The 144179-nt window shown below is 46.5% G+C and overlaps 2 protein-coding genes across 3 annotated transcripts; one reads left to right on the top strand and one right to left on the bottom strand.

The window, feature by feature from the left end:
• Positions 1-26302: 26302 nt before the first annotated feature.
• CCDC185 (coiled-coil domain containing 185) lies at positions 26303-28201 on the bottom strand (the record flags this gene model as incomplete). Its single annotated transcript, XM_081039185.1, has 1 exon — positions 26303-28201. One exon carries the CDS (start codon positions 28199-28201, stop codon positions 26303-26305), a length of 1899 nt encoding a protein of 632 aa, XP_080895311.1.
• Positions 28202-42518: 14317 nt separating this feature from the next.
• On the top strand, positions 42519-141609 carry SUSD4 (sushi domain containing 4). Of its 2 annotated transcripts, XR_013992665.1 has the most exons (10): positions 42530-42704; positions 43276-43449; positions 96048-96260; positions 110555-110728; positions 114649-114837; positions 134516-134707; positions 135988-136132; positions 138861-139243; positions 139575-139702; positions 140211-141609. XR_013992665.1 is itself a non-coding variant. In XM_081039231.1 (9 exons), exons 2-9 carry the CDS (start codon positions 43311-43313, stop codon positions 140237-140239), a joined length of 1464 nt encoding a protein of 487 aa, XP_080895357.1. In that variant the 5' UTR covers positions 42519-42704; positions 43276-43310; the 3' UTR covers positions 140240-141609. The 2 variants fall into 2 exon arrangements, 1 of the variants encoding a protein (XP_080895357.1); XM_081039231.1 differs by lacking the exon at positions 139575-139702 and having other exon boundaries at positions 42519-42704.
• Positions 141610-144179: the final 2570 nt, after the last annotated feature.

Raw genomic sequence — 144179 nt, 5'->3', positions numbered from 1 at the left:
TGTAGGTGAGATTGGATTTAAAACTCTTGAACCCCGTGGAGTCTGTGCTAGGAGAATGGGAAGAGCTGGCCCCTGGCCCCTAGACCCTGGCCCATGGTTTGCCCCCTTCTCTTTTCACTTCTGACTGCAAAGGGCCTTGTGTGCTAGTGTATTCACATATGTGTGCACTCCCATGAGGGTGCCCTGTGAACACATGCAAGGTCTGTCCACACCCTCTGCACACAGCTGCCTGCTCTTTCCGCAGTTCAGATCTGGGGAGGCCCCGTAAGTGGGCTGACCTGGGCAAGTGATTCTAGGGTCTTAGGTGCTGGGCATGTGATCAAGGTGGCAGTGATGACAGCACGGGCTTTGGGTGGGCTCCCTGTCCCATGGAGCGTGGTGCGGTTGGAGGACAGCCAGAGGGGGCATCTCTAATCAGAGTGTCCAGGGCAGTGGCCCCTCTTATATCTGATCTTACGGTGGTTCCATGTGGGCCAGCTCATGTGCTTGGTGATTTAGAGTTGATTTGAAAGAAAATAAATCTCAGAGTCTTTTAACCTCACTTCTTCTTTTCCTGGTGACTATTTCCCATGCATCCCAGTCTAGTAACTAATTATGGCAGCAGTAGGGGTTGGGAAGGGAAGGAGAGCAAAGCCGAAGCCAGGAAGGGTCCCCTGAGTCAGAGGACCTCAGAGATGGCTGAGCTATCAGCAGTAGCAGGCCAGCCTCAGCCAAATAAAGCTCTGGGATCTAGCCAGAACCCTTTACCCCCTAAAACATTTCTGTGGGGCCCATCACCTGCACATAGAAAACAAAGCCATTCCCACCAAACCAATATATCACAATCAAACCATGGACCTATGTCCAGACAAAGACTTTCCCTAAGATATGCATAGCAGCTTATTTGTAATAGCCAGACATGGCAGACAATCCAAACATCCATCAACGAGTGAATGGATGAATGAATCGTGGTCAGTGGACATACAGACAATGGACAGCTACTCAACAATAACGATGAGTAAAGTTTCGATGTACACAGCCTCATAGATAGATCTCAGTTATGCTGAGTGGAAAGAAAAAACACACAAACCCAGGCAAAAAGAGCACAGACTGTATGTATGGTTCCATTTCTAGATAAGTCTAGAAGAAGCAAACTAATCTGTAGTGACAGAAAGCAGATTAGTGGTTGCCTGAGGATGGGGGTTGAGAGTGGGGGGAGGGGAAGAGGGGGAGGAAACTTTCTGGGGGCGATGGATATAGTCATTATTTTGATTATGGTGATGGTTTCACAGTGTACAATGTCAAATCTTATCCATTGTACACTTCAAATAAGTGCAATTTATCGTATGTCACCCATACCTCGACGAGGCTGTTCCAAACAAAAATGAAAAAACAAACCATGTGTCCCACAGAACTTTCCCTTAGAGTTGATTGTGACCTCTTCAATAGGAAGAAGTAAGACATCGTCATCCCTGGTCTCCACTGTGTTCTTTTGAATAAGGTGTTCTAGATACTCACAGCTTGGACTCCAAATGGTAGCATTTTCCCCAACTCTGAGTGCTCGGGGCACCTCTAGATAGTCCAGGTCCTCCTGTGACCTTCATTCCCTCGCAGCTTATTCCTTCCTTAGAGCCGTCATCTGAGATGAGGGCCATGTTCACTTCCGCATTCTGCCAGGGAGGTTGTCTGTTCCCACCGAGGGCATCCAAATGCCACCAAGGTTGAAAATGTGGTTTTGAATCCCTAACACTGAAAGGGAAAGAGAAATGCATGCAACAGCAGGGCAGGTTTGGGAGTCTGGCTTCTGGGTATTTCTACCATTAATCTCCTTGAGATCTTCTTCTCTAAGTGAAGTCCTGGCTCTCGGAAGCACTGTGAGGACGAACTGGGTAATGTGGAAACATATCGCAGAGGATTGAAAAGGCTGAATAGCACATGATGGCTGGAGAGAGACTACACAGTGAAAGCACAGAGATGGAACACAGTGTGACGGAGAGATCTCTCTCTCAGGGTTATTATCGTGCTGTCATCTACCATAGGCTCGAGGGAGGGAGAATGATTTTCCGCAACAGCTGCACTTAAAAGAGAAAATACACTCTCCCTTTATAGAAAAAAGATTATTACAGAAGGTCTCTGAGGTTGTTGATCCAGCATCCATTTTCGTGTTTCTTCTCCCTAACAGCATCCAGATTTTCATTTATCCACTCCCCCATCCTATGTGTTAAAGGTTGAAATGTGTCCCCCTAAAATTCACATGTTGAAGTAGTAACCCCCAGTACTCTCAAAATGTGACCTAATTTGGAGATAGGGTCATTGACAGTATCATCAGTTAAGATGGGATCATATTGGAGTAACATGGGCCCCTCATCCAGCATGACGGATGTCCTTATAAAAAGAAGAAATTTGGACATGGAGACAGATGGCTGTAGAGGGAAGACAATGTGAAGAGATACAGGGAGAAGACAGCTTTCTACAAGCCAAGGAGAGAGGCCTGGAACATATTCTTCCCCCAGAGCCTCAGAAGGAACCCACCCTGCTGACACCTTGATTTCAGACTTCCAGCCTCCAGAACTGGAGATGATACTTTTCTGCTGTGTAAGCCACCTACTTTGGGTACTTTGTTACAGCAGCCCTAGCAAACTAATATGCTATGAAATGCTCAAGGCAAAGCTGACCCACGCCTGTTCCCAAGGATGAGTCCTGTCTGACTTTCATCCAGCAGCACACTCTCTCCCCTGCTCACCTTTCAGTTCCAGCCATGTAAGCGTTCTAGACAGTATGGTGTGTAGATGAGATGCTTGGAATGGTGGCAGGCTTTTTGCCACCATGAGGAAGTCAGCCTTGGAAAGACAGAGTAGGGCCATGAAAGAAACTGGGTCCGTGTCCTTGGATGGTCTTACATCTGTTCAGGTTAAGTTTTGCCACCCAGGTAGTTTGCCTCAAACTTTGGGGAAAAACACACTATGGCTCTCAGAGCTTTTCGCATTCTAGAATTGTAGATAAAGGATTGTGGATCACTCTACCGCTCTTCCCACCCTTAAATTCCTTCTAATCTAGTATTGTAGATTAAGGTCATATGTAACCAGTGCTAGATTTTGTGGTACAGTCAGTGTGTTGTGAATGTACTTACCCTTTCGATTCGTGTTTACTTACAGAATTCACAAACTGGCCAATAAATATGCATTGAGCATCTATGTTGAGAGCACAGACCTGGCCCCAGAGAAAGAACAAAGGGATTGTAAGGATGAACCATCAGTGTTTAAAAGGACCCCAGCAGATACAAGCGGCTAAACAGCAATGAATTGGGCAAATGAACCTATAATTCTTAAATCGTCCTCTCCCTCCTTCAAAAAGAAAGCCAGGGGTTAGGGCTGGGCGGATGGGGGAGGTGTCGGGGGCTAGTGAAGGGAGAAAGGAATCCCCAGGGCACGGGGGACAGGAGGATGGGGTCCCTCAAATCCCTGGTTAGAGGATTTGGTCTTGATGCCACAGAAAAAGCAGATGCTGCATCAAATCTTGTCAGAAGAGTTGAGGGGAAAATGTAGGGTTTGGAGTCACGCAGACCTGGGACCGGATTTTGGCTTTGTCACTTGCAGTGTGACCATGTGAGTCAGTTTTCTCCATTAAAAGTTATTTATCTTGCAAGAGTGTGGTGAGGAATACAGTCAGTGAATATATAGGAAGATGTCCAGTTCAGAGACTGCCATGTAGTTGGTGTTAATTCCATGGAGCTCACAATAGTTATTTGCTGTTTCGTGTACTGTGTTAGCGTTCTCCCACGTACCTCCCTGGCTTGCCAGCCTTCCTCTCCTTCCTTACGGAGCTGCCCCGTTCCTCTCCCCCTGAAGGGTGCCTTGAGTACAGCAGTGACTATAATTTGGAAGTTGTATATGAGAGTGAAAAAAAGAGCTTCTGCCCTGGTCTCAGCCCTGGTGTTTTATGGAAAGCACTTAGTAAGTACGAGAACCAGTCCGGTTCTTTGTATAGGTTGCAGCTCTTATCATTATTATTATTATTATTATTATTATTATTATTATTATTTATTATTATTACTATTACTACTAGTACTGCTACTACCACGACCATAAGAAGATCTCTGGAGCACTGACAGCATGTGGGGCACAGCTCAAGACCTAGAACCAGACCCAGTCACTGCTCAATCCCGATAAGTAGACACCACCTTTTCTCCTCGACTTTCAGGACCATGCCAGGGGTGTGTTGGAGTAGAAGTCATTGCTTTTGGCATCTGAGTCACTGACTCACAAGAATCATAAACAGGCTTCTTAGACATGGCTTTTTGCAAATTGTCCACATGGCAGCCACACAAATGTGTTGCTCAGATCTTCCACTGGAGGGAGTAAGATTGAGGACGCCTCCAGTTGGATCCACTGGCTTGGGGGCCTGGCTTCCCCCGGGACTGGTCCTCGTCAAAGACTGAGCAATGCGCCTACGGTGGCGGCCCATTCCTGCAGGATGGGGGCTCCTGAGATGAGCCACTGTGGTTCAGAGATTCCCCATCAGCTCCGTAGACACTTTCTCAGAACGTGCTGAAGTCGGAGGCTTTCCAACCTCATATCCTTCCTTCTCCCTCCCCTACACAGGGGGCAGTGGGAGGGCGCTTTAGTCTTCTCCTGCCCCCTCCCCTTTATCCTTCCGACATTTCCCCCAGTAGACATCTCTTGCCATTATTACTGGCTTCCCAGGGGGCCTGAACTAACATGGTTCTGCACAACTCTTTTTTTGGTTTGTTTAACAGGATTTTATTGGGGAACATTGTGGACTTTTTTCCAAGTCAAGTTGTTGTCCTTTCAGTCTTAGTTGTGGAGGGCGCAGCTCAACTCTAGGTCCAGTTGCCATTGCTAGTTGCAGGGGGCGCAGCCCACCATCCCTTGCGGGAGTCGAAACCGGCAACCTTGTGGTTGAGAGGATGTGCTCCAACCAACTGAGCCATCTGGGAGCTCAGCAGCAGCTCAGCTCAAGGTGCCCTGTTCAATCTTAGTTGCAGAGGGCGGAGCCCACCATCCCTTGCGAGACTTGAGGAGTTGAACCGGCAGCCTTGTGGTTGAGAGCCCACTGTCCCATGTGGGAATCAAACCGGCAGCCTTCGGAGTTAGGAGCAAAGAGCTCCAACCGCCTGAGCCACCGGGCTGGTCTGCACGACTCTTTAACTGGCCCGTTGTGAAGGCAGAGGCAAGGCTTGTGTGACCTCCAGGCCATTTTGGCCTACCTCTGGGACATCACGCCTGTCCTCAGACTTGGGCTGATGGGCCAGCACATCTTCACCCCACATGGGTTAGATAAGATTTTCTCTTTTGGCAAAAGTTCCCACTTGGCGGTTGTTTATCTTGCTGACTATTCCTGGCTGGTTTTGCTCCAAAACAAACACCAGCCCAAATCAAAGATGAACACATCTAGAGTTGGCAGCCAAAAGCAGCTACCATCCAAATAGGTACCTCAGCTCCACCCATTGTTTTAAACAGGAAAAGGAACCTTCTGGTCCCGCAAATCACACCTGGTCATGGAGAGATAACGGCACACTATATGCTTTCAGAAAAGCCACACTTTAAAAGAGGTGTGTGTGTTTCATGGTATTTAAGCCAAGATTTGAATGTCAAAGGGAGTGTATGTGTGGCACTGTATCATAAATAATATGACAGATTCTTTCTTATCACCCCTAAGATACCAAAGAGAGGAATAGAAATAATATGGGTCTCTGGCCAGGTTGCTTCGCCGTATTTCTATATCTCTGTATGGTGAGAAAATTGGGAAGGGGATGCGTCGAGGGTACCAACGTAGGCAGAAAGCCCCATCAATGTCAAACACACTTTCCCGTGGCATATCTGTGCAGTGAGGACACAGGAGCAACCACAAAAGGGCACCTGCCTCTCTGAGACTAGCAGATCAACCCTCAGAATTGTCCTGTTCCTAGAATCGAGGTTAGTCATGCAGAGGGGGCTGGAATGTGACCTTGAGCCTGCTGCTTGGACCGTCTTCTCACCTCCCCTGTGAAGTTCTAGACCCTGGGCTGAGTCACCTCTCCCATTGACCTTGGCAGATTTCCAGCCTCGTGTCCCGGTGGCTCCCTCCCACCTAGCTCCTGTATCTCGGTGGCCATTTAGGGTCTACTCTGCTCTTGCCCTTCACTTGTACCCATGAACCTCTTTCTTTCTGCTCTGTGGTCTTCACTGCTGTGTCCAATATTTCAATGAAACGCCCTCTCAAAGTGTAGCAATGACTTTCTTGTTGAACCCAGTGGTTCCTCTTAGAATCTGTTGTCCCTCGTCTGCCTACAGCATCTGACATCCTGGTCACCACTCTTTGGCCTCCCCTCCTCCCAAGACCTCCATGGCCCTGCCCTTTCCCAGGCTCTTCTGCCTCCTGGATTCCTTTCCTCCTCTCTCCCACTTGGTTGATCCTCAAGGAAAGATTTTCATCCCTCTTGTTTCTCAAACTTACCTCTATGTGGGCACCTTCTTCCAGCTACTTGCTGATGGCTTGTAAATACTGAAAGCAAGAACAGCTCACATTTACTCAGGACCTGCTGTGTGCTAACACATCTGTTCTTTTGTGGGTTGGGAGAAAAAGCATTACTTTAAGACGTTGGCACAGAGTACTTCTCAGAAAGACAACAGTGTTGTTTTAGGAATTCAACTCCGAGGGTGTGTCTGGCAGGAGAAGAAGCCTCTGGGTTTGGCAGGGGAAGGCTGATGGGGGAACGTCTTGGAGGTGAGATAGCTCCATGGACGGAGGTTTGGCTACTAGTACCCAGTTCCCCATGTTCCTCTAATTTCTTTTTAAAAAGTCCCTCAGGGAGTGACGTCATAGGAATGGCAGCAGCGGGGTGCACTTTTTGAGTTCTCCTCAGGATCTTATCACAAATGGGACATATAACTCATCAAAGGACTCTCTGCTCATCACGCAGAACAGCTAAGAGACTCGTGGAAGGATTACTTGAAGGAGGGCAAATTGGGCGATCGGGGAAGAGGGAAGGGAGCAGAGTGGAGACGTGTCCCGCATCTGCGGCTGTGGGGACGTGGACCGCATCTGTGGCGGTGGAAACGCGGCCAGCATCTGCAGCTGCAGAGATGCAGGAGATCCCAGGACGGAACAGAGAACACAAAAACAAGGAGGTGGGCTCTTTCCCTGCGTCCCACAGCTGATCTCTCCCGCCAAGGGGGCAGTAGGTGGGCCCAACGTCAGACAAAGGACACAAACTTCATACCTGGGCCCCTCCCCCTGCTCTTCCAATCCTACCCCCACCCTTCCAGAAACTTAAACTGGCCCCTGAACTGAGGAGTAGTCTCAGATTACAGAGGAGCCTTAGTGCTCAGACTCTGGGAAGACTGACAGGCAGCTCTGACCCAAGGAAGAGGCTGGGAAGAGTGTGATTTTTGCTGGGCTAGGAGAGAAGACTCCTCCAACCCCAGCCACCACCTTTTCCGGCCTGCAGGAAGAGTGTGACATGGCTGGGCTGGGAGAGAGAAGACCCCTCCATCCCCAGCTCCCACCCTTTCTGGCTTGCCTAGGGCGGGGCAATTACATCTGCGGAGGCACTCCCAGGGATCAGCAGTAAGCGGCAGACGCAGCTCCTGGCTTTCAGCAGCTCAGAAATCTCCTGCCACACACACACGCAGAAGAAGGGCCCAAGACTAAGGAGAACTGGACACAGGGCTGGTGGTGCTACTCTCAGTGTGCATACGTGCAGGCAAGGGCAGAAACTGCACTGACTTTGTAAAAACTACCGTCCAGACCCCCACACATCTAAACCTGCAGTCCCAAAGTCACTCTGGGTATCAGGTGAAAGGCTCTACCTGCACAATAGGCAGGGAACTCTTTGGTACAGCAGAGGACAACCTGGAGATTACTTGGTGGGCTTAAGCCAAGACTGGCTCTGCTTTTTGTTTTGCTTTGTTTTGTTTTGTTTTGTTTTGTCTTTATATCTTTGATATCTTTGCCTGTGATGAGTGGGGGTTGTCGGTTGTTTTTAAATGTGAATGTATTTGATTTTTTCTTTGTTGTTGTTGTGCTTGGTGATTTGCTTTGTTCTGAAATTGCTCTACCAGGGCCCAGCTTAAGAGGCACAAGATTCAACATATCCAGGGGCCAACTCCAGACCAAACCAGAGTACTACCGGGTTTGACCTACAAGTCACACACCCAGAGGGAATTCTCTGCAGGCACAAGAACCCATAGAGGCCAAACCATATTTAAGCGGTCAACCCTCACGCAGCAGAACACCCTGCGGTGGGCAGAGCCAAGTCTCACAACTAGTCAGCCTAGGAGTTAACCCCACCTACTCACAAGTGAAAAGCAATTAAAGATCTTCTTTAACAGGACAATATACACAACACAAGAGTCACCTTTGGAGCACATGCAGAGGAGAAGAATGAAGTAGTGCAAGTCAAATATAAAGGACACAGACTACATAAGATAACCCAGCAAGAACTAAGAACTCTAGGATATTTACCTAATACATCAAAACAAACACAGAGAGTCAGCCAGAATGGGGAAACAAAGAAACATGTCCCAAATAAAAGAACAGAGGAAACCTCCAGAAGTGGAACCAAATGAAACAGAGGTAACCAACCTATCAGAGACAGAGTTCAGAACACTGGTGATAAGAATGTTTAAGGAGCTTAGAGACGACATAAAGAAGAATGTAGAAATCATAATGAACAACCAGTTAAAATTAAAGAACACAATTACTGAAATTAAGAACTCACTTGAAGGAATTACCAGCAGGTTAGATGAAGCAGAGGATCAAATCAGCGACTTAGAAGACAAGTTAGCAGAGGTCACCCAAACAGAACAACAGAAAGAAAAAAGAATAAAAAACAATGAAGATGGTTTAAGAGACCTCTGGGATAACATCAAGCACAACAACATGCGCATCATAGGAATACCAGAAGGTGAAGAGAGGAAGCAAGGATTAAGAACATATTTGAAGTAATAATGTCCGAAAACTTCTCTAACCTGATGAAGGAAACCAACATACAAGCCCAGGAAGTGCAGAGAGTTTCAACCAGGATAAACCCAAACAGGTCCACACCAAGACACATTATAGTTAAAATGGCAAAGCTTAAAGACAGAGAGAATCCTAAAAGCAACAAGAGAAAGACAGAGGGTTGCATACAAGGGAACTCCCATAAGACTATCAAATGACTTTTCTACAGAAACATTGAAGGCCAGGAGGGAGTGACAGGAGATACTCAAAGTGATGGAAAAAAAAAGCCTACAACCTAGATTGCTTTATCCAGCAAGGCTATCATTTAAACTTCATGGAGAGATAAAGAGCTTCCTGGAAAAGAATAAGCTAAAGGAATTTATTACCACCAAGCCAGCATTACAAGAAATACTAAAAGGACTTCTGTAAATAAAAGAAAGATGAAAATAATCTAACTACAAATTTAAAAATGGCAATAACTATGTACCTATCGATAATCACTTTAAATGTAAATGGATTAAATGCTCCAATCAAGAGACATAGGGTGGCTGAGTAGATAAGAAAGCAAGACCCTTGTATATGCTGTATACAAGAGACTCACCTCACATCAAAAGACACACACCGGCTGAAAGTGAAGGGTTGGAGTAAGATATGTCATGCAAATGGAAATGAGAAAAAAGCTGGAGTTGCAATACTTATATCTGACAAAATAGACGTTAAAATGAAGAACATATTAAAAGATAAAGATGGGCAGTATATAATAATAAAGGGATCAATCCGACAAGAGGACATAACCCTAGTAAACATCTATGCACCCAACATAGGAGCACCTAAATATATAAAACAGGTACTGACTGACATAAAGACAGAAATCAACAGTAACACTATCATAGTAGGGAACTTCAACACACCTCTGACAACAAGGGACAGGTCTTCCAGTCAGAAAATCAATATGGAAACAACAGCCTTAAATGATACATTGGACCACTTGGATTTAATCGATATTTTCAGAGCATTTCAATGCATTTCAATGCATTTCAATGCTGTAAAATACATGTTCTTCTCAAGCACACATGGAACATTTTCCAAGATAGACCATATGTTAGGCCACAAAACAAGTCTTGATAAATTTAAGAAAATTGAAATCATATCAATTGTCTTCTCTGACCACAGTGCTATGAAATTAGAAATGAACTACAGGAAAAAAATTGGAAGACACACCAATTCATGGAGGCTGAATAACTTATCACTAAATAATGAATGGGTCAAGCAGGAGATCAAGGAAGAAATCAAAAGATATCTCGAGACAAACGAAAATGAAAACACGACAACCCAAAATCTATGGGATGCCGCGAAAGCAGTCCTAAGAGGGAAATTCATAGCATTGCAGGCCTACCTAAAGAAACAAGAAACATCACTAATCAACAGTTTATCTTTACACTTAAGGGATCTGGAAAAAGAACAACAAAATAAGCTCAAAGGGAGCACAAGGAAGGAGATAATAAAGATCAGAGCGAAATAAATGAAATAGAAACCAGAAAAACAATACAAAAGATCGATGAATCCAAGAGTTGGTTCTTAGAGAAGAAAAACAAAATTGACAAACCTTTAGCCAGACTCATTAAAAAAATGAGAGAACCCAAATTAATAAAATCAGAAATGAAAGAGGAGAAGTGACAACAGACACCGCAGAAATACAAAAAATTTTAAGAAATTACTATGAGCAACTATATGCCAACAAATTTGACAATCTGGAAGAAATGGACAATTTTCTAGAGGCGTACAACCTTCCAAGGCTAACTCAAGAAGAAACAGAGAATCTGAATAGACTGATTACCACCAGGGAAATTGAACCAGTAATCAACAATCTCCCAACAAACAAAAGCCCTGGACCAGATGGCTTTACAGGTAAATTTTACAAAACGTTCAAAAAAGAATTATCACCTATTCTCCTCAAGCTCTTCCAAAAAATCCAGAAGGAAAGAAGACTCCTAAACACTTTTTATGAAGCCACTGATCCCAAAATCAGACAAAGACACCACAAAAAAAGAAAACTACAGGCCGATATCTCTAATGAACATAGATGCAAAAATCCTCAACAAAATATTAGTGAACAGAATTCAGCAATACATTAAAAAGATCATACACCATGATCAAGTGGGATTCATCCCTGGTATGCAAGGTGGTTCAACATCCGCAAATCAATTAATGTGATACACCACATTAACAAAATGAAAAATAAAAATCACATGATCATATCAATAGATGCAGAAAAAGCATTTGATAAAATCCTGCAGCCATTTATGATAAAAACCCTTAAGAAAGTGGGAATAGAGGGATCATATCTCAACATAATAAAGGCCAGGACTGCTTTGCTCCCAACCAAACCGTATCCATCCCGGAAGCTTGCGTGAAACATTTCACCCCAGAACGAGGCAAGCACATTGTATTAGGTGATCTCCAGAATCCCTCACAGTTCCCGGAAGATGTGGTTCTAAATTCAGGGCTTAACCAGCCGATAAGGCAGACCCTCTGCTTGTTTTCCTCTGCTGCCTGCATTTGCTGTTTCATCTTGTTTATTATCCCTGCTTATGGGACTAAAAGTAAAGACAAATGCAAATCCATCATTTTTGCAGTTTGTGGGCAGCTCAAATTCACCTGTTCTTTGCAGTTTTTGGAAAGAAATTTGTTGGGGAAGAGAGATTGGGGAGATAACAGTGTGACGGGATAAGCAGAGGTGAAGGTCCTTGAAAGCCCAGGCCGGGTGTGATCAGCTGCTCAGGAATGTGAGAGACACTTTGAAAGGTGCTGGTGTTGGAGTTGAGTCTTAAGGAAAGCTTAGGACTTATCCAGGCTTCATGTCTGCTGCTCCATCTGCCAGGAAACCACTCCCTCAGCAATTTCTGTGGCTGGTTCTTTTTTTTTTTTTTTAAATTTTTTAAGACAGTTTTTTTTAAGAGTAGTTTTAGGTTCATAACAAAATTGAGATGGTACAGAGAGTTCCCATGTACCCTTGGCCCCCACACATGCATAGTTCCCCCCATATTGACATTCTGTGTTAGCGTGGGACGTGTTACAAAGGACGATCCCATGATGACACATTATATGTTACATTAGGGTTCGGTCTCAGTGTTTTATAGTCTAGGAGATTAGATGGCTGACTCTTTTCATTTTTAAATTTTCATTGCAAATGTCACCTCCTTGAGCTAAAGCATTCATCAATGGATGAGCGCAATGTGTTATATCCATACAGCCTTAAAAGGGAAGGAAATTCTGACACATGCTACAACTTGGATGAACCTTGAGGAAATAAGCTAGTCACAAAAAGACACATATTATGTGATTTCCCTTACATGAAGTATCAACAGTAGTAAAATTCATAGGCAGGAAGTACAATGGTGCTTGTTGGGGGCTGAGGAGAGGGAGAATGGGGAGTTAGTCGGTGCTTAATGGATATGGAATTTAGGTTTGGGTTGGTGAGAAAGTTGTGGAGATGGATGGAAGGTGGTGATAGTCACACAGCAATGTGAATGTACGTGGTGCCACTGAACTGTACACTTAAAAATGGTGAAAATGGTAAATTTTATGTTATGTACGTTTTTCAACAATAAAAATCGTGGATGCAAAGTACAGCAAAGAAACATGTCACTTCCTCAGCGAGGACTTCCCTGACCATTCAGTCTAAAGAAGGCCCCCCTACCTCAGTCACATGGTTACTGTCTGTTTTATTACCTTCTTAATTTCCTGCTGATCATGCACCACAATCTGAAATCATTGTACTTGCTTCCTTATAAGCTTCATGAGGGCAGAGATCGTATCTAGTTGGGTTACAGCTGCATTGGTGCAGCTGCGCCATGCCTGGCACATAGTAGGCACTTAAGCATGATTTGTAGAAGGCAATATTGAAGGCTGCAAAGCACAATAGATATGTCAAGTTGTGATTCATTTCATGTGGCTTTTGTCAACCTGCAAGGATTCCATGTAGAGAGGCTAGTTCAGAACCGAGGACCAAATGCGGCTCACGTTGCTAAAGGCAGCACCGATTGGACTAGGAGTCTCCTTCTGAGAGTGACTAAGGCAGACCAGGAGCGAAGCCAAGAAGTCTCTTGATGAAGTGTCAGCAGGACATGGCTCCCTGAGGCTGCTTTGGACTCCAGGAAGCAGAAACGTCAACTCAGAATGATTCGGACAGTAAGGACAAGGCATCGTCTCCCATGAGAAGAGGTCTTGAGGTCGGGCACTCCAGGGGTTGGCTAACTCAGTGGCCCAGGCTGTCAGCAAGCCCCCCCATTTCTTTCCATACTTCTGCTCTGCCCTTTTCAGCCAGCGAACCTTGTTCTGAGGTCAAGATGACTGCCTTATTTCCTTTGTATCACAGCCAGACACAATTACTCCTGTGGAAGAAGAGAAACGGTCCTTCCTTGTGTCTCTTTTGGGCAAGCGAAGCCATCTTGCACAGGAGTCCCGCACAGAATTGTCCCCCGTGCAAATGCCTAAACTAGTCACAGACAAGGGGAATGGGACCACCATGGCTGGCTTAGACTCATGGAGACCTTGGGATTGGGATGTTCCCAGCCTTCCCCAAGTCACACGGCAAGCTGGTGGTAGATACAGGAACAAAGTTTTGAGATCTTAGGAAGAGGGGGGAGGCCTGTTGGGAAGCCAGCCAGTAGCATCTACCTTAGGGTGACATTGGGGGTTTGAATTTATGTCACAATATCTGTCCTGGCATGGAGATGGAAGCTTGGATCATTCAGGTGGGACTGACCATGGCACACCATGGCAGACCCCAGACCCCTGCTTCTCTTCACCACTGACCTTAGCTTATTTGGCATCAAACGGGCTGCGGAGTGTTTAATGAAATGACACACACCTAGGAGCTTGCCTTGTCTTGGATTTCCAGAACAAATGGCCGTCACTTATTCTTCATCCAGCATGGTGCAAGAGAAGGAACATGAGGTTTTCATTTACACGAGCCTGATTTCAATTCTCATTCCGAAACTCATTCATTCTTTAATTCGACGTATATTTATTGAGCACCCATTTGGATGCTATACTAAGAAATGGGGTATAAGAAATGAGAGAAAGTGTCTGCATTCATGAAGTTTATTATCTAATCTAGGTAGACAGTCAATAAGCATTTTTTAAAATTTTGTTGGGGAGTATTGGGGAACAGTGTGTTTCTCCAGGGCCCATCAGCTCCAAGTTGTCCCTCAATCTAGTTGTGGAGGGCGCAGCTCAGCTCCAAGTCCAGTTGCCGTTTTCAATCTTTAGTTGCAGGGGGCGCAGCCCACCATCCCATGTGGGAATTGAACTGGCAACCTTGTTGTTAAGAGCTCGCTCTCTAACCAACTGAGTCACCCATCCGCCCCCTACAAGCATATTTTTTAAAGTTAATTTCATATACTGGTATGTACTAAGAAGAAAACAGAATAATAAGATAGAGAGTGTTGGAGCCAATTGGCTACCTTAGCTAGGTGGTCAGGGAGCTCTGAGGAGGTGAGAGACCTGAATTATGTGAAGGAAAAAGCTAGAAGGAAGACCTGGGGGAAGAAGATTCCAGGTAAATACAAACGTTCTGAGGCAGGAATGAGACTGACATGTTTAAGTCAGCCTGTGTTACTGGAGTTGGGAGGGCAAGGGAGCGAGTGGTAGAAATGAAGCAAAACGTTCAGCAGGCTGCGTTGGACATCGTGCTGGGAAGTCATCGCGGGGTTTTAAGCAGGGAGGGCAACATGGTCCGGTGATGCTTTCCAACGATTTCTCACACTAATGTAGGGAGCATGTACTCTGGGGAGAGAAGGTAGGCAGCAAGAATGGAGGCAGGTAGAGGTGGAAGGCCACTGTAGTCAACTGGGCAAGAGGTGGTAGGGGCCTGGTCTAGGGGTGGGCTGTGCAGATGGTCAGACATCTTTGGATCCTAGGCCAGTTTTGGTATTAGAGCTCAAAAGTCTCGCTAATGACTTAACCAAACCACTAGAAAGGAGGGTAGAGGAGGGAAAGAGGCACATCAGGAGTGACTCCTCCATCTTTGGCCCAAGCAACTGTGATACACAAATTGGGTGGGCAAGATGGGGAGGAGGGAAGGAACTATTTTGGTGGGGAAGGTAAAAAAAAGTCAAGACTTGTATTTCGGACATGTTAGGTCGTCTAGGGGGATAAGCCATCTAAGTGGAGATGTCAGTAGGGGGTTCAAAGGAGTCCAGAACACAGAGCTGTAGATAGGAACCTGGGCGTCACCACTGTGTGAACGATATTTTAAATCTGGGTGAGGTCACTGAGGGGGAAATTGTAAAAGGAGAAGAGAAGGGGTCCTAGACTCACTAGGTGTGTGATTTGAGCACGTTATTTAGCTTTTCTCACTTGATTTTCAATTTGTCTATAAAGTAGTTTTATAACATCTTCCTTGCAGAGTTGTGATAAGAATTAAGCTAGATAATGTGTGTGAAGGCATCTGGCAGAAGGCTTGGTAGCTTCTTAAAAAAAACGTTATTTCCTTCACTCTAAGAATCCCCATCCCATCCTGTTAGGTAATAAAGGTATTTGTGTGAACTATTAAAATTGGATCTAAGCAAAGTGAGGGTCCAGGACTTGACATTCCTTTTTCTGATTGATCAACTTCCAAAAATTTATTCTTGGGCACTGGGGGATGGATAAAGAAGTTATATCACATTTCAAGGCCAAGAGAGCCCAGATTTCCTCTGGGCAGTGTTGGGGGCGGGGTGGATGTTGGGTGAGAGGAATGGTGCAGGGATGAGAGAGAAAGACAAATGAGAAAAACAGTATTTCAGGCAACATATCATGCAATAAAGGAGGAAACGCTCAGGGTTTGAAACCTCAGTTCTTAGGAGAGTGGAGACACTGGGCCAGAAACAGAGTCATCAATGTGGAGTTTGTTTGGGATGAAGATAGAAGTCATGATGAGATTAGTTTTAGCCAGGCGGAGTACGAGTGGCAGATAGGGCATCTGGAGCGGGTATGAGGCAGACAGCTAAAATTTAGGGGAGTTTTGTAGCTCAGGAGAGAGGCTGGACCAAGAGCTCGAGATTTAGGGGGCCCTTCATGGCGATGATTGAAACCTTGAGAATGATGAGGTCATTGACAAAATCTATGGCGACAGCCTTCTCCGAACAGCACTTTTATTGCTGTTTAATATTTCATGTAGTTGTTTGGCTCCCCCGTTTGATTGTAAACTGCTTAATTGCTTTTACACTTTCTCAGAGGTGACTTGGTAAATTGCCTTTCTTAGCTTCAGTTGCCTCAATTCTAAAATGGGACTAATAATACCTATCATATAGGTTGTTTTGAGGACTACACGAGATCATTACTAGACTGATTAGCATAGTGCCTGAAACACAGCAGGTACTCAGTGAATACTGACTATTCTCATGATGTGATTTATTTGATTCAAAACCAGTAAGTGTTGCATATCTGACGCGTGTATAAGTACTTCTTCCTATTCAAGGTATGTGACAGTGGGAAGGGAGCGCTGAAGGGTTCAAGTTGGGGATGGGGGACGGGTTCTCGTCATATTCCTTCTTCCTGTCTCACCCTGAGGTCACTTCCTGACTAATCTTGGGAGAACCCTCTTCCCTCGTTGATATCTGTCACTCCTACATTGGAGGGGAATGGTAGATTGTAGCAGATTCAGCCGAAAGCAGTATTTTCTGGTTGTCACAACCCACATACTGCCCTGAAGCCCCTCTCTGGCACAAATACCCGGCACTTTGCCCCAGAAGGTCTCCCCCAGCTGGCCACATGGGAAATTGCCAGAGGGCTGGGGGCCCCTGAACAGAAGGTAGAAGCAGCAGGGCCTCATCTTTCCTGGGAACCAGCGTTGGGCAGCCCAGAAGGCCCTAACTTCCCATCTTCCTTGCTCCTTTGCTGGGGCTTAAAGCCACCCCGCCCCTCAGGAGACACCCAAGCTGACAGGATTGTTGTTGCTTGTCTGTGCTCCCAGAGAGGGAAAATGAAGAAGAGTTTTATTGGGTTTCTCTGAGTTTCCTGATGCCAACAGGAGTGCCCTCAGGGTGTCTTTGTGTGCATAGCGTGGAGCTAGCCCTGAGTTATTTTTAGTACCAAAAGAAATCAGCTCCTGAGACCTGGGCCACTGAGCAGGCTCACAGGAATCCAGGCACGTGGAACTCTTGGTCCCGGGCTTGAAGGGGAAGTAGCGGCTTTCCTTGATCTTCCAGCTTTTCCTCTCAGAAGCCACGTTGAAGACCCCATAGGGGATGTAGGCAGGGGTGTGGGGGCATGTGTTCTTTTAGAAATTGCCACATCCATCCCATCTTTCTCACCCTCCCATTTTCCCTGAGCTATTTTGAAACAGCCATGAAAAGGTTTAGAACTAGCTCAAGTTCAGGTAACAGTGATGACCGATTCTCTGCTCACAAAGGTCTGGGAAGCCAGCTGTGCCCTATGTATCCATCGAGATGACTGGACCGAACCATTGTTTGGAAAATAGTAACCATTTCCCCATTTGGCAACATATAGACACGTCTTCAGACACCTCAAAGAATAGCTCAGATTTTAAATAATTAATTTTGACATACTTTCCAGTTTCCAGAGAAGTTTACAAGATTAGTACAAAGAATTTCACTCGAATACAAGTAAATGTTAACATCGGAATACATTTATTTTACCCATTTCTCTCTCACCAGCCATGTTGATACGTGGTAGATGGATGTAATACTATTACCTAATCTACAGGCCTTATTCAGATTTCACCGGTTTTCCCGTCGTCATGTCCTTTTATTTTAAAGTTATTAAGTATCTCTTTGTTTACCCGATAGTGATACTTTTTCATGGTATGCGCCAGTTATTTTATAGCATATCCCTTCATTTGTGTCTGTCTGATGTTTCCTTGTGATCGCATTCAGGCTGTGTGCTTTCGGCAGTAATATCAGAGAAGCCGTGTTCTGCTCTCAGTGCCTTGTAGGCACGTGCTGTCACTTTGTCTCATTATGAGCGGTGTTAGCTTTGATCATTTGGTTAAGGCCGAATGGACCAGGTTTCTCCACTGTAACGTTGTTTCTTTTTCCCTTTTGTAAAGTTACTTTGTAATTATCTTGCGGGATAATCCTTTGAGATTATAAATATACTCCAAGTTTCCCACTAGTTTGAGCATCCATTGATGATTCTGGCCTGAATCTATCATTATGATGATGGTTGCCAAATGCTCGTGTTCTAAATGTATTGTTCGTTTTACAAGTATCTGCTGACTTTCCCCTGGAAGGAAGTCCTTTCTCATGCCCCTCCCCCACATATGTATGTATGCATGCATGTCTATCTGTATCTATTTTCTCAGTTTTTTTCAAGCAACACCATCAGCATAAAATTAGTCATGTTAACTAATAACATAAGTATTCCTACAGTGGGTGTTCTTCCTTGAGTTCTCACAGAGTAAACGTGTCCAGGCCTGTTGGGTGAGCTGGTGGCCGGCAGGACTCAGTTTGCAAGAACTGAATTGCACAGAGATTCTGAGAGCGGTGGGAGATTTGTGCTGGGCTCCTGCCCATGGCAGGGTATAGAGGGCAGCAGGCAGGGCTGAAGGAACTGTCTCGATTGAGAGACTACACATCTAAGACTATGAGTAGCAGGCATGTGTATCCCTATGACAAAAGGACTCACGGTGGGGGACAAGGACATTTATCTATATATTCTGGGCACGAGGCACCCTGTGCTGCAGAATCTCAGAACTTGGCAGAAGTGACAGTGCAGGGGGACAGAGGCACTGCCAGCCACTCTCACGTGGGCTCTCAAAAGACGGGAGCCAGACAGAGGCAGAACATGCTCATAAATATGGTGCGAAGGGGGCTCCCTGGGTCTCCCAGGGGCAACTTTGCAGGAATCCAAGATTTTATGTGAGCAGGTCAAGATAAAATCCGATGAAAACGAAGGGGTATCTCATGCTAGAGGCTGGAGAGGCCACGGGACGCTGGAGTTCCAATCCATATAGTACTTTCGGCCTGGCAAACAGTCCCTGGAAAATTACTCTAATTGCGGTAGAGGTGGGGCTGCTTTGATTCAGAGGACAGTGCCAAATTGGTGAGCTGCTCCATCTGCCAGCCTCCCATGCTTGTCGACACAATTTGGCTGTCTCCTGCCCACTCATCAGTGCTTCCTTGAGTAGCAACCCTTCTCCTCCAGCATTCTGTAGCCCCTGAAGGACCTAACTCTACCTGCAAAGAGTGACAAATGCACGAGAAGGTTTGCTTAAAGGCGAATACCCAGGGAAGAGAGAAAAGGAGGAAATGTGGTTACCCAAGAGAAGCATCTTTACCAAACCTACCAATTAGCTTCCCAGGAAATATTCTATACCATCTTTCACGTAATTGAAGACCAGAACATTACTTTCTCCAGCGTGCGAAGAAGTTATCCGGGAGAAAATTTACAATGGCATTAATTTGGCATTGACTCAGAGATAACTTGAGCTCCCTAAATTACACCTCAGTTGTATTTAAGTATCACAGCAAATCAAGCCCTGTGCACCTGTCCTTAAGAATGGGGAAATCTGTACTATGTTAGGAAGCCTTAACTTGGAATGCTGGGTGCATTTCCCATTGTGTACGCTGTAGTAGTTTTCATTTTAGAAGTTGCTGGTGGTGCAGGGTTTTCTACAATACAGTCTTCACGTCAAGCTTTTGAAAACATGCCAAGATTTACAATGCAGGGCAGCCAGGCTCTCTCAAAGGTTACTTCTTAAGTGATGTTTTGGAAGCTTTGAGACAAGCCAAACTACACCCTTGAAGCAGGACTCCAGGGCCTCAGACACCTACCCTGCCACCCAGAGGGAAGCTGATCTGGGTCCCTCTTTACAGGGTGGGGACAGGCCCAGTTGGCTGATCTGCTGCCCTTGGGAGCTACGTACGTGATGGCCTCCGAGCCGCCTGTGCAGAGGTCATCCCACCTGGGTGGGGGACTCAGGTGGAGCTCACGGAACAGCTGTCAGAGCCCTGACCTGGCCAGCACGGACCTTCCCACAGGGCTGTTACAATTCAATTTCAGTAAATATTTATTGGCAGCCAATACGAGAACAGCTTCTCTGGCATGGGAGTTCAGGAAATACAAAACAGTACCTGCCTTCCAAAGATAGACAGCCTCATTGGGATCCAACCAACATTTATTGAAAATGGTCAAGAGTGAACAGAGCCTGGGGCTGGGAACAGTTTCGTGTTTCAGCCCTGATCCTGTCACTTCCTGGTTTCAGGGCCTCGGGCACACCTGCTTGACCTCTCAGAGCCTCTCGTAGTTTCCGCGTCTTCATCATACATGGAGCATAGCTGTTCTTACCACATAGTTGTCTTCTGCAGACTGACAGGAGACTGGGCACAAAGCACTCGGCATGGCATCTGGCCCATAATAAGAGCTCCGCGAACAATAGCTGTGTTTGAAGCCTCTGGTACACTGGGCATTTTCACCTATGTGGCCTCACACCAACCTTGTGAGCAGGATGGTATTAGGCCCCATTCACGGATATGAAATTCAAGGCCAAAGAGGTGAGGGGCTTGCTGGTTGGTAGTTAGTGGGACTGTATGTGACCACTGGCCTTGTGACACTGTCTCTGACGCTGTCCTCACCCACACACGGCCGGCCCTTGGGGTGTCATGACCACTGATGGAGAAGAAATACTCTGGCATCTCCTTAGCAAACACACTGATGACAATGATTCTTCACCTTTGTACAATCCCTTTAACTTTCCAAAGTGCTTTCACATCTATTCTCATCGATCCCCTATGCTCCGAAGAGGATTCTTTTTTGTTCAGCTTGCAAAATGCACTTCTGCCAGGACATTTTCTGCCTGAAAGACTAAAGCATGGCAGAATTAATGTTCTGGACGGTGTCTTCTTCAGCCTGGGCAGAGGGGTGAATAGCTTCTCTGCTGGTTTTATTTGGGGTCTTCGTGTAGCACCCCTAACCCAGAGTACCTCTTTTCAAGCTCCTTGCTGCTTTATGTCATGAACCAGGGGAGCACTTCTTATTTTCCTCACTACTTTAAATGCCTCAGACTCGTCTTGGGGTGCCGCAAAAGTCACATGGGTTGGATGCTTGGACCAATTGCTCACCACGATATCCCTTGGAGTGTGTGTGTGTGTGTGTGTGTGTGTGTGTGTATGTGTGTGTGTGTGTGTGTGTATTTGCTGCTCACTCAATCCCCCTGTCTAATGAATGAAGCTGAGTGAACACTGATTGGTAAAGCTCTACTGATGTCTGGCTTTTCATGTTCACAGCTCTCTTCCAGAAGCCCAAATGTTGATCCTTCCCATATGTCTTTCCATCTCCTTCCATTTGGCTTGGAGATGCTCCCATTAATGCAGGTTATATTAAATGGGCACATTATGTTCCGACTCTTTGAGCGAGGTTATTTTTCAAACACTAAAGCACCACTAATTATTCAAGAAACACTTTGCAAAAACAGCATTGTATGAAAACTATACAATTCAAAATCTATTTTAGGTGCTTTTACAAAAAGTAGGAAATTTAAGGCTGGGAAAGCAAGTGCTGCATTCTTTTCATGATAAATGCCTGTGCGCCCACGTGGTGGGCATGTGGCAGGAGGCTGCCTGACGAGTCCCTAATAGAGTGGTTTGGGGAAGCTTTACAAACACTGCCAAACCAGAATGCACCTCTAAACCAAAATGCACTCAGACTCAAGCAGCTCTGACCATAAAGGCAAGAATGAAAGGTCTGTTTCGCTGGTTCTGAGATTTGTAAGAATCGCAGTAAAGTAGGCAGTTGATTTAGTATGTCAGCCCCTCCCCTGGCAGAGTTTATCATGTGACAATTGGTGCATCTGACCTTGGCAGGAGTTTCAATGACAAAACAACACCAACATAAGCTGAACAGGACCTGTCTGGGGTGTGGAAGATCCCCAAAGCAGCTTTGGAGGAAATATCTTGAAATCGAAAGCCATCTGCTAAGGGAAAAACTATTTGTTTCTTGTGTGTTTTGCCCCCCAGGAATCCCTAGGCTCCTAGTAAAAGGGCCAGGAAGAAAAGTAATGCTCATGACAACCATAGCTCCTGTTCTCCACAACTTCCTGACCACAGACTTCACCTACATTGTCTCACCTCACAGCAATCCAGTAAGGTGAGGAACCATTATTATGTCCATTTTCTGGTGGAGAAAACTGAGTCGCACAGCTGTGATAGTCAGCTGGTGGGTGCAGAGCCAGAGTTTAGACGCAACAGTGACCGACTCTACCTACATCTCAGGTTTTACTCCAAGGCTGCACGCGGCATTCTTGTACCCCTTCCTTCCATGGGCCCCCCACCAAGGAAAACCACTGTCCTGGTTTCCCACAGCAGAGATGAGTCGCGTCTGTATTTGTACTTTATGTACATGGAATCATGCGGGGTGTGCTTTTGGTGTTTGGCTTCTTTCCCTCGACATTAAGTTTGTGAGATGCACCCATCGTTCTTATTATGGCTGTTGATCATTTGTATGCTCCTCGCTGTACAGAATTCCATGGGTTGACTGACTGTGCCTGGATTTATTCATCCATTCTACCATTGATAGATGTTGAGTTGTTTCTGGTTCTTGACTATCGAAAAAAAAAGTGCTATTATGAATATATAAACTTCTAAGTTTGTAGATAAAATAGTCAATGGGAACAATCATATCATCTGTTAATAATGAGAATTCTGAGGGCTTTTTGTTTTCCCTTTCCAAACCTTATACCTTTTATTTCTTTTTTTTTCTTCCTGATTTTAAAAACCTTCACTGTTTCACCATTAAAAATAACGTTTGCTGTAGGTTTTGGGTAGATTCCACTTACCAGATTAAGGAAATCCTTTTCTACTTTGAGCTAGTTAAAAAATATTTTTTTCATAAATACGTATTTTGAATTTCATCAAATGTGTTTTCTCCGTCTATTGAAATAACCATATTGTTTTCTTCTTTTAATATGCTAATGTAGTGACTGATAATTACAGATTTTCTGAAGTGAACTTTTATATTCCTGGAATAAATCCAGTTTAGGCGTGATGTGTTATCTCTTTTCATAAAGTGCAGGATTAATTTTGCTAATATTTGTGTAGGAGTATTGCCTTTATGTTCATGAATGAGGCTTTCCTATCATTTTTCTTTATTCCATTTTTTGAGTTTTAGTATCAAAGGTATGGTAGACTCAGAATAAGTTGGGGAGTATTCTTTTTCTTTTCTTTTCCTCAGATGATTTGCATAAGGTTAGGATATTTTCCATACATGTTTGGTAGAAATTACCTGTAAAATCATCTGGCCTGGTGATTCTTTGTAGGAAAATTAAACAGTTGATTTGGTTGTTTTAATGGTGATGAGCTATTTGAACTTTTTATTTCTTTTTGAGTTGGTTATTTTTAAAGGAATGTGTTCATTTCTTCTAAGTTAATACATCTTTATGCATTCTTTGGCATATAGTTTTTTATAGTACATTCTTTTTAGTCTCTTTTGGATCTCTCATTATATCCCCCTTTTATTTTTAATGCTATTTTGTGTCTCTCTTTCTTGAACTCTGTTAGAAGCTTGCCTATTTTATTCGTGTTTTCAAAGAACCAACTTTTAGTTTTTGTTAATCAGAGTCATGTCATCTTTTTTCTCTATTTCATTAATTTCTGCACTTAAAATTATCTTTCTTTAAATTTATTCTGTTGTTTATTTGGTAATTGCTTAAGTTGGATGATTAGCTCATTAATTTTCAGCTTTTCTTATATTGATAAGCATTTAAACCTCTACATTTCTCTCATGTTATCTTCTTCACTATGTGCCATAAGTCTTGTATATTATTTATTTTCATTATTGTCTAGCTCAGAATATATTTAATTTTTCTTATATTATTATCCACAAAGTATTTAAAAATGAAGTTTTAAAGTTCTAAGCATATATTTTTGAGTTCTAATTTAATCGCATTGACATTAGAAAACTTGGTCCGTATGATAAAGGATATTTGAAAATTTGACTCTTGTTTTATGGCTGATGGTCAATTTTTGTAAATATCCCATTGTTATATGGAATCTATACATGCCCGATAAACCAAACTTGCTAATTGAATTTTTATATTTTTACTATTTTTTGTCCTATCAATAAATAAGAGATACTTCTAACATCTCCTACTCTCGTGTTGAGTTTAATTTCTCTATGTATTCTATCAGTTTGGTTTTACATATATGTATGACTAAGAATTGTTTTATCTCCCAGATGAATCAAACATTTTATTATATAGAGACTCTAGCTATATAATGCTTTTATGTCGTGAAGTCTCCATTTTCTGAAAGCAGAAAGTTTATTTCTTGGCGCAAAGAGCAAAGAACATTAGTAAGGTGAAGACAAAGGAAATGGATGTGGGGTCAAAACATCCTGCTTAATGGCTTTCACTTTGACTGTATATTGACCACCATGTTAAGCATGGGTATAACAAACTCTAAGACAATGACCTTGGCCTCAGGTAGCACATAGTACAACTTAGAAGCCAAGATATGGATTGCAAAGTGAATATGGCACACAAAACAGTAACTACTAAGTGCTCAATGAGCCATGCTCTTTGTCAGAGAAGCGTGATATCAAGATGGGGCAGCCAGGGAGGTCCCACCTTTCACAGAAAAGACAGAATGTGAACTAACCTCAGACAGATCAGACTTAGATATGATGGCAGGAGCCAGCTGGTGAGAAGTCATCGAGATAGGGAGAATGGAATTGACAAACAATGGAAGGTCTGTGTCATTGTATAATAAAACCCCCAATATTGAATGATAGAGTGTGTGTTAGATTCTGGGCACCATGCCAAACACCTGATTTTATTGAACCACCCCTCACAACATCCCTGTGAAGCATGAATTATAATTCTATTTTACAGATGAGGAAACGGAGGCTCAGGATGGTAACTTCCCCAAAGTCACATAACGAAGTCAAGAGGAAGTGTTAGATTCATGCGAGGTCTGCCTGAAACATCCTAAGCTCTGTCCCAGAATGCTGGGAATGCCCATGGCATTTGTCTACATCAGAGGATTAGCTTGGTCGAGGAGAAGAGGATAAGATTGGAAACTGAGGCAACATGTATGAGCCCTTCCATTTTTGAGCAAAACAATGAGGGCCTGAGTAGGCCTCTTCGGTAGACCCGAGCAGGTAGAGGAGACCTAGGGCAGAGGAAGAAAACAAAATAGGGGAGAGGGCCCATTATATACGATGAGAATGTGACTCTCACACTCACCTCTGAACAAAATCCCTTGCCAGGGTACCTTTCACGTCATTTAAAAAATACTACTACAACAAAAGTCATGCAGTGGGGCTTATTCTGTCTGGGTCTCTCTCTTTGAAAGATAAATGTTACATGAGGGGCTTTTAAAGAAATCCTTTAGAATTTCTTGACGGAGACTTTGAGATGTGACGAGTTAAATTCTACTTGGCTTCTGGCTCCGTGTTTTAAAAATGTCATGTTCCTGAATCAGGCACAATTATGCATGCTGAGCCAGGTTAGGTTAATTAGACATAATGTGGGCAGACAGAATGACATCATATACCTCCTGCCAAAGAGACAGAGGAGAAATACAGGGGAAGAGAAGGATTCCAATGGGTTTTGTTTCAAAAAATTGGATAGGCCTGAACAAAAGTGGGGAATAAAAAGAATCAGACCAAAATGTTCCAGTGAGCTCTTGACTAGCATGGCTGTGCTGGAGTCTTCAAGCACTATTGTCAACATTTTCTATCAGCGCTGGGAGGGTGGGCCAAAGAAGTATACAATCTGGGAGGAACTATAGAGAGCCATTTTCAAAAACATTTCAGACACCAGTTCCATGGAATGATTTGAAAAATAAAAAGCGTTCCATGGTTTGTGCAAAACCCTAAGGTAAACAAATAAGTTTCTTTACTGCAGGCCTTTTCAGAGCCTTTAAACTTTTCATGTACTATAAACTCTCAAGGGGGGATGCAATATGCAGGGTTCCCAAATCTACTTGTTTACAGACCCCCCCCCCCACATGCTTTTTTTTTTTCTTCTTCTTCTTCTTCTTGGAGATTTATTATGACTGGTACTTCACACTTCACCCTTTTGTAAATTCTGGGAGAGGAAAAAACCATGACATAGAACAATCTCTCCTATTATAGATTTTTCTCTGGTTCCTCCAAGATGTGCTTCTAAGATTACTTGAGAGCTAACTGCATATTGTCTATTTCAGTCAAAATTTACAAAGGCAAGTAATTTTCCTAAAATTCCCAAACCTCTATCCCTCACCCTCTCAACTACCCAAGTGAAGGGACAAACTAGTTCACGAGAGGAAATTGTAGCTATTTTATAATTGTTTTAATATCAATGCTCCCTTATAATCAGATTATAAACTGAATCCCATCACCAGATGTCTTTCTAGCCACCTGGGCGGTGAGCTCTCTTTCTCTCTCTGTCAGGTTCTCAGTAGCCCCCTCTTTGCTGACCCGCATGGAGCTGGGCCTCCCGTTCCAGCTGAGCAAAGAGGCTGTTGGCTCTCACGTTGTCCCTCCTGGAGGCCCTGGAGATCCTCTGGAATTCCTCGAAGGTGGCATCTTTCTCTCGGGAGAGCTCTTCCATCTGCTCCTTTTTCCTAATGGCTTCCTTGATGCCCTCCACATGGCACTTTTCCTCCTTCTCGGCTTTCAGCTTCAGGATGTGATGGTTCTTCTCCCGCAGGATGTTGAGCTCTCGCATGTGCTGTTCCTGGTCCCGGAGGTTCTTGTGGATGTTGCTCCTGTCCTGCTGGAACTGCTGGTCCGCCAGCTCCACCAACAGCTGCTTGTGCACCCTCCTCTGCTCTGCCAGCTGCTCCGCACACCACTTGACCTGCTGGAACTGCTCCTCCTCCTGCCGAGCCTTCTCCCTCAGCTCTCGGTGACGCTCCCTAATCAGGCCCTGGTGGATCTCTTGGGACCGCTGGGAACTCTGTTCCAGGGACAGCTTCCTGAGGAGCTCCTCAGCCTTGGCCTGGCAGTCCATGAGGACCTTCCGGGCCTGGTAATTGACTAGGGAGCTGAGATTGGCTTCCTGGACCTTTTTCTGGCCCCCGGTGGCGTGCAGCTGCTTCTTGTGACAGGCCTGCTCTGGCCTCTTCTGCAGCTCCAGGCTGCTCTGCTCCCGCTGGTCCTGCCCCACCTTCTCTTCCTGCTCTTGCTGGCGCTGGACCTGGCACTGCTTCCTGTGATCAGTGCCGGGGCGGGCCTTTTCCAGCTTCTCCTGGCGCTGGGTCTCCTGGTCCTCTGATGGCCCCTTCCACTGATTCTCTTGCTGGACCATGTTCTTGGCTTGGCCGTCCTGTTTCCGTCCAACATGCTGCTCCCCGCTCAGGCGAGTCTTGCGCTGCTCCTTCTGCAGCCACTGCTCCCGGCTCTGCTGCAGTAGCAGCTTGCGCTCCCTGTCCAGTGTCATCTGGACCTTCTGGTCCGAGCGCTTCAGCTCCTCCCAGGCGACAGCCGCCTGCTGCTGCAGTTCCCGCATCCTCCGGGCCTTCTTGAGTCGGGTGAGCACCAGGGCCACAATCTTCTGGTCCCTGGAAGACGTCACCGCCTCTTCCAGCTTGTTCTTGAGGATCTGGGTGCGCTGGCTCTGCATCTCCTTGCTGGGGACTGCGGGCTGGGAGTACTGGCTGGCTAGTAACTCCACGCCATCACTACTGTCCCTCCTCTGGGTGGACACGCAAGCGGACCGCGCCCTGCACGCTTGAGAGGGCGCAGACGACTTCTCTGTGGGAACTGAGGAAAGGGAACAGCAATCTTGACCTCTGCGGACTGGCACTGCCCACGGGTCTCCACTCTGCCCCTTTTCTGCCCCGAAAGTTCCATTCGGGGGCGTGTAAGCACCCGTGGAGTACGGTGGGGGCGAATCTCCCTGGGCTGGGGGGTAGTGTTGGCAGGACTGGGGCTGTTGGGGTGACAGCTGGGGCTGCTGCGGCCAGGCTGGCCTGCGCCTGCTTCTCCCCAGAGGGTGGGGCTGGGTCCTTGGCTCCCCCCAGGCATCTTCCAGGCGCCGGCTGCGGGGCCCGCGCTTCCTGCTGCGGTCTGGGGGCTTCCGGGCCATATCTCTCAGGCAAAGGCTTTCCCACAGTGAGTTGTGCGGGGACTGGCGCCGGCGAGGCCGCAGGGTGGGCGAGCAGTGCGGGGGTGACAAGGCCGCGGCAGCCCCACTCCCCGCGCCCGGAGTCCCAGCCCAGGAGCCCTGCGCCGGCTGGGTCTGGGGTCTGGGTCCACGCAGCCGCGAGGAGGAGGCGCGCTCTCCGCGGAGCGGCGGAGGCTCCCAGAGGTCTGCGTGGGGCAGCGAGGAGAAGCTGCCGAAGCCCTTCATGTCCCCTCCCCGCGCGCAGCGTAGGAGCCGGGGTCCTGCGGCCTCCAGGGGGCGCTGCGGAGACCCGCCCCCTGTCCCCTGGGGCCGGGATGCCAGGCGCCTGTGACGCCAGGGCCACTTCACAATGCCCCAGTGGCCAGGGTCCTGCGGCCCTCGGCCCTCTCCCACCCCTGCCTCCCCAGCAGGCGGCACTGCGATAGGGGGCAGTGGGAGGGGCAGGAGGCCGGGGCAAGCTGCAGGGTGGAGGGGGCAGTGGGAAATCAGGGGTGAGCCTTAGAGCTGAGGGGGTGTAGTGAACCCCCACCAGCATTTCAGGCAGGAATTTGGTCTCGCATCTATACACTTTAAAGCAGCAGGCTTTTAAAAGAACCTGAGTGAAGGTGTCACCCCAGAATATAATGTGGAGGGAAGGATGGAGCGGATGGGGGCTGGGGGTGGAATCCGCTGAGCCAGCCTTAGCCTCAGTCACCACCCCTACGTCTGTGTACCTCTGTGTACACAGACTGTGGAAGCACATTAGTATGTACAAGCCTTTTGCTTGCTTAAGTTAGCAAGTCCCAAGTGTGTTTTGGTTACGTTTTAAACTTTAGAACAGGAAAAAGACTAGTCCATTTCCCCCTCATGTGGCAATTTCTGCTTTTGTCAAAATGTGAATGTTGTGTGCACATGTCTGAAAAAAAAGTATTTTTGACCCTTTTCTCTAATTTCATGAGATTATTTTTCCCTGTTGAGGTACCCTAGGCTAGTGGGAAAAGAACTGGATTTGGTCACGCAAACATGAGTTTGAATGTCCTCTGCCACTTTCCACCCGTGTGGTCTTGGGCAAGTTACCTGCCTTTCCTGACCCTCAAATTCTGGAAAAATGGAATGGACGAAGGCCTGTGACAACACAGGCACTGCAGAGCCGTCCTGAAGGTCAGATGAAATTATGAATCAAGATAATTTCATTTGATTCAATGATTATGAATCAAAAATATTTGCTTAATGCATTAAAGAAATATTTTGATGTCCTGCTAGGCTTCAGTTAAAAATTGTTAAGACTTAATATATGGGTTTACGAAAGTTTCTGTAGATCCCTAGCTTAAGAAAAAAAGAATGGAATTAAGGTGCTACTAAAACAGTTTAGGTGAAGGGCAATGTGCCAGGGAGGGGCGGCCCCCAGGCTCCTGTACTGTGGTTCTTGGTTAAGTCACTTGCCTTCTCTGAGGTGCCACGAGGAAACAGTTTTGGTTGACATTCTCCAAAGAGGGTGACTCCTTAAAGAAGAAAAATGAATATTGACTCACCCCAGTCGTCTTTACCCACATCTACTTGGAGTTTCACAGCAACTGCAGCTATGTGGGCCCAACAGAATTGACGTTTCCTTCAGACAGATCTGAGAGTTGACCATGTTAACTGATTTCCCCAAAGATCACTCTGTCACTGGCGGGAGTTTTGACTTCAGATTTACTTCTTTTTCCATGACATCGTGCTGCCTCTCAGGAAATGCACTTTGAATGGATGTATGTGTTATAGATCGAATGTGTTTTCCCCCCGAATTCGTATGTTGAAGCCCTGGCAGCCCCTAGTGAGTTGGTATTTGGGGGCAGGGCCTTTGCTAGGTAATTAGGTTTAGATGGGATTAGTGTCCTTCTAGGAAGACAAAGGGACCAGAGCTTCCTCTCTCCTCATAAGGACACAGCCAGAAGGTGGCTGTCTGTAAGCCGGGAAGCAGGCCCTTACCAGAATGGATGGAGCCAGCACCTCAATCTCAGACTTCCCAGCCTCCAGACTGTGAGAAATAAACGTCTGTTGTTTAAGCCGCTCAGTCTGGGGTGTTTTGTTATAGCAGCTTGAGGTGACATGTTATAACTGCCTAAGGTGACATGCTTTTAAGAAAATTATGATGAGATAGACACCAGAGGGTCATGGTGGCCATGTCCTTGAAGCCAGGTGGCAGCAGCCTTGAGTAGAGGAACTGAGCCCCCCTCTTCCAGGAGCCTTCTCTGCCTGGGTGGGATCTCCTATGTGGTCATTAGCACATTTATAGCTGAGGATAAGTTGTTTCTACCCTAGATTTCTTTTTTGGGGGGAGAGGGGCGTTCAGCTTTATTGAGGTATAATTGACACAGTTGTAAGATACTTAAAATGTATGATCTGGTGATGTTATATATGTATACATTGTGATAGGCTCCCTCCCATCCAGTTAATTGACATTTCCAGCCCACTGGTTGCTCTTTACCTTCACAGCCCCTACTTTCCAACGACCATGAGGCTGAGAATCAGTAAGGCTGTGTTTTTTATGAGTGAATACTAATATCTCGAGGGATAGAACAGGATGTGTTCTGGTCCTTTCTCCTTTTTAACTTCTACCCTAGATTTCTATTGGCGCCACTCAGACCATTGTTGGAGAAATTATCTGTGGTTGTGATTTGTATAAGGAGGCAACTTCTAAAAAAAATTAAATCAAATTTGAAATGGAATCATTTCACTTTAAGTTAGGAAATATGGAGGCGTGAACTGAATTGTGCTGATACCTGAGTGTCATCTCTCTCGGTTACGGCTCTGCCAAGCATTTTGCAAAACCAAATGGGGCTCTGGCCAGTGCCAGGCTATTTCTTGTCACAGAGAAGCTGTGTCGTGTGGGTGAAAGCACAGCTGTGTGAGAGCTTGCACAGGTAGACTGGGTGGAGTGATGGTAGAAGAGGACCAAGACATAACTCTGGGGATAGAGTAGCAGTTGTGGGAGGGGAGAGTTTCACGAAAAAGCAGTCCCCAAGAAGGTGAGCTGGACCCTCATGCCCTTGACTGCCAGGCAGCACGTTCCAGCTTTCCAGGGAGCTCCAGGATTCCTTGAAGCTGCCATGGGTCCCACAGGATGTGGGACTTGAGAACTTCAGGGCAGATTCTCAGGCCTCTGTCCCTGCTTCTGCCCTGACCCTCTGTCCCCACAGTAGCTCAGATTTTAGGTTTTGTATCCTGGGGCTCCTGGTTTCATCACATTGAAAAAATTTAAGGCTCTGCTTATAAAAAGCATTGAAAACCACTGTGCAGATTGGCAGTGAAGAGTCAGTAAAAGTCTTGAAACCATAAAAGTGACCTAATTGGGTCTATATTTTAGAAATCTCACCCTGGCAGCAGTGTTGAAGATAAACTGGGGAGTAAGGGGAGTGGAATTGGAGACAGCGGCCAGTTAGACGGTTGATTCACTAATCCGCGTGAGTCAGCAGGAAGTATAAACCTGGACCGTGGCAGGGGAACAGGAAGGGATGAATTCAAGGGACTGTTTGGAGGTCGGGGGACCATGATCTGAAGATGGATTCCATCTGAAGAAAGAGATTTCTTTCTCACCTGGGTGCCTGGGCAGATGGTGAGTGGCAGTGACAAGTGGTCTCCTTCTAGGAGACCTTGAAAAGAGTGATCTTGGAAATCAGGTGAAAAAAGATGTAGTAATAAGGAAACCCCCACACAAAACAGCAAACAGAATGTGTGGAGGAGACTGACAAACGGAGGAGAGACAGCTTTTCCTCTGAGGGGCCTGGGGGGAAGAGGGGGTTTGGAGCAGGGCAGCGGGAGCAGGGCCAACCTTCTCACCAGCATCTTTAGCATCTGACCCCTGGGAGGATGACAAGCTCAGAAGCTGCTGTCAGCTCTTGCAGTAGGCAGATGAAAGAGATGTTTTGCAAATGTTAAGCTGTCAAGCAGTCCCTTGATACTAAGAACCACCAGCCTCCTTTTTATTTGGCAGAAAAATCCTCAGTGTAGTTCACTGGCGGCCCCAGAATTTGGGACTACTGCCAAATGAAGACCTGGGCCTCGTTTCTTCATTTGCTGGAAGCTTGGAAAACATGGCAAAATGTGCTCTGCTTCCACAATTCGAATTAACTTATGGAATAGAACTGGGCTCCGGGCCCGTCCTCAGAACGGCGGTTAGTAGTTACTGTAGTGGCTTTCAGATTCGATCTCTTAGCAAAGCTTCTAGTTCTTGGATGGGTCAAAAGGGGGAAATCAGCTAGAGCTACTCTGTGCAATACAGCAGCCAGCGGCCACATTGAATGCAGGTAGTCCCAATTGACATGTGCTGTAAAGATAAAATACACCCTGGATTTCAAAAATTTACTATGAAAAAAAGTAAAATATGTCAATGCTTTTCTTTTTTATATTAGTTATTTGTTAAGATGGTATTTGAACACAACAGACTAAATAAAATATACGATCAAAATTAACTTCACCTATTACTTGTTTTAATGGCGCTACTAGTAAACTTAAAGTTACATATCTATGTAATATATGTCACAGTATATTTCTATCAGACAGCCCTGCTTTAGATCATTGAGTTTCTCCAATATTCACATTGTAGTGAAAGCTTTGAACATTTTGGTAATATTTTATGTAAATGTATTGCTTTGAAATCACCCTTTTCTAAGAAGCTAATATGTGGGTCAGAAGGCTTTTTTTCTCAATGGCTGGATAATAGGGTCAATTGTTAATTTTCGAAATTCAGCTTTGCAGTACAATTTCATAGGAATTCAGTTTTTTTTACGCCCCAACTTCACTTTTTCCTTACTACACAGGAAAACAGATGCCTCCAGGTAACAGTATCTGAGAACACAGAACAGGCCACTCTCCATATGTGCCTATGATAAACAGATTCATTAAAAATACCAGGCCCACAAAACAGTAAAATAACAACAACAAAAATAACTTATTCAAACACCCAGGGCAGTAAATGAAAAATACTTATGTCAAGACAGTACTAAGAGTGAAAATTGTAGCCTATAAACTTCTTTTAAAACAAAAAGCAAATAGTGGGCTAAGAGCCTGGAAATATGAAAGTTAGGTTCCCATGGAAACAATCATTTACCCACAATGCAAATAGCCCATGTGTATGAGAGCTTATATGTGCTAAGCATGTGTTGGAGCATTGCTCTAAGTGCTTTAAATGTAAACTCTACCACAACAAGGCCAAGTAAGGACTGTTTTTTCCTGAGGCTCACAGATTCCAAGATCAGGAAGCTAGTCGGCAATGGAGCCAGGATTGAACCTGCCTCACCCCTAACCTCTCCATTGTATAGCCTTCTGAGTTAGCGCTGCGGAATTACAGCCAGAGAGAATCATGGGTGGCCCAGGGAGCAGGAGAGGATTTTAAACATTTCTAGTTTGGGTGCATTTTAGGATGTTGATGTTTTCTACATTTGTAACTTGAATGCCATTAAAAGCAGGAGATGGTAATTTACCAGTTCTTATGAAGAAAGGAAGGACTCAAAGTAAGTCCTTTCAGAGCTGAAAGTGAGCTCACATCTACCATGAGGGGACAGAATGCAGTGACTGGGTCACTCAACAGTGACATAGGAACACAAAACTGCACAATAAAGGTATTTATGTTTGAAGTGTTATCCCAAATAGTTTGTCATGTTAAACACAGGAAGAAGCTTTCCCAATGAAAACTTGGGGAAACAGTTGCACTTGGTAAATTATCCCACTTGGAGTTACCTTTTTCATCATCAACATAACATAGACATTACATTAAATATTTTTTTTTAAAAAAAGAATGTACTTTATTGGAACTTGAAATACATGTGTGGGTTTTTTAAAGTTCTGCGGTGTTTGGTTTTTTGCTTTGTTTGGTTTTTCCCGTTTTGCTAAACTGGAGCCTGGAGTTTTTAACTTCCAGAGAAATCCGTTTTTCAGAAAGGTCTAAGAGCTGCAAAACAGAGGTCTGCTGATGGATGGGCTGCTGTGACTGCCGACCCTGCATGTTTTGTAATATATGGTGTGCATTGTGAATCCTTTGCTGGTGTTATCTGCAGGGCAGGCGTTCTCAGCCCACTCAAATTCCAGCCTCCGCATCCAGCAAGCTTATCATACTACGGAAGGGGCTCACAGTGTTCTTTCCACTCAAAGCCACCCACACGCAGCGCTGGAGTAGGATCCCAGCCACCATGGTGGCTCTGTCTCTACACTTCTTCAAGCCTGACCTCCCTGACCGATGAAATCCCGTACGAGCCACTCTCCCAGCCCCCTTAATGCACCAACCCCTCTCCTTGGTGATATGTGTCCATTGTGGACACAAAGGAGGCAGGGGATGGGGTGGGGGTTGGGGGCTCTGTGAATACTGAAAGCATTTGTTTCTACAGATGAGTGCATTGCGTACCAGGCAGTAAAGGAAAGTATATTTCTTACCATGAATTGCATTAAAAAAAGTTGTGTTTCTGTAGAAGTGTTGCTTTAGAGTTGAGGCCAAGACATCCCAGAAGTCAGATCTCATGACCTCTTCTCAGTTTCACCTTCATTTCTCTGTCCTTTTTGGCATTGAGGTCCACCTTCAGTTTTCTTTACTCTTACTTGTCTTTTCTCTTTCCCCATCCGGTGTTTCTCTGAGGGCTACTTGCACAAAAATAACTCCCAGCGTGTAGGGACATGTGGTAGTCAGCCTCCAAATTGCCTCCCGCACCCAAGATTTTGTCTTCTGTCACCCTGTGACCTCGCCTCTCACAGCTAATAGGACTCAGCTGTGTCCCCAAAAGGCTTTTGCAGAAATGACAAATGTGATTTCTGAAGCTGGGTCATAGAAGACATTGTTGTTTCCGCCTTTCTCTTTTGAATCACTCACTCTAGGGGATGTTGGCTGCCATGTGATGAGGACACTCATCTTGGAATCAGATTCTCTGGCCCCAAGTAAATGTTCAGATGTCTGACAACTTGGTTGCAACCTTGTGAGACACTAGAACCACTCAGCTAAGCTGCTTTCAGTTTCTTGATTCACAGAAACCATGATATCAAAAATGTTGCTGACTTAGGATGCTAAGTTTTGGGGTAATTTGTTAGGCATCTCTAAATGAGGAAAGGGGTATGCTTTTTAGATTGTTTGTTCCCAGACCCCATCGCCAGCCTGCTGGATCTGGTTCTCTGTGCAGGGGCTAGGAATCCGAGTGAATATCTCTGGGTGATTCTTTTACCTTCTGTAGTTTGATAACTACTGCTCTTTTTCATTTTCCCTGACTGCTTTCCCTCTCCTCTGCCTCCCTCCATTTCTTTCTTTCCCTATAGCACAGTTCCCAGAAGTTCTGATCTGGGCCTCTTCTCTTTTTATTGTGCGTTCCCCAGGCAAATGCATCTATTCTGTGGCTTCAACCGACAGCCTTGCGGCAACTCGTGGGCCCCCTTGGCCCACTCTGATCCCTCTGCAAAGCCTCTAAACCCTAATTTCCAACTGCCTGCTGGGTATCTCCAGATGGATTTCCCTCAAATTCAACATCAAATTCATAACATCCTCATAAAATCTCCTTTTCATTTGTGTTCTCTATGTTTGTTAGCAGTTTAGAGCTTAGTCTCCTAGGCTATAAATCTTGATATCATCTCTACAACCTCTGTTTTCCTCATCCTCAACCCATCCTGATCTCTGAGATGTGACAACCTGCCCCCTCTTCAGAGCCTCCCAAGGTCACTGCTGTGGTTCTTATTTACACCGCATTCCTGCCCCGTTATCTTCTCACTCTACTCTTTCCCGCCACCTCTTCCATTCCAACTTTCATTGTTCCTAAAAGACTAGTGTCTGATACAACTAATCATGACACTTTCTCACTTAAAATCCTTTAATGGCTCTCCACTGTCCTTTGAATGCAGTTCAATTCCTTGTTGTGACATGTAAGGTCCCTAATTATGTGGCCCTAACAGGACCTTCCGCCTTTATGTCTAACAGCTACACGCCCCCCCCCCCCACCAAACACACATACTCTCTAAGCACAAGGGGTTTTCTATAATTTCCCAAACACGCTTTGAAGTGTCTGTATTTTTTCTCATACTACTATGGCCCCTACAGAATAAAAATGGCCCTTTAAGAATGAAAAAACTCGTAATATAAAGCCCATTACAAAATTTACCTATGAGGCCATCTGCAGTGTGTCCATTTCTATCCCCTCATCCCAGTCGCCAAACCAGAAGAGGAGCAAGCAGGGTGGGGGTACAGATGTAAACCCCATCGAGCTTCTGGCTACTTGGTTGACTTTGGATAATGTGAGTGACAGAGGTGTTGTCAGCTTCCTGTGTGTCTTCACCTGTGTTAGCTATGCTGGTTGTGCTGTGAAAAGACACCCTCATTAATTCATTGAGCCGATAGCATTTATTAACCCAGTAGCATTCAAACCCAATAGCATTAAAACCCAGTGCTGGGTGGGCATCATGGTGGATATGATGATTAAGACCTGGTTCCTGCTCTTGGTCCACTTACATATACCTTGGTCAACTTAGATAGACAGTAGCAATTGCCGGAAGAAAGATGCTAAAATATCACGAGGCTTCACAAGTAAAGGAAATCACATCTAGGTTGGAAACATGGGGAGCGGCGGAAAATCATTGCCCATCTCTCACCAGTTGAATGTAAACTCCAAAAGGACAAGCATCTTTGTTTTGTTCAATTTTATATTTCTAGTACATGTAGTGGCATCTCACACACAGTCAGACTCTAGATATATTTGTTGAATGAATGAATGACTGAATAAAAAAATTGTGCATACGTGAAATGCAGGTTTAGGCTCATAACTGTGAGCTTCTTGAAGACTGAGGTGGTATCTCTTGCATTTTTTGAATTTGCATTGTGTTTGGCATATATTAGGCAGTCAATAAATGTTGGATGAATGCTGAGTAAGTTCCAATGAGGGTTTTTTTTTTCTTTCTGCCCTTTCCCCTGGTGCCATTTAGTATTAGCCTTCCTGAAGAAAATATTCATGCCAAGCTGACAGTAGTTTTAAAGGTAAGAGTGTTTAAGAAACCAAGAAAAAAAAAGACAAGGAGATAGAAGATGAGACAAAATTAAAAGGTCAGGAAAATAACATTTTTGTGTTACTAGAAGTGTTTCTGAGAGCACTAGTTTATCTTTACCTGGTAGTCAACGAAAATGGAAAATGTGACTATAGGTGGTGACATGATTAAACCACCTCATTAGTAACACTTGTTCGATTTAATCCAAGAACCAAATATTGCTATGTAGAGGTCAAAGCTTAAAGTTATTGCAAAATTATCTAATTCAGAATTGAATAAAAAGGCTAAAGGCCCAGAGACTATTTCTGCTGCTGTTGTCTTTTTCCCCCCCCAGTGGCCTAAATTTAACTAACTGAAATTACATTCTGAGTATCAGATGTATATGCCAAGCTCTGAAGTGGCAGCTATCTTTGCATATTGAAATTACTCGAGGCTTGTTTTAGTGAGAAGCCCACTGGATGCAGAATTAATTGCTGAGGAAAGAATCAAAAGCAAGAGAACATGACGGTTATGGCCCTGAAGGACCTTCCCATGTAAGCAGGTGAAACAAATATGAAGAAAGCAGGGGAAAAAGCAAAGAAACATATGAATTCAAATTAACTTACAGCCTTTTGGCAGAGCCTGTAAGTTACCCATTGAAATCTAAGCTTTCCTTCTCTTTTGGAAAGTTGTCCCTGAGACTACATTTCCCAGTTCCCTTTGTATCTATGTGACACCATGTGACTAGTTGGCCATATGACTTCATTTTGGCCAATAGGATGTGGGCAGAATAGATGTGGGCTACTTTTAGGTCTGGCCCATACATGCCTTACTCTCTTTCCCCTAAGGGCTGATGTAAAAAAATATTAAAAATTTTTTTTTATTATGCTGTTTTAACCCAGTTTTGAGCCCCTGGCTAGGGGCTGGTCAGTTTCCATTCTTCACCAGCAGATTAAGTCCACACCCCTAACCTCTTCCCTTATTGGGCACTCACACTCTTGGGTCACTATAGACACACCCTAATTGCCCACTTTATCAAAAATTGCAACCTCTATCCTTGCACAGAACATGTGATAGAACCCTAATGTCCCCTCACCCCTCCACTTCATTCTCTTTTTTTTTTTTGGTCACTTGGTTGCCCAACAAAGACTACATTTCCCAGCTTCCCTTGCAGCTAGGCATGGCCATGTGACTAGGTGCTCATGAATGCTATGTGAGAGAATGAATCTGTGTAAGTTCTGTCTCACTTGTCCGAAAGGCAAAAGTTTACCTTAGATTTCCTTTCTTTACCACTTTCCCTCAGGCTGGATCCCAGACACGCCAGTGGCCCAGCTTCAACCGCACACGTGAAGATAGTATCTTACGGGATAGCAGAGTAATGAGATACAAGGAATCTGGGTCCCTGAATGGCTGTGGAGCAGAGATGCCTCAACCACCTAGCATGGTAAGATATTTACATGAGAGAGAACTAAGCTTCTATTTAAGTTACGGTATATTTGGATCACTTTGTTTCAATTTAGCCTGTACTCTAATCTACACAGCTCCTCTACCCAATCCCTGATTTATCATTCTGCCTCTCGTTGAACACCATCAATACGCCAAATGTTTTCCTTCTTTTGCTTATCATCTGTTTTCCTTAACTAGATTGTATATTTTTTCAGGGGCAGGGATTTTTGTGCCTTTATTTACTATTGCATCCCCAGTACTTAGTCCAGTGTTCAGTTCATAGTAGGTGCTCAATTAATGTAGTAGGAATGAAATATTATTGCCCATAGAAAGTGAAATTAGAGTCTGTACCACCAAGAAAGAGATTCAGTAAGTTTTGAAAAATGATCCTAGGGCAAGGGGGCTTGCAGGGAGAGGATGCGGAATGGGAAAGGGAAAATGAGTGAAAAGAGTGAGGAACTTCATACATGGAGGGCAGAGAAAAGGCGTGGAGTCCAAAGAGGGATGAGTCTTTAATCTCCCCAGAAAAGCCCTTGAGTTCTCCTGTGTTTGGGAGGAAGCTTTTAAGGCTTTGTTTAGCATGTTTCCTCATCTGTATTGGTTTTGGAGTTGACTCCTATATGAAAGAGGAAAAGAGATTTAGAAAGTCTTTTTTCCACTTAATAGGAAGTAGGTCATGCACTCTCCTGCGTTCCATCTACCCTCATTCTCTTCCTCTTCTTGAGAAAAGTATGTATTAAAATATATTCAGAATAGCTTTTTTTTTGTAGACCTTACAGTGGAAGATATTCATATCATAGCTGTGGAATGGTGGAGAAACTATTAGGATGAAGTGGAACTGCTTTAAATTTAAGCCTTCATTGGCTGGGTGGTGTTGAGTAAATGGATTGATTCCTTTGTCCCCATTATCCTCACCTGTAAGATGAAGGTAACACTTGCTTAGTTTTATTGTAAGATGGTAAGGTCTGAATCGTGCCCCCTCAAAATTAATATGTTGAAGCCCTAACCCCAAGTACCTCAGAATGAGGCTGTATTTGGAAATAGGATCTTTAAACAGGCAATGCCATTTAAAAAAGGTTGCTAGGGTGGTCCCTAATATGACTGGTGTCCTTATAAGAAGAGGAGATTAGAACATGGAAAGAGAGACACCAGATATGTGCACACATAGTGGGACAACCATATGAGAACACAGCAAGAAGGTAGCCATTTGCAAGCCAAGGAGAGAGGTCTCAGAAGCAACCAAACCTGACAGTATCTTGATCTTGGACTTCCAGAGTTGGGAGAAAGTAAATCTCTGTTGTTTAAGCCACCCAATCTGTTATGTATTTTTGTTATGGCAGCCCTAGCAATTCATACAGAGGGTGCCAAAAAAAAAGATGTATACACATTTTAAGAAAGAACTGTATTAAAATTGTAATACTCAATATATACTGGTAACAAAAGATGAATACAAGTCATGTTTGACTTCTGCAGTTTCAAGAGGTGCTCAAAGTGGTTACCATCATGTCCAGACACTTCTGATTACGGCAAACTACTGCTTGAGTAATGTTGCCAAAGTGTCCACTTGTATACATTTTTTGGCACCCCCAGTATATGAAATAACATACTGTGTTTCCCCGAAAATACGACCTAGCTGGACCATCAGCTCTAATGCATCTTTTGGAGCAAAAATTAATATAAGACCCAGTCTCATTTTACTATAATATAAAGATCAGGTCTTTATAACATAATATGATATGATATGATTTGATATGATTTGATGTGATGTAATGTAATGTAATGTAATATAATATAATATAATATCAGGTCTTATATTAATTTTTGCTCCAAAAGACGCATTAGAGCTGATTGCTGGCTAGGTCTTATTTTCGGGAAAACAGTAGAAAACTAACAACATGTTATGCTATGTCTACCCTCCATTGATTGTCTTCGGAAGTTGCATTAACAGAAGCAAAATATTTAAAACAACTTGCCAGTCCCGTCGTATGCTGGTCAGAACCTATGGTGTGAAAGTAGACTCCTTTTCTGTAAACAAACTTTGATTGTTAGGGGTGGGTGGCATTGAGAATCTGGGTCACATCCAAGAGAAAGGCTAGAAGGCTGATGAGGACTCTAGGAATTGTCACACTGAAGGAAGTAGCTAGTTTTAACCTAGAGAAGGGAAGATTCTAGGGGACATAAAGCCATCTCCAAATGGATGAAGTGCTTAAGGAAGGAGAATTTGGTTTGGCTTTGTGGGCCTAGAGGAGAGAGCCAGAGTCAGTGGGTAAAAGTTTCAGGGAGGTAGGTCTCAGTTCAATACAAAGAAGGCTTTTCTAAGACAGCTGTTGGCAAATATAACAGGCTTCCTCAAGAAGTATTCAATGGGCTGGATGACCACTTACGCAAAATGTCACAGAAGGGACTCAAGCACAGATAGGCTGTTCGGACCAGATACATTTGATGTTCCTTTCAATCCTGATATTCTCTGAACAAATGGATCGTGCTCCATCTGAAGAACAGATTTCAATAGTATTTCGATATATAGTTTACGACTGGAAAAATATGGGCAGGGTCAAAAATAGTTTTGAGCTTTGTTGATTTAATGGCTACTAGAAAAGCTTTAGAAATTTTCGGGACAAAAAAGTGAAATAAATATTCAAACTGTAGAAGTCAGTCATAAGACTTTGGAAATCTGGAACCGTGCCCAACTAATATTTCGGCGCCCCAAAGTACAAGCTTCAGCAGGAACGAACCTGTGCTAGTCAAAATGTTAAACTTATTTTGTGCAAAGATGTCATCTCAATTTTACAAAGCAAAAATAACTAAATATATAAATAACACGCTGAGTTTGGTTTATCTACTAAAAGTTAATCTATTCTGAAAGAATTTGTTAAAATTACTCCCAGTAAGAGTAGACCCCGTAAGAGCTGTAATTTTCCAACGACCATCAGTATGTAGAGAAAGCTGGGAGAGGCAAAGCATGATTTGGGGGTGGTATTAGAAACATGGTTTTCATGGCCACATTGTACAGAACAATGGGGTGCCACTGGTTGTACGTACTGCCTGCTGACACGACCTCGTTAGCTCACCCCGTTAACTACCGTGGCTGCAACGTTGGCCCACGGAGCCTGGTAGGCGAAGGAAGGCCTTGGGAAGGGACAGCGGGGGCCCGAGCCAGTGGGAATTGAGAGATGCGCCCCTGCATGCAAGCGCTGGGACAGGAAATGGCACAGAAAGACTGCACCGACGAGGCAAACTCGCTCCACTAGGGGCTGGGAGAGCAAACACCTTCGACCCCCTTGGCTTCTGATCCGGCGCCACATAACCTCCTCGCTCCTCCGTACCCAAACTTCGGCAGCTGCACTGCTCATTCTCCCCAGCGCTCCGTAGAGCGCCCCCGGCGGACGTTCCGAGGGACCAGTGCATCTCCAAGACAGGCTAAGAGTCCTAGCCCAAGTCCGCCTGCAGTTCAAAAAAGGACAAATAACAAGGGAGCTGGGAGGGAGAAGTGTGTCCTTCCGAACCCAAGGGGACACACAGAACCTTGGCCCGGGTGGGAGATGGAAACAGACGACCGTACTGGAAAATAAGAGACTGTAGCAATTGGCCACCCCGCCCCAACAAATTACCCCCTTTTGGTGATGAGGGTCCTGGGATGGGGACCCGCCCGGCCTCGCACTCTCTTCCCACGGTTTGGCGCCACCGCTGCGGCAGCAGCCTAAGCGGAGCGCTCTCCCGCACCAAGACGCGCGCTGGTGGCACCAGATGCTGCGTGGAGGCCTCGGCGGGCGCCCGGGCTGGCGCGCAGCCCTGGTGGGGAGCGCCGTGCAACGCCAGAGAGGGGGCGCCCTTGCCCGGCCTGTGCGAGCGCGGCCACTGGCGCCCGGCGCCCCGACAGGTGCAGGCGCGCGGGCTTCCCATTGGTTGCGGCGCGGCTGCGGGCCCCTTCCCACTCGTCGCCCGCGCGGGTCCCCATCCCCCGCCGCCACCACCGCTCAGTCGGCCGAGGCGCGTGCCTGCGCGCCCCCTGCGCCGGCGCCTCTGCCCCGCCCCCGCCCCCTCCCACTTTCCGCGCCCCCGCCGCGCGCTCACGAGCTCAGGTAGCGGGCGCGCCGGAGCCTCCGCGGGGGCGCGCGGCCGGGCTGCCGTCCTTCCCCACCAGCCCGCACCCGGCCGCTCCCGGAGCCTGGGGAGGGAGAGCGCGGGCGGGGGGAGCCCAGGCCGGGCGCCGCCGCCGCCGAGGCTTCCGTCTCTGGCTCGCGCAGCGGCGGCAGCAGAGGTCGCGCACAGATGCGGGTGAGACTGGCGGGGGGAGGAGGCGGAGGAGGGAAGGAAGCTGCATGCATGAGACCCACAGGTAAGCCCCAGAGCCCCGGAAGGGGCTTTCCATCCCGGGGAGGCACGCGCAGGCCCAGGAGGGGAGTTGGTGCCTGGTTGTGCACCCCCAGGGCAGGAATTTTTTGACAGCGCAGAACAATCTCATTGGCAACCGGGCAATAGGACCCATCCCCATCCTGGGGAAAATCAGAGAAGTATCTGAGGAAAACTGGTGCCACATCGTGAGATTCCTAAGAGTGACCTACGTATCTAGGCCCAGGGAAAAGTGGTTTTTCTGCCCCGAGACGCTGGAAGGCTTTAGACTTTCCTGTCGTGGTCCCAGCGGCTGGATCCCAGGGACCGGCGCGAAGCCAATCTGCGCTACCCCCTGCCCGCTGTCCCCTCCTCCATCCCGCGGTGGCTCTTACTCAGTGTACCGGCGTTGGGAAGCGGGGGGCATCGCGCTGTGGGAAAGGGGGAGGGCGTGGGGGAGGCCCAGGGATGGAGCTGGGGAAACCGAGGCTCCCAGTCCCAGGGCGGAGGAGCAGGAGCTGGAGCGTGGCCCCCGGAGCCCCGGCAGCTTGGGGTATTGTGTTCGCTCCTGGTTGCAGACTCTTGCAAGCCGGATGCCCTCTGTGGATGAAAGATGTATTATGGAATGAACCCGAGCCATGGAGATGGATTTCTAGAGCAGCAGCAGCAGCCTCAGTCCCCCCAGAGACTCTTGGCCGTGATCCTGTGGTTTCAGCTGGCGCTGTGCTTCGGCCCTGCACAGCTCACGGGCGGTGAGTGACCCCACTGTGACCAGGAGGGCCCAGGACGGCAGGGAGGGGGAGCCTGGCTGGAAGGACAGCCCTGCGACTCCCCCGTACACCCAGACTTCTGGGGTACCTGAGAGCCTGAGGAGCCCCTGTGTCCCAGCCTAAGACCACCCTTCTTCAAAACCCCTGGTATTCCCAGAAAATTGCTCTGTGGAGCTCGCTGAGCTTCACACCCACCTCCTCTCTGAAGCTTCCCCCTAGCAGTCTAGCCTGGCTTCTCTGAGGGAAAGACAATCAGACTGGCCCGATATTCTCTCTTTGGCCAAGAAAGGGGGTGGGGAGGTAGCGTGCTTGTGGATAAAGTGTGTTTGTGGACCTCTGACCCTTGTCTATGCTCTCAGCAGACACAGGTCAGGTTTCAGTTGCAAGAACCACCTTTGTGAATATGAACGGTCTGAAAACGTGGCCAGACTGGCTGCAGGATAGGTTTATTTGAAAGTTAACTTTCTTTTTCCTTGGGAGGTGGTGTGTTCCGGCATGTCTGGGCATGTAGCAGGTGGGGAGGGCATGCAGAGGTTTTCCTTCAGATGTGTTTCTGGAGGATTGCTTGGCTTCTCCAGACCTGATTTACAGGCGGGAATAAAGTCAAGTGCTTTTCCAGGAAGTGAAAGTTAGCTGAAATGAAACTGGTAGTCTCAGTCACCAAGGGTGACTAACCTATAACATATTCAGTTTTCGGGGGAGGGCTATTTTGGGTTGTGGAAGGGAGGACAGATGGAGTTCCTGTCTGAATTTCTGAGCCTGCTCATCACTGTCCATCACGGCTGTCCGTTCCAGATTTTCTGAGAGCTTGCTGATGCGGGCAGAGTGAAAGGGCAGAATCATGTTTCCAGAGCTGAGAGATGTTGTTAATATAGAAATAAATTATAACTGGTGGAAAAACAGGTATCGATTAATATACACAAACCATTCTAGTGTTTAGAAATATTGCTGTTTCAGAGGATTCCAAGGTGAAGACGGAAAAAAATGAATGAAAAATAATAAGCAAAAGTAGGGGAGGGGAATAAAGTTGGGCTTTAACACAGAGTAATCAGTAACTCAGGCCTTCCACGTAGAGATCTGAAGACGCCCAGTGTATAAAAGCTTTCCGTGATGTGCCTGTCTTTCAGAATTAGTGAGAAAACACTTAATTCAGATGGGGACCCGGTTTGGGGGGATTTTGTTTTGTTTTGTTTTTTAACCAGGGGTAACTTTTTTTGGTGCTCTTATTTTTATAGAAATGTCTCTGAGGTAGGTTTCCTCTTCACAGAGGACCAGATCAAATGGAATGCCAAGGTGGCACCTGTGTGGCCTGCCAGGACTCTCGTTATAGCCAATGTCCAGCCCCGGACGTTAGTTCTGTCATTCTGGGGAGGGGGAGTTGGTGAGCAGGAGAATGGAGCAGGGCTGAGTCATTTCCTTCCCCCTTCTCTTCTCGGGCCTCCAATGCTGGCTTTCATTCTCTCCGACCAGGTCCATGTGATTTTTCCGTCCTCTTGATCCGTTTCTCCCATGTCGATGGCAGATTAATAAGGGTTCCTCTACGTATGCTTCGAGTGTTGTTATTGGTGGTGTGAGGTCTGAGTACAGCTCCGATTTGAAGACTGTGCTCTTGGTTCTGCCGTTTGCTCAAGGATCTCAGAGCTCAGTGTACAACACTGCCCCCTCGGTCTAGCATTAGTCACCCACTGGCTGGTACAACACATCTTTTATGCCTCTCTTCTGAGGGGAGAAGGTATCAAGCAACAAGATCCAGAGCCTTGAAAAAGAAGCTGGGAGTAAGCTTTGCCTGTCACCTCTCAGTTTCAAAGATCTGCCTTTTGAGGTCCTCACATGTTGCAGAAAGGCCAGGCATCAGCTTTGTTTCATCTTGAGCTCCTTCAGACTGAGAGTGTAACTTCTGGAAGAACATCTGTCATTTCCGAATTTCTCCACGAATAAACAGTTTGAGTGGAGAAGGGTGAGGGGGAAGGTTCTATGGAGTTCACTATACAGAGATGTCTTTCTTAGGAAAGAAACCCATATGGATGCTTCAGGATGGTAATAAAAGGAAATTCACCTGAATTCTATACCTGTGCTTTTAAAATGTGATTGTGCATACGAATCATGTGGGATGTTGTTAAAATTGAACCAGATTCTGGTTCAGTTGCTCTGGGTGGGGCCTGAGAGTCTGCAATTCCAACCAGCTCACAGGTGATGCTCTTGCTACTGGTCCAAGGACCACACTTTGGTTGGCAATGCTTTAAATGAAAGCGTTTCTTAATCTAAGTCAGTCTGACTCTAGGCTTTCTGCCTTCACCCCGAATTACCCAAATCCGATGGCCTATGAGAGAGCAAGTCTCACCTAGTAGTATCTAATCTTCAGGCGATATACAGAGCTGAAAAATCATCCTTGAGAGGGTGCTTTCTTTTATTTTATCCACAAAAAAAGGTGCATATATAATAGACACTGTTCTGAAATGTGGATTTTCATTTTGGTTGCTTTCAATGGAAAAGGAACACCATAATAGCAAGATATAATAGTCTCAGCTGGGAGAAAAAAAGTGTGTGTCCAATACAGGTGTTCCAGGAAAAGCCTGAACTAGAATGGGAGAAATTGAGAAAATGATCCGACGAAGGAAAAGGGGAAAAAGAATTCTCTCAAAAATGAAATGTTTTGCTGTGGAAAGACAGAGAGTCAATTCAGTCCTTTGAGCCCTGGGAGAGAGTTCATGAGTCTGAACTGGCCTCAAGTGACTTTTGAGTGGGTCTTTCCACATTATCTTTTGTAAATTAGGGAAAGGAGTCCTCATTTGGGGCCACTAAGACCAAATACCCCAAGAGGACTAAGTTCGGGTTTATAGGCAAACAGGTCCCTGCTGTTCCCAGAATCTGCAAGGAGCGTGGCTTTGGCTGCTTCTCTCTTCCTCCACCCCAGTATTACCAGAGGTATATTTGGGGATATTTGCATATTTGCAGTGGATATTTGGGGGTATTTGAGGGATGCCCGGAGGTGTAGAGGAAGAAAGCTGAGAGTTTGCTCTATACATGGGGCCTTGAAAGTGAGCTCATTAACACCTCCGTCTGTGACTAGAAATGCAGGCCAGGCTCTGCTCCTTGACAGCCTTAGCTTCAGGGCGTTGGGCCTTGAACGCCTCAGTTTCCTCATCCAGAAAATGAGGAGGATGCGGCCTAATTAACAGGGTGGATATGACGGATGGAAATCATGTAGGCGCTCTGAAAGTGAGGGGGGGCTCTGTGAGGAGGGGGCTCAGACAGTGCTATAATCTTCGGGGCCTTTGCTTCATTCATTCAATACGTGCTGAGTGCCTATCCTTACCCTGTGCCAAGTGCTACCGTATATAATGTTCTTTTTACCTAAAGATCACTCCCTTACTCTCTATTTTTTGCCCAATGAACAAACTTATCTTCAAGACCCAACTTCAGATGCTCCCATCTCTTTCCTATTTCCCCAGTTACTAAATTCCCCCCTTACCTGGGAGCCACGCCACTAGGTATAACCCCTATCCTCACGGTGTCTCATCCACTAGCCACTGACGGCCAGAACCTCCACTTTATTTATTTATTTTTTTGGTCCCGGCCCCCTGCACAGCATTGGACACATAAAAGATGCTCAGTGTTGGTTGGAAGCGAGAAAAAGGATTCCCAAAGTAGTGCCACCCCATTTAGAAAAGAATTACCATGGATGGTCACAAAAATGCATGAGTTTCATGGCAGTTGAATGTGGAGTAGCCTAGGAGGTTGGAGGAAAATTCCAGAAAGGCTCTAGAGAAGCCGTAGCACCTCTGGGCTGAGATCTGAGGGAGGGAGTGGATGAAGCACCTCCCCAAATCTAACTTTTTGAAAAATGTTTTCAAATTTATTTCTCAGTTACAGTTGACATACAATATTATATTAGTTTCAGGTGTACAACGTAGTGATTAGACATGTGTATAACTTGCAAAGTGATTCCCCCCCCCGTATAGTGCCCACCGGAAACCATACAGAGTTATTACAATATTACTGACTATATTCCCTATGCTGCACTTGACATCTCCATGACTATTTTTATAACTGGCAAGTTACACCTCTAATACTTTTCACCTTTTTCACCCATCCCCCAACCTCCCCAAACTTTTCCCATCTGGCAACCACCAATTTGTTCTCTGTATCTCTGAGTTTGTTTTCTGTTTTGTTTATTTGTTTGTTTTGTTTTTTAGCTTCCACATGTAAGTGAAATCACACGGTACTTGTCTTTCTCTATCTGACTTATTTCACTGAGCAGAGTCCCCTCTATGTCCATCAAAAAGGTTAACTTTGAAGTAAGAATAAGATGGTTTGTGAGATCTGAGTTTTTGTTTGAGGCGTGTTTGTTGGTATGAGCCTAAGACGTTAAGTTTTAGGGAAGAATTTCCTCTTTTTAAAGAAATAGATAGTTGTCCTACTCTAAGACAGAAGACGTTAGCCACTCAAGAAGAAAAACAAATAGAAATAATTGAGTTGCTCACAAATTGGACTTAAAAGTGCATTTTGAAATAGATTCTTAATTGAGGAGATTGTCATCACTTTATTAATCGTAAACCAGGTAAACTGGGAACATCAAAGAGATAAAAACAATTCTTGATAAAAATAATTACTGTTATTTGGAAATGACACTAAACTTGGGAGCACAGTGGTAGATGGGCGTCTGTTACTCCACTCTGGCGTGAAAAGTGTGCTCAGACCCCAGGAGGGGGGGCAGGGGGGGAAGCGCGCAGGGAGTAGGGGGGTTGGAGGTGTGGGGGGGAGGGCAGACACAAGTGTGAACCTGTAGAGTGAATGCCTAGTCTCCAGGAATGGATTTTTATTCTTAGAAGTGAGAGAAATTGCAGCGCTCAGTAAACTTGATCAATGATCATTTCATCATTATCCCAATAAATTGAGCTTTTCACGAAGGCAGATGAGTAAGGGTTTTTTTGTTTTTGTTTTTGTTTTTTTTTTTTGGAAATGAAGGTTCGACCTGGTTGTCTCATGTTTCTGCCAGAAATTGGTGACTTTTATCTCCTGGCATTACTAGCATAGGAGCAGAGCTACGCAACGAGGGTCACTCATATGCTATATATATATTCCTTTTTCTCCGTGTAACAGAATCCCAAAAGACCTTATTTCTTCGGTCTGATTGCATTTATCGAAGATGTATGTGGTTAAATTGGGTGAACCAGTAAGGGAGGTTCTTCTAAGAACAATGAAATCCAGTCTTACAGTGGCTTCTATAAAATCTCTGTGTATAATGCTGTTACCGATCTAGCTGGTTTCCAAATTCAGATTCTCAGATTGTAGAAGAACCCTTAGGACTTCCCTAAACACTAACCTCAGAAGATTCTGATCCTCTCCAGGCGAGAAACAACAGGATCTGCTTGCTGTGTAGAAATTTGATAGTCTTAGAAGCTTAAACCTGTGAGAGGCTCCCATTGTTCTGTTAGACTCTGAGTCTCAATGTTAGAATCTAACCCAAGGATACATTTTAACAGTTTCTTTTGGGGGACAGGTCTGCAAATTTAAGTGATAGTATGATAGCATATACTCCATAGCTGATTGGAGCCACCTCTATGTTTAAATCATCCTTAAACCAAATGGGGAAATAACCTTTTAGAAACGTGCAGTCCTCTGGTGTAGAACAATCAGTTCTGAATAGCTATGTGGCCTTTAAAAGGCTTGCCCAGATTTTTCCCTCTGGAAATGGGGCACCTGTTTTGTTTTGTTTTCTATCACCCCTCTGTTTACACTGTTGTTTTATAGATGGGAGGTGCTCGTTTGCTTGTCATAATGACTTAGGGAGTATGTTTTCGTTTCTTGAGCTAATGAGTTGGAGAGAGACAGGGTCCAGTAGAAGGTAGACAGGGCCAGTTTTCCTTGCTACTGTCCCCCGTCTGGCTCAGTGATAGTAACCTAATGGTTGCCTCGGTTTTATTATTGTTATCTGTGAAATGGGAATAATACACCATCTGCCTCCCATGGTGGTTGTGAGAATCAAATACATTAGTAGGGGAAAGGGTAACTATTTGAGGTAAGAACCTCATCACCCACAAACTGATAATGAATGCTTGCTACTCTCATTGTGCTGGGGTTACCAAGAACTTCCTTTGTCCTGAAAGGATATAGCATGACAAATACATAGCAATACCCAGTGGCACAGGCCAAGATGGATATGTGCTATTGAAATCATTAGGTGATCACTGATGCTTGGTCCCCGCAGTCCCATAAAACTCTCCCTCATGATGTGGTATTGTAGTTCCTATGGTGGAGATTTATCTCAGAGACTCTGGAGAAAGGGGAGGAGCAGGTAACGCTTCTCAAAGAAGATGACATTTGAGCTAAGTCTTGAGTAATAAATAAATTTTTCAGGCTGAGAAAGTGTTTTTGTTTGTTTTTCAAGAGAAAGAATAGCATAAGCAGAAGCTCAGAATGAGAAAGAATATGTACTGAAGACCAGGATTAGATCAGGGCAGCCTTAGTGATGGGCAACGAGATTGAGAAAAGAGGCTGGACGGGCAGCGGGGACCCCCATGGCCTCTCACTATAACACATAGGAATTTGAGTGTCACACTGACTACAAAGTATGTCTTCAGGCCAATGACATGATTGGATCTTTGGTTTAGAAAAGAATTTTTTAGCAATATGGAAGATGACAATATGGAGAGACAGAGAAACCCTTGCTCATTAAATATTTGTTGTGCATCAGGGGGGAGGGTACAGTGGGGATAACACAAAGCCCTGCCCTTGGAGAACTTACATCCTAGTGGGGCCAGTTAGGAAACTCTTGCCTTGGCCCTGGATGGATGTGATGAGGGCTTTAACTAGAGAAGAATGAATCCATTTTAAAGACTGTAAAGAAGCCAGACGGCCGGCTGGATGTAGGGATGGAGGACGATCGGTTAGTGGAGCGCTGGCAGTGGTCATTTGGGGAGAGACTAATGAGTTCATTTTGGATGAGGTCACTTGCGTTGCCTGCAGGACATCCATTTGGGCACCATCTGTCCATTAGGCAGATGAAAACTCACTGGTGCTCAGGAGAAAGATTAGAGCGGGAGATGCAGATTTGTGTAGCTTGTACATGGAGAGGGTTACTGGCGCTATGGGAGGGATGGGCTTTCCCAGGGAGCAAGTGTGGATAGAATGAGCCAAGAAGAGGGTTTGAGGACGAAACCCAGGAAACATCCACATTTAAGTGTCCAGAGGAGACGCCAGTAAGGAGGAGGAGGAGTTGTGCTCATAATGAGTATTGGTGATAAGAATAAAACAACAACTACAGAACTTGATCCCGGCTATTGACTGCCCACTCTGATTGGGAGGCCAGATTCATTCTTATGTTATTACTAGGATGGTACTCGGATGGTATTAGGATGGTTTAAGTACTTTGCGTTCTGGGTACCCATACCCATACCAACTGGACGGAAAGGAGAGCAGAGCCAGGAGGGAGGACGGCTGTGGGTGGGATGGTGGAAGATTTGCACAGATGTGTGAGGCTTGACTGCAGAAGAGTCCAGATATTTTCCAGCCTCCATCAGGAGGACACAGGTAACTAGAGAGCCGAGTCACTAGGTGGCCACCGGCAGCTTTGGCTGCAGAGGAGACCATGTGTGTGAGTGCAGTGCTGGTGTCTGAGGGACTTCCTCCTCGCTGGCTGTGGCGCCGTCTTCTGCACTGCTGGGGTGCTGGGGCTTCTTATGTGCTCAGCTCTTCCAGTGCATGTCCTGCCTCCACAAAGCCTTCGGTGGCCCTGTCCTCCAGTCCTTCAAAGATTCGTCTTCTGGGGCTGTCAGTTAATCTTCAAAGGTGCGATTGTTAGAGAGTGATCCCTCGGTCACTCCCACCCCCTGGGATCAGCTCTGTCACCTCTGCAGCAAAGTCACTTAACCTCTCCATGCTTTGGTTTCTTCATCTGGAAATCAGGGGTCACAAGGCTGTTCCTCTCTACTTCCCAGGGGGTGCGACATGCAGGTATGGAGGAGGCGGGCTCAGGAGACAAGGCGTTTTATAAATACAAACAGTTGTGATTGCCCATCTGGAAGAACACCTCTCTCCACTGCACCTAGGGCTGTTTTTGCTTTTTGCTTCCCTGAGTCCACAGGGATCCTCTGTGCAGCATGGGAACGCCTCCCCACGTGCGGGCCCTGCCCCCCCCCCCGTGAAAGCTCATTTTGTGTGGACATGATGACAGGCATCTGGAGGAGCTCTTGGGCTGCAAAATAGGATGTGGCAGTCTGTGCCCCGCTGCTGCTGGTGTGTTCATTGAATAGTCGTGTCTGGAGGTCCTTGTGCAGTTGAAAGCCACTCTCAATAGCTGTTGGCCCATGCCCTGTCAGCCCTTTTGCGGGCTCACAGAAGCCTCAGGAAGGTGGGGGGGAAGAAACTGAACATGTGAGGTAGGCAAGGGATTCATTATAGGTGCTTCAGAGGGCCATGAGGGAGGCAGGTGTTTCATGTGTTCCCCTTACCGCACATGGCGTTTCTGGGGCTGGAAGCTTCTGCGCGCAGTGGGCGAGCATCTTCAGGCTCAGGTACGATGGGGGGATCATTTAGATCCAGAGACTCCGTAAGTGCTTGATCGGTGTTGAATGCCTCCTCTCACCCCCCAGCTGCCGGCTGTCTCTAGTTTTTGAGAATCTCTTGATAGCTCTGCAGGTGGGGTGCTGCTTTTGGATGTCTGTGGGCTGGACATCTTGGGATTGCTAGTCCTTTGCAGGAATGCCTGGAAATCCTCTCTGTTCCCGCCTCGGAGTCCTTTAGGAAAGCAGCCTGTCAGCCGTGCTGCAGGCACCCCTCTGCAGCCTCTCCTTGGTCCCTGAATGTCCTCAGCCCTTTGCCACATGGGGGCTCCTGGAATTCCAGGGTCTGATTTGGGGAAGGAGTCCTTAAAAGGAAACCTGACCAAATGGGCTTTGAATTAATAGAGGAGAGTCCTGCGTGGTTTCCTGAGGTAGCTGGGCATTTATCCCCCTGATTGCGGCTTTGCTGAAAGTCTGCCTTTGCCGTTTTCATTTACATGGTAATGAGTGTGCAGAGCTTCTGCCCTTTGTCATCTTCAGATGAAGGAAGACCCAGTTCTTTGCGGGCTCCCCCAAATACATAGAGGATCTAAAAATGGGAATCATCTTGCCCTGTGTCTGTAGCCATCGCCTTTGTGCCTTGGGTGAATTGCAGCCACGCTCAAGGGCAGATTCCCCTGAGTCCTTTGTTGCGGCTGCTGTTAAATTTGTTCTTTCTCAGTTTCCTCCTTGCAGTGTGGTTACCAGGGGCTTTCATCAAAAGCAGAGCTGGTGACTGGTCTCTACCTCACTTTGCTACGAGGTTTGTGTTCATCTCACCTCCTACGTGCCTTGGTCTTCTAATACTTGGCATTTTCTCTAGTACCTGCTGTGTTGATGTCGTTGCTAAACTAGGTCATGTTCTCGGCGAGGTGGCAGAAGCTAACTTCCATGGAAATGTAAGAGGTTGTACCAAGCCAATTTCTCCCTGGGCCTTCAGGTTTTTTTAGACTCTGTATTGTCAGCCCTCTTCCTGGAGGAAGATAGACACACGCAGTTGCTCTCCTCAAGCTGAAGAGCAAGATGGACACATATCCATCAAGTGTTCCAGGAGAAAGATGCTGGGCAAAGGATGGTCCATTGATCTAGAAAAACAAGAGGGGAGCACAATTCAAATCGGATCTGCTGAACCCATTGGTTTTCTCTGCCTGAAGGCATCGTGCTGGTTCCTCCAGCTGGCCTTCACACGGCTGTTCCCTGGCCTGGACCCCCCTTTGTCATCCCCTTCCTACCTCCACAGAGCCTTCCTGTCCCTTAAGAGACAGCTTACATCTTACTTCCACTCCTTCTATGGCCTCTTGGATGGCTCCTGGCTTCTCTAACTTACACTAGAATTATGGACTGTTGGGCTGGGGAGGACGATGGAGGTGGTCTGGTCCAGGGGGTTGACACCATGCCTTGACTCCCCCCAGAGGGCCTGCCTGGACAGAGTGGGGACTGAGCAAGCCGCCCCAGGCCCCATCTGCTTCCATCTGAGTGTGCACCTCCTTATATGCTTTCATCTTGCAACCTATGAAAATAACGCACTCAGTCCATCCCTGTCTTTCTAAACAGGAGGAGAAGGGAGGTCTCTGTCACCCACGTGACTCTTTAAGGTGGTCACGAAGAACAAGGGTGTAGAGATAGACCCCCTTCCTGGGGTCGAATCCCAGCTCTACTGCCTGGTTGCTTTAAATGTGGAGCAAAGTGTTTAATCTGTCTCTGCCTCCATTTCCTCATCTGTAAAATGGGGGTAATACTACCCATGCCACAGAACTGTTGTGAGGATGAAATGGATTTGTACATGGAATAGAGCCTGGCACGTAGTGAGACTTGAATAAGTGTTGACTGTCAGTCTCCTCATTTTTTTCATCGTTATTTTTTGTTTGTCCTGTTTTTACTTATAGAAGCTCCTGGAAGCTAGGATCCACAGCTAGGATTCATCTTTTCTTATTCTTTTCATTAAAGATTGACAAAGAAGTCATCTTTTTTAACCTGACTATGCTGCGTGTGTTCTAGAGACTCAGGAAATGTGTCTCCTGACTAGGACTGTACAAAGGACTGAGAGAGTACCCCTGACATCAGACGGCCATGGTAGATGTGAGTTCCTCACGGGTGGGCACCTGGCTGTCCCTGGTTGACGTCTCAAAGCCCCGCCAGGCATAGCTAGTCCCAGACTCATACCCGTTGCTTGGTCACTGGGTCAGTGGGCTCTGCGTCCAGGTTCGGCTGCCAAGACTTGCTACTCTGTGAATAAAAGATCCTGTTCAGTTGAGCATTTTATTATTTCTAAACTCTCTTTGCTCTTGCTCCCGACATCTGGGTCAGATGGCAACAACAGCTGCAGTCATCGCAGGAAGGACAATAAGGCTGACGTCCGGCGCTGCCTTGAACCTTCCCCTCCCTCAGTGAGTGGCAGCACCTGGAGGGTCTGAGTTTTCACTTCTTCTGACCTGACGGGGTCCCAACGTGGCTTTGAGCTCCTAAGGATGAGAGAGCGAGGAGGTCTTTCAGCCTCTTCTCCTCTCTCATCCACTCTTATGTTTGCTCAACAGGAATGTATTCAGTACGTGCTATGTGGAAGGACTGTGTTCCGTAGGTACTAAGACTAGAAGCAGGACTACAGCAGAGCCCCAGCCCTCCAGGAGCTCACGTCTACATGATGATATGTGTTAACAATCCACTTGAGCTGCCATAACAAAATACCACAGACTGGGCGGCTTAAACATTTATTGTTCATAGTTCTGGAGGCTGGAAGGCTAAGATCAAGGTGCCAGCATGGTTGGCTTCTAGAGAGGGCTCTTTTTCTGGCTTGCAGATGGAACACCCTCTAGCCGTGTCCTCACATGACCTTTTGTTGCTGTGTGGGCATGGAGGGAGAGAGAGGAAAGGGAGGAAGCACTCTGGTGTTTCTTTCTATAAGGACACCAGCCATATTGGCTCAGGACCCCACCTTTGTGTGACTTCATTTAACCTTAATTATCTCCTTATAGGCCCTGTGCCCAAATACAGTCGTATTGGGTGTTAGGGCTTCAACATGTGGATCCTGGGGGACATAATTCAGTCGTTGGAAGATAGTACAGCTAAATGTTAATTCTGATGGAAAGATTCTCTGAGGACCCAGAGCTCTTATCCTAGCCAGGGGAGATCAGGGAAGGCTTCTAGGAGGAGGTGATAGCAGAGCTGAGCTCTGAAGGAAAAGTAGCAGTTAGGTGAAGAAGGGGAGTAAGAAGCAATATGAGCAAAGGTGTAGCCACATGAATTTCCTGTGAGTGGGGGTGAGGAGTTTACAAGCCATTTACTTACCTATTACCTATTCATACATTTTATTACATTATTTACCAAACATTTTCTAGGGTTTGCTTTTTACAGGCTAACATGCAGATACTGATGGCGGGATCCAGAGATGATCTGGAAGCTCCAATTTGCAGTTTCCAAAATTACAGGGCTATAATGTTTGCTCTAACCTAATCAACTGACGGTTAGACACTTCCATTATTCGATTATAGCTGCTGGCCACTAAAAAAAATCAATTGCAAGTAGCTCCCCAGACCACCCCGTGGGCCCACCCCTGGTTTAGGTCAAGTAAATATTGAATTATTACGTGGATTTAGCCTGGGGAGAAGTGACTGGTTAATATCTACCATAATAGGAGGCTATCTCCAATTGTATTTTTAAGTCATTTCGAATTTTTCTTTTCATGGGGTAATTTCTTCTCTTCTAGTCAAAACATTTCCTTTGTCCTTTTTCTTTCTTCTTCTGATGTTTTAAGTTGCAACAAATGGAGTATCTGAGTGATTTGTGTGTCCAGCTTTGGTTGTGGTGCCTTTCCAAGGAGCCCGTGTTAGGAGACCCGGTAAGCCTTTTCATTAAAGAAGGGGCCGCGACAGAGAAGGCAGTGTCCAAGTCAGCGGGGGTCTACCTCCCCTTGCTTAGCCTGTCTGCTACCACATTTGAACAGTTCTTAGCTTTGTGCCATCCATGGACCAGCTTCTGGAAGTCTGTGAGCTGCCCCCAGCCCGACCCTCGAGCATGCATGAAGACTTGTGTCTGAATTTCTCTGAAGAGGGTCTGTAGCTTTCAACAGGTTCTCAAACGGGTTCATTACCAAAAAGGGTTATGAAAAAAACCACACGCAGACTCAGAACCAATTGCTTAGAGTGGATCTGTGGCTAAGCTATGACAGAGATCCTGCAGAGAAGAAAGCTGTTTTCAGGGGCTTTGGAAATTGTTTTTCCTACTTTCTATTGCCTTTCTCTTGAAGTTTTGGGCTTAAACACCGATGGGTTGAGCTTCAAGGTGTACTAGGGAAAGAAAGGCTAAAGAAGAGAAGCAACCAGCGCAGCTGACCAATTCATCTGGACTGATGGCCATCAGAGAGCTGCCCCTTTAATTTAACTCTTTATCCTCCCTGGCAATTGTAAACACTGTGCAATTTAGAAGAACTCTGCTATTAAGTGGGTTCTCTATAAATAGTAAAAGAATAAATAGATATAGAAGAGGTTGGATGATCATTTATTCAAGGAACATTTATGGAGCTTTTATTACGTACAAGGACCTGGGCCAGGCAGAGTGGGGAGTCAGAGAGGAATGACAGGCAGGACCCCAAAGCCTGTGCTATTGCCGAAAACTATGTGTGGAAGATATCCATCTTTATTTTTTTCCACTGAAAATGTGGGCAGCATGAGAAATATTCCAATAAACAGGAGAAAGTGATGCTTTTGTCTCATTTATCCCTGTAATTCACCATGTTGTTATGACATATTGAGGCAATATAGACTTTAGAAGTGTGCTTATGCTACTGTTTCCAGTGTTATAAACTGATGGTTTAGTGGCACATGAAAAAAGTTTTTTCTTTCTTTCTTTTTTTTTTTTTTTTTTTGCTATAATGAATATTAGAAACATAATAAATGTCCTTGTTGTTCAGATCTATGATCCACGCAGTCTGGGCTTTGGGTTCGTAGAATTAGAGGTGGAAGGCTTTCGAGTCTGTCTTATTTACTGGCGTGGACGTGAAGACCCAGGGAGGAGGGTGAGTGGCTGGTTTCACAGCTGGTTAGTGGCAGAGCTGGGACTGGAACCCCTGCTCTCTGGTGGGTCTTTTCCATCACCTCATTTGCCGTCCTTCAGACAACTGGGGATGAAAACAATAGGACCCAACTTTGGGGAGTTATTTGGATTAAATGAGATAATACACGGAAAAGCACTTACACCAAGGCCTGGCCAGGAACACAAGCCCAATGAATGCCAGCCCTTATCGCTTCTATTATTCCTTCCCTCCTATGAGTCTTTTTCTCCACAAATTCCTTTCATCATTCTCAAATAGGTTCTTTTCCCCTCTATGTCTTGAGTAATGTATTTTATGTGCTTATGATAGCTGCTAAGTACTTCTTTTCATTTCCCTCGAATATATTTGTAGTTAGAAGGGACACTCAGATAAGCCTTGCAATTTTGGGGAGTAGAATTTAAATGTTCCATGTACCCGACTCTCCTTCCGTTAGGCTGGGGCCCTCTCATCCCGAGGCTTGGCCGAGGGACGCTGGCCGTCAGCTGCCCAGACACGTGGGCTGGCCCAAAGCCAGTGTGACCAGTTTCTGATGATGTCCAGAACATTGTTGACAGCAATGTTTCCGTTTCTGGGCAGCATACTGGGTGATGTTATTATCTCGAGAGAACAGAGGTCCAAACTCTCAGGCCCTTTCATGTGGTACACTGGTGGCTGGGAGTCCACTGTTTCATGCACGCTGTGTGGAGCGGTTTGTCTTTCCTGAGCCAGGCTCGCTCCCACTGAGACTCAGGAGCAGAGGAAACGAGGAGCCCTGCCTTTCATGCTGAGAACCTCAGGCCCAGCAACGGAAACCATGGGGTTTGACTGTGCCTTACTTAACTGTGTTGAGATCAGCAAAGCCAACACAGAAGTAAAAGTACCATGACACAATGAACAATTTGTGTGAGAATATGAATTCAACACTTAACATCCCAAAGAAAAGTGGAGCAATGGTATTTGTCATGCTTAAGACCTGGCAACGAAGAACTGAAAATGGGGAAACATTTCTTTTCCAAGTCAATGTTAGCAAGAACGTCCAGCTCAGTACAACGGAGGTCAAGTATTCGTATGCCTTAAAATGTTTGTCTCAGATAAGAAATCACCATATTATAAAATAGCGGCTTAGATTAATTATTTCATTTATGCATCCAAATTAGAATTACTAAATACTTACTACGTGAAGGACAATATCCCAGTTTCTGTAGCGTGATGTCCAAGATAGGACTTCTGCCCTTAGGGGTTGCGATGTATTTCGTTGGGAAATAATACTGTCACCTGTAATTGTGACAGGAGGATTATGTGTTGAAGGCATAATCAGAGCGCTGTGGAGTCCAGCAGTGGACTTCTTTCGATGGCTTCTGACTTGCTTGAAGAAGGCAGGATTCATAGCAGAGAAGTCCTTTGAGTTAGGCCTTGCAAAGGGTGTCAATTCCCACAGGAGGTGGAGAACAGAGAATTTTAGAGGAAAAAGAACCCATTGCCGTGGGCGAGCATAAGGTATGTTCACTGTCAGGTGAGGACTCACCCAGCCCTGAACTGAGAGCTTGTTTTGGAGACACACGGCAGTATGGCTAGAAATATAGTGACGATGACGATGATGGTGATGGCTGTTTATCAATTACTTGCTTCCTGCCAGGCACTTTCCAAGTGCCTTACACATATTAACTCATTTAACCCTATGAATTCAGTACTGTTTTCACACTCATTTTCAGGCACGCAAACCACAGCATAGAGAGACTAAAGGACAGGCCCAAGGTCCTAGAATTAGGAAGTGCTGGGGCTGGCAGGTCCCAAGGCACGCCATCAGGCTCTGGAACCCATGTCTTCACCACTCCTTGCATCACTGCCTCCAGGTTTGGGAGTACTCAGCCACTAAGGGCCTCCGATGTGAGACCAAGGATGAAATTGTCCGCCGCTCTGTTTGTCTGCTTTAGACCCTCTTTTCCCAGTACACCTTGAACCCCACCCCAAAGGTGGTTAAGCCCAAAAGAAAAAGGAAATCATAAATAGAAAGCATAATTTCCTAATCTCTTAAAAACTGTTTCCTTCCCAAGAACTGATCGGAAGGCCATTGGTGAGCCACTGAGACTTTCCGAAGGGAGCAGTGTGTTTGAGCCAAGTATTGGGGCCATGGGTCTCCAATGGGGTGATTTTGCCGCTCCAGGGACATTTGGCAATGTCTGGAGACATTTTTGATTGTCGTGACTGGAAGGGGGGCGGAGGGGGTGTGCTACTGGCATCTGGAGGGTAGAGGCCCAGAACGCTGCTGAACGGCTTACAACGCCCAGGGCAGCTTCCACAACAAAGAATTATCCAGCCCAAAGTGTCCGTGCACCGCACCGAGAATGAGAAAGCTGCTCCAGGGTTGAGTCTGGATATGGTAGGCGTGAAGTATGCTGGAGGGGGGTTTGGAAGCAGGTAACCAGAAGGAAGTAGTCCAGGTAAGGGGTGCTAAGGGCCCAGAGAAAGTACTGGCAATAGGAATGGGAGGGGAGAGAAAGCCGGGAAGACATTTCAAAGGGTGAATTGGAGAGAACAGAAGGGAAGATCAAGGGAGAAATTTCAGCCAGAGGTTTCTAGTGTGGGTGTCAGAGAGAAGGGTGGAATCATTAACTGTAACGGAGATGTCAGGAAGAAAAGCTTATTTTAGAAAGATGATGAGTTTGGTCTTAAGATATTGAAATTTTGACATGCAGGTAGAATGGCCCAGCAGGCATTTGAGAATGAGGAGGGAAAGAGAGAAGTTGGGTTATAAATGAGGAGTTAGGAGTCATCTCATGGCAAGCAGTAATTACAATCAGTGTTCCGTAGTCTTGGGAGAGGCCCCTGAGGGCTGCGGGAGAGGCAGAGGAAGGAGGCCTGGTTTGGAAACCCCGTTCCATCTCTTAATAAGCCCTTGATCTTACACATGTCCTTGAACCTCTGTGTGCCTCACTTTCCTCACAGGAAACCAAGGGCATGTTCAGAGAGGTTGATGTAGTGTTGCCAAAGTCAGGGACAAAAGGGTTTGGGGAGGGGCGGGTCAGCAGTGTGAAACTGCAGAGGTGTGAATGCTGCAGAGGGACAGCATTTGCACGATCGATCGGTTTATAACTACCCTTCCCATATGACTTAGCCTCACTGGTCTCACCACAACACCCATTTTTATTTTACAGTGCTTAACCGAAGCTGTGTCTACCATGTTTCCCCCGAAAGTAAGACCTAACCAGAAAAATAAGCCCTAGCATGATTTTTCAGGATGACATCCCCTGAACATAAATAAGCCCTAATGTGTCTTTTGCAGCAAAAATTAATATGAGACCCGGTCTTATTTTCAGGGAAACATGGTATGTGCCCTGAACAGCGGATTACTGGTGTTATCTTTTCCCCCCTTATGTAAGAGAGAAACTAGAGAGAGAGAAAGAGAAGATATATAGATAAGAAGCTGTAAATGAGAGGAGAGGGATGACAGAGAAGAAAGCGTGAGTATTTCTGCAGAATTTGTTTTTCTCTAACCCCCGAACTCCTAGCCTTGAACAGAAGAAATAGTGCTAAATGTTCTAAACTCAGGAAAATTGTCCAGACAGACTCAAGGAAGCAAGCTGCCTGTCTTCCATGAGCATATGTTGAATTCCTCCTTGACCCTAAGAAAAGCCTGCTTTGTTTTAGAGCTTCACGGACAGAGAGTGTGCCCAGCCCAGCCTCAAAGGGGAAATGTGCATCCCCATTAAACGAGGGCCTTGGGGTCTGGAGCTCATGGCGTGTGTGGCTGTGAACGTTTTTGGCGTTGAAGTTTGAAGTATGGAAACCATCCAGATAAGGAGCGCAGACATTGCCCTTGGCGGCTCTTCAAGGGGAAGCTTTTCTCAGCCATGAGTAGTTCTTCAGCAATACCTTGTGTATGTGAAGTGTAGACTAGCTCTTCTTTTTCTTACCAGTTTTCTTCTCAAGAAAGGAAGCCCCAGGAATGTGCAATGCTAGTGCAGCCTCACTGTGTTCAGAATGCCAGACAAGTGATGGTACTTGACCTCTCATGAAATCTGTTTTTAGTGGTATGAGCCCCTCACCTGAGAAACTAGGTCCCATTCCCACCCCTACCCTGACCTCTGGCAATGACGCTTTTGCTCACCTGGGTCTGCTTATCTCATAGCCTGTGTATGCCAAACACAAAATCCGCCCATCTCTTTGCAATATTGTAAGAATGATCTTTGCCCTTCAATATTTAAACCTCCAAATGCCCCTTCCTCCATTTTATTAGACAGTCGGTCTGTTCACATATATTCATAGAGTAGACATAATTCTTGAGGCTAAGCATAGATTTCCAAAAAGTTGTAACTCACCTTCCATTCGAACTGTTCTTGGGAGTCTGGCTATTTAGTGGAAATCTACGGTTTTCTTCAAGTACATATGGGCTCATGTGTTTAGTTTTTATTTGCTGAGATGGGTAATCTAGGGCTTGGAGGGGGCTAAACAATTCTACCTGGTGCCTTGCAGCTGGGCTATGTTCTCTTTCTTCCTGTTGATGGAAATAAAGATGAAGGGGTGGAGAAGGAGGGTCAGGGAGAATCTGTGGAAGGGACACCCACTGTAGTTCCTACAGCAATTACTCAGGGACCGCATGGGTTAGAGTAGAAAACCATAGCTAGTCTTAATCTTTTTCTCTTATTAAAAAAAAATATATATATATATATATTCATTGTTGAATTTTTACAAGAAAATTTGGATAAACAAAATTAAGAAGATAAATGCACACTATCCCTCTGTTAAAAATGTGATGTATGTCTCTTTTCTATATGTACACATTTTTTCCTCTAAAATGGTACTAAATATATCATTTTGTGACCCGCTTTTGCTACTTAACAATAAATCGTGATATCTTTTATACTCTTTTAAAAGTTAATCTTTTGTAACATCACTTTAACTCACTGCATACTATTCCATTTTATGTACATCCTATAATTTATTTAACCATTGTGCTGCATATACAATGATAGGCAAAACAACAAAACCCCAGGCAATTTGCCCAGTAGGGGAGACAAGCTGAGAATTACAAAAATAAATGTATAATTACAAGCTGTGAAAAGCGCCGTGAGGAAAATGACTTGTTGTTGAAAGTGCTTATATGGGAGGAGAGAGGGGCTCTGTCTTAGGAGGTTAGCTTTGAGCAGAGAGTTGAAGGATTTAACTAGGAGAAGAGAGGGTGTTGCCAGTGGAGGGAATAACCTGTGCAGAGATCCTGTGTCAGGAGTAGCATAGAATGTTCAAGAGCTTTGAAGTCCAGTGTGGCCTTTCATTCTTTGTAGGCTTATAGTCTTTATGGGCCGCTTGTATTTTTCATTTTGAATTGTGTATTTTTTGTTTTGAATTGTGGATTCACGTTCTTTGTCAATTTTTCTATTGATGTTTTATCTCTTTGTTATTCACTTGCAAATACTCCTCAAATATTCACCCTTTCACATATATTACAATGCTTGTTTGTATAATTTTCTTTTGCCTTTTAAAAGCACTTATGATAATTCTAGCCACCTTTTTTTCTCTATGGTTTCTGCCATTTGGTGTCATGCTTAGTTCTTTGCCAACCCAGGTTATTTAAATATCCGCCTATATTTTTGATATTTTATTTGTTATATTTGAACTTTCAGTCAATCTGGAAATTAATTTCTGTGTATTGGGAGAAGTGGGGATATAGTTTATTTTCATTTAAATGACTAGCCAGTTGTACCAGTACTATTTACTGAATAGTCCATTTGTTTTCCACCTTCATAATATGCTAAGATCATTTAGATGTTTGGGTCTGTTTCTGAACCGTCCATTATATTCCATTGATTTGATGTCTCTTCCTATGTTATTGCCACACAATTTTACTACTTGTACCTTTTAAACCCTGATAGAGCAAATCCCTGCTCATTACTCTTCTTTTTCAAAATGTTCTCAGCTAGTCCCATGAAATTATTCTTCCTGATACATTTTAGAATCATTTTGTTAATTTTGTAGATTAATTTGGGGACAAGTGACGTCTATTCAATACTAGTATACTCTGAAAAATGGCAAACCTTTCTGTTATTTTAAATCGCCTTTTGGGTTATTGGGTAAAACATTTCTAAAGACGTCAGCCTTAAGGATATTGCCGTTTCATCTAGAAAATATCACGGACCTAGAGAACACGACTGAAATGAAAATTAGACCACTAGCAGGACACTAAGGACCCTCAGTGGTTTTCCCTAACATGTGTGCCCCAGCCCCCCACCTGTCCTCCATGGTTTCGTTCACCGTGACAGTGGTCCCCCAGGGCAGACCTCAGCCATGATTGTGAGGAAGCTATGAAAGGCAAGAGATATTCATTTACCAACACTCACTTATCCTGGGCACCCTTCTCAGTGCTTTGCGTGTTACCTCATTTACTCTTGACCAGAACATTAGTGGCCATTTAGCTTTTTTTAACACCAGTCTGAGACCCTGAGAAGTGACAGAATTTGGCCAAGACAGTCAGGGGTAGTGATGGGCCAGCAGGAGGCAGTTGGTATGTGTTGGCAGACGGTTGGCATGGGTTGGACCGTAGGCCTCTCTGAACAAAAAGTCCCACCTCTCTCCACTAGAGCAAGACATTTGCTCCCCTCCTTCAGGTTGAAAGTGGCCCCCTTGAGGGGGGTCCACACAGTGTGAGGGATATAAATGATAAACGTCTAAGTATTACTGTGCACCTGAAACTAATTAAAAAAAAAAAAAGAAAGAAAGTGGCCTCCTTGGTGGTCATTAACTGGGGAGAGGGGAGTTGGGAGTGCCCCCGTGGGTGTGAATGCACACAAACTTGCCATCATCTGTGCTGGAGGAATGTCGGTTGTTTCTGTGTTTGCGTATTTAAAACAAGATCTGGACTTGCGAATGTTTGGGTGCCTGTCAGCGGATCCAGGGACCACTGGCACGTCCACGTTGCGTGTTCTGCCTGGGGAGCTTGATGGAGCTGCCCTTTCAGCTTCCCATGCCATGCAGCTGTCACAGCTGGAAGGCGGCCCCAGGCAGGTGGGGAGGGGTGGGGGGGGTGGGACCGGCTCCAGGCTCTGCTGGTGGCAGCTGCCCTGCCTTGCGGGGAGCCTGGGCTGGTGAGATGCAGCCGCAGCTCTATTTTTAAGCTGTCCGCTCCACTCCAGTGGAGGCTGTCGCGTCCAATGCTGAATCATGATCCAGCTTGTTAATTGCAGCATTGCTTGTGGCCTGCCAAGTACCCAGACAGGCATCTGGCTCTGCGTTTTGGGTTCCTGTGACATAGTGGGGGCCAGGTGGGGTGATGGACACCCCAGAGACACGGGGGGTCCCAGGCTGGCCCAGGATTACGCCAGTTCTTATACATACCTTTGGGTTTTATAAATTTACAACATCACCAACACTTCCCTAAAGAACTCCAGATCATGACGGGATCTGCTTCAAGATGAGCACTTTGCAATCAAACATGTATATTTTCGCAATCAAAGTTGCTTTTATGCCCTCCCTTAGAACAGATAACCCTGCATGTAAAACAGATTGCAAGACTGTGTGTAACACACAGGAGGTCAAATATGTCTTCCTCGAAGTTGGTTTTGTCTGGGCGCTTATTATACTTCTGAAACAATGGGGATTTAAGGGCTGTCCCTCCAGGGAGTTGGCAGCTTCACATACTCTCCTGCTGCAGGCCTGTCTGCATGGGTTCTCTCTCTCCCCCTAACCACTTCACTAGTTCGCAGGACTGAGAGGGCACATGTTTCCCCTTCGGCAGGGAAGAGCAAATGCTCTTCACCCCTGATCTTTTGGCTGGAACCTCTTAGAGCCAGCTCCCTAGCAGTCAAAGCAGGTTGAATATTATGATCTTTGGACAGAGGTCCCCTTTGCATCAGCGAGGATTTAAAGGACTAAGTGTTGACCGCCCCTGCCTGACCTTTGAAGGTGGCATGACTGCACAGGATGCTTTTCCAGCCTCAGCTCTAACACAAAGGTGCCTGCGGTTTTCACTCACAGCTACAGCGCTGTCTGCTCCCCCAGCTCCACACCCCAAGAGGAGGACTTGTGGGGTCAGGCCATCCCTTCGTGTTTGCTGAGGTGCCCGTCTCTTCCTACCACCCCTTTGGAAGGACTGACAAGCCTGTGGCTCTTCCAAGCTTCCAGAGCCTGAGTACTGTCAGTTCCAGGAGAGAGGGTCAATTAGATGAGAGTTGAACAGTCTTGGGAAAACGAGTGATGAACACACATGTGGCTCCCGGCTCTCGGACAAACGTGGTTTAACTTCTTGGCACTGGGCATTCTTTTCTCAGGGCCCTGGGCCCAGCACGAAAGCCCATGTCACAAGCCAGAACTTTCTTCCAGGCTTGGACTGTGTGTGGTTGTCTTCAGAGTATGGGATTCCAGCAAGGTGGTTGTGGGGCTCTATTTTCTGTAATCCTGCCTAGCCCAGTTGAGTAAAAGAAGACAACTTTAAGGAGATAAAGGAGTTCTGTGTCATTGCTCAGTCAGAGGATGTCTGGTGGATGAGAACCCCATTCCCTTTGATTGAACAAATTAGCATCTGCTTCTCTCAGGGCTTTTGGAAACTGTCCTGAACTGTGTGAGGGCAAAAGTGGTGGGCAGGCCTTGGGACCCCCTGTATCTGGGTGAGGGGTGCGACAGGCTTCTGCTTCCTGTGGACCCTTAGGTGTATAATTTGCAAGACTTTTGAAGCCAGTGGTGTCCCAGGGCATCAGAAATCACTGGGAGTTTCCGCAGAGTCGTTCGCTTTGACCCTAGAGGCTCCGAGAAGGTTGATCTGAGTGGAGCTTGGGAATTCCTATATTGACTAGCTGCCACGAGAGTCTGACAGGTAGCTAGTTAGGTGTGGCAACCCTCCTCTGGTGACTCCCTCAGTCCTACACCAGATCTGAGAGGACTTGATGTTCTGGAGGGAAGGTGGCTGCATCCTGGAGACAAAAGGGCCACAGACGCCACAGGCCTGCGGAGGCATGGCAGGTGGGCTGGGAGCTGGCGCCCTGGAGCCTATGGGGCCCCTCTGTTCCATCCCCCCCACTGCCCCTCCTGGCCCCTTCTCAGCAGACAAATAGACTTAACATTTCACCTCTCACATAAAAACCCTTCCTCCATCCTGGCCCAACCCTCATGTTCTTCTCTCTCCACAGCTGAGCTCCTAGAGATAATAGTCCCTTTTTAGTTTCTTTCCTCACTTCCAACTCACTCTTCAACCCACCACAATATGGTTTCCACCCCCACCACTCCACTGAAATTATCCTGGTAAATGTCACCACCAGAAGGCATGTGAACCCCACCTCCATGCACACAATGGAGTCTTGACTCTTTTCATCTTTCTCAAGCTCTTTGCAGTACTCGGCCCCCTTTGCTCGAAACTCTCCACCCATGACTGCTAGGCCATCACTGGACTCCAGCCCCAGAGTTCTGTTTGGCCCTCTTCTCGTCTCTCGCCACGCAGACTGCCCGTGCAAGCTCATCTACCCTCATGACTCGAATTACCACCTAGAACTGGATGTATTTGTCCCACTCCGATTGTTTTGTTCCTGGACCTGATGAGAAGATGCAGCTCCTTACCAGACCTTTCTACTGAGTTGTCCCCCACATGCCTCAGCTTATCTTCCCTCAGAGGGCTTCTCCTCCAAGTTCCCCAGCTCAGTGAATGGCTTCATCAGCTGCCTCATCCTCTATACCAGAGGCCTGGATCATATCCAGTGTCTCCAACCCAGTGTGCGCTCGTGGTTCTCCACCATAGATGCCTGGAGCCTTGCCCCTCCTCCCCACCCCACTGCCCTTCCCAGCTCCTTCCTGTTGCTTCTGGACCATTGGAGAAGCTTCCTGGTGGGTTTGCTGCCTGCAGTCTATCTCCTCTTCTGCTAACACACTTGTTCCAAACACGTTGGCTTGTATCGTCTAACTGCTCAAGGCCCTCACTGGTTCCCCTTGGTGCAGGTGGGCTGTAAACTCCGAGACGTGGCAACAGAGCCCTTGCAGAGGCAAGCTGCACCTGCTGCCTGTCCCGCTCCATTTGTGCCATTTCTCCCTCTTTTCCAGCTGTACGGCAGGACTGAGTGTCCTTGGATACTCTGTGCAGCCCTGACGTCTCTGTTTACAAAGCTGAGGACCCAAACATTCCTCTCGGCCTTCACCCCTCCGGAGCGCTTTTATTTTTTCCCCAACCCACTGACTTTGTGTTCTAAAAGAGATGCACTGCCTTTAGTAAGCGGTAGTTAACACATTTTGCCCAGTTTTGATTAAAGATGTATCAGCGCGTTCACCATGCATGAAGTCTTTTTACCGCACTGTATTTCCAATCAAACAACAAAACCTGAATTTTCACACGGGCCTGTGCAGATTTGTCCTGGATAAATGTACTATTTCCATTTACCTTTTTAAAGAAATGAAAAATAGTTCAAGCTGTCCCTTGGAGTCCAGGGACCTTGGGTGGAATAGATCTCGGTCTGCTTGAGAAAGAGGCCCTGCTTAGAGGGCTGGGCGGCTCAGGGGGGCAGGCTCTCTGAGGGTCTCCGAGGATTTTTCTTCAGGGATTTGGTATGCATTGGCCTCATTTTCCCACTTTAAGCCTCCTTTGTTTCTGCCTCTGTTTATGCTAAAAAACAATAGCCCTGCCTGTTGAGTACAAAAGCCGGTATGACTCGGTAAACTGATTGTGTAGCAGGTAACTACACAGCTGACATCAGGGAGGGACGTGAAAAGCGTGAGCTGACAGTTTTGTACACAGCTCCCAGGCGCAGGCACGTGGCACAGGGCTTTGGGGCTGCAGTGTCCTAATTGCCGTCTTCTGAGCAGATGGCTTACTCCCGTGGTGTTAAGGTCACAGCAGGGCATCTGCCGTTAACACCCAGTTGTGGCAAGAGCTTCCGTTTCCTCCCACCCCCGTTTTCAGGAGTTCATTGCTTGGATCTCTATATTTGTCCCTCACACATCAAGCTAAATTTAGACACTTAGGGTTCCATCCATTCAGCACAGTCTGTGGGATGGCTCTATGATGTGTCATCCATGCGTTCATGCATTCTAGTAATATGTGAGCACCCAGGGAGCCATGGTGACGGGGAGAGGTCGTGTCCCGACTAAAGGAAGATGGGCGATACCCAGGAACAAGGCAGTGCGAAGAGTTCAGTTAAGACAGTGTGTTGGCTGTTGTCTGGAGGACACGTTGGCAGGACGCAAGGCTGGCCGAGGGAGCTCAGTTGGAAGGCTCACGGCTGTGGCCGTTCTTACAACCTCAGGGACAGTCTCACTGGGTTCCAAGCTCGTCAGGGCTGTTTCTGGGCCACGCAAGGTGGGCTGGAGTCACATGCTGTGGGGCGCAATGAATCACATCTTGACCAAACACTCGAATGTGCCCAATGCTGTGCTAGAAGGTGATGAGTTAGAACCGGCATCAGAGTGGGAATCAGAAGGGCTGGGGTTCTAGCCCACCTGGGACAGTATGATGTGGTCGAGGCTTTACCGATACAGATGGGCTTCTATCATGGGGACACGGACAAAAGGCTGTGCCAAGCTCGAGAAGGAGAGGCTCGAGGGAAGCAAGGTAGCATGGGTAGGTGGCGTGGAGTGGTGGGCGGCAGTTGGGGCCGTGTCTATCCAGACTGCCAGGCCAGGGACAATCACTGGGGTGGGAACATGGCTGAAGGCGGCCATTTGTGAGGCACTCCTAGAATGGTCCCCACCCTCCCCAGTGCCCTGTAGTGGGAGGGAGCTGTAGAGGACGGGACAGGAGAGTGAGGGATCCAGCGTAAGACCACCAAGTACCAGGAAGAAGTTTTAACCCCTGGTCCTGGTTCCCTTCTTTGTCTCCTGAAGAAGGTGAGGCCTGTCTGAGGAGGCGCCCATCTTTCCATAACTACGTCCAGTCACTGAGAATTACAGAACAACTCTCTGCAGTATGGCTAGGTCATGTTTCCGTGCTCAGGATGTAGATTTTAAAGTCTCAAATCCAAATTATAGCCTTAAAAATAACTAATGACCTCCAGTTGAAATGGACAGGTCCGAAGAACCTTTATATATCTCTGTGCAATGAATTAGGAAGGCTGGTGTTAGGTAATGCGAAAGCCTGAAAATTGTTATGGATACCAGCAGCAGTAAATATCCAATTTTTGCAAGAGAGCAAGTAATTTAATCCCTTTGATGCTTGTTGAATTCAGGTACCATGTCTGGAGATAGATATGTCATTTATCCATATGCTGTCATGTTTTCTGTAGATATGTGTGTATATGGTCATGTATAAAACAAGTTGCTTTGAGGTAGCCTTGCCATGCTCCTAATATCATCGTCCAAATATTTTAGGAACGGCATCTCATGGATTTTTATGGCCACCTGTGGTGTCCCTGACATACCACCCTGACTGCTGCTTCCCTTAGTCATTGGCATGTGACCAGGAGGGCTAGAACTCTGAAGCCGGAGAGAAGGAGGGCTTCTTACCGGTGCCACACAGATGTCTCTGTCTCCATGATGCGACCCTCTCTGCAGGGGTTCATGGAAGACCTCTCGAACTGACATGTTGGGATTTCATGAAGCAGAATGCAGTGGGAGGTCAGTGGGTCAGGGGGATGGGAAACTGGAATTGCAAAGTGACCGTTTAGGATTTATGAAAGACCATTCTGCTGCCTTATCTGTTCGCAGTTGTCTCGTTGTGACTTTTACCATCATTTTCGTTACAATGTGGACATTTTGTCACTGCCTTTCCATGGGTCTGTGGGGTGATTTCTTGGTAAGATGAGGAGAGCACACGTGCCCCCTGACAATTCTGCGTAGGCACCTCCAGGCTCAGGCTCAGGCACAGGCTCCTGGGCCCTCAGGGCTCCTTGGGCTCCTGCGTGTGGAAGCAGATGGCTCTGTGAGAGTCTCCAGCCCAGCTAAAAAAGGCACACAGTGCCATGTGAACTGAGGCCTGGCACGGTGCATACGTTGGTCAAGCGAGTGGCTATCGAAAAGTCCTGGGGCCCCAGAACCTCATTTCTGCCTCGTGCAGATAGTATCACAGGCCTTGGAGAGAAACCAAGGGCGATTGAAGTAGGCAATGTGGGCCGTGCTTACATTTCCTTTTTGGACACCCTTTTAAGTGTGTTCAACACAACCACGTGGGGACACACGTTCGGCCGTTTTGCTGGAAATGACAGAGCTTGTTGGTACATACGGTTTCACAGCTGGCTTGAATGGCAATAAAGAAAAAGGGAAAAGCTTGCCTTTGGGACTTCAGTAGCCCAGGGCGTTGGTTATGTGCTGAGGAGCAGCTCTCTCTGTGACGGTAGAGTTTGAAAGCACCTTGTGACGTCTAAAGCTGCACGCAATCAAACCTAAGTCACTGTCATTATTACTTTTTTGATTATCGGACATAGTCACCACTCTAGGCAGCTGTAATTGCAAATGCCATCAGAGAAAATAGTATACAGGTCTGGTGTTGAAGAAGAAGCATAGGAATGTGATAGGTGACCTTTGAGTGGATCCGTTAAAGGGCTTGGGTGGGCTTGTCATAGACATACCCTCACCCTCAGGGAGTCAGTCCAACGGAAGTGTACCTCCAGCCATCATTAGGACAGTGGGCACGGGGAGGGCTACAGCCCAACTATATGTGGGTGCAGGCATATTTATGGGGACAGAGATCCCTAATCACCATTTGACAGCACTCCTCATTCCATTCCTCTCTCTCTACCATCCTCCATCTTTTATTTCTGGCAGGTAAATTCTTCTGTGATGAGTGATGAGAAGGCCCTAGCTGGCTACATGGAGCCGTTCCACCCTACGACTTCTCTATTTTTACATAAAACCCACCAGCTATGGTGACTAGTACCACGAGACTAAATGCTGCACTCTATTGTGTCTACAATCTGTTTACTTGAATTTGTCTCCACTGTACTTGAACTCCCTGGCTCCTATTGCCTGGGGTGCTAACTGTACATTAGCTGCATGAGGCTGGAGACATGCAGTTTTATTTCTATTAATGCCGAGAGAGAGAGAAAGTTAAAAGCACTAACTAAGACAAACGGTGTTGTTATTGGCAGATCCTCCTTTTGGTGTCAACTAACCTATTTTATTTTTCTTACTGTGGACTTTATTTTCTCCTTTGTTGTTTTCTGAATCTCTTTGTATAAGACTTAAAATTTGATGAAAATAGGCACTGAGAGTCTTAGGAAAGAATAAAGATTTCAGGAGAACTTGGAAGGCATATTAAGCAGGTGAGAGAAGGAAGGCTGGGGATTTTTCAAACAGAAAACTTTTATTTCTTAAATATGAACTGAGAACAGTGATATGTGGGCTGGGGTTTAGTTGGAAACCTAGCCCTTCAAATTTGGGGCCTTTGATGGCTTTCCTTGCTACATACAGATGACAGTGTGCTTTTAATTTAGTGGTAGCACAGAGAAATTACAAAACTTACCAAATGAAAATGTGCTTAGGAATTAAATGAGTGTGATGATAAGGATGAATGTGAGTTGCTTTTCCAAAGAAATACGAAAAAAGAGTAAATTATAGTAGCATGCATAAGGAAGAGTCTCCCTTCTCTCCTTCCTTCCATCCATCTAGCTATCCTGCCATCTACCCACCTGTCCATCCATTCATTCATCCATCCAGACATTATCCATCCATCCGTCCATCCATCCATCATCCATTGGTCTATTTACTAAATCAACTTTTACTGAGCTCCACCCATGTGGACCAGCAATAAGTACTTTAGTGATGAAAAGCTAAATCAGGAGTATGTGCCGTCCAGCAGCTTAGAGTCAGAGATGAGCACAGAGCACAAATGACTATAAAATAGAGAAAGCAAAAAATGGAATATGTAAATGAAGTGCTGGGAAAGGTTAGAAGAGGGAAAGTTATGACCTTTGGGTAAAAGACTTAAGAGTGTGAACACATGGGGAAAGGCAGGGCAATTTCAGGCAAAGGTGTTTTCAAGTTTTTTTGGAATGAGATGTTAAATGATTACATCCGAAAAGACGAACCACAGTCATTCTTGTTCACTTACTTATTCATAGAATAATTTGAGAAAACGAAGGCCATTGCTAATCCCAAAATGTTATCTGCATGTGTTTCAGCCTTCTCCCTGATGATAAATAGAAAACTGGACTTAACCCTGCCCCTTGCCCCATTCTCACTCTTCTTTATACCCACTGATGAGGCTGCTTGAAGTGGAAATTACCCCCCAGAGAGTACAGTGAGCTGGAGAGGATTAGATGGTGGCAGAGGAGGCACACCGAGTACTAGGATAGGGTCACCACCTTTAGACAACTGAAGGTCGGTAGTCAGGACTGAACACGGGCTGATGTTTGCTTTCTTGGCACAATCCGGCGACAGATGGATTTGGACGTCTGGAGGAAGGTGCATGGTGCTAACAGTCATCAAACTCCAGGCCAAAGTAAAAGTTTGTGGAGGGAAGGGAGGGGCAGATATCTCGATAGCCAAGAGGATCTGTCAGGGAGCCAAATTTGACCCTGAGCAGTAGAATCCCTGATGGATTCTGAGGAGCCAGCTGGTCTACCAAGCAAAGAAGCAGGGTGTGTCCTGAGGCGCAGCTGTACATGTGGGCCGCACGGCATTGTTGGAATCAGGCTTATACCCAGCAAGTCTCGCAGATGCTCCTAAAGTCAGGACATGGGGAAATAACGAGGCACGTGGAACAAGGTCGACGAGTGGCAAAGGCAGCAGCAGTACTCTTTTCCCTTTCCCTGGACAGGTACACTTCTCTTGGAATGGTGTGGGCAGTCAGGTGGACACAGCAAACATCGAGGTATATGATCAGAGAAGAGTCCCTGATATGTCTCGTCAGAGGAATCAGGAATTTTCAAGAACAGAATAGGTGGTTCTCTATTCAGAGCATTCAGACAACCCTGTGCTGGGTAATAGAAGGAGGCAGGAAGGGGACTGATGTAGGTCTTAGGCCTGGCTCTGTCACCTACTCTGAGACCATAAGCAAGTCACTTAACAGATCAGAGCCCCGGTGTCCTGATCCGCGAAATAGAGGCTGTAAGGGCCCAGCAAGAAGGACTAAGTGAGACAGCACACCTGAGAGCCCTTTGGACGACATGCGGAGTCAAACAAATGTAAGATATTTTAATAATAGTCAGACTTGGACATTTTGACACTATGATTATCATATCTAGTAGCAGAGGTGAAAATGCCAATTTTCTTTAAATTTTTTTTTTTTAGAGAATGCTAATTATCGGACGGCTGACAGATGACATTACCCCTGTAGTGTTCTGTCTCCGTCCGATCTTGCGTATGGAGGAAAAGATTGCCTTTGTGAATAAAGAAATTAGAGTCAGCTGTTGAGAACTCTGTCTCTGCTTCATGCTTCCTTATGGACTGGAGCCAAACAAAAAATTACCCCTCAAGAAGATATATTTTCAGCAAGCTGGTACTTTCTAAGTGATTACAGGGTTTGACCAAGGCGACTTTGTATGTAAATGCAGTTTCTTATTGAATCTTTGAGGCTGGTGACACCTTCCTGTGATAGGGTTATACAAATGGCCCTGTGCCTCAGGGGGCCATGCGAGGAGAAGACTGCCTGTCATGGCCATCTGCCTTTTTCTAGGCCCCCGTGGGCTAGTGGTGGCTCTGTGCTCCTCACCGAGTTAGAGGAAATGTAGAGTAGGCAGGGTCGTAGAGCCGCCCTCCAGAGCTCCTCAAGTTCGTGGCCCCACGCATGATGAGTTCTCCCATTCTGGTTTTAACCATATAATAGGAACATCATTTTCTATTGTTCTCTGTGGTGAACGGGTTAAAATCATAGGACGAGTTAAATGTGGTTTACAAGAAACTGTGCACATGGATGAGGCGTCGAATGAATTATGAATTGTCTTTCCTTAGAAGTCTGTAAAACTACCACAAGTTCCAAATTTAATTTCCCATCATTCTCAATATATTTCTGTTAGAGTCATGTCTTTTCTGGGTTTTTCTTATGGCTAAATTCAATCAAATGATGGTATTATTTGGGAATTCTTTTGTTTTTTAATTTGTTTGTTTGTTTGTTTGTTTTAAATAAAGACCTCAGCACATGGGAAGGGTTTTCTTACCTTCTGGGGAAGACAGGAGGAAAGAGACATTGATGTCAAGCCCCATAATGAGAGCTGGCTTTAATCCCAGCAAGTCATTCAAATTGTCGGATGCCTTGGTTCCTTCCCCCACGTGGCAAAATGAAGGCAGAGGATTCGTAGGCCTATCCCAACTGCACTGTGCTAGTGGGTGTCATAGAGACACACAACAAGAGGACCCGGCACACTGGTCTTGGGGAATGTGTGAGTGTGTGTTTACAAGTGAAAACCTTACTGGTGAGAACAGCAAATGCAATGACTGTCGGCCATGCTGCGTGGTTCTACCCAGGAGTGCCCATCCCTTCCTCCGTCCTCGTTCACACAGAGAGCAGGTTCAGTCCTTGGTCTCCCAAGTGTTAATGTGGCGTCTGGGTATAGGGAAGCTTAGCTGTCTTCGTGGCAGTGGAGAGGGGTGTGTTGGCTTAGAGCTCTTCCTCCTAGAGTCCTCGCCCTCTGGTCACTGGCCATCCTGCTGGCATGCAGGGCCAGGGTCCCCCACTGGTGTAACCCTGCAGATTGAGGTCCCTTGGCGTGACCACCTGCACTCTGAGTCTTGGCCTCCTTCTCCATCCTCTCCCCTCCCTGGGGGTCCACCCTGAAGTTTAGCTATGAAGCCCCCTTTTTCTCTCCACAGCATCTTCCTGGCATGCCTGCTAACTCCCAATTTGCAGTTACCTTATATATCCCTCACTGGGTCCCTTCATGCCACCTGGCCGCTGAGGGACACCTGTGGGAGCTGTCTTGGGCCCCTGTCTGTCAGAAACCGACACAACACCAGTGCATTTTCTTTCTGGTGTGGACACCTCCTGTCGATGCCAATGTATCTGCAAGGTGGAGTTCTTTACCCAGAGTCTGGGAGGATGCGGCTTTTATCTGCTTCCCTCAACCTCCCCCAACCTCCTTCTCTCTCTCCTTCCCTTCTTTCCTTGTTTCCTTTGCCCTCCATGGTGAGGATCAGACCCAAGGAGAGGAGAAACAAGAGGCTTGCTCTGCCCTTTACCCCTGTCTTCTCTGCCACCAGCTCCCCGACCCGAAGGTGGAAGGGCGATCTACTTCCTCGGCCTGTCGCGTGGCAGGTGGCAGCTTTGCTCTGTGTGTTCTCCTCCTTCCCTCTCTTCGGCCTTCCTTAGTGCTCTGCTCCTCTTCCCTGGGGAATGGCTGAGCCGTAATTGTGTGAGGCCTGCAGGGCGCACGATGATAAGGAAATGAAAAAATACATTGGTTTAATATTTTCAAAATACCATTTCTGTTGCACAAACATAATAAATAAAACATGGTCTGTGTCCATGAAAAGCATACTGTAGTCAAGGAGATAGATTCATAACCTATAATTTCAAACTAAATTGATAAATGCACAACTCTCACTGCAGTTCCCCACTCCCCACCACACGCACGCACGCACGCACACACGCACGGACACACAGACGATCTGCCCTTTTAATCACTTATGTATGGCATTTTCCAGCTTTTCTCTTGCATCACAGTTATTCGTGTACAGATTTTAGCTTCTAGAGGGCAGGAGCCTCGTCTGTTTTGTAGCACTTGGCACAGTGTCTTAAGTTCATTAATTAAAAAAAAAAAAGAACAATGTGTTAAGTCTTTCCTGTGTACCAAGCACCATGCTCCAAGCCAAGGTTCAAAGATAAAGAAAACAATGGACTCTTTAACTCACAGTCTAAATCAAAGTTCTCAATAGAACTCACAGGGTTTGTTAGCCTAGATTAGAAAAAAATTACCTTTTTATTTTCAGTGACCTCTACCTGAAGGGTGGCATTTCCTTTATTATGAAGGTAGGGATTAACCAGACCTCCCGCTGTTGCATGCATTGCTTTGTGGGTGAATTTTCAGTGTGTTTTGGGCGCATGCACATGAACCAGCAGGAGAGTGAGAGGGTGTCTCTTAGGGAGGTTAACTCAGCACCCGTGAGATGGACAGGGCCTGCTGGGCTCATTAATGTCACATACAGATGGTGGAGCTTTACAGAACTCCCGGTAAAGCCAAGGTAAAGCCAGGACAGTCACAGCCAAGCACATCTGGAGCAAATGGGCTCCTTGGCCTCATGAGAAACAGTGATTTGAGTTGAAAGAAGGAATGAAGGAAGGAAGAAAGAGAGAAGGGAGGGTGGGAGGGGCAAGTTCTGGGAGTAAAGGAGGAACATGAGCTTTCGGCAAAGACCATTTCTCTGAGTTTCTTGAGGACTTTCTGAAAGATTGAATGGAATCTCAAAGCAAAATCTTTCCAGACCCGGGTTGGTATCTGAGAAATCCCAAGGCCTTGACACTTCCCTTGAGGGCTTTTCCCCACCTGCGCACTCCCTTGTGTCTGACTGCCCCCTACCAGATCTGCGCTGCCGGTCCCCTCAGGGGCTCCCAGGCTTTCCTGCGTCCACTGGTGTACCTCCCTGCCTCAGAGGCCCTCCCTTGCCTTCTTAGACAAATCAGATTCTACAATTCAAGGCCTCTCGGGGCCTCGGAGAGAGTGGGCTAGACAGTCTTGGATTCAGATCCTGGCCCTGTGACCTACTAACTTCAGGACCTTGGGCAAGTTACTTAACCTCTCTGAGCCTCAGTTTCCTCAGTTGTAAAATGGGTGTGTGGATGTGAACCTCAACCCAGCCTACCTTTTGCCCTCCACAGGTCATGGTGCTGACTCGGTAGGCGGGTCCTAGAATTAGACGTCTGTTTAAATGAGGGATTGATGTCAGAGACTCATCTTCAGGAAAGGAAGAGGCAGGCAGATGGCTTCTCCCCGTGGCAGTTATCAGGGGTGAGGCGAGAGTTCCAGTACTGTGTGGTGTCTGTCGTAGCTTCTTCCTCACCACCCTTCCTCAAAGGGTTCAGTCTGGCTGCGAGCATGAAGGAGGACATGGGGAGAGCTCTATGACCGAAGGAGCTGTTTCCAGGAAGAATTCTGTACGCCACAGATGCGAGGCAATATTAGGTTGTCATCCCCATTGGAATGATGTAAAAAGAAGAGACATTCTCCCTCACTTGTCCCCAGAAGCACTTGGCCGTGGGTCTGGTTACTGAATGTGGAATAATTGTACGAATGGAATCACTCTCCATCCCCACCTCCCTGTCTGTTATTGGTCCTTAAGAGTTTTGCAAGTCATTTTAGGTTTCCCTCACCACATTTTCCTGTCGTTCGTCTTGCAAGCCCACGCCTCACATCTTTGTGACTCCCTGGTTGCCTTGTGTCCTTCCTTCCAGCCTTTGTATGCAGGTCCTAACATCTGAAGCCACTTGGCTCGGCCTGCACCATTGGAAGATCATCTTAACACTCTGGAGTCACCTTTGCTTCTAGGCTCTCTCTGTGGAATCAGCCCCGTTTTTTCTTTGACATTTTGAGAACCCGTTATTGTAAGTATAGCCTTTTAAGACGGCTTGTATAAATCTAACACCCTCAAGTGATTTACTGTAACCCCAATACAGAAAAAGTAAAATAAATGGTGGTCCCAAAGCCCCAATCCCTCAGCCCCTTCTTTCCCATCTGAGGCCAAATCTGAAACAACCCGTGTTCCAGGAAGGAACGTTCTCAGCAGGTCGATGGCTTGTCAGGCATGCTGCTCAGAGAAGGCGACTTCCCGACCATTTCTAGAGCATCTTCCTCTCTCAAAATCTGTCTACGCCACTCATTTCTTCCCTGCTGGCCACAGTAACATTCCCCCTGCCCCCATCTCCTCACCTGAGTCTCAAGACTTGAAACAAGCTGCTGACCTACCCAACTTTCAGCTATGCTCCACCCACTCCACTGAGATCAGATTTCCATTCACTGAATATTTCTCCAGGACGGGGTGTGACATTTCCTTCAGTCCTCATGACCCTGTGGGACGCATTGTTCCTTCCCTTGTGCCAGCCACGAGACCAAGTTTCGGGGACAGGAAAAGGTTTACAACTTGCATAAAGTCACAAAGCTAAGCGATGATAAAGGCAGAAGTCAGCCCCAAGTTTTCTGGTCGAAATTTATATCTAGATCACTCATAGCTCTCACTGTCTTCTTGCCACCTTGGGCCCTGAGGGTCTGCAGTGCAGTTCTGACCCACTACCTGGAGTCAGCACAGTTTCCATAAATTAAGGGCCAGGTCCCCAACAAGGCTGCCCTCACTCAAGACCCCAGCCACAAGCTCTGGGGGCTTACAGAGCCCCCACGCTCCTGACCGACTGGCTACAAATTTTGGTGTTCTCACAACCCACCCTGGTTTGATAATTTACTAGAATGACTCACAGAACACAGGAAAGTGCTATAATTATGATTAGTTTTATTATCAAGGATACCTGTGAGGACCAGTCAGAACATAGACATATGGAGTGAGGTCTGGGAGGGTCCCAAACCCAAAGTGCCCTTGTCCTCAGGACACATCACCCTTCTGGTACATCAACGTATACCACCAACCAGGGGACCTCACCTGAGCTTCAGTGTCCAGTGTTTTTACTGGTGGTTCATAGTCTAGACTGATTGAACCATTGACCCCTTGGTTGAACTCAACCTCCAACATACCTTTCCTCCCTGGCTCAGAAGGTTGGGCTGATATCACATGGCTGAAAGCCCCAACCCTCTAATCACATGGTCGGTCTTTCTGGAGTGACTGACCCCCATCCCAAGCCATCTCATTAGCATAAACTTGGGAACCACCAGGAATAATAAAGACACATATCACTCAGGAAATTCCAAGAATTTAGAGGGTACCTCCAAGGAACCAGAGACAGAGACCAGCCACATTCTTTATGTTACAGCAGGGCTCTGCTTCTTGCCTACGTCCCTGACTCAATTGCCCTACTTGGTCCCTGGCCTTCTGTCAGAAGGTTACCACAACTTGTCACCAGGTAGTAGCTATCACCCTATTTCTAAGCCTAAAATGACCTAGGAAACATACCCTCATCTTCCTTTTCTTTAGTTGCCACGCTGGCTGCTGGGTGGCACCATGAATAGGAACGGGAAAAATATAGGGCTTTTCCTCGAGTCTCTGAACGAGTCTCTGAACGAGGGAGCCCAGACTTTCAGCTGCACCTCTGTGTTTCCATTCAAATCCCCTGCCCTTGGGCCTCAGTTTACCAATCCGGTCATTCTCAAGTTGCATTTGAATCGTCTTTCAGAGTTTTGAAAGCCTCGTCGGGTGTTTCACAGCTCTGAGAGATGGACAGGGTTATTACAGATCCCTCTTTTTTAGATAAGGGACCAAGGCTCTGGAATCTTCTGTAATTTGCTGAAGGTCATGTGTCACTGAGGTGATGGAGCCAGCCCAGCAGCTACAATTTATACTAACCCCCACTCCACCCCACCCCACCGGAGAGAGTGATTTGATAAGGGTCACTTTTTTTCTCTCGTGCTGAGTTGAGACGGAAACTGCTTTCGTTCCTAGCCTATCCTATTTGCCAGCTAATGAGACAAATTGTAGGCTCCATAAAAAATTAAATAGCAGCTGCTTCATTTTCTTCCCCTCCCACTTCGAAATGATGACGGTTTCACTTGCATGGCAGCGCAAGGTACGACTATCTTGGCCTGTAGGAGCCAAGGATTCTTAAATGTAACCAGAATCATATGGTTTTTTTTCCAGGTTGGCTGGTATAAAATATTTTGAGCACTGCCATTCAGGAACTGAACCATTAGCTATGCAAATGGAGCACATGATTCCTGCTCACCCTGTTGGCTGCTAATTAATACTACCTTACAGGTGGAGGCATTACCTGCAGCTTCTCCCTGGAATAATAGGAAAGAGATGAAATTAGAAAACGAATTGAGCTTAGAGAAAATTAGCAAACAGCAGAATCCTGGAGCAGAAAGTTCTGTGCTGTTCTTTCAGCAATATGAAAGAACAGAGACACAGTGCCAGCCCCAGGTTACCGAAGTCCTAAGTGCAGATTTTTCTCTTGTATTTTCTGGCCAATAATGACAGTACAGGCTGCATTTAGACACTCCAGGAAGGGAGACTTATTTGCTTCTATGTTGTTATAGCAGTTGGGGGATTTTATACATGTTTGCAAGAAAAATAAACAATAACAGAAAAACCTGCTCCTATTTCAGAGTAAGCAGATATCTATTTGCATTGTTTCTTTGCATTCATCTTAAATTCATTTATTTCTATATTTGACTGCTCACAAATACCCTCTACCTCCATCACTACTGTAATACAGCAGCATAGCATTTTAAGCCACAAATTAGGGTAGAAATCTGCAGATTAAAAGGGCCATTTTTTTTTTATATCCTTTAGTGAGTATAATTTCTTTCTTTTCTTTCTTTCTTTCTTTCTTTCTTTCTTTCTTTCTTTCTTTCTTTCTTTCTTTCTCTCTCTCTCTCTCTCTCTCTCTCTCTCTCTCTCTCTCTCTCTCTCTCTCTCTCTCTCTTTCTTTCTTTCTCTTCTTTCCTTCCTTCCTTCCTTCCTTTCCTCAAGGCTGCCTGGAGAACATCTTTTATGTCGTTTGTAGCAGCCCCTTCACTCTTTAGGTCGCGTGTAGGCTAACATCAAAAAGAAGGATATTTGTTTGGGGGAACTGGTGGTATTCTGTCAAACCGTTTCTGATTCACCTCCTTTCTTCACAAACCGACTAACTCCATTGGCAGCATATTTATAGTAGAGTGTTTTGGAAATTAAGTAATTTCAGATAGGATGTAACGGTTCATTATCAGTCCCTACCAGACGGCTGTTTTATCCTCAGCACCCATCTGTTTTGCTTGTCTCCTCGTCTCACGGTGCTTGCCCAGTGTGAGCACCATTTATTTTCAGCATGCTGGCGACCTGCTTGAGGAGGAGAGCTATAAAGCACTCTGGCAGCCTTTTAGATGTCGACAGCCCTTAGACGTTTCACTGCAGACCTTCAGAGTCGTGGGTGCTCAGAGTTAACACCATTCCCCACGCACGGAGATGATTTAAAGAAACCACTAAAGGGACGTTGTGTTATTTGCAGGCGTCTCTTTGGAATTTAATACCCACCAATGCAGCGCCAGTCCCCAGTGTCAGGCTCTGCTAGAAGAACCTCACTGTTCTGTTTTTAATATTTGGGACTGGGCCCTCTGTCACCTCCCCCCAACTTAACACTCTTTTGCCCCTAGGACACATAAAAAATAAAAAAATAACATTTGTTTCTTGATGATAAATATTCATTATGGAGAATTTGGAAAATACAGACATGTATAAAAAAGAATATAAAAATCACCCAGCAATCTTCAATCCCAAGTCACCCAGTTAATAGTTAGGCAGATTTCTTTTCTTTTTTTTTCCTATGCACATGTACCTTTTACATATTAAAAAAAAGGATCATATTGCATATGCCTTTTGGATTCTTTTTTCTTTTTTAAATTAACTATGTATATGGGGAATTGTCCCATAATCATTGACATTTAACGACTGGAAAAATCTCCAAAATGTAATTTTAATGGCTTCAGAGCATTTTATCATAGGAGTCGATATGAGAAATTATTGTGGTGGCTAATATACAGGTGTTCCTGAGAAAGTGCTGTATGACCATCTTGCTTGCAAGTCGGGTGCTATGAAATCATATACAGGGGTTCCCATAGAAGAACAAAAGGGCCTGCACACTCTTGCTGCAGCGCAAGGCCATAGCACCACTGTGGTGCTTATCAAAACACCGCAGCGTTGGGCTGCAAAGGTTGGCTCTGACACACACAGCACCGTCCAGATTCACTGCCCTCTCTGTTTCGGGTAAAGGCACTATCCCAGGCTCTGTCCAGCCTATGGAGAAAGATGGCCTCCCAGGACCACAGGACTCAGTAAAAGATAAAATGTGCAGCCCAACTAGTCACCAGTGGGCCATCAGTGAGGCCAACCGGCAGCCCCCAGCATGCCCTGGTGCCAGAGTGCTTGTGAAGACCGGATGTTAGAACCCAGCCATGAAATGCTGGTGGCGTTGATGTGATGTTTTATAAGCAACATAGATCACGTGGGGAAACGAAATTACCAGTGTTTTGTGGATGATAAAATAAGGTGAGAAAACTCTTCTGGTCAAAGATATGTGAGGAGGTTTTCCAAAAAGACTCGTGCTTTGGTGGAATACATCTTGTTCAGGGATGACAGTCACCAGGGCTCATGTGTTCTAGAGTAGTTAACCAGGGTTGCTCCTTCCTGTTCGCATCAAACTCACATACCAGGAAAGAGCTTCATGTGGAGACCAAGAGGCAAGACGTGGCATATTCCTGTATTTCTTTAAATGTAATCTGCTTTGAGCCCCTAACTGCCTGGCTGGCGAGAACTTCAGTGGTGTGTGTGTGTGTCTCCTGGGCGACTTGGGAAGCTCCTTTTCTACTCCCACATTCATTGGATCAAACCAGAAACCTGGGCTCCTGTGGTCCCAGGCAGGGAAAGCCCTGCGCCATTAGTCCTTGGTGGCTGTCATTTTACTGTTGCCTATTCAGCTGCCTGGGGCAGTTCTCCAGCCAGGGTCCAGGACACGGCTACATTCTGGGAAGGCTCGGGTTGCCCTTGCAGCTCTCACTCCTACTCACTGCAGTCCCCTCACTGCCCCGCCCTGAAAACGGAGCTGGACTCCAGGCCCACCTCTGGCCCCTTCCTGCTTCCCCCAGACTAAGCTTTCTCTGGTAACAAAGGTAACTGACAATGACTAGGTGGACAGCACAGAGCAAGGTGTAAATGGAATACACTGCAGCTGATTCAAAGGAGAGCTGTCCACGTACAGTGCTGTGTGGTGACCTGCAAGGCGGCTGAGAGCATGCCTGCTTTCTTTTTACTTTTACTTTGAAGCCCTGTTGACCTGCGGTGGGAAGGTTTTTAAATATTAGTCAGAAAAGCATGACATAATCTATACAAGTCTGTCTGAACGAATTTCATACTGGTAAATTTTGGTAGTGGTCCCAGGTATAAGTGCCCTCAGGTCAAGATGCCCTTTCCAACAGGGACAGCGTAGCGTAGCCCCGCTTGAGGTTTGCTCTGCTGCCTTCCAAGTAGGAAGAAACCGGATCGGGAATCTGGACCCCATGTTCTAGTCCAGTCCCCGTCGCCACTCAGAGCTGTGTGAGTTCACAGGGTCATTTAAACTTTTTGATCTCAAATTTCTCAGCTATCCAGTGAGGGAAATTATTTAGGTGATGTCTAAGATTCCTTCCAGCAATAACATTCTGTAACTGCTGTATTGCTGAAAAGTTTGAGCTTGTCTAGACTTGTGTATTATTTTGCATTATAGTTTTCAAAATATTTTTACAAAGATCCCATTTGACTTAAATGACGGTAAGGGAGATAGGTGGTAAAATAGATTTAAAATGTATCCCTGCTTGAATAAATGACCCGAACGCATTCAGATAACAGATTTGCTGGCATAAATGTCAACCATTGAATGGGGGTGTGCTTTAACCGAAGACAGCTAGCTGATTCCTAGGGGGACAGAATAGAAATGGCAGTTACTTGAATATCTGATCAGGGTTTTTTTATGGTGCCTTCATGTATGTGATGGAAGCAAGATTTTCCTCCAGCTAATCATCTTTAAAAAAACAAACAAGCAAGAAAGAAACAAAAAAACTAAAACAGAGTCCTAAACTCTTTGTCACCTGACAAAGCATGTACTGACAGGGTCTGCCTGTTAATAGGACTGAAATCATCTCCGTGGTGAGAAGAGTCTTCTTGCTTAATGCTGCCCTAAATCCGCTGCTGGTTTCTTTTCCATCTTCTATTTCCCATAGCACCTCGCACCTTCTCCCAATCCGCAAACGCTGAAACAGTCCCAGGGGCACTTGGGAATGTAACACCCTCACGGATGATCTGGACTCTAGTTTGTGAATGAACCATTGTGGGGAGGGAATACGCCATGTTTCTGAAAAGAGTGTTTTAAAGTTAGTATTATTAACAGTTGGATGTTCATAAAGTGACTGTGAAATCGATGAGTATCAAGCTGTTCAATTGCTGTCACGGGGTTGTTATGTGTCCGAAATGAGATCGTGGATGTGAAACAGTTTTGTCAAGTTCTTACGTGTGGGAAACCGTTTTAGTAGTGCTCTAAAGCTGTTGCTCACAGAAGAGAGAGGAAATTTGAGTTTTTAAAAACCACAAATAGCCGTAGGCATTTTGAGAATGTGTTCTGGGAATTTGTTTGTTTGTTTCAACTGTCCACGAGTTGTCTCTGGGCTGCGCTGCAGTCTAAGTTCTTGTGCTGTGGGAGGTTACAAATTTGTATCAAAAAGAGACTAGAAATCCTGGAACTTAGAAGTGGAAGGGATCTGAGAAGTCATCCAGTTTCCTTGTTTTGTGATAAGAAACGAAAACTCAGGAAGATGGAGTTCCCTGTCCAGGGTTGCAGAGTTTCGCTCGACAGGTAACCTCATCATCGTTGGTAATGATTTGCTTCAGAAAAGAGCCATACTTTTCACTTATCAATCAGTTTTTTAATTTATCCATGCCTTCTTCAATGTTAGGTCAACCGATAGTCCTAAAGTTTAAATCAGCTGTGAAATGTCCATGCCACCATTTCCCTGGTGATGGAAGAAATCCCCAGGCTTTCCTGATGGTTTTCTGTGCTTGCTTTATTTTGAATAAAGGTTTACTCTGTTTTTCCATGTTATAATATCACATTCTGGAATAATTTTGTTGTGTTGCGGGGCATGCTTTTATGAAGCAGAATCATGAGACTGGAGTGAAAAAAATCGCATTATGAGTTAGCATTGTTATCGGTTTTATTGGAGCTGAAACTGAGTGAAAGGATTTAGGAATAATTGGGTAATCAAAGTGAATTAAATCAAGAGGGGGAAAATATCTGTTCTGGCATCAAATGGGGAGTGCTATGACTTCCACATCTGTGGTCTTTATCCATTTTAATCAAGTCTAAATTATGCTATTAAGACTTATTTTCACTGTTTCTTGCTCAGACATAGCAGACTTCCTATTCATCTCTGGATTTTTCTTGAAAAATGAAAACATTCTCACTATTTCTAGGGAACAGTTACCTAACTTGATTACCATCCAAAATATTCAGAGTTGTTATTATGTTTATAACTAATAAGCATAATATTATTATGGTGCAGTGTTCAATATGGATTTTGGGTAGTGGAATCCAGAGTACTGAACCTTCAACCCACCTAGATAAATTTCATATCCCCCAACTCATTGTTGTGTCTTCAAAAAACTAGGCTTAAGTGGAATCTCATTAGTATAAATTTGCTGTAATTAATAGTATGTCATGCTATTGGTGTGGCAGAAATATTACTATAGTAACGAGCTTGGTCTTTGCTGTATTTCCCAAAGGACCCTGCTTTTGCAGTGAAAAATCTGTTTAGCCAAATAAATGCTAACAGTAGTCGGCTCCCCATCCCCCCCAGATACCTCTTAAATATGTAACTGATAAAACACTGAATTATGGAATGACATAGCACTAAATTCACAAACAAAATTAATTTGGAAACCTTTGATTTCCTTTGTTGAATTGTTTTGTGTTCTCTGGAACAGATTACTGGAAAATTTGTCTTAAACCGGTTGTTTTGCTCGGAGATCTTTCTCTGTGAATCTTTGAATTTGGCATTTCTGTTTATTTGGCTTGGGTTTGACTCACTGGTGCCCAAGAACGTACACATTCTTGGGCCTGAATCAGGGGGTGCTGTGGAGCTTGACTGTTCACACTAAGAAAGGGCAGTGGAAAGCTTTCCACCAGGAGCCGGCTGCTGTCTTCAGAACAAAAGCCGGTGCTGAGCACTGAAAGCTGCTGGCCCTCGGAGTTCCCCTCCAAGCTTGGCTCTTAATTTAAAGAAATCAGAGTTCAAGTCTCTGGAGGTTTGTTATATTATCACCGAGTGTCTTATAGTTTAACTGGTTGGCCAAGGGAAGGACTCTGGAAGTATTTGTTGTTCAACAGTCATTTTCAAAGACAATTCTAGGGCAAATTCGGAAGAAAAATAAGCTTGAATATGTCTGGAAATCCAGGTGGCTCTAGGAAATTAGGAGAATGCCTCCTTATGAAGCTATATGTTTTTGTTCTTTAGGGAGCTGGTTGAAAATTAATAGCATAACAGCTTACACACATTTACTGTGCATTTACCATCTGCCAGTCACACGTTACCTGTATTTACCTCTCACTTGAATTTCACAGTAGCCATAGACATAGGCATTATTCTTGTAATACCCATTTTATACATAAAGAAACCTAAGAAACAGAGGTTAAGCAACTTAGTCAAGGTTACACAGCTAGAAAATGGCAGAGTCAGGATTTAAAGCTCCTGGTCTCACTCCAGAACTGTGTCCTTAAGAACCAACGACGTTATGTGAAGTAAATTTATGTTTTCAAATAGAATGACAAGGTGGAGCCTATTAAGACAGTGTTTCTCGAACCTTTTTGACTGTGAACCACGGACAGAAACATACTTTACATTGCAGTCTAGCATATGTGCGCAATAGAACTAATAAAACCATACAGAACAATGCTCACCCTGACCATGGAGGGTGCACTCTGACTTTTCCTTTCTATTTCACTTCTAAAAAGTGCTGGCTGCGACCCTTAACACTGATTTCATGAGCTATATAAGGTCACAACCTGGAGATCCAAACGGGTGAAAGTCCCAGCTGTAAGCTTGCTCATCAGGAGTTGCCGGTCACATCCTTTGTGGAGTGGATGGATGCCTATAGGCTCCTTTCTCCCCAGTGGCTGGCACTGGTTGTTGACTGAGTGAATGTACCAATAGATGAAAACTTTTCTTCCCCATCGCTACTATGTTAAAGCCCTTCTCCCCTCCTTCTCTTTTCTATTTAAGAACAAAGCTAAAGTTTTGCCACACAGAGAGATTATTTAGACTGGAGTAGAGAAGGTCAAGAAACAGTAATGGTTTTGTTATGGAACTATGAGTTAGAAATCAATTTTTTGTTTAAGCAAAATCACATTTTTTCCCATTGATTTAAAAAGAATGGTAATTTTAACAGTGTTTAATGATCAAATTGCTGTTTCTACCACATTCTGATTCTGGGACCCCCCTCTTATTCCTTCAAAGGTCTTCTGTGGCCTGCTCTGGCTTCTCTTCCAGAGACAGGTTCATTTGGGGTGGGCTTAGTTCCTCCTCCATCCCTACAACAGTTGAGGCATTCTGGGGCAAACTTGGGGCCAGTTTACTCAGTCCTTCTAGCATCTTCTGGAAGATGTTTGGCATTTCCTAACCTCTCTATCATTGGGGAGGAGGATCCTCTGAATGTTTGAGCCTGACCTTGGCTCAGGACAGACTCCAGAAGATGTAGAACTTCTCTAGGAGCTCAGGCTCAGAAGAAACACTCCAGCACAGACGTGCACCTTGAAGTGACATCAGGAGCCTCTGAAAGCCTGGTGGGCAGAGCATGGACCAGCCCAAATGTACAGTTGGCTGCAAGGTGACTGGAAACTTCTGGCATGCCAGTGCTTAGTTCTGTGTTATCAGAACACCAACAGCCAGGAGCATTGCATTATAAAATATTGGTGTTAGAGAATCATTTAAGCTTATTTGCTTCCTAGGTTTTCCCAATCTAACTTTTTAAATATTGCCTCTCTCTTGCTCTTCTTTTCATTGCTGATGACTTGTTACAGATACAGCACCAGCTCAGTGAATTTCTGGAATAAGACAGGCTATCAACACATGTGTTCATTTAAAAAAAAATTAAGTTGAGGCTGTCCTAAGAGGAAGGGATTTTTGAGGTAGGAGGGAAGCTCAAGGTGGCATAAGGTGAGGTGTGCACTGGCAGTAAGGAGTTGGTCAGAGGGACCCCTTAACGAACACGATTCTAGTTTGAGCTTATAACTCGACAAGCCTGGGTGTTAAACATTCAGGGCTGCTAAAAATAGGAAAAGTGTTTGAAGGTTTTTCTCTAATGGGACAGAAGGGTTCTCTTCCTGGTATAAAGGCTCATTGAAGCACAGTGTTGTTTTACCAGGTAGGTGGTTTATAAGACACTTTATCTGTGCTGCTGGTGATGAGAAAAAGGCAGATTTCATTCATTCCAGGGGCAGCTGGAAGTAGAATGTTCAGATCCAGTGGACTTTCTCAAGCTTACCACATCCTTCTCCCGTGATTCTTTTCCCATTGAGGGTAACAGGCACTGCAGTTTCTAGCACTAATTCTATTTCATGAGACCGATATCTTGGGTCAGGCTGTGATCTCCCCAAGAGCATCTTTCATCACCAGAAATGTTCTACAGAAACACGCCATCATCAATGGATGTTTGATAGCTGACTGCCCGGATTCTTATTCTAGGGGACAAATCAGATTCCCCAGCCCCATCCCGCTGAGACTGGGCCCTGGGCGGTGTCAGCTGTGGGACAACCATGATGATTGTTTCCTGTGGGATCATTAAACATTTCACCATGGCTGTTTGCTCAGCCCTGTTTTAACAGATACGGGGACACAACAATACTTACAAGTGTTTTTTTCATTCCAAGAGTTTATAAGATCGTGAAGATTTGTGTCATTCACAAGCTGAAATAGGCCAGAAAAAGCCTAAGTGGAGGCAACATTAGAAACGGCCTGGGCACTCACTGAACGACAAGTCAGAAGGCCCAGGTTTTTGTTCTGTCCCTGCTATAATCCTGTCAGAGTGACTGGAGTCGCCACTTCTCTGCAGACCTCGGTGTCCTCTAGGAGACAACGGGGTCAGACTAGGGATCACCAAGGGGACTCTAATGCCAACTGTATGAAACTCACAGTGAATACTATGGGGAAGGTGGGGGCAAGGCTTGCTGGTGCTCTTGATTCCAGTTAGAATGTGGAAACCTATCTGTTTAAACTTTAGCAGGGATGCCCTCTCCTCACGGGCCATAGGACCCTATCACTAAGTAAATGCATAAAACAATCCATTTTTCTGTCTATCTCCTATTTCTTTCATTAAAGGCTCATAGAGCAGTTTACAGAGAAATGGAAACCCAGCCCCAGTTCTAAATTGATTTGGCTGCAGTTGACACACTTTTCCTTTCTGGAATATGACTTTTCAGTTATAATAAGCCAAAAGATGGCTTTTCACACCTCTTTCTTTCTTTTTTTCTGATTCTTTTCAAAGACTTCTTCCTTTGCTCACAGTAAAACTGCCTAGTAGGTTTTAGCAGATTCAAAAGTAACCAAACCAGAAGTGTCAAGATCTCCTAATGAGAATGGGGGTTTGAAGAGCTCCTTTATGTGTGAAGACTGGACCACTCCCATTCCCTGTTTCCACCAGCACTTCTGATCAGGAGAAAAGGAAGAGGACATTTTGCCTTCCATTGAGAACAAAGGCCAGATTACAGTTCTGCCCTTGACTTGTTCCTGGGGTCCCAAACCCTGGACAGTATCATCAGTGCCAGTGATGGAGATGCCAGGAGCCCGGAGGGTGGCACAGGACAAGGAGCCTCAGAGGGCACTAGAGCCGGGGCTGTTAGACCCCAGGGCCCAGGTGCTGCCCCCGACAACAGAATGCTTACCTGAACTCAGGGCTCCAGAGAGAAATAGCGTCCTCTGGCATGTGGACACTGTTGGCATTCATGTCATTGGCGTTTTTAAAAAATGTCTGAGTACCTTTAGGAATACTGTATTGGTCTGGGTTCTCCAGAGAAAACAGAGCCAATGGGAGATTCTCTCTCTCTTCTCTCTCTCAGGCGCGCGCATACACACACACAGACACACACACACACTCATAAGGAATTGGCTAATGCAATCATGGAGGCTGAGAAGTCCGACATCTGCGGTTGGCAATGTAGAGACCCAGGAGAGCCGATGGTGTAAGTGCCAGTCTGAGTCTGAAGGCAGGAGAAGACCAAGGGCCCAGATCAAAGGCAATCAGGCAGAGAGAGCGAACTGTCCCCTTCTCAGCCTTTTATTCTAGTCAGGCCATCGGTGAGTTACATGACTCCCACCCACATTAGGGAGGGCAGTTTGCTTTACTCAATCTGCCAATCAATTGTTAATCTCACCCAGAAACACCCTTGTAGACACACCCAGAATACTGTTTGATAGGATATCTGGGCATCCCAGGCCGGTCAAGTTGACACGTAAAGTGAGCCGTCGCAGAGACTGCATGTTGGATATCAGTGCTCCTCTCTGATGGAATTCAGGAGAAACTGCGAGGAGATGCCACTTCTGAAGCCTTATGACAACGGAATGTTCCCTGCTCCCACTTCCCCCCAAAACAAGCACCGTATACGCCTTTCTCTTCTCCAAGCTGCGGCTACTCCATGCCAAAGCATACGCAGAATTTGAAGATGGGCCAGGAAATCGGTTGGGACTTGAAGAGTTCAGGTTCTTAGGGTGAGATTATTTGAGATGCCAGCATGCAAGTTAGTTTCCACTCCTCTTCCCTGCCACCCAAACCAGCCCACCTCCTTAGTGGATATGTTATCTGATGGGCTGCTCATCAGCATTTTGGAAAGACACTAAAAGACCAGCTCTACAGAAAAGTGACCCAGGCTGGGAACTGATCTGTTAGGGGGTAACTTGAAAAGTGGGATCTGGGGCTCCGGGAAGCCCTAGGAAACTACTGTCCTGTTCAGTGGCTTTAGTTGTCCAAAACGCAATATTTTCTTCTCATGCCATCCCATCTTTGGGTTGCTTTCTTTTCACCGTTTGTTCTTCCCCCTCTCTTCTGTGCCAACGGCTGGCCAGCAACGTCCTGATCATCATCCCCAGGCTTGGGAACAGCCAGAGGTTAACTGTGGGTACGTGAATGCAGAGACACTGGGTGGGGGGTGTCCTTTTAAAGGGGAAGGAGTAAGCAAAGGACGAGTACAGGATTGGATTCGTGAGGAAATTCTGCAGCTGTCACATCCCAATTTTCATGATGCTCTCATCGTTTATCTCTTTCTTTCTTTATTTGTTTGTTTATTTATTAGAGCAGAAGTCATTTTTCCAATGGACTCAGGGCTGTATCTTCAGTTCTCCCTTGGCCACCTGTCCTCCTCTGAGAAGGAACAGCTTTGTGGCTCAGGGTTGAGAGGTGTGACAAGCTGAGGACTCAGCAGTCAGCATGGCTCGTTTGTCAGTGGGCTGTGGCTGGTCAAATAGTGTGTGTGTGTGTGTGTGTGTGTGTGTGCGTGTGTGTGTAGGGGGTGGTACACAGATGTCTCAGCCAGATCCGTAGCATAGACCTGCGTCTGGCGCTACATTGGAGAGGGAGGAGAAAACACAGAAGTGTCTGCACGTGTGGATTGGAAGAGGCTGTACAATTTTCAGGAATGCAATCCACTAAGGTTGGGAAAAGAGAAGAGGGTAAGAAGGTCTTAGGAGACAGTGTGTCTAGGGGAGAGCATTTCACACTTCCCTTGTCTATGGAATGCTTAAGCTTGTGGGACTATCAGAACAATAGGTGTTACTTCTTGGTGAGACGGCCCAGGGACGTGTGCCTGATGAGTCCAGTAGAGTAGATGGCACCCATACTTTACCCATCCATCTTTTATGTATCCATCCACCCATCCATCCATCCACCCATCTATCTACCCGTCCTCCTTCCCTCCCTCCCTCCATTTTTCCATTCATCCACCTTTCATGAGCAGTACCTGTGGAATGTCTGCACTCACAACACACCATGCTAGGTGCTGAGGAGGTGAAGAATAAGACCTGGTCTCCCCTCCTGGTGTTCACAGCCTGGGAGACACAGCTGAGTAGAGCTTTAAGATAGGTGAGCCCAGGTTTCCTTGATGGGAAGAGAGGCCTTCTAGTCAGATTCTGAAGGGAGAGGGAAGGCTCTCGGGGGAAGCATGATTTAAGTTCAGTCCTGAAGGATGAGCACGTGTGGGACCATCCTTCCTTCAGCGGAGCTTCTGGCATACGTCCCCTTCCTGCCTCAATGGGAGGCAAGTCTGTCTCCAGGGCTTGGGTTCCCTCCCAGCCCACATCCAGGTTGGAGGAACTTATCTCACCTGCCTCATTCATACTCCCCATCATCTTCAACCTTCCTTTCTCTGCTAGTTTTCTCCCTGCTGGGTAGAGACATATTCAAATCTCTTTCATCTTAAAAATTTTAATACAATGAGAATAACACCCCTGCCTGGACTCTAATCCAGAGATAACTACCACCTTATGTGCTTCTGTTCACACTAATCCTCTTGAAATGGACGCCTGTCCTTACTGTAGCCCTACCCCCTTCAAACGTGGGCAGGCAGGCTTCCTCCGGCAGGGACAGTTTATCCTGTCCCCGAAGCGTCCCCGGGCAATGATCTCAGTGACCCGTGGATGACGCCTGACTCTGCTGCCCATTTCCTCCTTCCTGAAACCCTTTCCCTTGCTTCAGCAACACCAGTCAGGTCTTCGTTCTCGACGGCCCTGTAGGGGCCTCTGTCTTTGTGGTGTGTCCTCAGCTGCTCCCCTTCTCACACTGCATTTGTTCCCAGGAAGGCTCCCATCCATGCCGTCAGCTGCTGCCTGTGCTTCAGTCTCAGCTCTCCAGCTGGTCACCAGACGTCTCTGCCTGGGTGGCCCTGAGAACTCACACTCGCTGCACCCTCCACTGCTCTCATCGTTCTCCCAGGCCCGCTCTTCACCTCGTCCCGTCAACCTGAGTGCACAGCCCCGCCATCTATGGCATCATTGACATCAGAACCTGGGGTTATCCACCTTCCATTCGGTCACCAGGCTTTGTAACTCTGTGTCCTTAATGTCTCTGTGGCCGTCTCTATTCCATTGTCTCCACATTATTTCCGACTCATCATTTCTCACTCGGACGACAGCAATAGCCTTGAAATTTTACAGTTCTCAAACACTGGCCCTCAGACAGGAGCTGGATTGGCTGTGCAAGAGTCATTTGGAGAGCTCTGTAAAAGTCCAGCCCCTGGGCCCCAGCCACCCCGAGAGAGCCCAGATCCAAGGGTCTGTCTTTACAAAGCCATGCCCACGATCCCGAGGTGCAGCGGGTAGCGTGGAAAGTGTTTCTGATGATCTTCCCATCTCCTGCTGGGTCGATTCCAGCCAGTCCTCCATGTGGGTACAAGAGAGTGTTCACAAATGCAAATCTCACCCCAATCATGTCCCTGGTCAAAACCCTCAGTCCCCACCTCACTCCCGCTGCCCACCCCTGCGTCATGTGTGACCTTAACTAACACATGCAGCTTTCAGGATCTGCCTTCGTCTCTTCCTTCCCTCATCCTCCCAGGGTCCCACCTACAGCGGGCCCCGTGTCCCCAGCCTGACAGAACCGTGCCTTTCCCGCCTCTGCGCCCTCCAAACTGTCCCTGCAGTTCCCGTCCTCCCTCTGTGTGTCTAATATCTGCTCATCCATGAAGATTCAGCTGGAGGCCTTGCAGAGATGTACCCATTCTCCATGGCAACATTCGGCTTACCCTTCGGTGTCCATGCACTGACGCACCTGTGCCCCTCCCCGATGCTATCAGAGCACACGTGTTCTCTTTAACTTACAGAGTGTGTGAGAGAATGACTTCACATACAGACCGCCTGAAATGACTTCACGTACAGACCGCCTGAAATGTCCACACCGTGGGGCTCCGTATGTCTGTGCCGTGAGGCCTTTGGGGCTGTGATGGAGTCAGGAATTTTATTGCTGCTGGTTTTGCCACCTCAACACCGTAACAGATATACGTGGAAACCACTAGACTAAAGGAAATTGTTGGCATTTGTCACTTTGGAAGCACTTGACAATCTACAGTACTTTTCTTTGAAGAAAAACACGAAGCCGTCACTTAATGACCTCCCAGTACTTTATCTCCCCCTCCCCCACGGTTGTTAATCACCCTCTGCCAGGCTGGAACACATTTGGGGTGCTCGCTCCCTACAGAGCTACTGCCACATGTCATAGGAGGGCACGAAAGCTGGATGATGGTTCAGCATCCTCTGTTCCACTTATATGTAGAATCTAAAACAAACAAAACAAATGAAAAGCAAAACAGAAACAGACTTAAAGATATAGGGAACAAACTGGTGGGTGCCAGAGGGGAGGGGGTGGGGTGATGGGGAAAAATAGTGAAGGGGAATAAGAGGAACGAGCCTCTAGTTATAAAATAAATAAATCACAGGGATGTAATGTGCAGCCCGGGGAATATAGTCAGTGATATCATAATAACTTTGTACAGTGACAGATGGTTAGTAGGCTTCTCCTGGTGATTACACTGTAAGGTATATAAATGTCGAATTGCTATGTTGTACACCTGAAATTAATATAATGTTGTATGCCGACTATACTTTCATAATACAAAAGCATCCTCCGTGTGATAAAATATCAGCCTGCTCCTTCGTAAAGGTGTGGTGGTCAGATGTGGATGCTGTCCGCTCCTGCCCCCTCCCTCCTCGGCTCTCCGCTCACTCCAATGCCTCTTGACCTCCGCACAGAGTGTACTTGAACCATGACTTGTGGACATCCCACTACTGTGGATTCAGCACAGTGGCACTGGCAGACTGTCCAGGGTCATGGGGCTAATTGGGGAGGGCAGCAAGTGAGTCTCACATGAGACTCCCTTACAAGTTGAGGTGGGGGACTCACCTACCAGCTGAGGACATTTTTGCAAACTCAGTATGTTAGAGAGAATCCAATGATCTGATGAGTCCAATATGTGGGCATCACCTAGAAACCAGGTAAATCCCCCCAGAGCCCCAGTGATCCTGGCTTTTGGGTCTGTGTTGGAATTGTATAGGATAGCCCAGGCTGTTCCTGCCGTTATGCTGTGTCCAGCTCCGCCTAGCACCAGCAGCCGTGCTGAAGGGGAGGGTGGATGGGTACACCAAACCCCATCTAGATGGATCTATGCATAACTGTTCTTGGTACCTGTTCAATGAGGATTTGTTAATTGATTTTGTAAGAAAATGGAGTAGAAAGTCTTCATGGCACTGAAGAATGCACGCACATTGCTTCCCTTTGAGGGTACATTCAGACATTGGGCACACAGAGGACCTCGTCCTTATCCTTGGCTTCCCCAACCAGCCCATGACCACCATGTTTGTTTTAAGGATCTGCCTTTATCCCAGCCATCTGGGCAACTACTTCACCCTGACCTCCAGTCAGTTGACAAGGGGGGCCTGGAACTGAAATGCCTCACACCCTGCTCCCTCTTTGCTACCTCCAGCACTCTCATGCCCTTTCAAGCCCATCATCTCCTACACTCCCCGCCCCCCGACACTGCCTGGTCTCCTAACCAAGCTTCTGGGCTCTCTCTCCTTCAAGCTGCTGTCCTGTTGGCCTCCCCGTGCCCACTGCCTGCCCCCTGGCTTTGCACTTGCCTCCTCACTTAGCCTGGCTTCCTAGGCTCACCCTAATTCATATGTCTTCAGCTCTCTTTTCCAACTCTGTTTACTTGTGAAGCAAACATTTATAGAACATTTCCTCTGCAGGACATTGTGAGAGATTCTGGGGATACAAAGATGAAAACGTTGCAAGACCCGTCCTTGAAGGGCTCACAGGCTGCTGAGAGGTGGCCATTCTCCAAATCATGCAATACAGGGCTGTGTTCACAGTGCAGTGGTGGGACACAGAGAGGCTGGGTAGGGGAACATCCCAGAGGAGGATGCACTTGAACAAAGCCTGGCAGATGGGGGTGAGGGGCAGGGGCAGAGGCAGGGGAAGGTGGGTATTCCCAGCACACCTCTTCCACACACCCTGAATAACTCTCATGCCTACTTGCTATTCCCCAAACATGGCTGCTCTCTCCAGCCCCGGCCGTTGCTTGTGCCATTCCCGTTAGAATGTTCTCCACGCCTCACTCCACAAAGTTAGTTCTGTCTGTTGAAATCTTAGTCATCCTGCAAGGCCAGGCTCAGATTCCTTCTTCTCCCTCACCCTTTGGGACCACTTCTCTCTCCTAAGCTCCCTTCAGCATTTTGTACTTCGATTTCGGCACTGAACCATCTTGTATGCCTTTTGTTGTTTACTTTGCCTCATCTCCCTACACTAATGACTTCCCTAAAGGGCTAACTTGGCCATAGAATTAAAAAACTCTGAAGAGCACTGTTCTAAGAGAAGAGCAAAATGCAGTGTGATTATGTGCCCTAGAATGCTTATATTCTTGGCTGTTTGGTTGGTGTGGTTGGGTGGTTCACGGTGTTGGAAAGTATACAGTGTCTACCATTTATCTATAAGGCCCTTGGTGTTAGAATGTATTCATAGGCACCTTTTCTTTTCTGTCAATATAGGGTTCGATGACCTTCAGGTGTGTGCTGACCCAGGCGTCCCCGAGAATGGCTTCAGGACGCCCAGTGGAGGGGTATTCTTTGAAAGCTCTGTCACCCGATTTCATTGCCAAGACGGATTCAAGTTGAAGGGTTCTACAAAGAGACTGTGTATAAAGTATTTTAATGGAACCTTAGGCTGGATCCCAAGTGACAAACCCATCTGCGTGCAAGAAGGTAAAGTGCTTAAACCCATTCCCCTCTCCCTCTCATGGAAGTCGCTCACGTGGTCTGCTTGCCCCACCATGGCCACAGGGGTACAAGGCTGTGTGTGCTTCAGGGGTCAGTACCCTGGGCTGCTGTCTCTATTTCAGGACTAGACAGACCTGCGTACACTCTGAGGAAACAGCACTCGTGTGTAATGAGGGCGGGGGCAGCAGATAAACTCATCTCAGCATTAGAAGCAATCATCTTCCTTCTCTACCTCCATTACAATCCAATTTATCACCATTTTTGTCAATGCAAGAGAGCAATCAGATAACATTAGGGCTATTTATTATTGGGCTGCCAAATCCATGCTCATTTCCATGTTACTCAGTAAAAAGCTCAGTAAATATATTAGGCAAAAACTGTATATAATGATACAGGCAATGCATATTACCCAGAAGATTAAATCAATTACTACTTATCAGTTCTCTGTTAGATGTGATTCGTTTAAGGAAAGAAAGAACTGGCAAGCAAAGACAGATTGACAAGGTAGACATTTATTTCTAATAATTATCCCTAAATTTATTGGTCATAACAAAATATTCTTTTACTTTTAGCAATTATCCTTAAATCAGTTGGTTGAAACAACTTTATAAATACATTTTTGTTTTTACTTTTTGTTGATACTTTTAGAGTTTAAAAGAATGCATTGAGTTTAACTAATTGGAATGCCAAATTGTTGATTATTTATCTCCAACTTTTGGCAAGGTTGAAGTAGGAATAGATGTGAATCAAGAATTAATTCTGGGGGCGGCTGGATGGCTCAGTTTGTTAGAGCGCGAGCTCTGAACAACAGGGTTGCCAGTTTGATTCCCACATGGGCCAGTGAGCTGCACCCTCCACAACTAGATTGAAGACAAGGAGCTGCCGATGGCTAAGTTGGTTACAGCACTGGGCTCTGAACAACAAGGTTGCTGGTTCAATTCTCGCATGAGATGGTGGGCTGTGCCCCTGCAACTAAGATTGAAAATGGCAAGTGGACTTGGAGCTGAGCTGTGCCCTCCACAACTAGATTGAAGGACAATGACTTGGAACTGATGGGCCCTGGAGAAACACACTGTTCCCCAATATTCCCCAATAAAACTTATTTTTAAAAAAAGTTAAAAAAAAAGAATTAATTTTGGCCCCAAATTTCCTTGAGGCATAGAATTGAGTTCATTGGAAATGAGTTTCAGTTTCTCTTAACACCATTATTGATTTTATTTTGGGGTGGAGCTTTTATAATAATGGCATGTAAACTACTATTCTGATTTAATATGTATCTTCTTCATGAAACTTTTTGAATAATTTAATTTGACAAGCAGCTATTATGGTTCTCCTAATGGGAATCTTACAGGATAGATAAGATAGTGTCTTCCCCTTAAAATACTTGCTATCTTTACCTTTATTTTCAAGGTATTTTTAAACCAAAATTAATATAAAGAATTAAGTTTTTTTTTTAATGAATTCATTTTTTCCTCTTACATGCAGTTAATGCAAGCTGTGGTTTCCACAAGAGTCCATTAATTAAGTTTATTTGTGTCTATAGAGTTCCCTGCCAAAACCTGTGGCACAGCTACCCAGCGCTTAAAGCCCAGAGGAGCTTAAGAACGTCAGAGAACAAAGAAAACCATTTCCTGAATATTGTCCAGAGAGAAAGGCCCTCTTTTATTTTACCATCCTGGGGGAGAGGGGGAAGTTTACCCCTTTTTGGATGAGTTTTTTCTAACCCTGTACATAGCTACCTAATATATAGTAATTCCAAGAAAGGGAGTGAACAAAATCACCTTGGAGTGGAGTGTATACCCTGTTCGATTGTACAGTCTGGTGCATAATTAATATTTAGCCCCGAATGTTTGGGTAGGGGCTGTGCAAGTAGGGATGGCAGTGGAATATCAGCTTTTTCATGATGCAACCTAAAATGAGACCACGTATTTCTAATGGAGGGTCCAGGACCCTGCAGTCCAGCCGTGATTTTGTGCTCTAACCCCCACTTTCAGCAGGTTTGGAAGAACAGGAACTGCCTTTCTAAGTATGATGGTATATTGATTTTTAATATGAATGCTAATTTTGTTGGTCTTTGAAAGTTCTGTATAAAGAGATTGCTTTTGGTGCCCTGATGGTGGAGAAAAACCATCATTGTTCATGTCCTAATAAGCCTTCTTTATTCTAAGAGGTATACAGGGGGCAGGGGACACCTAGAAATATAGACCATGGGTGTTATGTAGCTGGGAAGAAGCTCACCTTTTTCTTCCCCCTGATTTATAAATGGCCTTTTCTCACTGATCAGGATTTATGCTAGGCGAATAGTAAGGGCTGCTGGATTCATTTGTTTCCCTTTGTCAGGTAATTCTTGGAAGGTTAATGAATGGTTACGTGGTGGTAATAGTAATAACAATAATGAGCTATCTCATTTTTATGGGTCAGTACAGTTGAACAGTTCACATTCACTATCTCATTTAACGTGCACAACCACCCTTCAAGGTCAATCTTATTGTCCTCATTTTCTGATTAGGAAACTGAGGCTCAGAGATATTCGCTTAAACTTTGTCAAGGTCACACAGCCGTGGAGTTAGCAGCAGAGCCAGAATTAATTCTCTACAATGTTACTTTGTGTCACAAAAGACCCATTCTGGTCGGTTATACAATAGCACAGTGTTAGAGTAAATGACATCGTTGAAGTTCAGGGAGGAAGGGACTCATGGAAATCATATAATCCAAGCCGTCATTCGGACTTTTGTTTGACCAATAGAGAAACTGAGTCTTGGAGAAGTAAAGAGCCTTCCTGGAGTGAAATGGCGACTTCAGGACAGACCTGTTCAGCCCCAGGTCTCCTCTCTGTCACCTGGGCTCCCCTCAGTCTTTCACACTCAGCCAGTTCTGCCTGAGATGCAGATTTTTAACAAATAAGTTTCCATGCATTCAAACGCTTTGTAATAGTAAAGGCTTTGCAGAAGCAAGGTGCTCACTAGAGGAGTGTTTTCTTGTGCGTTCACGGGTTCCCTCTCTTTTAGTCTCCACTTCACTCGGCCGCATATCCCAGCCACCTCTCTTCTTGCATGACCCCTTTATTCCAATGCAAAGGGTTTATTCCAAGTAAATTCAATGTGTAGAAGTTTGGACTTACAGGACTGAAAACACAGGCAATGACTTCATTCCATGACACCCACAGCTTCCAGCCTAGTGATGCGCAGAGATGACTGTAAGAGTAGAGCTGGCACATCCCTAAGCGGGGGTCAGAATGTGTATGGCCCAGGGAGCAAGAAAGGTGCTAAGTGTGGTGGAGAAGAGAGGCTGGAGTTGGCAAAGGCCTGAAAATATGTCCCGTGGGCACAGGGCTGCTGACGTAGTAAGTGACTAAAGGCCAAAGTGACAGCCATCGTCTGGTCCTCTTTCTTTCCTAAACCACTCAACTATGTCTTTGGGGGGGGGGCACTTTCCCTGGGACACAGTCTTTTCCCACATTTCATAAGAAAAGGTAGAGGTGAAATAAGATTGACTTTACATAAATTCCCTTTACAAACACTTAGCACACGTCGCATCAGGACATGGAAAGATGCTGTCCCAGCCTGCAATCCTTAGTAGGGGTAGGGACAGCATTGGTCCCTACCAATGCTGGTTCACACGAATAAAGAACGACGGTTCAGATGACAGTTCACACGAATAAAGAAGTAATATTAAAAAAATATACATCCCAAAGCGACTCCATTTGTATTATGAACGAATATCACATGGGAGGGGCAGAGAAGAATCAGCCTAGGTCATGCCCAAACCTATTTATTATCAATATTAATGGAAAGATTTTTATCCTTCTCTATCCCTTGGTACAGGCGAGATGCAGAATGCTTCTCAGGTCTTGTGGCGTTGGGTATACGATCCAGACAGAAGTTTTTTATTTTTTACAAAGAGAACTAAATGCCACATAGTTCCTGGGTAGGGCGAGAGCCTCCCTTTGGTTCTGGCAATGTTCTATTGCAGCCAGGTCCCGCCTCCCTTAGGAGGCTCATCGCTGGGAGGGTGTTCAGGATATTTTTAAAGGTCAAACCTTTCTAGCTGGAGCTTTGGCTTCTGGGTGGATTCAGGGCGTCCCCTGAGCACCTTTGGGTGTAGATGACGCGCTCCTCATGCAGAAACACTTTTTCTTTTCTTCTTCGAGTTTCCTCTTCTGGAGCATGGGCTTGTGGAGAGAGAGGAAGACTAAATTAGAGCTGCTTCAGACTTTCATTTTCCTGCAATGGGGTCTTACTTTTGGAGCACTTTTTCACAGAGCTCTTCTCTACGAGGCGCAGGAGAGCTTTTCCGTTTTCTCCTCACCTTCTGCCTTGAGCAGCTCTGCAAAGAGTCAGTGGTCACATCGATCACTCCTTGCAACTAAACTTCAGATCAGTCCATGCTAAGCAAATAGAAAAAGGATTTTGGTGAGGCTGGAGTCGCATGGGTGTCACACACAGCTTGTGTAAGCCCGAGGCGTTCAGAACAGATTCCAGACCAGCTAAGGGCCACTGTGACACTTTTCTGTACAAGGCCATCATAATGCCGTCCTGAAGGCTTACATGTGCCTCCTCCACAGAGCTCACTGGTTTGAGAATGAACTGACTGAGCAGGGGGCTTTTTCAGGAACTCCTTCCTCTAATTGGCCATCAATTCCTCTTGAGCTGGAGAGGAGCAGAAGGACTAAGTCGGAGATAAAAGGGTTGTGTAAATCACATGTGTAACGTACCCTGCAGAGCACTGCCTTGTCAGGACTCCCACCTTGGATGGCTTTTCTCGCTCTGAGAATGACCCCACCAGTGTCATCCCTTGCCTGCCACCTGGTATGACCTGTAGACACACGGGAGTGGCCCGGGAGCAGGGAACTGTGGTTGGAACCCATGAGCTTTGCCCAAAGAACCACCTCATCCGGCCTTTCCATGCTTCTGGGGAAAAGAGCCCTCGATCCGAAAGGGATGAGTGGGTACAAATGACATGCTGTAGCCATGGCGCGTGTGCTGTTACCGTTTGTCACTGGCATGCCTGAGCAGGCAGCTCTCCCACGTGAGACAGACAAGGGACGCCTAGCACCGTGGCAGCTATTTCCAGTGGCTGCTTCCCGGCCTGTCTTCTTTTGTCACTTGGCTGTTGGTCTGACGGGACCCATCTACCTCCATCTTCACCTGATACCCCCTGTAGACAGGTGGTCTCGTTAAGAATTGCATCCCTCAGGTGGGCCTTTGTCCACAAATACTCACACCGAACTCCTGTAGGAGTTGCCGATTTATTTTTTTTCTGGCCTTTTCTTTGGCTGCTTTTTGTCACATTTGGGCTCCAAGTACGGTTGGCTCCAGCCATTTTTAGTCACTCACCCACAAGGAAAGCACATGAGGGCTCTTTCTTTCCACTCTTCTGATCGGCTTGGTGCGTATTTTATCATGGCTTTGCTCACAGCGAACAGTGTTGTCAGTGCAGTGGCGTTTTCCACAGGACATTGGGAGAGGGAGGACGATCCCTGGACATCAATCCAGAACCTACCCCCACCCCCATCACTGAAACCAAAGCTTCCTTTTGCGTGTGGCACCATGCCTGTCCCCAGCCCACAGACCTGCTCCTGGCCTGCACGTTGCTTCTGTTTACCATTCTCAACAAGACTGTAGCGTTTTGAGGAGGCGTCTCTCAGATGTAGCTGGTACCATGCTTTGTATGTATTATCTTCTCTAATTCCTATGGCAGCCCTACAAAGTAGATTCCGTCCCATGACTTCCCAGACGAGCACGTTGAAAGCTCAGAGAGGCTAAAGTTTCCGTGGGCTCTTAGGTAGCCAGTAGCAGAGGTGGAATTCTCATCCAGGTCTGTGTTCTGCCGTCTGCTCATCTCACCTGACCAAAGATGATTTTTCGCAGGGAAAGGGAGCAGGAGCTGGTGACACATATCATCATGGGCCCAGTCCCAGACCCCAAGGGGGAGGCATTTTGCTCACACAGGTAAGAACCTGTTCATGCAGGGTTCTGGTTCCCAAAATGTGTGGCACGGCCTACCTGCAGAAAGAACTTGTTAAAAATATACATCAGACCTCCTGTATTAGAACATTAGGCGTGAGGCCAAGGACCGCATTTTTTTTTTTTAACTCCCACTGACTCTTACACAAAAAGACAGTTTGAGACCCACTCATGCAGAGATGGCCCGATATTGCTTTACAAGGAGAAAGAGAGCATGATTTCCTCCAGTGTTAAACAGAGCTCCTGGGAGATCATTAATTCTTAGCATGAGAGAATGTCAGTGTTGTCATTTTACAAGGAAGAAACTAAAGCCTCTAGAGTTTAAGTGACTTCCACAAGTCCCATGGCAAATAAATGGGGATCATGGCCCACATTCTGACTGGCAGTTCAGTGCTCTTTCTGTTACGCGGTGGCACACGACCCAGGCTGCATTCCAGAGCCACCCGGGGAACTTTTAGAAGTAATAGTGCCTGGAACTTTCTCCAAGAGATTCAATTTTAGTTGTTCTGGGCAGTGGGAGCTCAAACATAGGTTTGTCTAAAAGCTCACAAGGGAATTTCAATTACTCCTGCTGCCTGCACGTTTTGTCTCCCTCATTGTCTGGTTGGGGATAAAGGTCACCTATTGCACAGGTGAGCTGTCCCTGCCTTTGCCCCAGCTTGCAATGTCTCCACACTTAACCCTTCTGTACCCAGTTCCTTGCAGAGTGCAAAAGGGAAATAAAATTAATTCATTCAGCAACCATTATTTTTAAGTACTTACTAAAATATTTTGAGGCCCATACACCTGCCCAGGATTGCTGTAAAAGATGAATAATTTGGTGTGAAGAAGTTTCTTTGAGCTTCCTGAGGGAAAAGGTGCAATGTGAGTTTAAGTATTGTTATTACATTTAAAATTTTTAATTAAAAGATTCAACTTGACTCAGGAGCTAAAGCTGGCAGCGAAGATGGCAAGTACCTCCTTTATTCATTGAAAGTGTGGGGTGCAGGCATTTTTCAAAAGCAGGAAATTCATACTCATTTTTTTATAGTTACTCCTATATTAAGGTGAGTTGTCTCCCAGCTCCAGAGACTTCACCAAAATACATGGGCGCTTTAAAAATGTTTTATTTAGAATCCCTTCTTGTGTGCATTTTCTATCATCTAAAATTTCTTTCTTTTTGCCTTAGACATGGGTTATCAGAAACAGCAGTCTGCGCCCACTAGGGCAAGTATTTGCATGTCTTCCCCCAAGATACTTATTCTCTTCTCATTTTCCATCTTCTAAGATGGGAAGGAGGAGAGGGATGGCCCTCCCTGTCTCCAGAACCACGGTCATTTCTTATTTACGCTTCTTGTAACAGAAATCACTGCTTCCCTCCTCTCTCTCCCTTGTGGCTTCAGTGTGAGTTTGTTTTTTTGTTCTTAAACGGATTAACTTAAACGTGGTCATGACTTGAAAGGAAAAACGAAAATCCAGGGGAAATAAGGTCAGGTCAGACGGGGGCAGAGGCAGCAAAGATAAGTGACAGAAATGATCAGTTATCATTGCGGCAAGGTGACAGCTGGACCGCCACATACAAGGGTTCTCAAGCCCCCTCTGTATGTGCAGAGGGAAAATCCAAATCATAGCAGCCTTTACCAGCTGCCTCATGTCATCTCCCATGTCACGTGAGCACTGAGATTTCACCCTTTCTGCGCAGGGGCCATGGAGGTAGGGAGTTGCTTGAAGTCACAGAACCAGTAGGCAAATACAAAAAGACAGCATCACCACGTGTACAAATCCTTATCAGGTCATGTGTAACGGCCAAAACATAAAGGTTAGCAACCTCAAACACCACGCTGATCGTGCCAATTCCCCAGAAAGCATTTATTCACAAGCTCGCAATGGAAACTACCCAAAATTACGTTGGCTGCTTATGAAAAATGTAGGGCCACCCCATGGGTGTCCTTCCAAACCCATTGCAGATGAAATTCATCTTCCTTCATGCCAGTCTTGCGCAGTTTGGGGCTGGCCATAGCTTCCCAGGCAGCATCCTGAGAGCCCTGTTACTCATGCACAGGTCCTCCAACCCCACGCTGGGCCTGTGGGTGCAAGAGGCCTTGCGTGCGTAGCTGCCTTCCAGCCCACACAGATCAGATTCGGTTCTTTATTAGATTCATCTGACACAGCTACTAAGGGGTGGGCGGCGCTTGGTAAATCTGAGCCAGCCTCTGCATTTGGACTGCTCTCTTCAATCCAGTCAGTCGCCGTGCCTATCCATCAAGCATTAGTTCTCAATGTTTGACTTCATGGGAATTGCCTGAGCGGCATGTTAAAAATGCACATTTCCAGGCCTACTCTTAGAGGTCTGTATGCACTAGGAATCTGAATTCAGCAGGCACCTCTGGGAGAGCCTCCTGCTGGCAGGTCTCAGCACACCTTGAGATACTTGCCATAGTCACTTGACAAGTGAAATATCAACATGGAGGGTGGACCCTTGGTAAGTCATCAGCCCACGAGAATGGCATTCGAACTGCCCTCTTATTTTTCTTGTGAGCTCAGCTCTGGCAACCACATGCTTTCTCTCACTTCCTTATTGTCCAAAGTGAGAGCTACTTTCTAGAAGGTGGAAAGAGACCTCAAAATTTCTTTCAAGATAAAATACTTAAAACTCTCTTTATCAAGAGCAAAGCAAGAAATCAGATAGATCTGTCTTCTAGGGCAAAACTCTCTGAATGAAACCCAGTTTCTCCAACAACCTGTGTATCTACACAAGATGCCAAATTGCCTTCAGAAAATGTTCTGGAAAATAATCAAGGTTTTATGCTTTTGGAAATTTAAATGCCACCCCAATATGCTTGGCCATGTATCCCCCCAAATGCTGTGAAGCACTGTCTACTTGCCAGGCCCAGAGGCCCTCAGTTGAGTTGAAAAAAGACCACTTGGATTAATTTTGTTGTTGTGATTATTATTGTTTTAATCTTTTTAAAATTCATAAAATATAACATGTACATAGAAAAGTACACAAAACCAAACAGTCCAGTGAATTATCACAAAGCAAACACCACTTTCCAGGTAATGATTTAGAGCATTGCTGGCACCCCAGAAGCTCCTTCCCAATCACTGCTTTCTCCCTTCCTCTCAGGGGTAACCCCTTCCCTGAGTCCCGGGGATCACTTCCCATGGTAATTGCTTAGCCCAGAAGTATGTATTCCTAAACATGGTACTATTTTAAGTTTAATTTACCTTTGCCTTATTTTTGAGTTCATGTACATGGGATTATGGAGTATTATTTTATGTTGGATGTCTTTGACTTTATGTTTGTGAAATTCATGCATATTATTGCTTGTAGCTGTAATTTGTCGTATAGTGTTTTAGTACCTGAATAGACCGTAATTTGAACATTTTGATGTTAATGGGAATTTAGGTTTTTTTCCAATTGGGATTTTTAGAAATAGTGCTACTCTGAACATGCACAAACATGCCTTTTGGTGAACATAGATATGCCCTTCTGTTGGATCTATACTTAAGAGTGGAATTGCTGTGTTATAGGATATGCCTGTATTCAGCACTAATAGTCATGAACTTGCAGTTGTCCTCTCGCAGGACAGCGTCCATATCTTCCAGCAGCAATGTGTGACAATACACGTGGAGTATTGACAACCAGAGAAGCTCACCTGAGGCTTGGTGTCCAGAATTTTTATTGGGGCTTGGTCCTGTAGAGATGGTTGACTACTTGCGTGGCTGATCTTGGTCTCCCATCCCTCCAAAAATGGAGCTGATACTGAATGGACCAAGCCCCATCTCCCAGCCTACATCACATTGTTAGCATACCATAGACTGTCTGGTGTGGCCCAAAGCCTCCAGATAAACACTCATTTCAGTAGAACACTCCTAGGGCTTAGAGGTGAAGGCCAAGGCCAAAGCTCTCTTTGGACAGGGTTAATCCTTTGTTGCACCCTTTAGGATATAAATCAGATGGTGTCACAGTCCATGCCTGGAAAGCTCCATAGCTTCTCATCACACTAAAATAAAACTCAAATCCCTAATCTGCAATGCCCTACACGATCTGGACTTTCCATTTCCCTCTTGCTCATGATATTCCAAGACACCAGTCTTCTTTTGTGTCTTTAAGGACTCTCAGCTTTCCTTCTGGCCTTTGCACAAGCTGTTCCTCTGCCTGGAATTCTCTTGTCCACGTTCACTCGCATTGAGCCTGCCTTGTCATGAGGTCTCAGCTTAGTGAATGCCATTTCCGCAAAGGTGCTCTTTCCTGTTTACCCAAATTAGAGGAGTCCCTACATCCGTCCCTATCACATGAGTCCATCCTTGTCACGTTATGTGTTCGTCATAGCAGTGATCATATCCTGTTATTTTCTAGCTCATGTATTTGCCAGCAGTCTCCCACCCTGCAAGTGACAGCAGAGTAAGAATCTTGACTTACTCTGACTTTTTCCCTATTCTCTGGACCATACTAGGCCTACAGTAAGTGTTCCGTTCACTGAATGAATGGAAGACTGGATGGATGAATAAATAAGCTCTATAAATGATGACTTGCACAAAATCCATTCTTTACAGCAAGACATTCAGAGCATAGATTAGCATGCTAATATGAACTGTGACTCTCGGAGTGTGTATCATGTATTCATGTTCCTGGGAACACCTTTTGGGGAAGACTGATGTCAAAAGTTGACATTTTTAAGGAATCCGAATCATTTTCACATATAAGTCACATTTTAAAGAAAAGCAAATCTAACACATGGCACATATTCTTTAAAATTTCTTTTCCTAATTCTTGATAAATTATGAAGAGGAAAATTGTATATGTAGTTTGATTTTATTTTGTATATACACACACAAATTTCCCATGCATATGCTGCAACACACACACACAGCAAATGAATGGGGAAAGAATATGGAATAATGTACACCAAAATATTAACAGTAGACATTTCTGAGGCATGGCGATGTGGACATCCTTGAATTTTTGTGTACTATACTTCATAATGGTTACTTTTTGTTTTTGTAAGTACTTCTTTTGTAATCTAAAAAAATCCTACAAATTTTTAATATAAATATACAAGTAACGTTAAAAAAAAAGTTATTTTCTTATTCCTGCTCCTTCCTTTAGGACTCTGCTCTCTGCTCACTAATCAGATCAATTAATTTGTAGTTAGATATAAATGTGTAATACTGCCTTAGGGCTTTTTACACCCCCCCCTTTTATTTACTCATTACACAAAATCTCCATTTTTACAGGATACAAAAATAATGACAGTCTTGGGCTGGTGAAAAGTGATTTCTGGAATGGAAGCCTTTGATATTCTTAGTTACACCCCCAAAGTGCCCATTTATGTCCTGTCTACATAAGTTTTGATTGTTGACCTGATTCTACATGACAGAATCAGATCTTGTTACCAAAAGATCTTTTTTTTCATGGTCTTTTGGTAACAGTATTTTTGAAGTGGCTCTTAAAAATTCTTCTTGTCTACCAGATGCATTTGTGCAATAGAAAATTGTGTTGTTTCTATTTTAAATTTTAGAATTGATGAAGATTACACAATTGTTTTCAGATACTAAAGATCCTGGTTTCTCTCTGTCCATAGAAATAATGTCTGTAGTTACTACCGCTGCTGACAACTTCTTCCTACTTTACACTCATTCAAAGGGGGGATTAGGTGCCAGACAAGTGGTTAAAAAGATTGGAAAGGTTCTGGATGATCTTTTCCCTTGTCAAGGTTTAGTTTTAGGCTCTGTAACAGCTGGTCTATTTCGGTTCTGTCCTTATACCTAGGCCTCTCTTCCTTGGTGGAGTTGAAACTCCAACTTCTGAGTTCCCAGTGGTTGGATGGGTGGTTCCACACACATAAATTGGTCCTGTGTCACTCCCTACGGTGACCCTTCTTTGAGTCGAGTCCATAATTACTGGGATTTGGGAGGCTGTGCATTCCCTTTGAACCTTATGTCATATGCTCTGCCGTCGTCCCCAATTCCTATTTATGGAAACTTTGAGTTCTAATTAGAAGTTCAAAGCATTCTGTATTATAGACCACTATGCAGAGAAACCATCCTTGGAAACAGGCTTGGATGCTTCTGGTCCTGGTCCACGTGTCCCCAGTGTCCAAATGGACACTTATGTCCATTGAATTTACTACCTATAGCTGGCCACCTCCTGAGTATACTGGTTAATTCTTGCATCAGTTTTAAATCAATCATGAAAATGGTTGTTTATTCATATAAATTACTGCCATAGGATCTATTCACAGCCAAGCTTTCACAGATGGATGACTTGATAAATGGGTTTTTATTTGCTGTGAATAATTTCTGCATAGTGATATTGAAAAAAATTTACATTTTCCATTAAGAAGAGGGCAGCAGTGGTGTGCAGAGTTGTCAGTTATCTTGTGACTCTAGTCAGAAGTATTCTGGGTTTGATTTGGAGAACTCAGGTATTCTAGTAGGAAAACTATTCGTTAACCATGAACAGTTAGAAAACCCCTTTCAACAGCCTGAAACACCAACATGAAAGGTAAAACTGAAATCAGAACACAGTTCTCCAGCCAAGACTCTCTCTGCTGAAATCCATCCGAAAAAGGAGTGATGATGGGTTCCCTCAGGGGAGGCGTACGTGACAGAGCTGCCCCGAAAGCCTGTTAATCAGCCTCTTGGCCTGGGGGGGGGAGCATGTGCTCAGAGTTTCTTGGGCAGAGGTCCACATGGCTCCCCTCACCATTTCTTCTTTGCCAGGTATGTGCAAAGGTCTGGGGGCCTGGAGGGAACGTCAGAGGAAGAGGTGACACAGACCTCGCTCTCAGGCTAATGGTATTATCTTACTGAGGGCTGAGATAAGGCAGAGCTGGGCTCGCCAGCATTTGTCTTCTGATGGCCCATAGGAGACACCTAATGGCCACCACACCTTGGCTCCCAGCTGCCAGGGCGCTCCTCTGCCAGGGATGTCCTCTTTTGCCTGAGGTGTTCCCATCACGAGCACTCCGTTTTCTAGAGTTTGTTGTTGTCAGATTCCCCATTGTACCCGTAAACCCAGCCCCAACCCCATTTCAAAGCTCCTAGGATGTGCTCTTTTTAAAGCTACCCTAGTTCCCAGCCACCAGAGCCAGCCTCTGCTCTTTCTCCACTCTCCCCCCTGCATTAGCTTCCCCAGGGCTCAGTGCCACAGAGCTGACAGTTCAAAGCTCAGAGGAACTTGATGGTCGAGGTTCCTGTTAATACTAATTCAACACTATGATGGATTCCATAGGCTCTAGGGAGTGGCTGAGAAACCCACAATCTCTTAGAGCGTTGAGAAATTTCTGGAGGAAGTTTCTGTGTTTGTCAAAGTGCTATTGTTCGATTTTTGCCTTGTTTAAAAAAATTAAGAAGCCACAGATTTGGACCATTACGCACCTGTGAGTCAGGGCCTATCTGACTCCAAAAGTAGAAATAAATAGCTCAAGCATACAAGCACATAGACATGGAAAATCAGAGACATTACACAGAGATGTGCCCATAAGGGGTGGAGAGAGACGCATTGTGACCAATGTGACTTGGATGGGATTAGTTGGGCAGTGTTTAGGGTGGGAGGAGGAGGAGGGAGCGGGTCTCCACTTGGCAGCACAGAATGGAGAGGCCTGTATGGTACAATGGCTGCAGAGCGAGTTAGAAGCGGATAGTTGTAATTGATTCATCTTGCTTTATCTTTGCAAACCTCCTCTAGCACCCCTCTCCTCTCTCCCAGTCTGACATCTTTTCCCATCCACATGCATTCTGCTCTTACTCCATTTAGGTTGCTGGCCCTGAGCCTTTGCGAGGTTGGCAGTGGTACTATGTGCAGCTCTCTTTACTATCTTTTTAAAAACAGATCGGGTGGATGGGGAATGCTAATGGCACATGCAGCCACAGCTCAGCCCCCACTGCTGTTCTGCAAAGCATGTTTCCTTATCAGGCCCAAGCCCTCACCCCACAGGCAGCAACTTTGCGGGACCAGCAGACAGGCTGTACTGTCTACAAACAGCAAAGGGGGGAACTGGATAGACAGTACATGTGAATTCCCAACTCTTGTCTTTCGTCACTTATTTCCCAAGTCTTCCGTAAGCAAAACCTACAGTGTGAACTGTCACAAGCAAGAGACAAAGTTCCATCTGTGACTCAGTCCTGAGCCACCTCTTCCTATTTCTCTGTGTCGCAGGTTCTGCTGCTTGTCACTGGGACCTGACCCTAGTGAGAAACAAGGAGCCGTTTATCAGATATCTGTGTAGGTCGAGGCCAGGCCTGAAAATAAGAGCTTTTGGTGAATCCACGTACCACAACCGTTCTAAATTCCAACAATAATGTGTCCTTTTTACACGATTGCAGTTTGCCGCATCCCTCAAATTGAAGACGCTGAGATTCATAACAAGACCTATAGACACGGCGATAAGCTGATCATCACGTGTCAGGAAGGATTCAAAATCCGTTACCCCGACCTGTACAACTTGGTTTCGTTATGTCGCGATGACGGGACGTGGGACAATCTGCCCATCTGTCAAGGTACGAGATGAAAGCTGTAGTTGTCGGAGGTTCTCTCAGACTGGGTTGTAGAGCAGGTGCATGTTTCTCTAATAGAATAAGAGAGGTGATAGACAGGAAAACAAAGCCGCCCACGCCACCCAGGTGGCCCAGCGGTAGCTTCACTGTAATCACCAAGCTCTGTTATTAGAACCTTCACATCCCAACTTTTCTCCAGCTCGATACACCCAGCTTCAAAGTACATGTGGGCACTACCTTATTCTTCAGCGTGTCGCACCTCTCCTTTAAGAAACCACAAGTATTTTAAGAATTAGGAGACTTGTAACTGGGCTGTGAACACAGTGATGAACTAGTGCGTATTTAGTGGAAATAACAGAGCATTTTATTTCACTAGTGCTGAGAATATATTTTGAGCCAATCTTACAGAGGCTATTTTCTCTTAATAACGGTATCCCTTTTTATAACGCACAAGGAACAGAAAAATAATCAAATTCAAATTTCATCCAAACCACATGGTGAATATTTATCCTCTTGCATTTCTTTTTTTTTTTTTTAACTAGCCTGGGCCAATGTACAGGGCCCTATTTGTGAAACTAAACCCCGGGGTTCATATTAATTCTAATTTTATTTTTTGACATGTAACTTGGAACAAAGGACCAAAAAGCCAATGCATAATTTAAAATTCGAGAGAGAGGGAGAGCAATATTATTTGCACCAAAACACCAGCACGTTCAACTTGAGACGAATGTTAACTTTGTGCTTAGAAATCATAACTGGCAGACTCTGATATTACTTTTCATGCCCCATAGTTGGAAATAAATCATTTCCTTATGTGAGAGCTTATGTGAGTCATGGCCCCTTGAAGAAACAAAGGCTTCAGATTAAGGGGAGGGAGGCAGCCCGGACCATCCTGCGTTTCTCTCCCGAAATTTCCTGTGGTATTTAGCGTGTTTTATATTACATTTTTTGAAGGAGACATGTGATTCATTTACACTTTCAGAGACTATCCATGAACTCAGCAGCTGGCTCTTAGGTTGGGCTATTTATTCAAATGAACTTTATTAAACACTAATTCGTTCTAGTCCTGCGGCCCTGAGTAATGGCCAAGAAAATTACCTCAGACTCCAGCCACTTCTTGCTTTCATATTTTCCACTTATCCTTTTGTTCTCCCACCCTTTCTATTTCCTTTTATGTCATTTAAATACAGTATGCTTCTTTAGGCACTCTTTTTGCCCCAATGATTTTTTTTTAAATACCCCCTGTGGTGGTATATCCATTTCGGGGTGTCATTGTCAGGCGTTCAGACAGAGGCTTTCCCCTTGCACTGTGTGACCTCTCTTGCCTCTGCCCTCCATCACCCCTTTACTCAAATCTCAGCCAAAATATAGCTTCTGTAGTTCTGGAACAACAAAAGGGCTGCTCAGCTGCTCTTGAGAGGCGAGGCATGCCTCTTCAAACAGCTATACGAACCACAGCCCCCCCTACCTTCCTCCTTTGTCCCCACAGAGGGGGTGCCCCGGTCTGTGCCCTGCTCTCCATTTTGCCCCCTATACCTCGTGGATGTCCCACCTTCCTTCTGCTGCCCCCCCGGGGCACAGCATGAGCAGTGAGGAATCATGGCTGCCTGTGGCAGCCTGACAGCTCTCAGCCCCCAGGAGAAATATAATTGGCCCTTCGAGTGACATTTCATTCTGTAACTTTTATTAGCGCCCATAGATCCAGGAGCCGAAGCCTGAGGAGCCTTCTCTCTATTATCTAGAAGTGCAAATAGAAATCACATTGAACTATTGAGTTGAAGCCAGTTTTCTACTGTTATATTTAGAACAGGCTATCTCCCACCAAGAGTGAGGAGATATCTTTCCTTCGCTGATTAACTGCATGAGTTATTATCCCTTCCGTCTCCTTTTGGGGTGGGGGGAAAAGGGGCTGTTCCAAAGCCATTTTGTTTTTTCCGTGGGAGCTTTGTGTTTTGGAGTCCGGCGTCCTGATGGTCTCCTGCTCGCTGTGGGTCAGAGTTAGTTTTTATTTAGGGGGAAACCTGTTTATCCAGGTGGGTAGTTTAGAACCATGTCTTCTCCGGAGGAGGTACAGACAGGGTCATTATGCCAATTCCTTTGAGCTATGCAGAGGTTCTAATACATTCGCGTGTTCAAAGGTTAATTTGCTTACCTTTTTTTCTCCGTTACTGTTTCTGTTTGTCCCTGATTCCCAACCTCCCCCGCTCCCACATTTCCCTTTTGCCATGAACATTGTCAGTTCTCAGCTCAGGCAGAAACAATCATTTAAAGCCGTGGGGCCAGCCTAAAAGGATGGATGAGCATCACGCATTTCGGATACGGTCCATTCTGCATGTTGGGCATTTCCGGGCGCTGGTCTGCTGTGTCTCCAGGGTCAGCACTTGCCCCCCAGCATGAGCGCCTCCCTAAATTCTGCACCTGAGGGGGCCTCCCTTGCCTCACCCTAATCGCTCTCTGATGAACAGACCTCATACGGGTGCTATCCGAAGTCATTTGCTAAACACCAAGCTCTCCGAGTCTTAGTGTGAAAACATGTTTCCCCAAAAATAAGACCTAGCCAGACCATCAGCTCTAATGTGTCTTCTGGAGCAAAAATTAATGTAAGACCCAGTCTTATATTATATTCCCAGTATTATATTATATTATGTTATGTTATGTTATATTATTATTATATTATATAAGACCTGGTCTTATACTGTATTAAAATAAGATCGGGTCTTATATTAACTTTTGCTCCAAAAGACGCATTAGCGCTGATGGTCCAGCTAGGTCTTATTTTTGGGACAAACACGGTATCTAACCATGTCAGTTCAGTCATCTGATGTAACTTGTCCTTGATGATTGGAAGGGAAACTGGGTATTTTTCATTATACATGATTTACTTCACACACAATCAGTTCCCCCCGGGAAGAGCGCCAGCTCTGCAGGGTCATTATACCCTCCAATGAAATTGCTGAAGCCAGGAAGATGGTCCGTCAGCCCAGTGGATGCCACACAAAACGGGATTCTGTGCCACTGGGAACGTTTCCCTGGGCGGCACAGGCTTCCAGACAAAAAGGCAGCTACTGTCTTACAGAAGGAAGAACATGGGATCCACTTCTCACTTCCACTCGGGGCGCACCCAGAATTTCGTGCACAGCGCACACACCGACTGCAGCAGGGGTTCTCAGAGCCGGGCCCCCACACTTCCAGCGGCAGCATCTCCGCCACCTGGAATCCTTAGCAATGCACGTGCTTGGGCCCATGCACACCCACTGAACCGGAAGTCTCGGGGCCCGGCCCAGCAGTCTGTGTTCTAACAGGCCCACTCTGCAGCTCGTTCTCAAGTTTGAGAACCACTGCACCACAGGGCTCCTTACCTATTTCACATAAAACACAACTGGATTTTCTAAAGTGAAATCTCATTGTGTAGGCTGGCATCGGTTCCATATTCTGTGACAGTGGAACCGAGTTTGCATCATAAACTTCTCAAGACCCCACTAACCATCGTTGAAACAGTTGGGGTGTATCTCTCCTCTGGGACACCTCGACTCTGATGGCACGTTAGGATTACTTGAGGAGCTTTAAAAAAGATAGGGGTGCCCAGGCTGTCCACCATCCCTGGGCATGGGGCCCAGCATTGGTGTCTTTCAAAAGTTCCTCAGGTTATTCTAATGTGCAGTCAGGGCTGGAATCACTGGCTAGGGGTGTCCCTATCCCCAACTACACCCTCTGACCCTCTAGTGCCATTTGCAACTATAAAATCAAATATCCACGTTACAAATAGAATAGGTGAGCTGATAAGGAGTCTGAACACGGAAGACCCAGGTGCTCATTCCTGGTTTTTATGGGGGAATCTAAGAGAGGTCCAGGGTTGTGTTCATCTCTCAGGTGTAGAGAGATCAATGAGTAAGACTTTTCCCTTTTTCTTCCCCCTGTCACAGGCTGCCTGAGACCACCGGCCTTTTCTAATGGCTACGTAAACATCTCCGAGTTCCAGACCTCCTTCCCAGTGGGAACGGTGATCTCCTATCACTGCTTTCCCGGGTTTAAACTCGAGGGGTCAGAATATCTCGAGTGCTTACACAACCTTATCTGGTCGTCCAGCCCACCCCGATGCCTTGCTCTGGAAGGTAACACATCTTATTCTTTTGGAAGTTGAATTTTGGATTATTAAAGTGGATGTTTCAATAGAAGGTGAAGAGCTGAGAGTTATGGTTGGCAGTAACTTTTGTTCCCTGAAGACACATTGCTTGCCTCCATCCCGAGCAGAGGCCACAAGCCTGGTCGTCTGCCATGAAGCCATACTTACAACCAGACATAAAACTTGCTTCCCTCTTCCTTAAGCAGAAGGGATAAAAGAGAAAAGTTTCACGCATCAGAGGTTAAACTGGAAAATATTGCAAAGTTAAATGAAATGTCTTCAAAAATTAATTTTCTCTGCACCAAATGAAAACAGATTGTATTACGGCATCATTAATCTCACCCCTCGTTTTATTGTTGTGTCAGTGTTTCTTCCTATTTCCATGCATTTTTATGGCTTAGCTGTAAATAGTTTTGCTGCAAGCACACACTCAGAAGCCTGAAACCAAGAGCTCTTTCCTCCCTGTGTTTAAGTATGTGTGATTATTTTAGAGTGCGGTTTACTAATAATCACTAATCAGTAGTAGAAAGCAGTCAAGGGGGGCAGGGCAGGCCAGTGTCCGTGAGTGTAGAGTGCACGGTAACTTCTGCCAGACAAGTTGGACGTGCTGGCTGTTCAGCCCTCACTTTAATTCCGGTCTTGAAATTATGATTGAAGAGAACAAATACCAATTTGCTTCTTGGCATCTATTGAATGCAGTGGGTGGGAGGGGGTCTGTATGAGGGAAGAAAACAAATGAAGTAAAACCTCCAGTCAGGAAGCCCTCCAAAGCCTATTTGCAGCCTTTCTTGGGAAACAAAACAAGACACAATAGAATGTGGAAAAAGAAGAATTCTTACAAGCAGCATTTCTGTAGTGTGCACCTCAGTGCGGAAAGAGGGTCAAATTAGGAGGTGTGTTGTGGAGGCCGATGGCCAGAGGGGTCAGATAAGGCATCTCTTAGGGGAAACAATGGGACTTGGAGTCAGGTTGGCTGGAGCCATGGCGCCATCTTGGAGAGGAAGGGGGAGGGTTAGAAGAGAGGGGAGCCTGGTGTGAGAAGGAGCCAGAATGCTGAGCCTCGCCTTTAGTTTGGCCATTCTCCTAAGCTGGTAAGTGGAGCCCTCCACTTTCCCCTACTTCCTCCTCATCCCAAATCCCCGAGAGGATCAGGACCTACAGTAGAAATGTCAAATAAACTATAGGATGCCCAGTTAAATCTGGATTTTAGATAAACAACAAATAATTTTTTAAATGAACATGTCCTAAATATTGCATGGGATGGTCAAAAATTATTCTTTTTTATCTGAAGTTCAAATATAACCAAGTGCCCTGTATTTTCATTTGTTCAATCTGGTCCCCTACTCTAGAGAGATAAGGGCAGCCCCTTGGTTTCCACTGGAATAGCTTTTCTGCTGTCTGGACTCTGCTGGCCGGCTGAAGTGAGCAGGGACCACTGATAGAAGGGGCCTTCTGGTTCCTGGAAGTTTCTCCCTGCTTAGATAACGAGGAATGGAGGATCGGCTAAAGGGATCGTTGTTACGATTACATGAATTTGAAATGCCTACTTTAAAATCTTTTCAAATTTGGTTTAAATGCCTTTCAAGGCGTTATGTTCTGACAAGCTTCATTTTGGGACTTCGAAAGCAGTTTTTATGGAAGCTAGAGAAGGTGATGTGAATAGGTACAACACAAAATCGAACTTCAAGGGGCAATAAGCTCAAGTTAGGAACAGGGAGCTGTGACTGGCTTCTGACTGGAAATGCGTCTCGTCGTTTAACGTGTGTCCTTTGGTCTCTGCCAGCCTGGGCTGTGGCCGAGGGAGGATGCTGAAAACCCAGGGTGACAGCTGCCTGTGCAGGAAGGACACTTACCACCTTTTTTTTGCTCAGCATTTTGAAAAGACTCTTTACATCTGTATTTTCAGTACCTGTCCCTTTAAGTTATCTGCTAGAATTCGTTTGTGAGGCTTTTAAATGCTCCACTGGCTAAATGCACCAAAGTCATGATTCTAAACTGAGAGGCACAGAGTGAGTCGCCTGAAGGATTTTTTTGTGTCAAGACTTGATGGAAACGTTACATTAAAGCAGCGGGTTAAAATAAGAGGTATGGACTCACGAAACACTTATCCAGAGGTACCTTCGTGTTCGTATTTCTTAAACTCTTCCTTGAATTGTACGTCATCTTTTTCAAAGGCCGTGCCTTTGAAATATTGCCTGGGTCAATATTGCCTGGGTCATCAGCATACATGAACTGTCCTCAGGGAATCGAACCCCTCCATGCGTCGCCCATACTTCTTTCCCTCTCATGTTCCTGTCCTTTGTAGCATACGATTTGACTTTTCTTGATGGCATTAGTGACAATGATTGCACTGCGCTGTGGAATCACGACACTCTCAGGTGTATTTTAGATACACGAAGGTGTCCTTGATCGCTAGAGTGACTGGGTCTGGACAGCTGTGCTCTGGAAGTCTTTCTCCTTGAGCTTTTTATCCCTTTCCCTTTCCTGTCTCACTATGAATCCCTCCGTCCGTCAGCTGTCAGTGTACCTGTCACTGCAGCTTCCCTCCCCCCGACTCTTTTTTTTTAACCTGCTATGAAAGGAGATGGAATCCCCAGGATGGTCCTGGAGGCAATGTGGTGGATTGGTTAAGAGTGTGGCTGGACATCAAACAGGCTGGGTCCAGATCCTGGGTCTCCTGCTTAATCATTTTGACCGGAGGCAAGTCACTCAGCTTCTCTCAGCCTCCATTTCCTCAGCTGTAAAATGAGAGAGATGATTGTCCTTACGTGGGGGACCGTGTGGATTCAGTGTGGTAACAAACGTAACCCATTTAGTGACGTGCTTGGCCCACGGTGGGAGGTCAGTCAAGCTGTCATCCTCATTCTTGCCCTTAGACTGGTGTATAAAGTCATAATAAATAAGTGAGCGTCTGAGCAGGACAAAATATAGTACCCAGGCTGTTTGCATACACATGGTGACACTATTGTACTTGTTCAGGTGATATTTTGGTTACTTTTAGCTGTGTTTGTGTAACACCAATCGCAGATAATCAGAGGAAATACTGAACAATAACAATAATTGCTGTTAATTTTTGAGCGCTTACTATGTGTCAAATGTTTGGCGCAGTATCTGTTGCCCTTATGATGCAGGTACTATGTTTAACCACATCTCACTGACGAGCAAATACTAGCTTCTAAAGATTCAGTAATTTGCCCACAGTCACTCAGTGAGTAGGGTGGGGGAGCTGGGATTCGAACCTGGATCTTTGTCACTTCAAAGCTTATTCTCTCAAGGCCCATTGTTTAATTAACTTGTTCTGATTACTTTGCAATCCAACAGGGGAAAATTTGATATTTTTATAGCCATTCTTTAAAGAGAAAAAATTTAAAAGAATTCTCGCTCAAGAAGGACTTTCTTTCTCGTCTAGTTATCCTTCCTGTAGAAATCCTAGTTGCAGGGGACCATTAGTCCAGAGGGAGGCCCGCTGTCCACTGGGTGGCAGTGAGCTGCTGTCACCTAAGTGCCTACTCGTCTCCCACATCACAGTAGAGGCGACTTCAGCCAGTAGGCTGGTCACAGACTGTGTCCCCTTTCCCAGATTGCACCTTTGAGGCGGGTAGCAAGCGCCAGGAGAACAGATGGTTGAAGACAAACCTTGGAACTGAAGTGCTTTAAGTGACCACCCCACTTAAATATTCCTATTTGCCCAACTGTCAAATTAGGGGATGAGATCCTTTAACCAGAAGTCCTTTCAATAGCTCTCTGGGGGGAAAGACAGGATCCAATCTAGAGAGGATCGGTCAAACATGTAGAGTTTCAAAAGAACCTGAGATCAGTGTATATGCTATTTTAAAGAAATGCCTGTGAGATTCATTTAGTCACTCAGTAAGCATTTTTTTATGTCCATATGCTGAGTATTTTGCAAGGTGCAGAGACTACAGAGGGAAACAAATTACACAAAGTCTCTGCTCCTGGGCTCACTTATCTATGGCAGTATGTTGTTCCTGAAATCACACTCCTGCACAGATGAAACTCGGTTCTGAATATGCCATTTGGAAGTCATCCAGGGCCTCTGGGGTGGAGAAAGATGGTCACCTACTCTGAGGCCACCTAGAAGGAGTTCTAATGGGGGTCTCTGGGGGTTTGAAAGAGCTGCAGAAGGTGGAGGTAGGTGAGTCACTTTGCCCTGTTGGGTTGGCTCTGCGAAGCCATGATGTCTGGTGTCTACTCAGAGGCGATGGGAAGGGACATAGGCATTTGGGGAGGCAGTGAGCGTGGACCCAGGGCCCAGAGGAGTCTGTTGTGCTTGAGTGTTTGCTTTTCCCAAATGGGGTAATAAATCACTCCAGGCACCTAAGGTTGCATTTGCAGTGACTTAGGCAGTGGCTTGTAGGATGCTGACCTTTTCAAGAGGCTTCCTCAGCCTCATGGCTGGCGTTTCTCCCAGCAACAAACAAACCTGACCTCCTTAGAGGCTGCACGTCTGAAAGTCTTTGTTTTTAAATCCCTCCCGTCCCCAAACTCAGAGTGCCCATCCTGATTCTCCCCCTTCCCATTCGTTTCAGAGCTCCTACGGCTGGAGATGGAAGTTTAATCAGTTTCAGATTCAATTACAGGAAATGCAGCCGGGTGATTTCCTAAGAACTTACTAGTGCCCAGGGGTCCTTTTAGGTTCTGCATCCTTATATAAGAAAAGGAGAAAAATAAGAAACTGAAAAGCCCTGTTTGGCCAAATGTGAAATGACTTGAAAGGTTCTAATTTGGGATCAAAACTGAAAGCCAGTTTGGACGTGGAGGGTTCCCAGCCCCCAAGCTGCTTTTGCAGTGGGCTTTGTTCCCAACTCAGAACCTGTTCAGATGCACCTGGTAGAAAAGCCCCCACCCCGACTCTATCCCCCATGTTGCCCTCTAGAAACCCTGCCTTCCAGCAGGAGAGCCCAGGGACTTCAAAATGAATCCTTTGTAGGGGACAGGAAAGACAGCAGAGAAAGCTGGGCTTCCTGAGATTTAAGACCTGTCCTTCCCTAGAGAGCAATGGCAGCCCCATATGGGGACCTCTAGGAACAACACTTAAAGTATAATTACAGCCCACCCTGTGCCAAGGTTGTTCCCATTCAAAAAAGAAGTCCAGGCCCGTTCCGAGGAATGTTGCTGTAAGTTATTGTTTGTGATGAAGTCAAGTGTCACTGTGTCATTTTCCAAACCAGAGTGGGGACACTCTCCCAGGGGAGCTTGTGCCTCTCCTCCCACCTTCTTGCCTCAATAAGGAAGTATTGAATTGTGTTCCTTAATTAACTGGAAACTCTTCTATACTGAATTTTAAGTAGATCCAGGGAAATGACAGGGCAGAGTCGCAACAGGATTTCATGGCGCTGGTTTTGGATCCCCCGTCATAGAATTCAGAGCTTGAAAAGCCTTGGACATCACCTATTTACCTTTCCCACACCGCACCCCACTGCACTGGCACCTCCTTTGCAAAGATGAATTGTTAGTGCCAGAGATGGTCTGGGGGTGCCAGGGGAGGTTCTCTCACCCATACCCTGGCTCTGGTACCTCGTCTTCCTATGAGCAACTCTGAGACAGAAAGCACCTTATTCCTGTGTGCGTTCCTCCCCCTGCACACGGTGTGTGATTCAACAAAGTAGAGCTATTATGGCTACAACTGTCTTTGATGTGACAGTTTTTGGATACCTACTGGATGCTGGGCACTGTGGCTGTACCTTTAATCCACGATCTCTCGCCCTGACTCGCGTCATGAGAAATAAGAATGGTACCACCCGGCTGAGGAGTAAACTGAGGCTCAGAGAGTTTCCCCACTTTGTCAAGGTCACCCTGCTCACAAGTGGCCTGGCACTGGTGCTTGCTGAGCCCACACTTGCTACCCACACTGCTCTTTCAGGCACTTCCAGGGACTTAGAGTGCCTGCTGGAAATCAGCGGCCAGGTTCCAACCTAGCCCTGCTGCTCACCGGCCAGGAGAGGCCATTTCCGTCGATGGAAAGGGAAGGAGCTGGAAGAGTCGATCTCCAAGGCTCCTTGTTGGCAGCCACGTTCTTTGACTCTGCTCTTAACCTAGCACACTGTCCCCAGAGAGACTGTCCTGTCCTCCACTGGCTCTGGGAGACGCAGCAAAGAGGTGAGGGTGCTGGGAGAGTTCTTCCCTGGAAGACCGCTGACCATTTCCCTGCGACTCAGATTCATACAGTCAACCCCTGAGCCTCCATCACTGGGAGGGGAGCTCCAGGGAGAGGAAATGGGCGTTTGTTGGGGGTCATCTTGGCATGAGGCCGTTCACGTGCTATCCTTTTTAGCCTCCAAACAGCTCCAGATATTATTATTCCCTCTTCCCAGATAGGAAACAGGCCCAGCAACTTGGCCACAGAAGGTGAGTCACAGAGCCAAAAGTCAAAAGCAGCCCTGACTCGATGTCCCAGCTGTGTGGCTCTACATGGGCTTCTGTGAGAGGACAGATGCCTGTCTTCTGAATCATCTGCCCAGCTGCCCATTGGTGACTTCTTCACATTCCCTGTAACCTAGGTTTTTATCATGTAAGAGGCCTGGGAGGAGTGAGAAGTATGCACTCTATGCTTTGGCCCAAACTACATTAAATACAATGGCAGGCACTGTGGGAGTTTTCCTTTCTTTCTTCCTTTCCTCCTTCGGTCCCAGGTTGGGCTCTGGTGACAACCAGAGATGTAGTAACTGGTTCCCCCCGCCTCCCCATTGGTTCAGAATGGACCAACTGGCCAGGGCTAATGGTCTCCGTGTAGCCTGTCCTGGGCTGTCAAGCTCCCTATAGACTCAGTCTTGATCTGACAGCGCTGGATCCAATACGAAATTAAATCAACAGGAAATGAAGAAAAAAGCAAGGAGGGCCCTTTTTTCTCTCTTCTTTACCCAGTAGAGCCTCTATTTGTGGGAAGATGCAGGGAAGGCTTCTGCTGTATATCTGCTTGCCCCAGCCTGTACCCGTCTCTCTTCTCAGCCTAATGTGAGAGGTTTATACAAGGTGAGGTAATGCTTGGCCAGGTGGGTTTGAACTCCTGCCCTCCAGGCCCAGAGGCCCAGGAAGTTCCCTAGGAAACAAAGAGGCCTGAGGTGGCTCAGTTCCAGCTGTCTCACCCCCAGTGGCTGTTTTACATATTGTGTTCCCACTTAAGATGTATCTGAAGAAAGCGCTTGCCATGATAAACTATGAAAATCATTCGTCTAGTTCTGCCTCCTTAGGAACTTGAGACCTGAGAAATGAAATGATTTGCCGGGTCACAGAAACATTCCCCCGTTTCTTCAGACGCCCAGCCTACAAGTCTGTGAGTAGACGGCCAATTTAGAACCCTAATTAGGAACCCAGTTTACATCAGTCAAAGTCTTACGGGATTTTTAGGTCTTACTCCCCAAAACGAAAGACCCTTCTATTTCCTCTGCAGACAAATGTACGTTCTCTGGGCCTGGGAATGAGGAGACCTCAGGTACTCCCCATCCTGTGGCAGTGACATTAGTTCCGGAAGCCCTATCTGAAACAACGTGGAGGGGCCCTCGGGGAACTGAAAACGCATTCTACATCTCGGTATATATGCTAGTACACAACATCCTTTGCTATTTTGTTTCCTGTAAACATTGGTTTTCTGCACTGTTTGTATTATAACCGCCTTGCTTGTGACCCTAGCAGGGTTTGTTTTTTGTTGCTTTTTAAAAAATTTTATTATTGGAGCGAAATGCAGAATAGAAAGCAGTCTTATTAATGTATTGTTCACACACGATAGTAAATTATTCTAATGCGATTTCCATCTACTGTTCATACACTAAAGCAGAGTAATTACATGAAAATAGCTGCCTGCGTGTCATGCCAGCATTCTCCAGGGATCACTGGACTTAATATGTGCTCTCTCTCTCTCTCTCTCTCTCTCTCTCTCTCTCTCTCTCTCTCTCTCTCCAATAAGTAATTGCCACTGTATCTTCTTCTACTTCTGGTCACACATTGCTCTTGTACTCAAAAGTAGACTGTACCATGGCATCAAGAAGTTTCATTATTTCTTTTTTCTATATTGAATCTAGAAACACTGATCTTTCTGTGCTAAGAAAACCAAGAGACCATGTTCCTATTTTTCAAGTAGGACCAGGTTCTCAGGCTTCCCTGCTCTTTCTTTCCCGGCTTTTTTCCTCTTGAATTTTTTGACTCCTGACCTGGTAGGTAGCCCTGAAACTCCCCTCCTTCTCCTTCTCCAAGTCCAAGGTTCCTTAGCCCCTCAGCAGACTTCCTCTCAGCACCCTGCCTTCCTTTCAGCCTCCTTGGAAACACGTGACCATCAACCCTCCAGGTCTCCTGGTCCTAGAATTATCTTTTTTAAAAAAGAACCTCATTCAAATGCAGAGATTTACATTGACATCGAAAGAAGTAGAGATGATTCTTCTTCCCTCTGAAGGGAACAAAGGTGGCAGAATTCTGGGACATTTTCTCCCACCAAATCAAGAAATGAAGAGAACACCAACGGAGGACTCGCATAATCACACCCCCCCCCCACCTCACACTCACACTCAGAGACGGGACCCCACCAGGCTGGAGCCCGACTGCTCCCAAGCCCTCCATCCCCGGGCTGTCACGGGGCAGGCAGTCTGTCCGGGTCCTACATCACCCCGGGGGACACGCTGGATCTGGAACCGCGTACCATCACTCATGTCTTCAGGGAAATGTCTCTGGGTGCAAGGCCCAGGGATGAGGCTGACTCCTTAGTCAAGAAATCTGAAGATTGGAGACTTCCATCATCCTGCCGATGTATGGAAGCCTTGACCACAACGCCTCAGCAGGAATGCTGCACGTTTTCTGCAGTGAGGGCCATTTGTCCACAAGAATCCTGCACACAAGCTTCTCCCGGGGCTCACCATTCTGAATTCGTCTGAATGCCACACCTTCAGTGGTAGCAGGGATCTTTTACCCCTTTGCTGAAGGCCAGAGTGGATTTTGTTGGGAGCAGTCTTGGGGGAGATGGGGAACCAGTATCTCTCTTCCAATGGGTTCATGGTTCTCACCAACAGTGTTCTCACTTTGCCTGTCGTCTCCTCATAGTTTTTGAAAAACTGTCCGATGTGTAAGCTGAGGTCTTTATTTTGTGCTACGTGAAGGTCAGTTTTAGGTCACTGAAAAGTGCAGAGCTCAGCATCTCAGAGCTGCAACTCGTTTTTACAGCCACCAGCTTGTGCCAACAGGGTGACTTCAAGATGCTCAGCAAGGACCAGTACAAATGGAAAAAATCTAGCCTTTTGTCCTTAAACTGTAGAATATCTGCTTCATCCCTGCTCCAGGCAGAATTTATTTCCTTGATTCCTCTCCAGGAAGGTGGGGGACTTGTATTTCATGGCAATAAAACCTCTTGCAATCAGGTGCAACACAGAAGGTTATAAATCCCTTTAGTCGCTCCCTGGGCCTTTTTCAGGGTGAGAGTCACTCGAAAGTATTCATGACTGTGGTTTTGGGTCATCCCTCCTCAGCTCCCAACCCATCCTTTTCTTCATGAATGGTTGCCCACATTCCCTGTCTTTTTCTCCAAAGTAATTAGACATTTGGGGTGAGGGGCAGGTAAAATATTCACACCTTTCAGTGTCCATCTTGCTGTCATGTATTATTCCTTTTTTCCCCCTAGAATCTGTCACCGTAACGCCTGTGTTCACAATCGTCTTTTCTTGGACAGGAAGAGGGTTTTTTGTTCTTTTTGGTTTTGTTTTTGCAAAAAGAGAGTGCCCGACTCTAAATGGCACCCAGATTTCTCTAGAGTTAAAGTGCTTAGCAGAGAAGGTACTTCTGATAGCTTGTCTTTCTCCCAGTAACAGTGGCGCCTGCAGAAAAGTTGGGGACGTGGCTTACATTCTGACCAGTTTGTTCTTTGATGGATGAGAACCTAACGCATCTTCTAACACTGTCTCTTCCACTCATGGGAAGGGATTTAATAGGTCCAGGCATCAAGAAGGTGGAAAGACATCTGGAATTATAAAAAAAGAAGCCAATTATATTGGAATTCAGATTTTAAAACTAGTTCCTTGCTCAAGCGATCACAAGCAAATAGCTGTGCCTACATCAATCTGTATTTTCATACCACAAATATCTTATTCTGAGGGACTTTTTTTTGAATTGGGAAGAAAAGTAAATTGGTAGGAAGCTAAGAAGCCAAGAATTCTGTAGATAACTCTTGCTAAAATAGCATATGAGAGGAACCTTGCTCTACCATACTGCTTGACATTTTCAACAATACTGTGGTCCTTTGAGTCAACTGTGGGTGACTCTCCTGTCCCCAAAGCATAAGGCTCTCCCACCTGGTTTCTGCTGTTGCTGCCCAAAGAGAATGACCTCTCCCTAAGGAGCACTTAGGTTCAAGGCCTGGGATCCAGGCTTCCTGTGTTACTTTTACTCCCTCCATCCTCTGCAGCATTTCTCATAAATTACCCACTTTCCTGTACACAACGGTTTTTTACTTCACTGTGAAGAAATCTCAGTGTCTGCTTATTTCAGGCAGACATTTTGACATTAGCCAGGAAACCCGCCTGCTGCAGCTGACAGCTACCGTGGACCTGGCCCGAGGGTCAGCCTCTACCTCCCAGGCCAAGAATGGACCCTAGTTTCCCAGCGCTGCTGTAACAAACTATCACATACAGGGTGATTTAAAGCAACAGGAATTTATTTTTTTCACAGTTCTGGAGGCTAGAAATCCAAAATCCAAGTGTTGACAATGTCATGTTTTTTCTGAGACTCTGGATAGAATCCTTCCTTACCTCTTCTAGCTTCTAGGGGTGGCCTTGGCATGCCTCGGCTTTCAACTACATCATCCCAGCCTCTGCCTCTGTCCTCACCTGGCCGTCTTCCCTCTGTGTCTTCCCTTTGTGTGTCTCTTCTCTTATGAGGACACCACCATATTGGATTGAGGGCCCAATCTACTCCAGTGTGACCTCATCTTAACTTGATTACATCCCCAATGCACCCGATTTCCAAATAAGGTCACATTCGCAGGTACCCGCAGTTAGGATTTCAACATACCTTCTTGGGGTAAACAATTCAATCCACACCATGTGCTCTCCCTGCCTTGGCTTGAGAAGCATCAAATGCCCCTTCTGTCTTCTCTCCCTCTCCCTTCTGGATTTAAATGGCTGTCCTCAAAGCTCCCCAAATCCCAGCTGGCCAGCATCCTTTGGAGTCAGCCCACAGCCCTGGGCCTGAGCGAACCCTCCTCTGACCCAGTACATGGTACACCTGCTCGTTATACTTGCTGAGCCAAACGGGAGCCCTCCTCTGTATCTTCAGGGTTCCTCCATCACATCTTTCTTCCATCTCTAGAGCCCCTAAGGCTTTCCTCCACTGTGCATAATCCCCATCTTAGCAGGCGAAGACATCATTGCTCTCGCATCTGGTCCTTTCCTCTGTGCACACCTGAAACCCCACAGCGAGACTCAGAGAAAGCTTTGTAGGAAACCCCACTTAAGGTCAAATCCCAGCTCTGCTCTTTATTTGCTGAGTGACCTTGGACCAGTAGCTTCACCTTTCAGAGCCTTGATTCCCTTACCTGCATAAACGAGGCAATAACAACATTTATGACAACAACAATCTTATTATAAAATAGGATTGCTGATAAAGAGTGTGTGTGTGCTACTTGTTTAAAGTTGTGGTTGTAATTACTGCTTGCACTTTATTTCATTGGCTCCTAATGTAGCTGATAATGAGAGTGACCCCCTCTGTTCATTGGACATCCACTTTTGCGCCAGGCATTATGGTTAGTGACTTACAGATATTATTTCTAATTTTCATAAAAGGCCTGTAATGTAGGCATTACTATTCCTGTTTTACAGATGATGGTAGTAAGGCCAGCTCAGACAGAGATTAAGTAGAAGACCCAACGTCACATAGCTGCTAAGTGTGGGAGTCACGTTTGAACTCAAGAAAGTGCACTTTGCACTATGTGGAGTTCCTGTAGGTCTTTCATTAATCCACGATTTCTTATGTTTTCTCAGTCTTTCTCACATTCTCACTCGCTCACTCTCTCCTTTTCTGTTCTCCTGGCAGATTTTTCTTTCTCTTCCTCTCTTTTCACTGTCCATGACTTCAAAGCCGGTGGTTCTCAGATTTGTTCAGATGTCCAAAAAGCATGGAACTTCCCATAGAATAGCATAATTTTGTTTTTTGCTTTTTGTTTTTGTTTTGTAGAACACTAAGAAATACTGTGTAAATCTTAGAAGCACTTTTGCTAGCAGAAAATGTGGCTATCTATTTTCTCTGCATAAGATACCCATAACTGCATGCATGCATGCGTGTACACACACACACACACACACACACACACACACACACAGAGCTAGGAACAAAGCATGACCAATTGCTTCCATCATTACGAACTGACTAATCAATTATTTATTTCCTCATCTGTTAGCATTTGCTAACAGACAAAGGCAAGAAGGTGCTGAAAATTTAAGGAAAAAAATTGTGGGAGAAAAACTTGAAGTTCAGGAAATTCAGAACGTTCATTCAAGTTTAGGAGTGTAGCACCTTGATCTAATTTGTAGAAGAAGGACTTACATATTGCCAGGACACACTGGCACCATTTAACTCCAGCACAATCTGATGGTGGAAAGGTTTGCTGATTGCAGAGAGAGACACAAAAGACATCCCCTATGTGCACCCTTCCCTGCGGGCTTTCTGTGTAAACTGTGGGACACACTCCTTTTTAATCTTGTGCCCCTGGATTCTTTCCTGTTCAAAAAATTAAGATGCCCCGCTTTGATTACTAACAGAAATTCTGACCATAGGGGAATCCTATTTTATAAAAGGTACAGATATCAGGACGCTCGGACATCACCAGTGTCTTGTGATTTAGTCTCACCTTGTGGTGATGAAGGCTGTACTGGTCTGAGCTGTGGGTGTTTCCATCACAGCAAAGAAAGAAGAGCAGCCTCGTGAGAACCCAGAAATACTTGTCAGCTTTTGATCCCAGCACCAAACTTTCCTCACTGCAAAAAACTGTCACAGTAAATCATGGTTTTACACCTGTTCCCTCACTTGTGTGCTCTTTTGTGGCTTTATCCTGTCTCCCAAACCAGGCACACTTCAGATTTCTTATGTGAAGCTGTATGGTTTTTTTCACTGAAGTTTCACAGTTGTCATCAGATGCATTTCTGTATATCTTCAGGGACACCCTCATGTGGTGACTCCGAGATGGAAAGTCGATCAGAGCTTCTCCCTCAGGGCTGCTGGGTAATATTGATCTTAAATTTGACCTGTCAGCACATCTCTGAGCAAGTAAACACCTTGCTCTATCTGGCCTGGGAATAGGCAAAGCCCCAGCCTTGTCATCATTTGCTTCCTTGGTGGACACAATTATTGGCCTCCCGTGTTCTTACAGCAAACCAAAAAGTGGAAAATGTAATGTGCTGTATAATGGTCATTGATTTCCCCGGAGCTTTAAAAGCAAAGTTTCAGATGTGGCCTTGAAAACAGTGATGATTCTGCATGGAGGGTTCCATCCAGCGTCCTGGAATTATCACCCAAACTTAGATCGGAGGGAACAGCGGGCGCAATGGCAGTTATGACCACTGCAAGCCAGCAGCACTCTGGGAGGCAGGGCTTTGGGTGGTTCTACATGTGTGCAGAGCAGGGTCTGCGTTCCTGGCTCCTATGTGCACTGGGCTGTCCTGAGATGAGGCGTTCACACTTGATACACAGAAGGGCTGGCTTTCCCACTATTTCCCCGAGCTCTTTCAGGCCCGCTGAGGTCCAGCTGTTGGCCTTGGAGGGTGCTTTCTCTTCACGTTAACACTGAACTCAGCGACAAAGTTGTCTGCAGGCCCTGGACAGCACTTCTCACACTGTCCTGTGTGTGTGAATCACCTGGGACTTTTCTGGAAATGAAGTTTCTGGTTCAGTCGGTCTGGAGGGTGGCTTGAGATTATGCATTTCTAACAGGCTCCCAACTGACCTAAAGCTGATGGGCCAGAGACTCGGAAAGCAAGGATCTGGTGGAAGGCAAAGACCCAAACCAGGCACCATAGCCATCAGATTCTCACTGGCTCCCACTGACAGTTGTAAGCCCTCCATCCCAGCAGGGAGAGAAGGGAGAGTTTTGTTTTCCCTTCTCTCTATTGCGCTGGCCTGAGGCCCTGCGTTTAGTTCTGGATTACCTCAGAAGCTTTAAGGAGCTTCCGAGCCCAGGACCCACCCCAGATCAGTCAAGCAAAGCTCCACAAGGGGAAGCTAATGTGAAGCCAGGGTTGAGGAACCACTTCCTGATGTCAGGAAGGTCCTCTTCAAGGGCAGCATGAATGTGACAGGGACGCGGGCACTGGTCCTAAACGCAGCAAACAGCAGGAGACTGCAGGTGCTGTTCCACACTGTATGGCAGACCACCGCTGTAAGCAGGGCCCAAGAAGACGTGTATATCACGGCTCCAGCAATAGCCAAGTTGATTGTCATGCAGCCATATTAGTGAATGTGGGTCACCCAGTCATTTCAGGGCCAGTGGAGGCTCTGCTGCTTTCAGGGTGTGGCTTCTAAGGTCCCCTTTGGGGGTTGTCTCCATTCTAGTGAGCCAAACACTTGGAAGTGTTTCATGGGTTAGGCCTGGAAGTCGTACTTATCACCCTTGCTCACATTCCATTGATGAGACCTTAGAGAAACAAGGGATAGTAGCAATGTGGACAGCTCTGTGCCCAGGAAGAAGAGGGGAATGTGATTGTGGCAAACAGCCAGCAGCCTCCAACACAGCCCCGTGGGAGAGATCGGGGTGCAGATACTAAAGGGGCCGCTGTTTCCTACATGAGAACATCCAGGGGGCTGCATGTGGAAGACTAGGATGGAGATATCGGTCAGAGTACCCAGGCCCATGGCTCAACAGGATTAAAAAGAAAATTAAAGACTGTAGGTTATAATATTCTACACTCTTCTGTCTCCCCAAGATAATTTGTGTGAATATTCACAAAGCACATGGACTATTTTTAAACCTCATTTTCCTCTTTTGCACATAGTGAAATGTATAAATGGCTTAAGGGCTGTGATAAGTGATATGTAATTCTCGACTCTAAGCATCTCCCCCACCCCCACCCCAAGCAATGGCCTCCGCTCATACTTCATTCAGAAAGTGGGAGCCTTCAGATAGCAGCTTGCCATCTGTCCACTGCCCTGGCTTCAGATCTTCTCGTACCCGTGTCCAGCTCTGCCTCCCTCCTGCTCCTGTTCACTTATGCCCATTTGATCTCTTTTCAACTTCTCAGTGACCCTCCTTCTGTCCCCCTCCCACCCCACATCACCGATCTTGTCCTCCATGTTGGCCACTCCCATTTATAACATAGGAACAAGGTCTGCAGTGCCTGTGGGGGTGAGCAGAATCTCCCCTGGCTCTCCAGTGGCCCCATTTTCTGCTTCCTTCAGCAAACTTTGATGTGTTGTCTACAGTTCCCACCCCGTTCACTCCTCTACACACTCCAGAATGGCTTCCCCTACCACTCTATTGAAATTGCTTTCCTCAAGGTCACTAGTGTCTTCCATGGGGCCAAATCCAGTGGTCACTCTTCTGTTCTCATCTTTCTCAGCTTGCTAGGAACCACTGCCACCTCCTCAAAACAGTCTCCTCTCAGCTTTGGTGATACAGCCCAGTGTACTTGGCCAGGCTCTTGTACTGATTTCTGGGCATTTGGACTGGGGACCCTCCTCTGTTTTCTCTACCCTTTCTCCTTAGGGGAGTTCATCCAATCTCATGGTTTTAGGTATTATCTCTATGCACATGAGTACTGAGTTCTACTCTTACCCTGAGATGGTTTCTCCAGCTGCCTGACACTTGGCTGACTCTCTCACTGGCTGCTCAAACATAACCAGTGCAAAGCCAGACTGTTAGTGCAACTTCATTCCCATAAACAAATGAAACAAAACACTTTACGTGGTGAATGGCACCATCATCTACCCAGGTGCTAATGTCAGAAATCTGGGAGTCATCTTTGATTCTTCCCTTGGACCCCAATTCCATCTTTCAACAAGTCCTACTGTAGAAGCAGAAACTTTTAAAATATGTCCCATCACTCTACTTCTCGTGATGTTGGCTGCCACTGTCCTGGTCCAAGCCACCATCTTCAGTCACCTGGTTGTGAACTGTCATTCTGTCTGTGTACTTCTTGGGGAAGGTATGGAGAGGTCAGGGATAGTAGGACTCAGTCTAACCCCATAGTGGGAAGCTGTGGGCAGGGGTGGAAGACCCTGGAGCCTCAGGTATTTCTGTATCATTTTGAAGTCAGCTTCCCAAGTTTATAATTAATGACACTGTTGTTACCACTTCCTTCCAAGGTAAAAGAACTCTCCTCACCCCCTGCCCCTACCAGGACACACAGGGGTTTTCCCTGCAGCAACACTAATGGTCAGCCAAGTGCAATCATGAGAAATACTGCAAGGTTTGAAGATAAATGTTTCCACTTAGGGGGAAATGCATCTCCATTAGCAGCCGATTATGACAGTCTTGGAATGAGAGCCTCTACAGTGGGTGGTTTTAATGGTTTTAACTGGCCTCTGAGAAAATGTGTAGATGACCTATTCAGACTCTCTCTAGGTGTGTTTGGGGTTGGCCTGGTACAATCCAGGTGTCCTGATGGCTTATGGAGCCTCACAGGGCTCTGGTACCAGAGGGCAGTACAGGAACTCCAGCAAGTCTGGGCACCAGTGATACTCATAGCTGTTCCATATTAAGTACCTACTGTGTCCCGGACATTTGTGTGACACACTTTACATCCACTGTCTACCCCTCAGAACACCCTTGGAGTTAGGGAGTGTTTCCCTCGGTGCACAGAACAGGGAGCTAAAACCCCAAGAAGTTAAACAAGCTGCCTCAGAGCCTGTAGCTCATCAATCCAGAGCTGTGCTTTGAGCATGAATTTGGGCACCTCTACAGCTTGTGGCCAGGTGCACCGTGTGTCGCCTCCCTTTTCCTTATTGCATGATTGACCCGTACGGTCCAGCCAGTGCTTAACACGTCATGGGACCATGTGCCTCAGGGTTCAGGCAGTGGTTTGAGCATTCCTTTATCCTCCAGGGCAAGGGAGGGGAAACTCTGCTGATCACCAACTTGCATACTTTTACAGGGCCCCTTGTGACCTCTCAGGATGTTTTCTGGGCCTTGAAAACCATTTGGTAATTTTCTAATCCTACAGGGACCCTTGGGGACTTGTTGGGAGGGCCTGCTAGGAGGAAAGCCCCGCAGCTCTAAATGCCTTTGCTGGGAGAGCCTCCTCTCCCAGGGAGAGCCTTCCCTGGGAGGAGCATTCACTGGGGGTGCAGAGGAGGGGGACCCACAGGCCCCCACATGAGGAGGGGGACCCACAGACACTCACATGAGCTGGGGGAGCCCTCGGGGCCCCTGGAGTGGCAGATGTCACGTCAGGCTGGCCACACGGCAGACATCGAGTCTTCCCACTCTGCATTCTACCTTCGCTCTGGTCGTCAGGAGTCAGCCCAGGAAGCTGGTTCTGAGAGCTCTTTGCTCCCTTGTCTGGGCAGCAGGTGCTGGAGCAAGGGGGTACGCTCATTTCCCCGTGTTCTTCCGGGAGAAATGGCATGGAGGAGGCCGCTGACCCCAGGACCAGTGCTTTTTTCTCTCTCCCTCCTCCTCTCCAGCCACCCTTCCCTTCCCTTTCCTCTCCTGCTGCCTTGCTCACCTACTGGGACGCTCGCTGGAGGCAGTGGATTTGATTAGAGCCCTAGAGTGAGACTGGAAACGGATCAAATGATAGGGCCCCATGGTCCTGGGCACTTCCTTGGAAGGTGGCTACCAGGATAGGAGATGCCAGGGGCAGTGAAAGTGCCTCGGCCTACAACTCAGAGCTTCTGTCCTAGCTCTGCCAGTGTTCCCCTATGGGACCCCTCTGTAGTCACCTGACAGCCTCCAGTCGTGGAACATGCCCAGAGCCTGTGGGCCTCAGACCCTCTCCTGTCCCCGCGCGCTGCCCCCTCGTCAGCCAGCTCCCTGCTGGCTTTGTCCAGAGGGAGACTGGGGAATGGGCAGATGCAGAAGCCGGGCATTTTGCCGTGATCCCCTCTGCCCTGGGCCATCCTCAGCTCCAGCTCCCACAGGACACACCCATGTGGTTCCAATTCCTACTGGGGACCCAGAAACTAGGACCCTCTTGTTCTGCCCACCCAGGGGTCTGGTAGGGGCTTCCCACCGCTGCTAATGTCAGGGACCTCATTGTTCCGTTGGCTTTTCTATCACCCACAGAAGTAATTACTTGATGGTCCTTCTCCTTAAATACTTTGGTCCTGGCTAACCCTGACTGCCCACTTCATATGTTAGCTTTGAACTATGCCCTTGCCAGCCTTCTTTAGAATAGCCCTCAGCCACTCCCATTGCACAAATAAGGATGATAAAGCTCAGAGGTGAGATTTGTCATCTCACCTCAGAGGTGAGAGACGCGTTTTGTTCAGGGTCACTCCGCGGGGGAGGAGTTTGGCCCAAACTCAGATCCAGGCTTGCCTGGAATCAGCCTGAGCTCTTACCCCCTCCTCTCATTGCTTCTGCAGAACTTGACCTCTCAGTTTCTGTTGCCCCATCTCTAAAAGAGCCAGTAAGATCTACGTTAAAGAAGATGTCTGTGAAAAGTTTCTCACCCCCACGCCTTGGGGTGCCTCCACTGGGGTGGTCCCGCTAAGCAGGGCACCCATCTTGTTGCCCAGCGTCAGTGGGCACATGTAGCTGACAATGAGTTCTGCCACGATTTTCTGCGGCCTCCCAGTGGCCAGTGAGGAGAGGGCAGACCCATCTGTGGACGTGGTCTGTGTGTAGGTGAGCTGGGAAGGTGCCTGTGGTTCTACACTGGCCAGGGCATTTGGATACCCACCCCTGGGAAGGGACTCAGAAGTTAACATGTGCTCTCTCTCTTTCTCTCTCTCGATCAAAGTTTTCAGTGGTTTTCATGGGGGACCTCATTGAGTTTGACCCTGGCCTTGGTAGAGGTTGTGCTTTGATTGTTCCTTGAAGAATGTTTAAGTGGCACAATATTAGGGTAAGAGAAACTATAGAACATTACTGAGGATAGAATAAGCTTCCATTTACAGAGGTAAAAATCAAGGCTTAAATTGGTTAAGTGACTTGATGAGGTCACAGAGTGTTGGTGGCAGAACCAAGCGCCCACAACTTCATCCCCACTGGCCAGAGCACCTAAGAACAGGAGGCTGTGGCTGGCCCTGCACACAGAGCCAGCAGAATTGTATGTGCCACTGGCCAAATCCCCGCAGGGCATTTGAGAATCAGGTTAGGGACACCACCCCGGGATTGGGACAGTCCCAGATTGCTGCTGTAGCCACCAAAAGAGGCTCAGGGTAGCTGTACCTTTCAGTAAGATTTTGTCCATAAATAGCTTAGTTTTATTTACTAGGTTGCCTGGCACATAATGGCATGCATTATTAATCGAGTAGCTTAATACTGTCTATTAAATAGGCATCCTCTTGGCAATGGAAAAGGAACCTCTCTTTTACGATATACTTTACACGACCACGTGGTAACAGCTCACGCTCAGAATAGTAGAGTGGGCTTCCCGTGAGAATATGGAAGGGAGAGCCTGGTGATGAGTGTGTGAGAACATCGCTCGGGAAGGCCTTCTCCTGGCCCGATCGATGTCTCGAGGGCTTCACGCAGGGAGAGCGTGTGGTTCTGAAACTCTTATTCTCCCCAACTGCCCAAGTCTGCCCGCTGCCTCCAGTGGTGAGCCACGGCGATTTCATCTGCCACCCGCGGCCGTGCGACCGCTACAATCACGGAACCGTCGTGGAGTTCTACTGCGACCCCGGCTACAGCCTCACCAGTGATTACAAGTACATCACCTGCCAGTATGGGGAGTGGTTCCCTTCCTATCAAGTCTACTGCATCAAGTCAGGTGAGCGCACTGAGGGCCTCGCCCTCGCCGCCGGTCCAGGGTCCCACTCCACACAGTGGCGAGGGCTGAGTCTGGAGCGCCACCCTTCCTCCCCTCGCACACTGTTAGCAACAGGGTAGAGAAACCCATCCTCGTGGATCTACGCAGCTAATGAGTCCAGGCCCGTGCACCTGCCTGTCCCCAGGTTAAAATGCTGGCCCTCTGCACAGGGTCCCTCAGACCCCCTGCTCCCGTGGAAGGACCTCCACTCTCTGTGCACTGTCTTCTCCCAGCCTTATCCCCTTCCACTGAGAAGGCCATAGGCCCATGGGTGTGACCCAGCGATCCATGACCCCGCCTTCTCCTCCACTCAGGGATGCACCTCAGAATACAGGTGATACGTGGGTAGGAACCCCCGTCACTTACAAAATTGTGGGCAATTGGCAACCTTCATTGCTTCATAGTTAATAGCACACCAACCTCACCGTTGGTCTCAGGGCACCAGGGTAGTGACCGCATGGCAGAGACCTGGGCACCAGCGCACACCCACCCGTCGTCTCCTGCCCACCCCGGTCCTGCCAACTCGCCCTGGTGTGCTCCAGGCATGCCCGTGGTGGCCTGCCCTGAACAGCAGTGATAGCTGCAACGTTTCCCCCTGGACACAGCGTGTGGTGGGGGTCACAGGGTTTATTTACACGGGGCATCTGGACGCCCACAGGTGGTCGTGTGAACCAGTGAGCAGAGGGGTGCAGAGAAGGTCTATGAGGGTGCTGCTGAGCAAGGTGAGGGGTTCAGAGGAGGAGGCAGCAGCCACGGCGGGGGCTGGGAAGGCGGAGGGCGGCAGTGAGAGACAGGGTGGCTTGTGCCAAAGGGCCAGGAATCTGTTTTGGAAGGGTGACAGCCAGAGGTGGCGAGGGAGTGAGGGCCATGGAGCAGGCCTGGCCCTTCGAGCTTTCTGTCCTTTTCCTCAACCCACAACCTATTCCAGAACCCTCACAAAGGGCTTTAGCCCCCTTTATTCTCTGCCCAAGAAGCAGGTACATTATCGATCCCCATGTCCGGCTCTCACCCCAGACCTTCCGTGTGCACATCTGTCTTCAGCCTTGCCGAGAACTCGCCGGGGACTATTTCTCGTGCTGTGGTCCTGATGCCATGTGACACAAGCCGGCTTGGGGAGCATTGGGAGGCATGTGATGAACAGCTCACGGGCTGGAAAAATTCAGCTCACGTGGGCACCTTGGGGGACTTTTGCTCCGTCACAGTCTGGGAACTTCATGCCGTACTTGGTTCTCTCTCGGCAGAGCAAACGTGGCCCAGCACCCATGAGACCCTCCTGACCACGTGGAAGATCGTAGCGTTCACGGCCACCAGCGTGCTGCTTGTGCTGCTGCTTGTCATCCTGGCCAGGATGTTCCAGACCAAGTTCAAGGCCCACTTCCCCCCCAGGTTGGTGCAGCCGCCGTGAGCAATGGAAAGTAGAGACTGAGCCCGACCCTTGATGAATGCAGAGTTGAGGTTCTAAGGGAGAATAGGGGGAAGAGCTGAAAACCCTTTCCTGGGGCATCTGGGGGTGTCTGGGGGTCATAGCTCCAAGCTGGAGACAGACCTCATTTCCCTCTTTTGCCGCCCGCCCCCATTCCTGTGAGCCCGTGTCTCCCTCCTTCCCTACGTAGACTCATCTCGAAGGGCTGGTCAGGGGTGCAGAGGGAAGCAGTGTGAGGGCCGCACGCCATGAACTGTGCCCCAGGATGACCATGTCATCGCCGTCTACACGCATGTGGCCCTGGAGTTAGTCCCCTGGAGCTTCCAGTCCACAGGGATGGTAAGGAATGTACAGAACTACTTAGGAGTCAAGGTCACAGGTGTGTGACCCAACCGAGGTCCAAACACAATGTGCAGTGGGCAGTCTCAGGAAGGAGAGGGAGGGATTCTGGATGGGGGGAGCAGGACAGGGCGGGTGAGCCTCTGCCTGAAAGTAGGGCCTGCGTGTGTGGGGCGGGGCTTGTGAAGAGTGGCTCGCCCTAGTCCTCCACTGCACAGATGACAGCTGTCATCTGCAAAGAGGAACTTGTCACATTCTCACAGGCGGTGTGACCCTCCCAGTGCCCAGAGCAGCCTGTGGCCCCTTCCCTACCCCCACACCCAGGACAAAGACAGCACCAGCCCTGTTGCTGGCAAATCATTGCTCTGGAAGGAGAAGTCGTTGGAAAACAAAGGGATGGGTTTGTGAACATTAGGAAATGGAGGGCCGGCTGGGCACCAGACGTCACAGGACACCAGCCAGAGCTCACGGATACAGCCACCTGTCGCGAAGGAACCATCGTGATCGCCTTGATTCTGTGCCCATGCCAATGTCCTCCTTCTGAGACCTTATGCATCAGGAAAGAACACTTGTTTTGAATATAGCCCGCAGGGTCATGCATGCCACCTCCTGGAAAAGAGAATATTGCTTCTTGGAGAAGGAGGCTCCTGGAATTTACCACTTCCCCTTCTTCCCTCCAGGAAAGAGCCAGTGTGTCTGTCACACCTCCCAGCTATGCAGTGTGGAGTTGCTAGAGACAGCACCGGTCTGTCCACCCTCTCCCTTAACCTCAGGGCCCCTGGGATGGCCTCGGCTCACTTAGCAATGCTCCTCCACTTGGCTGCAGGGGCCCCACAACCTGACAGGCACCCACTCTCCCAGCCATGGAAATGTGCTGGGTGTGGGAGCCGCCTGCCTCCCTCACCAGGCCCAGAGTGCTTCACGGCCGTCCTGGAGCCAGAGCGAAACCCTTGCTGAGGTTTCCTCTCAAGCTTCCCATCCACTCTCTCGGTCCTCAGCGTTATTATTTATGAATCAAGGGACCATGTTCTATCATTGAGCAATTACACTATCTAAAATGGGACTGAGGATTACAAAGAGAAAGCGAAACTACATATTATGATTTATAGTGCTTGGGAGTCTGTCAAAATGGCCCATAGAGCTATTTTTCCACATGTGCTTGGAAGAAAAGTTATACCAACTAAATATTAAGATTTTAAAAAATGTTCTCCAAAATGCTTTCACCTGATATATATATATATATATATATATATATATATATATATATATATATATATATATATATTTTTTTTTTTTTAGTCCCGCGATTATTTCCGTCTGATATTATGTTCTAATTGGTTTGGAAAAGTTAGTATCATCTACCCAAATAGATAATAACATTCTCCAGGGCGATCCAAGAATTTTTTTTCCCCTCCGGGTCCCATAGCGTAGACACTGGAAAGATGTGTGATGACTGTCACGTGGGAGCTGAGTGTCATAGGTGGGACATAGGGGAGGAAAGGCTGGCCACTTATTATTAGCCACTCCGGTTCCTTTAAGAGGTCAGGAGCAGAGACTGGGGACCAGACAGAGCTCGGGCTTTGGCTCTGCCTGGGCTCCCGTCCACCAGGCTCAGAGGTGCAGGAGGGCAAGAGGCAAAGGGGCAGAGCCCCACAGGGACCACCTGCGGAGACGGCAGACCATCTACACGCTCCCAGCAACATTGGTCCAGGCAGCATAGGTGTAGCTTAGGTTCACCTGGCCACTGGGCCAGAAGGTCGAGGTGAGCCCGACAGAACTTGAATCAGGTAGTGAGAAGGTGCTTAGAGCTTTTCTTTTATGTTTTTCCCCATTGTTTTTCTATCTTGACTGAAAGTGAGTGATGTTTATGGTGTAGCAGGAAGCAAAACAGCATAAAAAATGCAGGCGTTAGCCTTTCCCTGTGGGCCTAGGGTCTCTGGTTTCCTGTACTCTTACTGGTGCAGTTCCGTTTTCAGCAGCCTTCCCGAGGGACACCGCAGTGGCACATTGGTGCTCCGTAGGAATGAGCCATGTGGTCCCCTGCCCACGAGGTGATGGCCTTAAGGCCACGCCCACAGGTCAAAGAGGGAGGAAGGAAGACAGTGGAGGGAACAGGGCGGAGCAGGAGAGGAGAGGCAGGAGGGCACAGGACAGTGAGGAGAAGAAACCTCTGCTCCCCTGAGTGGCCATGGTGACGGCACCGTCTGCCCGGAGAGATCCAAATGGGGGGCTGGTTCTTCTGTACCGTGTCGTGCAGGGCCCTGAGGACCTCCGTGACAGTGGGGGGCACGGGTGGCTTCATTCCTGGGCTGGCACATCTCTCTGACATGTTGGCACCATTTTGCTTTGCAGGGGGCCTCCCAGGAGTTCCAGCAGCGACCCTGACTTCGTGGTGGTGGACGGAGTGCCCGTCATGCTCCCGTCCTACGACGAGGCTGTGAGTGGCGGCTTGAGTGCCTTAGGCCCCGGGTACCTGGCTTCTGTGGGCCAGGGCTGCCCTTTACCTGTGGATGACCAGAGCCCCCCAGCATACCCCGGCTCGGGGGACACAGACATGGGCCCAGGGGAGTCAGAAACCTGTGACAGCGTCTCGGGCTCTTCCGAGCTACTCCAGAGTCTATATTCATCTCCCATGTGCCAAGGGGGCGCCCGCCCCGCTTCCGACAACCCCGACACAATTGCCAGCACGGCGGGGGAGGTGGCATCCACCAGCCCAGGCATCGACATTGCGGATGGTAAGTGTTCGCCCCGAGGCCCGAGCACCCTGGCACACACCTCCCCACCCAGCACGTGCCATCTACAAGCCAGCACAGAGCCACATCAACCTGTTTCCCTGTCACTCAGCTTAAATTGCTTCTTGCTCACTCTGCACATAGAGGCCATGGGCAAGACCAATTAGTGGAAGGAGTGGTCATCATCTCCCCGGTGATGAATCCATTAACTGAAATTTCAGGAGGCACAAGAGGGCACCGAGCCATCCGGAGCAGAAAGGCTCCGGTGGCCGGGACTTGGTTTCTCTAGCCTCTTTATGATCCAGGATGCTTTTCTTCTTTATCCCTTGATTAGGCAGGACTTCTGAAAGTGGTGCCTAGGATCAGGGTAACACACACGCGTGCCAGGAGGAAAGACCCAGATGCGTGCCCTAGGGCCTGGTGCGGGCGAAGTTCTGTGTACACGCAGGTTATTTTGACCAGGTATGAAGTAAAAGATGTATGTGCACCTGTCACAGGAAAAGCAGATTGTAGCTCATGGTAAAGTAGGAAAAATCCATCAGACTAAACAGGGTTCTGTTTCCCAGGGGAGGGGGCACCAGCCCCACTTTACAAATGTCACATGAATTCTAACTTGTAGCGATAGTTAGTGACAGTAAAGATATGGAAACAGGGGTCTGCTGGGTCCCCGTCGAATTCCTTTTCTGCATCTTCTCTGCACCTCTCTTGGCTTGTATGATCGGTAGGGCACATGGTTAAAATCTAGTATTTGAGTTTTTATGAGCTGGGTCTGAGATTTTTCCAGCCACCCACTAGATGTTGTATGGAGGAGTTGGCTATTTGATTATTAACTGATATGTGGACCTTTTCTAACATTTTCTTCTTCTCCTCATTGATTTCAGGAATCATAGGTATTCTAATAAAGCTCATAATTCCAGATGGTGGTGATGTCTTTCAGTGTACTAAATAATAACCATCTCTTCTTTTACAGAGATCCCGCTAATGGAAGAAGGCCCATAGCCAGGCCAAGTCCCAATGATTCTACGGGCCATTTGGGAACCTCCTACCTTGGAGTGAGGCAACAGAAAGACAGAGCGTGGGGGATGGGGAAGTGTTTTAACTTATCTACATGGGGACAGTGACTCACATCGTACATCACAGACTCAACAGTGGGTGACAAACACTGACAGACTGCCGTGGCAGCTCTTTTAAATGGGACCTGAGGATTTGCCAAGACCAATGGGAAATACAGGGATGAGGGGAAACCCCTGTGTGGTACTGGATGAAGAGGGCAAGTGTGTCTCGTGCTGGGGAACATGAGACAGTTCCACGCACACGCCACTGAATCCTGCGCCCCATTGACTTATATCATGAGTACTACCTGCCTCCTCTGAAAGCATGTCACATTGTGTAAATTCGCTTCTAAAATCTGTTTCACCCCGTCTCTGGACTCCAAATTAGGATGGATCCGCCTCTGCAGGAAGTCTAGGGTGAGCTGCAGGAAGAGCAGCAGAGTGGCCCCTCAGAGGCGCTCAGAGGGAAGGTTCTCGTGCGACTTCTGGACAATTCTACTCACGGGCAAGACTAAAGCAGGATGTGGCAGTTCCAGCGAGAAAAGAAAAAGACTTGGGCAGATTCTGCTTTTTGGGAATTTCTTCAAAAAGTAGAGTTCATGTACTTCGTGCTGCCCTTTGGCGAAATAGCGTCTGTATTTGTGTTCATGGTCTAGCACATGGATCGTGACATTGGATAAATCTTGTGACTTTAAAAATGGTCAGAATGTGTTCAAATACATCTCATGGTGGAGAAAGTGACCAAGGTAATGTTTGGTTTCGGCATTTTAAAAAGATTCCATTTGATAATTTATCTCAGAGTCATGAGCCCTCTCCAGTGAACTATTATAAGTGATGCCCTCACTCCCAAACTCAGCCATATTTTATTTTCCAAAACAGAAATTGTTTCTGTAAATGCATTCCTCTTCCAAATAAAGTATGAGGTTGGATTTTTTTTTTTCCTTTTATTTTGTTCGGTAAAGTCTGCAGGCTAGCCTCCCAGCCCCAAAATGTCTCTGCCCTCCTACTTCTGAGGCTGCCTCGCCTTTCTGCCAATCCTGCATTCCCATGGTGACGTCTGCCGGGTCCCACTGGGTATTGTTCCTAAGAAAATGAATGATTGAAAAAAAAATTTTCCCCGAATCCTGAAGTGTTTCTTCCAATACATGTTGATCTGTGGAGTTGATTTGTTTCTTCCTCTGGGTTTTAGACGAATATAAACAAAACTCTGATCCATAAAATTGCTATGTGCTGATAGAGTTGTGAGAACTGGAAGCGTGATCATATCCTGTTTTTTTTTTTTCTTAACACAGACTGATTAAAAATTAAAAAGAAAATGTCAGTTTGAAGCGTGACTTTAATAGTGGAGTAGAGTTGGATGGGCAGGGAGCGGCAGTGACAGTAATGGGGTGATGGAGGAGAAGCGTAAGACTAGGGCCTGAGGTTAGAGGAAGGCACTGGAAAGTGCCTGCCTAGCCTGGTGCCCCGGGCAGCGAGGGACAGTATGGGCAGTTCAGTAATTATACCTTTGTCCAGTGATGGCCTCACCTGCCATTGGCACAACCTTATTCCAGAAGCCCCAGAGAAGGTGCTGGTTCTCATGAGTGTCTGTGCTTAAATGCCCCCTGGCCCACTCAGAGAGAAATAGCACGAGCGGCAGGGGGGTCCAGGGCTCACCGGGAGCAGCTTCCTCGGGCAGTTTTCCCAGGATCCCTGTCAGGTCAGGTCTGTCTCCTCCATGGCTGCACCTGCCCTCCTGCCCATGCCCCCTAAACGGAAGGTATGTCTCAGAGACCGCCAGGTTTTAGTGCCTCATTTCCCACCAGACAAGTGGGAAGAGGCTTGCGAGGTGCTCTCTGCACCTGGTCTCACCTCCTTCCAGAAAACATTCTTCCTCCCAAAGTAGAGCGCAGCGGCGTGCAGCTCCCTTACCTGCGAGCCGAGGACACGCACGGATGCCTGTCCAGCCCCCGCACCTGAAAGACACGTCCCACGGATACCACACACGTCCAAGTATTCGTGTCAACATTGTTCTAAGGATAGAGGCCAAACATGAAGGAACTGTCTGCTGGGTGGCAGCGTCAGACAACGTCTTACCAAATCACCTGGGTCCTCCCCTCCGTCCCTTCTGTTTGGGGCCACACCAGTGTCTCACCCACAAGTATGATTTACGGAGATACGTTTATTTTTTCATTATAGTGAGCTGATGTGGTGGGAAAGAATCCTCGTGACAGCTTGGAAGCTGTCGTGATTCTCTCTTCATTTCAAAGTCCCGGGAGGCCCTCCGGGTAAAAAGGAATCAATCTTTCTCACACAACCTCAGGAATTGGTAGGTATGAGAACAAACAGGCCATATTGGGAATTGTGCGCAGAGGTGTGGTGTGCAGAGAGAACTATCCCTGACAAAGGTGCTTTCTGCGCTGGGCAGGGAAGCACCTCGAGCCCCTGGTCAGGAGCCTGCCGTTGAGAACCCACGTGTCCATGGAGTCAGCTGAGGTGTTTACGTAAGGCAGCATTTCAAGGAGCCGCAGAGCAGTACTTCTCTGCCTGACTGGCGTCCCCCTCGTAAGCATTGCAGAAGTCACAGGACATCTTCACACCTCGCTTCCACGCAGCTTTTTTTAATGGCAAGGTTGTAATTTGCTGGTGTGGGATTTTTGGAGCCTTTGCCACCTCGTTACACCCGCCCCAGCAGCTGGCACACGGACCACCTGCCTCCGATTCCTGCAGAAGTGTTTTGCCCCTGGCCACACAGCGGGCCAGGCCAGTGGGAGCCAAAAGCAAAGGCTCACAGGCCACAGCCTACTGGGTCTGGATCCTGCCCCCCACAGCACCCCCACACACACACCCAGCAGTGCTGGGCAGCCCTCCTCCCAGCTATGCCCTGGATCCCTGGGTTTTCCCCACAGAGGCAGGGCAACAACGGGGCCGTCGCCTGCCTTCAAAACCTGCCTCTGCCACTAACTGGCTGTGGACTTGAACGAGTTATTGTCCTTCCTGGGCCTCAATTTATTTATGTAGAAATTAGAGATGACTTATCTCTGCCATTCTCCCTGAGCTGTGAGGAGGATAACAGTTGGTGCACGTCACATGGCACAGTAGGCATTTGATAAGTGGCAGCTGGTCTCCTCTTGTTGCCTAGTGTAAAGGAGGGTGTCAGGTGGGTGATTAACTCAGGCATGTGTCCGTCTGCACCTTGGAGCTGCCTTTAGTCCCTGCCACTCTTGGCTGTGTTGGCAGGCAAAACTTGTTTGGGGCTGCCCCCCATGGATGGACTGAAATGGGCTCAGCTCCTTTCCCCTCGGACCTTTCCAAGGAGCCCCCTTTTTGGCTCTCTGTGCAAAGGGAAGCTGTCCATCCTTCGCCCTTGGGCCTCTGCCCTCCCTCACCCACAGCCCTCTCTGAAAGCCACAGAAAGTTCTGCTCAGGGAGGGCAGGACAACCTCAGACATTTCCCCAAGGATGCTGAAGGACTCAGGTCAGCTCCACAGGCAGGCAGCCCTGGAGATGAACACGAACCCGCTTCCCTAATTTTATTGTCTGTGTTGGATTTAAAACATAAAAGTTAATGCCCATGCATGTTCAAGGTGATAAAGAGGGACGTCCACGGTAAAGATGCCTGGTCTAGCAGAACAGGGCCCCAGAGAGCAGCAGTCACCAGGGGGGGCGGATGCTGAGAACGATGGCATTGAAATCATAAACTTAACTCAGAGTAGGCGGTGTTGACACAGTTGTGTTTACCTGCTGTGGCGGGCAGCGTACCATCTCCACACTGGGCAGAAAACAGTCTACATTCTGAAATCAGAAGCCTGGCGATGAGCAAGGCACAGTGTGAGCGGCCGGCTCTCTGAGTTACAGCTCTGAACCTTCCATGCTCGGAGCCTCTCCAGGTGTCAGGGCCCTGGTCC

This window comes from Rhinolophus hipposideros, assembly GCF_964194185.1.
Source record: "Rhinolophus hipposideros genome assembly, chromosome: 26".
NCBI lineage: Eukaryota > Metazoa > Chordata > Mammalia > Chiroptera > Rhinolophidae > Rhinolophus > Rhinolophus hipposideros.
Note: the sequence above shows the minus strand (reverse complement) of the source record. Positions and strands in the feature narration are given on the sequence as shown.

Excerpts from the sequence above, each read along its gene's own strand:
- SUSD4 (XM_081039231.1), top strand. The coding sequence starts at position 43,311 with ATGTATTATGGAATGAACCCGAGCCATGGAGATGGATTTCTAGAGCAG. Across the intron at positions 110,729-114,648 it reads CAATCTGCCCATCTGTCAAG|GCTGCCTGAGACCACCGGCC; the intron begins GTACGAGATGAA and ends CCCCTGTCACAG. Across the intron at positions 134,708-135,987 it reads AGTCTACTGCATCAAGTCAG|AGCAAACGTGGCCCAGCACC; the intron begins GTGAGCGCACTG and ends CTCTCTCGGCAG.